General features: G+C 41.2%; 5 protein-coding genes across 5 annotated transcripts in view; 2 read left to right on the forward strand and 3 right to left on the reverse strand.

Moving 5' to 3' along the window:
• Window positions 1–51,313: 51,313 nt before the first annotated feature.
• On the forward strand, window positions 51,314–69,008 carry LOC149288243 (ephexin-1-like). The gene is made up of 12 exons (XM_089492029.1): window positions 51,314–51,368; window positions 55,043–55,317; window positions 55,578–55,738; window positions 57,763–57,915; window positions 58,505–58,634; window positions 64,481–64,555; window positions 64,644–64,733; window positions 65,702–65,865; window positions 65,988–66,143; window positions 66,372–66,451; window positions 66,898–67,002; window positions 68,824–69,008. Exons 1-12 carry the CDS (start codon window positions 51,329–51,331, stop codon window positions 69,006–69,008), a joined length of 1,614 nt encoding a protein of 537 aa, XP_089348155.1. The 5' UTR covers window positions 51,314–51,328.
• An 886-nt stretch (window positions 69,009–69,894) lies between these two features.
• Window positions 69,895–72,174, reverse strand: LOC149288244 (protein SNORC-like). Its single transcript, XM_089491988.1, has 3 exons — window positions 71,994–72,174; window positions 70,322–70,441; window positions 69,895–70,004 (listed from the first exon to the last, which is right to left on the reverse strand). The coding sequence occupies exons 1-3, from the start codon at window positions 72,172–72,174 to the stop codon at window positions 69,895–69,897; spliced, it is 411 nt and encodes a 136-aa protein (XP_089348114.1).
• Window positions 72,175–83,983: 11,809 nt separating this feature from the next.
• Window positions 83,984–117,899, reverse strand: LOC149288245 (GRB10-interacting GYF protein 2-like). Its single transcript, XM_089491989.1, has 26 exons — window positions 117,859–117,899; window positions 117,127–117,256; window positions 116,711–116,806; window positions 116,241–116,361; window positions 113,780–113,888; window positions 113,063–113,103; window positions 95,958–96,187; window positions 95,612–95,768; window positions 95,350–95,523; window positions 94,848–95,095; window positions 94,340–94,487; window positions 94,084–94,244; window positions 93,907–93,995; window positions 93,638–93,745; window positions 92,710–92,774; window positions 91,977–92,077; window positions 90,609–90,731; window positions 90,237–90,515; window positions 89,227–89,433; window positions 87,746–87,865; window positions 87,084–87,308; window positions 86,404–86,606; window positions 85,626–85,780; window positions 84,609–84,769; window positions 84,380–84,506; window positions 83,984–84,051 (listed from the first exon to the last, which is right to left on the reverse strand). The coding sequence occupies exons 1-26, from the start codon at window positions 117,897–117,899 to the stop codon at window positions 83,984–83,986; spliced, it is 3,687 nt and encodes a 1,228-aa protein (XP_089348115.1).
• Window positions 109,343–111,705, forward strand: LOC149288246 (inward rectifier potassium channel 13-like). The gene is made up of 3 exons (XM_089492105.1): window positions 109,343–109,373; window positions 110,417–110,908; window positions 111,074–111,705. Exons 1-3 carry the CDS (start codon window positions 109,343–109,345, stop codon window positions 111,703–111,705), a joined length of 1,155 nt encoding a protein of 384 aa, XP_089348231.1.
• A 14,778-nt stretch (window positions 117,900–132,677) lies between the features above and the next one.
• The window catches only part of LOC149288247 (EF-hand domain-containing protein D1-like), an 11,630-nt gene continuing 128 nt past the window's right edge, over window positions 132,678–144,179 (reverse strand). Inside the window, exons 1-4 of the mRNA XM_089491990.1 lie at window positions 144,030–144,179; window positions 136,433–136,580; window positions 133,005–133,139; window positions 132,678–132,812 (exon numbers count right to left, since the gene is read on the reverse strand). The exon at window positions 144,030–144,179 is cut by the window's right edge and continues 128 nt beyond it. Coding sequence (XP_089348116.1) covers window positions 132,678–132,812; window positions 133,005–133,139; window positions 136,433–136,580; window positions 144,030–144,179 — 568 coding nt within the window. The remainder of the gene's footprint in view (window positions 132,813–133,004; window positions 133,140–136,432; window positions 136,581–144,029) is intronic.

The raw sequence follows: 144,179 nt of genomic DNA on the forward strand, positions 1-144,179 counted from the left end.
CAGGCTACAGCTCATCATTAAAGTTCTTTGGCACAGGCTGTTTCACCATCTCATCCCTTAAAAACCAGTCGGCTTCTATACCTGTGATTTAATTACACGCATCTGAGCCTTAAATATTTACTATGTGATTGAACAGTTTATTAAAAATAAAGTATTTCTGTCCCCTAAAAAACAAAACCCGCGTGCACAAAAATAAGCAGTTCCTGACAACTTGGTCTTGCCGTGATTACAGGGTAGTCATAATGCTGATCATGTGAATCACAAATCAGCAGGTTCGCTGTATCGGGTTGTACGGGAAAAAATAAATAGTTCCCTTTCAGGGCACACTTTAATTTCTGATCGCTGGGGGAGTTATTCATGTAAACTGAGAACAGATGAACTGATTTCAAGTGAAACGAGACACATTCAGTATTTAAATTTTTTTGGTGTAATTTCTGGTCTCTAAATTATTGTTTATATCAAATATGTATGAACAAATAAGGATCAATTAATATTGGCCAGTACTAAACGGAGGCGCTCTTTCTTTAGGCGGAACGCTTATGTTATAATATAATATGTTCTTATCTAGCATTATAATCAATATCAATTGAAAACATCTGTACAGTTATGTTTATAATTATATTTAATTAAAAAATAAGCCTAGAAATCATTTTTTCTGTAAACAACATAAATATATATATATATATATAAAGATACAAGATGAGATGATATCTAATTGGATCCTGGATTACTCACAATTAAAAGAGATGTCTAATTCTAACCATTTTAATTTTTGCTATTGACCATAAAAACCTGGAGCCACTTTTGGCTTTATATGCATCTTGCCAGCACTGGTCACTGAACTGATGTAAAGTATTGATTTTTGGGCACCGGGCCTAGTGATTAGAAGATTAAGTTATAATAATTAAGTAATTTAAGTATTTTTTGTTAACCCTTTGAAGAATATTGGGGAGGAGGAATACCTCCTTTGTTGGCTTCATTTTCTGGCCCCATTTCACACTAACCTGAACCCTTTGTACTAAGTATGTTAATGGAATTCCATGCCCAGTCAAGTGGCACTTCCATTAATGCTAATTATTGGCCTGATATCTAAACTGTATAGCTTAAGCAGGAACTCTTTACAGGTGTATCATTTCTGGAATCATGCCACTCTTTTGTTTATCCAACATATACATGGGGATAAAAAAAATATATAATGGTGCAATATTGTCCCTTTGGGCTAACTGGTTGTAAAGTGGTTTGGCTGTTCTGAAAGCAAACCCTTGTCGTTCCATTGGGTTGTATGGTTCTTACATGCAACTTGGCTGACAACGTCTCTTATCTTTAAGTCACAAGCATTGAATTGCGCCGCACAGATGTATATGGAACTGTACTTTCTGACTACAGCCAGATTTAGTCAGGAATGTTGAATCAAGCCACCAAGTTTTAAAAGAAGATATTAAAGAAGTTTTTCTTGGTGAGCTCGCTTTACATCACGTTTGTGGGTGCTATTAATATATTTTTTTTTTTTGGGGGGGTTGTCTATACAATATTGAACCATTATATTTTTTTCTCCCAATCTACATGCTCCCATGCTGTATTGATCGTTATTTTAATTCCCGGGTGGCTGCAGTACTTTGGGAACGTATCAATTTTTTATTACTATCTATTCACTTGCTTACGTGGAATTATTTTTTCACTCTTAACTCTTTGGTTAATGCTAATTATCAGTCTATTCTAAGCTCTCCAACCTATATCCTGTCTTACTGGACCCTGGGCTCTGTATAAATTGATAACAGCCCCTTTAAGCAGGTTGTTCTCTATGGCACAGTCAGATTGACACATGAGTTCTGCCGTAGAACAGTGACATATTCTGGCCGACTAGGCGCAGGCTAAGGGTGGCAGTTCCAAGGGGATGGCAGCTCCTCTGCCATATAACATGGAGTTGCTACCTAGTGGGACAGTTAAAAGGGAGATAACTGACCTCCCTAACCAACCCATTAACACTATAGAGGGTTGTGCACACAGTCCTCCATAATTCCCTCTGCACTCCTTTAACAGTGGAATGGCGGAATATGAAGTCATTTCCCGACATCTAGTAGACAGGAAAGCAGCTGGCGGTGCTGTTCTGGTAAATATAAATACTCCATTGCTGTAGAATTCTGTGAGTAAATCTGGTTCCAGAATGTCCCATACCTCTTAAAGAGTGACATGTGAATACGTGAATTCCATTTCATTTAGGAAATGCAGTAACCACTACGGGAGAAGTCACCTTTACATTGTGGGGGTTTTTTTGTTGTTTTTACAAAAGATACATTTATCCATTAAGCATTAGTTCTGCAGTCTTGTCCTTGTAAGAAGCTACAACAGTCAGAGGTTTATGCCATTTTCACTAATTTATTTTAAAAAACTCAGAAGAATACACTTGTTACCTATTATTAGGAGCTATTATTTGTGCAAGCATGATAATTATTAACTTGTATAAAAAAAACCCTGATGATATTGCAATACCAATGTAACCCTTGTGGAGGTAGCTTTCCGACAACTCTCACCAACAATTTTACACGAACTTTACAGGAAACTTTTACTATCTGATGGTACTATGCACACCCTTTCTAATATAATTACGTAAGGTAACCAGACCTTCCTCTGTAGTTTTAGCTTTACAGGTGTGCCATATCTGTGACTCAGAGAATGGAGTGGAGTGGTACAATGCATGACGTCACCCGATAAACTGCTCCACAACACGATTGCTCAAGTGACACTGTTTCTGTAACTTTGTTGCAAAAGCAGACCTTTCTATGCTTGTCCTGCGTTAACTACAGTTGGCAGTAACTCCTTCTCTATAAAGTGCTTATATCATACATAATGTTTAAATATAATGATTTAAGATGGAAAAGGTGATAGTAGGTTTATGAAAGTCAATGTAGTTATTTATTCTAGTATTACTACCGTCTGTTGATATACCCTGTATGAATTTGGGGTGTTATTTTGGTAACAATGTTTATAAATGTCTGAATGTTGTTTGTATGTATTGACATTCCTCAGGACCAACACAGGAGTGGTTAGGTAAATAACACAAAGGAATGTGGTATTACCTTTATACAATGATAGGGAGTGGCTGTACCTTCTAAGCAGTCACCTTTAACCGGTTGCACTGTCCCTTTAAGTTGGCATTCCACCTGTACACAGAAACTGAACACAAATACCAGTAGACCTTTGGTACTGCAGAACTGGCAGCTTTCAATGAAGGCTGAGGAGAGCGAAACAACGAAAGAACCCGGTGACTGTGTGGAAGTACAATAGGGATATCACCACTTAACAGGTATGAACCCAGATTATACAGTGACAGGTGCTGCTGCAGGGTAGGTTATAGTGGGATGAGACAACGTTGGACTAAAGCCACTCTGTGACAGACACTGCTGCAGTAAAAAACACCGTGACAGGTACTGCTGGGGTATATTCATGTTGTAACAGAGCACTGCAGGGGTAACAGCTTACTGTGACAGGTACTGCTGGGGTATATTCACGCTGTAACAGAGAACTGCAAGGGTAAGAGGTTAATGTGATGGACACTGCTGGGGTATATTCACACTGTAACAGAGAACTGCAAGGGTAAGAGGTTAATGTGATGGACACTGCTGGGGTACATTCATGCTGTAACATAGAACTGCAAGGGTAAGAGGTTAATGTGATGGACACTGCTGGGGTACATTCATGCTGTAACAGAGCACTGCAAGGGTAAGAGGTTATTGTGATGGGCACTGCTGGGGTATATTCACGCTGTAACAGAGCACTGCAAGGGTAAGAGGTTATTGTGATGGGCACTGCTGGGGTATATTCACGCTGTAACAGAGAATCGCAAGGGTAAGAGGTTATTGTGATGGACACTGCTGGGGTATATTCACGCTGTAACAGAGCACTGCAAGGGTAAGAGGTTATTGTGATGGACACTGCTGGGGTGTTGTCGCACTGTAACAAAGTACTGCAAGGGTAAGAGGCTATTGTGATGGGCACTGCTGGGGTGTTGTGGCACTGTAACAGAGCACTGGAGGGTAAAAGCTCACGGTGACAGCCTTGGTGGGGTCTTCTCACATTGTGACAAGGAATTTAAGGGTTATAGCCCCACAATAACATGGTCTACTGGTGTAAGCGAGGAGTGTCAAAGTAAACTGCTGGGATAAGTTCTCATTGTAACTAAGCACTGCAGACATAAGAACCAAGGGGAGTACTGGGTTAAGAGAAGAGTAAACAAGTAAACTTCTGGGGTAAAGCCATACGGTGATGATACTGCTGGGGTAACTACACATGGGACAGGGAACTGCTAGGGTAATGTTCATTCACTGTAACAGAGTACTGCTGGGGTAGGACAACACCCTGTTGGGCACTGCTGGGGCAAAGACAAAGTGTGACAAACTGCTGCTGGAGTAAAGCTTATACAGCGAATGCGCTGCTTGTGTAAAATACAATCTAGTGGAGCAGTGCAGAGGGGACGGGATAATATAATATGGACCTTTTTCAGAAGGACTCTAAGGATGCTGGAGGAAACGCAATATAATCTGGGATTGTTGTGTGGGTACAGGAGGAGAATAATTAAGGTGCAAAGTTGGAAAAGTGGTCTTATCACCATAGCAACCAATGGAACAGTCCATTTTGCAGGATATCCCACTGGTTGATAAAATCACTATTCATGTCCATGCTTCTTCTTATGAGTCTTCCATTCCCATACAGGGGACTTTTCTTCAGGGTATACCTTTATGGGTTTGCACTTTTTTGGAGAGCAACATATTTTTATTTTTATTAAATCTAAGACAAAAAGGATAATACTAATAATAGACACAGCTGTGCCGCATTATATTATAGCAGGTCGCATATTTGGAATCGATCTTTAAATTACTAGTGGAATCTCTGATAACACTGAAATGCCAATGACTGGGTAGAGAAAGATTTAAACATACAATTGCTTGTGAAATTAGGCAGGTATAGGATACATAAACACGTCAATGAAAATATAGAACCGCTATACATATATATATATATATATATATATATAATATGAAATACAAGATCAACCTATCATCTGGAGGAGATACGTATGTATAAATGGCCCCACACAGAAAATGATTACTTTTTACTATGTGTATTATTATTATAAGTAGTGTGCTATTTTCATAATAGGCAGAATACTGCTGGTTAAGGTAAAATTACTGAAATGCACCGATTTATAGTAAGAGAAGATGTATCTGATACAGAATGAATTTACACTAAATAATACACAAGTAAATAGCCCTAGGTCCAAAAGTTTTTGCAGGCTTCAGGAATGTAAGAAAGCATATAATTTATTTTTATAACAAAGCTGTCACCAGACATGCAATTTTTTGTTTGTATTGCTCTGTCTTATGCTTAGCTGTAAGCAACCACACTACTATTGTAGTTTTTCAAAGATTTCATCTACTCGATTATTAAGAGGTTACTTTGCAATGTGTTGCTCAGTCCTTTGGTACCGCATTGGTTAACCAAAAGACACACTGTCTTGAATGCACCCTTCACAGTGATAATAGTTTACAACCTGAGAATGAGAAGCTATTAAAAGTGAATTATTAATTGCAAAGCCATGAAAGTAAACTTAGACGCTACATGAACATAAAGGGAGAGGAATGTGTATTTTTCACTGCTCCCTATTTAGTTCAATCCAAGCAACACTTCCCTGGTGGCTGCCTGTTGACATCTGTCAGTGTGCAACATTGTAGAGAGGTGCGTGCCGCCTGTACCACCCAACATTTGAAATAGCCCAAGAGGAACTCTGTTGTTTTACGTGGTGTGCTTGAATGGGTTGCTAATGGTCAGGGTATTTTATGTGACTTTTGGTAGGTTTATGTGTAATTGTGCAATATATTTAGATAATCATAGAGGGACAAGGGATTTATTTCCCAAAGTGGGACTGTACATATAGGCATACCTGGGAACTTGTTTACTCCGGCTACCAGGAGCCTTCCCTTGCGGGACGCGTCCAGGACTGACCACTGACGCCAGCGAGCGGTCCCTTGCTCCCCTGCTATTCAGAACGCCCAGGTGCGGTGCCACCAGTGAATCCACGTGTGCGCAGCCCTGTATGACACAAACATTGACCTTTGTCAAGTCATCCCTAAAATGTTTATTTTTAAATAGGCTTATTAAGTTAACACATTCCATATTTATTGGTTAAACAACTAAAGGGTTTATTTCACTTCCTGCTTACACATTTCAAAAGAAAATTCTTCTCTCAAGAATATGAAGGTCTTAATTGCATTTTGATGCAATGTGTACTCTTCCTTATTGCATGTAAGTAAGGAACATTCATATCGCTACATTTATCCAAGAGACAATGGAGTCATAAGTGGAAGGTGGTTCCACTTATTGGGCCAACATAGATAAAGATGTAAAGTTAAATACACTTCAAGGAACCCATAACAGGTATAACTTTCAACTAAAAACGATATCTTCCTGCATATAAACAGCTAACCAGCTAAACCCCCAATCTTACAGGAACAGGCATTATATTTCCGGCTGACGTACTCCGGGGCAGCTTTCTGATAACAGTATCAGTAGGCACTATAAGGCGATTTGCACTTTAGAAGTGATATATTCACAAAATGTTAGAAACCAATTTATTTCCGAGGTACAATATAGGTTGTTTTAACATGTATAAAATTTAAGTTGAAATGATTGCTAGTCTCAAGCTGATTTCTGCAATATAGCAGTGCTCAGGGACCTAAAAGCTGAACATACATTATATACCCTATTGGCCCCGTATAGGCATCATGGGAGTTGTAATCCACAACTAAGACCACGATGATCAGCGGTTAACAAGCCCTTACCACCAGTAACAACAAGACATACCAGTCAGGGTACTTCAGTAACTGTTTATTGGGGAAAACACATGGGGTTTTAAGGACACGGGACAAAGGAGTGTCACAAATCATTTGGTGTTATCTATAGCCAATGGGACGTTGAATGTGTCGGGTGCGACAGATTTGAACCTGGGAAGGTGAGACACCAGAAAGATGCCTACTATATAAAATGTGCATGTGGTCATGTGGGCACCGGGAAGAATCATTTAGTATGAGGGACACATCTGCCAGCGGGGCTACAATAATACATTATAACAGTGATAAAATATAGTAACACAAACAACATACAGTAATAAAAAAAACACTAACAGGTATACTGTATATCAACAGGAACCACACATTAATATGACCCGTTCCTGTAACATGGCCCAATAATAAAGCTGCCCAAAACACATTTGGAAAATAAAATGCCCATGTTCAATATCACAGATGTTTAGGTTAATGAGTACATCCTGGTGACTGTGTGTAGAATACCAAGTAAAATGCCCCCAAACCTTTAATCAGAGCAGCCTCAGGGACCGTTGCCCCTACCCTGTTGCCAGCCGTCCTCTGCAGATATTTTTTCATAATAGGCACTACTGGTCAGTGATAGAATACGCTAAAAATGATGATTCTTTATCAGGGTTAGCATTAGGATTTAGTAATTAGGATTATATTTACTGCTAAAGAAAGCGTAAACATAGTGGCATCAGGCTTTGAAATGTTCAATTTACTGCATTACATTAGGGATGAAAAATGCAGGAAAAAATCAAATCCATCTAGTTCAGGGAAGAGTAATCTTTCACAGCAAATGTTGACCATGACCCCTAAATGCTCATCTCCCTTCTATCAGAATAGCTAAAGATGTTAACTTTTTACAGGTATTTTTATTTTATTATTTGGTCACTGTATGCAATATTTTCCCATAACGAGGTTTGTTAAAAATAGCCATCATTTCGTAATGCTTACCGTACAGAATATTGCAAGCTGAACACTGCAACCGGATTTACAATTCAAGTTTAATTAAGGGTTGAAATCTTGTTCAATGATTATAGCTCATTAAAAGTGTTGATAATTTGCAAAGTCAATGAAGGCCTGAGAATATTTGCTTAATAAAATAATAAGAGGCTGCAAAGATCAGGGATTTATGAAATTTGAATGTGTCATATACCACTGTGCATAATATCTCTACTAGGATTATATCATTTCTAAAATATCCAATTATTTTTGTAGATTATTTTGGAGATTATTATTTTTTGGGGTCAACTTGTTTTTTTAAGATTTGGTTGTACACACAGCTTCTCAATTTTATGGCTATCTTGTAATGTTTTATGCTACCTTTTGTACTCTGTAGATGTGTTCCTACGTGATCCCTGTAAAAACCAAGGTGGCATCTAACACATTTTGTTGGGTTCCAATACCTTGTTTCCTGGCACATAGGTAAGTACATTTTTAAACTGAAGCCTTAATATGCCATTAAATCAACTTTTTTATTAATAAGCATAAAGGCACGAGACCCAAAAAATTATGCTTTAAGGGAGTTAGAGGACCAATCCCACCACACTCTGGCTCATCCATTCTATAACTCAGTGGTGTATTCTGGCCTAGGGTGGCAGGTCCATTGGACTGCAGCTCCTCTGCTACAGAATAAGAAGCTTTATCTCCATATTGGACGATCAGACTCACTGTAACGGCACGACTCAACCTCTACAACGGTACCATTAACACCATGGAAGGCTGTGCCAAGTTGGAACGGTCCTCCATAGTTTCCTTCTGCACTTCTTTTAAATGTGGAGCGCTGGGATATGACATTATATCTCGATGCCCAGTAGAAAGGACAGCAGCGCCGAAAACAGCGTTCTGAAAACAGAAACAGTATATACCTACTTCAATACATTTTATAACATAGCCTACGATGATCCTAATACTTTCTGTGGGATTACGATTGCTGTAGGTAGGATATTGTAAAGCAGAGAAGACCATTGTAACTTTAATATGTCTGTAGAGCTGTTTCTCCCTTGAGTTTTGTTAGAGCTCAGAAACAAAGAGATACGAAACAACATTTTATTACGACCTTCTATTGTTAAACAAGGTACGCTAATAAAAACGCTGTTTAGAGCTTGCTGTACAAGTAAGGTCAGGTACGGTGAATAACTGCACTCAGCCTGGAATCTGTCAGCCTTTAAAATAATGATAGATGTTTCTATTGCAATTGCAGACTGTATACTAAATATATGGCTACCATGAACTAAGAACAATACACATGGTTTCTTTAGACAAGATAATTATGGTACAATATGGTAAAATCATCACAGCGACCAATGTAACTAATAGAATGATGCATTTTTACTCTGTATATATATCCACAAAGCATACCTGGAAACTGAGGGTGCGCCATGATATACTTATTTACTAAGCGGAAGTTTGAAGGAGAATTGTGGTTTTAACTTAGTAACTTTGCTATGCATTTTAAAGGGATATCCCTGGCATGTTTCTCCTACATGACTCGGGCACTATCTATAACATACAGCTGAATACATAAATAAAACACGTGAGACATGAGGTCGTTGGAAAAAGTGTAAGGCCACAGCGCTTTATTACTGTGACAAATGCAAGAAATAAAAGAAGATATGAGATAGGTTATGCATACATCACATTTTAAAACCCAATAACATTTTGTAGGGATATCCCGCCAAATACCATGCGGAGACCGCTGGGTCGGAACACCCTACCCTTTAAAGTTCCCCCAGGGACTGGACCCGTGGAGAAACTGAAACACACATAACTGGTGGTATAACAACCAATAAAACACAGCATACCTATCTCAAAACATCCGCCATAACTAAAAATAAAATTAAGAAGGAGACAATTAAAACAGGGGAGGGAGGGCGGGGATTCACTGCTTTAAGCGCTGGTCAAAGTATCTGACCAGTGGCGGGAAAAAGGGTCACCTAAATAGACAGCCAAAAAACCCCACCCAACCAGCCGAGGAACCCCATAGGGTGTCCTTTATCTGACCCCCTAAGACCTGGCAACAAGCTTTCTGTTAGTCTAGGCCCAGTTATGCAGCCCTTCCTCCTAGTATCCAGGGCTTGACTTGAATGTTTGAGCTGACCCTATACAGTGAATCGTTCAATCAGTCAGGTGACTTAAAACGGATTTAACTAAGAATTATACTATCCAAGTGAAGCCTAGATTGTCCCTTTCATCCTGCTTGGTGAATAAGTGCCAATTTAACTCTTTCTTTTACACCAATTTCCGAGTGAAAGGATTACTTCTCAGGCTTATGCAGTTTTATAATATTCTAAAACGATTTAATCATGGCTGATCATCCCAATCAAGGCTTTCCTCATTGTTACATCACAGCTGAAGAATCTAGTGATGGACTATGTAAGGGTCAGCTCATTTAAAAATGTCCCGGGTGTGCCCCTATGTTCAGTGAATTTAAAGCACTTTATCACCATATGAGAGATTTTTCCATTAAGCCACATTATATTTCAATGGTAGAAATTTGACATCATCCTTATCCATAACCGGTGTCCTGACAATAACTTACAATCCTAAGTATTGGGAACTGACTGATTTCAGCAAATTTGTCTTTATTATCGACTATGCGCTATACAAAATTACATACACCTACCAGCTACCAAATTACTACTTTAACATCTCCATGCAATATATTTATCACATATTTTCCCATTACCTCTGCAATTTTCTACTTTATGAGAGAGCTGACATATTGCTGTCATCTCACATGGTTTAAACATCCGCAGTCATCTACAACATGTAGGGTTCAAGAGGGTATGAAAGATGAAATATGCACACCTAAAATCAATCTCACAAAGAGAAAAAAGAAGGGTGATGTGCAGCATAGAAGGGGCAACCCATAGAATCCCCCTAAATTAAGCAAAATATGCACACTCGGTGTTTAGAAAGTGTCAAAAATAGTGCTCACAAAATGCTAACATTTTTTATTTGGATTGGCATTCCGGTGCATTCTTTACTGAGAGATCATATGTATTGTCTTCTCTACACCCTTGGTAAGAGCTAAAAACTCTAAATCATAAAAACATAAAAAATGTCATATAGTTTTTGGTGTTGGGGACGGTTTTTGGAAGACCTTGGAGATTGGGGTACATTGTTACATGTTACAGATTTATCAGACTGTTTCAATAGTCAATGATCAATGGAGTTCTGTGGTACCTGATTGACAGCTGCCCTATCTAAAAGTTTCTTATTAAACCCATTCCATAGAGCTTTGCTGTAGTGTTTTGGATCCACATACACTCAAAGCACTGCAAACAAATATGCTGTCTCCAATTTTGTCTTTGATCTTCTGGGCAAAAAAGCAGTTGCAGGTAATAATTAGCTAACTGATTGGAATCTACATGTTCCAGATTAGCAAAACTGCTATGAAACACCTAAGCATTAAAACATATTTTACATGTTAATAATTGTTTATATGTTTAATGCCACTCTTGGCCCCTCCTAAAATAAAATTGGGGGTATTAAATGTGTTTGCTAACAAGGGCAGCCATATTAGCTATTTAGCAAACCATTTGCATCGTTTTTCATGACCGTTACGCTGTTCCTAACACTTTTGTGGGGCTTATTAGCTATGACTCTGTCTTGGAGTGAGAAGGGTAACAAATCGAGATCATATCTGGGAACTCTCTGGGTTTGAATTTTTGGGATGGGTGTGGTGGTCGCGCCTAAGGGTCTTCCAATATAACCATGGGATGGAGATAAGTAAGATGAAGAAAAAAACCCAAAATAGTGCAGTATGTCTTATGGAGCCACGGTGAATAACAACAGGAAACACTTACACTATATAGAGCTAAATATAACTCTATTATAACAACATGGGCAGTGTAATCACCGCCTGTGGGTGTAGAGACATAAATTATGCAAGACCTAATGTACACTGTGGTAATGGGATATGCTTTAAAGAAATGAAAAAGTACCCACATTAGTGAGAGCAAATAAAGGTTTCTCAATCCTCATCAGCATGGAACATGAACCCACAAGAACAACCACGTGCCTTGGTTAGGGATGGACCAGCCACACTAGTATAAGTATTGCAGGAGAGGGACTAGGAAAGGTGAGATAAAGGAATATGGCAAGCATATGGTCAGAATCCAGGCACTCATGGGTTAACAGGGAAAGGATAATGGCAGGTTGAAATAGAACTATGGAGAGCTATTGGATACTGTGGAAGAAGTTATATCTTGGCAAACATGGTGGCCAAGGGTATATAAACCATATGGCTCCAGTGCTCTTAAAGTACCAACTCTGCAATCAGTCTGATCTTCAGGTTATTAAAAGATGCTCTAGTGAACGGTGCACAATTAACTCACCATAGTCAACTGAGTAACTATATACCGTATTTGCTCGATTATAAGACGACCCCCCCCAAATCTTAATATTAATTTAGGAAAAAAAGAAAAAGCCTGAATATAAGACGACCCTATAGGAAAAAAGTTTTACCAGTAAATGTTAATTAATTTAAACAATTTTTTTAATAAAAGCTATGATTGAGAAAAATATTTTGGTTTTATTTCCTTCTTTTTTCCAACCTGCCCCCCAGTTATGCACATCTGTGCCCCATGATATGCCTTTTAACCCTATATGCCACTGTGCCCCATGATATGCCTTTTAACCCTATATGGCATATTATGGGGAAGAGTGGCATATAGGGAGGTTTAAGGAGGCAGAGTGGCGTATAGAGGGTTAAAAAGGCATTTCTGGAGGCACAGTGGCATTAAGGGGGTTAAAAGGCATTTCACAGAGCACCCTGCCTCCAGAAATGCCTTATGCCCCCCATTTAACACTCCCCCCCACCGCCCCCCCCACTTACCGGTACTTCTGAGTCTCCTGTCATGTAGCTGGGGCAGCGTGTAGACTCACGCTGCAGCCGGAAGGAGGCGTGGCTAGCAGCGGGGGTTGTCTGCGTGCATCGCGCAGACATTCCCCGGCTGTCAGAGATCAGAGTTCCCCGCGCCGGCGCCGGTGCCGGTGCTGCACCGGTGCGGGGAACTCTGATCTTTGGGTTGAGACAGGAGGATCCAGATCCCCTGCAGCTGCGGGGGATCTGGATCTTAGTCGTCTCATAGTCAGACTTTGAGGTCTGATTATAAGACGACCCCGATTATAAGACGAGGGGTATTTTTCAGAGCATTTGCTCTGAAAAAAAACTCGTCTTATAATCGAGCAAATATGGTATGTAACATGGAATATTGCAATTGTGTACATTTTAAATCAACTTCACAGCAAATTACCCTTTTATAGCATAGCTGCTATTTCCTATACTAATTATTGTATCTACTAAACAAAGACCTCTCAGGACTTTTCTGCTTGATAAGATCTCCCATCTACCATAAGATCTGGAAATGATTTTCAAGACCCATGTAAACAGGCTATTAATAGTAAAAAAAATTTATCATGATGTGTTTAGATAGAATATACATAGAGAAATACATTGGAATTGCAACCTTTTTATTAGGAGAAGGCAGCATTATTTTGCTTAGCAATTTTAGATATTTTCTTTCATTATAGACTTCCAAATGAAAGTTGACAATGGGAGCCTTTTCTAGTTCCTATATAAATATATCCCACAATGCAACATCACCTATGTCCTTTCATAACTCTCTACACGTCTTCAACATACAGCACAAAACACTAAGCAGATCATACGTTTCTAAAACAACTGTTTCCCCGTTGTGATTTTTGTTCTCAAAATTAATTTTTTTCTATCAATCTGAATCTGTTCTAAATATGCAAAATATAATGTGCCTTTACTGAAATCATAATTTAAATTATTGGTAAATATTTTCACTGGAGTTGGGTAATTGATTCATTAACCCTTGCTTCCTATAATCTTGTTGTCAGCAGATGAGAAAAGTGTAAGATAATTTGGGTTGGTTAACCTTTTTATTTTGTGGTCTGAGAACTTTTTTATTATAGCTAATAACATTATCATCTTTAATTTTGATTGTTTTTACAATTTCATATAATTATCCACCAACGATGTAGAGATTCTCTGCTTCTTGGAGGCTCTTCTCTTGTCCCCTAATCACCTATCCAGGCATCTGATTTCTACTTGAGTCATCTCCAGTTGTTGTTCCCCAAACTCCTTTTCATGTCATTGTCACCACACATGGCTTCATATTGTCTCAGCCTTCCTTTTCTTATTGTTCACCCCTTGTCCTCTTTTTTTACTATTATTAAACATATCTTTGCCATCAATCCCACATTCTATTTCTAAACCTCCTCCTTCGTTTAGTATTGTTCTTAATATCATATCTACAGGTTTATCTATTCACTTATTTACAACTAATTTATTTCCATTCTTTTTTTATGACTGTTTCTTTTTACTGTTATGACACCCTACATCTCCAGTCTATCTGTTTCTTCTGCTTTTCTAAACTATCCCTGACTTTCTCTTCTTTCCCGTCCATTTTACCTGTCATAAGGCACACAAACTCACCTAATTATGTTTGTTAACCCTTTCTAATTTGTTTTTTTTTTATTGTTTAGAAGTTTTCCAAAAACTTTTTAAAAGTACTATTGACTATTCTAGACATGGACACATAGAGAAACAAAATAAAGTATAACAATGAATCGTCTCAAACAAAGTCACGATATGTTATTGAAAACAGCTGAAACAACTAAACTATTATATATAAAACTGATTAAGGATGATATTCTACCATAATGCCAATATCAAAAACGTATTGAAAAAGATATTGCGCTAAGAAGTGACATAATAGTGTTTGTCATTTGTACCGAACCCCAATAAATAGCTGATATGATAAATAGCTTATAACTTCTTAATTACCGTATGTCTCAATATAATTATTTTTGTTTCTACTCAGGCTCCATACACATATTCAACATGTAATATGAGTTGAGCAGGCATCACGGATAGCTTGCATCCTAAAGTGAAGTGGAGAGATGAGGCGTTTCACTAGAGAGACTGAAACCAGAAATATCAGAATGGGCAGAGACGCAAGCGCATCTTCTCTGGTCTTTGGGAGTCAACAGCATTGTATATGTGAAGAAGAGGATTGTACTGAAGATATGATGGAGGAATGTGACATGCAGCCCCAACACATCCCTATCCGCAGGAACTCTCGCTTCTATACATCAATGCGAGCTCGAAACAGACACAGAAGAGGCAGGCTCAGCACCAGGGAGGGAATGGAGATGTGTTCTCCAAACGCTGGTGAGTGAACCTTTGTTTTGCAGTGTCAGGGATTTGAGACAGAATTCAAATAAGAAAGGTTTTAAAATATAGTATATGTTTAGTACTCATAATACATATTTATATATATATAGTACTTATATTATGGTAGGGGCAAGAAAGTTGATGAAACATTGATTTCGGTTGCACATTTTACATTACACTTTCCATACAATTAAGTGGGAATGTAGATTTTAAGTTCAAATTGCATAAAGAGCTGATTTTCGAGATACTCTTGTTTTCACATTTGGATAATGGCTAAAAAGTAATTGTGTGGTATGGGCTATTTGTAACTAAAATGTGTTGGGGGTGCTCATATTCTAAAATCAGTAAGCTATTGTACTAAATGCATCTTAAAAACTAAGGGGCATAGCAGCATAACTGGGAACCAGGCCTTCAGCGTTTTATCTCTGGGTAGAAGGAGTAGCATTTGACCTTTACTAGGTTCTGTCCACTTGCTGCCCCTTCCAAGTCTGTTGGTGGCTACACCTGCCCCTATGCATTTGCTAGCCCTGCTTCCTTAACTTGGCAAGTCCCTTTCTTGCCTTTGATAAGGAGCAAAAAAGGGAAACCTCAGGAATGGTGAGTCCTGGGAAGGTACCAGTTATGTTCATCAGATGTACAACAAAATATTCTACTATCTTGCACCACTTCAAGCACAAGTTGGGGCAAACACAGAACCCCCTCTGGTGTGTATATGGCGGGGGTGACAATTCATGGAGGGGGTTCCTTTATGTACTTAGCTATCATATGATGTGCATTTGATGCCTGAAGTGTCATTTAAGATATATACATACATCACGCAAGGAAGGAATTTTCAGATAATATTTTCCTTGCCATTCCAGGTGGCACAGGAGAAGAGAAGGCTCCGCCTACCAGGTAGGGCAGGAAATACTATAAAAAAATGAGACCTCCTCCTTCCTCCCCAGTGTTGTTTCCTGCCCTACTCAGGTAGCGGTTAGGCTGAAGCTTACCTTTCCTTCCTTTTTTTTGTTTTCTCGGAGCCCCGGGGGGGCGTCCTTTTCTCATACCCGGCAGCGGTCCCGTGTGGATCCAGGGTTCGTGCGGTAGCCTCGGAGGCTGTAACTCCGCGTTCATCGCAGCACTCACACGGGGCTCAGTCCTCGTTTGGCTCTGCCCACAGCCCAGGGGGCTCACTGGGATGTGTATCCTCGGGCTCCGGTTCACTCCGTCCCGGGGAATCCTCAGAGTGCGGCACGGCAGGAAGAGATCTCTAACCGACTGTGCCGGTTTCTCGGCACTCGTTTGTTCACTCTCAAATTCGGCATCACTTCCGGTGTAGCGACCCGGGGTCACGGATGTGAGGTTTCCGGTCCTGGGCACCTAAATGCCTCTGTATAAAACGCCAGAATGGGTAAGATCTTTCCTTTCTCCTCGTTTCTGTGCTGTAGTATTGTATCTACTTCTCTACTATTGTGCCTGCCTGTGCCTGAGGATTGTTTACTGCCATTTAAAGTAGGTGTTTCCCTCTTGGCTTGGAAGGAGTTTCCGTTGCCTATGCCATTGTTTTTCTGTGGTTATATCTTGTGTTTTTCTCCTCAGTCATGTCAGACAAAAATCCGGATATCCCTCCTGAGGCCTCCCCACATAGGAAATCTGTGGGAAAGACGAAACACAAAGCCTGCTCATCCTGCAAAAAGACCCTGCATGACCCTTCGGCCAAAACGTGCAGCTCCTGCTCTCGGCCTAAAGAAGTTTCCACTACAGAATTTACCTCCTGGTTGAAGGGGGAACTTCAGTCTACCTTTGAGTGTTTTCGAGCCATGGCTAGCTACTCTCAGGCGCCTGTACCCCAGCAACAACCTTACCAGCAGGGTCCACCAAATTATCTCCCTGATAACCCGGAAGATTATTCGGCTCCTTTTTCTGAATATGACTACCAGTCGAATGACCGACAGTCTTCGGATGAGGACGGGGAGATTAAGAAGAAACCTATTACTTTCCAGTCGAAGAAACAGGGAAACTCATCTCTGCAGTCAGATCTACTTTGAATCTACAGGATAACATACCAGTTGCAAAACCAGATGCTTTTCAGGGTCACTCTAGGAAACCGCAGACCTTTCCAGTCCACGATTCACTTTCTGCCATTATCACGGAGCAGTGGAAATATCCTGACAGGAGATTCTTCACATCCTCCAGAATCAAGAAGCTTTTTCCCTTCGATAATAAGAATTCTGAGGCCTGGGAGGTCCCGAAAGTCGACACCGCAGTAGCCAAGGCCACGAAAAAATCAGCCATTCCGTTGGAGGACGCGTCCCATTTCAAAGACCCTCATGGACCGGAGGGCTGAGAATGCCGACAAAAGGTCTTTTGACGCAGCAACGGCGAACTTTCGTCCAGCTATTGCTATGGCGTCAACTTCTAGAGCTATTGCAGCTATTCCAGGGACTGAGCAGGTCGCAAGAAACCTGTCCGACACCTGCCTAGCAGTTGATTTCATCTCCGATGCCTCCATTGAATCAGTCCGTACGTCTGCTAAAGCCACTGCGCTTTCAGCGGTTTCTAGGCGAGCTCTCTGGCTTAAGTCGTGGTCTGCAGATAATGCCTCAAAACACAAGCTGTGCAGCATTCCGTTCCAGGGGAGCCACCTCTTCGGCAGCGATCTAGACACGATTCTAGAATCCACCACGGGGGACAAGCAGTGGTTACCTCAGAGGAGAGGACCACCTTGTTTCAGGTCAAATTATTACAGAGCTCCAAGAGACAGAGAGTCCTACAGGCCCTCAACCTCCAATCAAGACTACCAGTCCTTTCGGGGTAAACCCTACGCAAGAGGAAGATTCCAGAGAGGAAGAGGAAGAGGCAGGGACGGTAAAGCAGGAAGGTTCTGACGCCAGCAGGCTTTAGGTAGGGGGCAGGTTGACCGGTTTCATTCATGCCTGGGAAATGATCACCTCAGACCCCTGGGTCCTTCGCATCATCGAGAAAGGCTATGCTCTGGAACTTACTCACCTACCTGCCCAGAAATTCCTGCTGTCCATGCCCCCCGCAGATCCTTGGAAAAGATCGGGCTTCTTCTCCACTCTCAACAACCTAATTCACGAAAGGGCTCTGGTCCCAGTCCCTCATCAGGAGATAGGAGAGGGAACCTACTCCCACGTCTTTGTCGTGCCAAAACCATCCGGGAAATTCAGGCTAATTATCAACCTACAGGTGGTAAATACCTGTATAAGATACAACAGGTTCCGGATGGAATCCCCGAAGTCCGCCACAGAGATCATTTCTTCGGGGGACTTCATGGTCACCATAGACCTGCGGGATACCTATTTACATGTTCCCATCAGAAGAGACCACCAAAGATTCCTCCGTCTGGCCGTTCCATTACCTCAAGGTATTCGACATTTTCAGTTTCGGGCTCTTCCTTTTGGAATTGCTTCGGCACCTCGGATCTTCACGAAGCTCATGTCGGTGGTCGTGGCCTTCCTGAGGCAAAAAGGCATAAAGGTGGTCCCATATCTGGACGATTGGCTCCTCGTAGCGGCCTCAGCAACTTTGCTCCAGTCCCAGCTGGAGGTTTCTCTCAGGACCCTCCACAACCTAGGATGGCTAGTAAACATACTCAAGTCACAGTTGCTTCCAAACAGACGTTGTACCTTTCTGGGAATGATCCTTGACTCGTACAGAAGACGTTTCTCCCTCGGGACAAGATCTTAAGATTGAGGGAATTCATGCACGCGGTCCTAAAGAACAAGTTAGTGTCCATCAGAGCCATCATGTCATTGCTCAGTCTAATGACCTCCTCCATCTCAGCGGTTCCCTGGGCACTTGCTCACGCAAGACCTCTTCAACAGTTCCTACTGGATCACTGGGATCGCTCCAGGATGTCCTTTCGCAAGAAGGTCCGACTTTCTCCCTTCGTTCGGGAGTCACTCCGATGGTGGCTGACAGACAAGAATCTTTCACAGGGACTCTCTTGGCAGACGAGAGACTGGTTGGTAATTTCCACCGATGCCAGTTTGAGAGGATGGGGGGCTGTTATGGGAAGCAATATTACCCAGGGAACTTGGTCTCCTCAGGAATCAGACCGGCAGATCAATTTTCTAGCACTATTAGCGGTCTGGAGGGCTCTAAGGTTCTGGTCTCCAATCCTGCGGCACAAGTCCATCAGGATCCTTTCAGACAACGTCACCGTTGTGGCCTATCTTTCCCAACAAGGTAGCACCAGAAGCAGGCGCCTGCAGACCCTGACCGTGCAGATCTGCCGATGGGCGGAGTTCAGTCACTGCACTCTCTCTGCGGTTCATTCTCACTGAATCAGGAGGCGGATTACCTCAGCAGGAACTCAGTACTTCCGGGAGAATGGTCCTTAAACAGAGGGGTCTTCGCCTTCATCTCACAGAAATGGGGTACTCCTCAGATAGACCTGATGGCCACGCACCTAAACAAACAGGTAAAGGAGTTTTTCTCTCTCTCATCAGTCGGCCGTCCCCGAGCCCTGGAAGCACTCTCGCAGACCTGGGACTTCGATCTCGCATATGTTTTTCCTCTGCTTCCCTTTATCTCCAGAGTGCTCTGGAAGATTCGGGAAAACCCTCAGAGTCATCCTGATTGTTCCTTTCTGGCCTCGAAGAATCTGGTTTCCGGACCTTACCAACCTCGCCATAGATGAGCCCATGCTTCTTCCTCAGGTGAACGATATTCTCGTTCAAGGCCCTGTTCTCCACCCAGATCCCTCCCGGTTCAACCTCTCAGCATGGCTTCTGAAAGGGAGATCCTGACCTCAAAGGGATTAACTTCATCAGTGGTGGAATTGATTCGCTCCAGCCGCAAGAAGACTACGCCTGCTAAATACCAGAAGGTTTGGGAAACGTTCATCACCTGGTGCAATGGGCACGAAGTATCCTCTCCATCCATCCATCCGTGAGGTGCTGCGCTTTTTACAAGACGGCTTTGATAAGGGGTTACAACCTGCTACTATCAAGGTCCAGATCTCAGCTCTCAGCAACTTCTTGGAATCTGGCTTCCCATCCCTGGATCTCCAGATTTTCTAAGGGGATGTGCAGACTTCGCCCTAGGCTCCATCCGTCGGTTCCACCTTGGGACCTTAACCTCGTGTTGCACCAACTCACCACGTCTCCTTTTGAGCCTCTAGAGGATACCTCTCTAAAGCTACTCACCTACAAGGTGGTCCTTCTAGTAGCCCTCACTTCCGCTAGGAGGGTGAGTGAGCTCCAGGCTCTCTCCAGAGTGGAACCTTTTCTCAGGATTCTGCTGGACTGCATTATCCTCCGTTTACCACCAGAGTTTCTCCCTAAAGTAGTCTCACCTTTCCATTCGGATCAGGAGATTGTCTTACCTACATTATGTCCGGATCCCAAGAATCCCATAGAGCTGGAACTCCACTCGCTAGACCTGCGGAGGTGTATCCTGTCCTATCTCTCGCGTACGTCTGCCTGGTAGAAATCCAACACTCTCTTCCTGTCCTTTGCGGGGACCCGCAAGGGCAGAGCAGTATCCAGGGCTTTCATAAGCCGCTGGCTGAGGGACGCAATCACCTTATGTTACATCTCCGCGGGAAGAGTACCTCCCTCCGGCCTGAAGGCACACTCGACCAGATCCGTCTCGACTTCCTGGGCTGAACTCTCCGGGGTGAATCCGTCTCTCATTTGCAAGGCAGCGACCTGGAGGTCGATTCATACGTTCGTAAGGCACTACAGGCTGAATCTTCATCTCTCTGACGAGTCTCAATTTGGTCGTCGTGTCCTGCAGACTGGAATCCTTCCCTCCCTATCTCGCTAATTCTTCTCCTGTGCCACCTGGAATGGCAAGGAAAGTGAGAATTCTTACCTGGGAATTCCTTTTCCTTGTCCATTTCCAAGGTGGCACACTTTTACTCCCGCCCATTAAATTTACTTTTGCTTGTCTATTATTTGTCTGAGTCTTTCTTTTTAACCACACTGGGGAGGAAGGGGGAGGTCTCCTTTTTTATAGTATTTCCTGCCCTACCTGGTACGCGGAGCCTTCTCTTCTCCTGTGCCATCTTGGAAATGGACAAGGAAAAGGAATTCCCAGGTAAGAATTCTCACTTTCTTTCCAAAAGTGTGTACGCTGTATGATAATAAAAAACATTAATAACAAAATGAATGTTCATGCTATTTCAGAAAAAAAGAGTACATGGCATATTTTAAGACTGCGTTTAGTACATTTTTTATTTGACAGACAAAACAGATTTTAATACAAACATAACCTTAAGCAACAAAGGTCTGACTCATGACCATGTCATTATACATTACAACTATGTAAGCAATATATGGCAAATACATAACAGTTGAAGAACAGGGCTTTAGAAGATGCAGCAGTTTCAATGCCTAAAAGCCCTTTAAAAGAAAACTGTCATGAATTATACAATAATTATAGCAAACTCTTTATTTATTCATTTAACAGCAGGATGGTGGTCTTCCTTTAAAGAACGGTTTTGACCCATTTCTTTAATGCATGGATGTCTTTTTGTTTCCTGTGGACTCCCAATACTATTTATCGCTGTAGCCATCCTGTAGTTGTTAGAAAATGAGTCTACGTCTACTAAAAAAAAAAGGAAACAGTTGTGTGTAGGCTTCTTGGGCTTACTTATTATCACAGTTATTGAAGTCATCCCTAGTCCCTACCCTAGTCTCATCATTGGCTTCTCATTTACTTCTCCAATTCTGTCTCTTTCCAAAAAACGGCTGCCTGCATCTTAAAAACACTGCAAATATTCACCCCTCTCTAACAGAAGATGCATAAGAAAGCTCTCATTTATGCGCTCCTCATCTGATATCTTAAATACTGAATACTGGAACTCAGTCTTAGCTGTCCCCCTCATACCCACCTTGTCCCGTTATAATTCCTCATTAATGCTATTACCTGACAACTGTTGTTTGGGTTATTTAATTGTAGTTTATTTATACTAATATGCCTGAAGAAAGAGACATGAATAGTCAGTTAGCCAATAAAGGTATCTTCTTTACCAATAGGCATTTCAAAGTAATGCCACATCACTTGAGGTGGGTCGGTCACTTATAACAGTTCTCTACACTCAAAAATATATTGTTAATGGATTAAAATATGTAATATATATGTAATGGAAATCAACTTTATCAACATGGGAGTCGCCAGCATTACATTTGTCTTTAGCATGATTATTAAATAGATATGCTAGATTTGCCACCTTGTTCCACAAATCTTGGCTTCCATGAGATAAAGAAATCCCTTAGCCCCAGTGTCTTTAAAACAGTTATTGTGATTGACTAACAAAAAGATATAGGTAGCCTTAAAGAATTAATGTAGTCAACATGGGGGCAGCTCCCTTTTAAAATCTGAAAACTTACAGTGCTCTACAGAATGGTTGGGCAGTAGCTGAAACAATCCTTCTAGCAACGCGTCATCTCTGCTCCAGAAGGGGCAAATGATGTACCTGTTTGTATGTGTCTCCTCTACAAGAGAGTAGTTGCTACACGCAATTACTAAAATAAGAAGAGATACATTAACTGTTATTAATCTTGCACCTACAATACATCATGGTTTGTTATATGCCCCAGGCTTCTCAAGGTGGATATGAGCCCATTTAAAACAAATGAGACAAGCCTATTAGTATAGCTACGCTGGACTATATTGTGATAAATGATTTTTGTGTAAAATGCATCAACATAAAAAAGAATCCATGGTTATGACTACCTGTAGCAGCCTCATCATCGCTTGAGCTATAAACCTCAGTTGGTGAGCTGTAATGAGCTTTGACTTCCCAACAAACAATCTTGCTGGAGAAAGTTTCAGTGAAGCACGGAATTTAGCCAATAATAAGAATGAAATGATTGTTGGTAATTAGAGCTTTTCAATGTTCCTGGATTTCCTAGCAAACTGGGGCATGCCCTTTACTGACCATGCTATGGCAGTGGTTTATTGACTACTGTATACTTACTGTGGGATGGAGAGGAAGATCATTATGGGACCTGGGAAGTCTCTGAGTTTGACCTGGAGTCTCAGGTTGAAGGAGCGGGTTGTTTTTTTTCTGGGATGGAGTAGATGTGTTGACTCATGCCCCCCATCCCACCTCTATAGCCTTTCTGGGGATAACCACACACTGCATACAGTTAGCCTCTCCACCACACATGATTAGCCCTGCCCCATCACAAGGCCATGCCACCAGAAGAGGGAGAGCTTTAGGTAGCCTACCTTTGGACTTTACCGGATAATGGAGAAACATAATGATATTCCCAATTACATGGTGCAGCGCTACAATACGTACAGTTTTAGACATTGTATTCTTTTATTCTTAATTTACATTTAAAGTTAATCTGTCACTTTTACCAAATCCCACCATGACAAGGGCCTCACTACCTGTGATAATACCTGTGATGTTAAAACAGCCACTCATGAACTGTGGTCTTTTCTGGACTTACAAAGATGAAATTTAGAGCTGTGCATTCTGCAGAGCAGAGTAATGCTGCACAGTGATTAGTCTTTGGCTTTGCTTACATGCACACTAAATAACAGCGTGAGGGAAGATGCCAAAGATCCTGTGCCTAGGGGCACATGACATGAACATCCAGCCCTGGCTGTGACTCATGTAGGACTTGTGAAACTAATGTGATAGGAAGAGAAATTCTGATCCAAAGCTTGGAATACTGTAGTTACTTTATCAAGTTGATTTCTAAACACGTCGTCTCTCACTATCAGTCATCAAGGTCTACTGTACAGGCAGTGCATGTTGTCCTAAATGAGCAGAAGTAAGCAGGGGCAGAAAACATGCGCTGTTGGGGTACTCGAGGACCAACATTTTGAAACTGTGATCTAAAGCATTAAATTCATAGGAAGAATCAATGGTGAGAAAAGGCTGACAGCATGGTAATACATGTTCCATACTTCTATATATGTCATCCGTACACTGACATTTAGGAATGTTAAATATTTTTTGCATTTTCATCTTTAACTGTTTTGTCTGAAAGACAGAAGAAGTTTGGGCAATATTGACTAGAAGAGATTATAATTAAAGTTGTGATCAATAACTATATTGGTGGACACTTTCTCAAATGCAATTTTTGGGGAAAATGTATTTAATGGTCACTGTTTTGGACATTTTATTGAAGTATATATATATATATATCTGAGGCACATACATACGTATGTAAGTATAATATACAGGGCTGGAAATTAGATAATAGGTATAGTAAGTTAGGAAATTAAAAACACATAGATTGTAAGCTCCTTGGGCATGGCCCTCCTTATCTGTTGTTTCTGCAGGTCAAATTGTTATTTTATATATTACTTGTTATGTCCTGTTTACCCATTGTACAGAACTGTGCAAAATGTTGGCTCTATATAAAACAATAAATAATAATAGCAGATGGACCATCATCTATCTGTAACATTTGGGAGGATGAGTAGCTTTCCCCTTCATGGCTAGTAACACCATTACTATGTTCTTGAAATGAACCACTTTAAACATTTGAGCTTCCAGATAAGCTACTTTTTATATAAATTATTTAAGAGATTTTAAACAGAATACAGACTCTGAGTTAGTTCCAGATATTATAAACAACAACCTACACTATTTCAGTGGTGGATTAAGCGATAGCATGGCAGGTTGTCATCTGTATCCAAACAGTATGGCTCAGAGTCGAAGATAACCAGAGATAAGTAGAAAAATAGAGAAAGAATGAAAAGTGGGAACAGGAGAGAGAAATAGAAAAAAATTGAGAAGGGGAAACTTTGGAAACCGAGAAGTCCATATCTAAGATGGCTCATTTGATTTTAGGAACACCCATTCACTGCTGTCCATTTGTTTCTCCTTTTTTCTCTAGAAAATGGAGTTGTGTTCTAGGTGTTTCTTTGGTATTTCTTGAACAGAAACTATTTTTGGGATCCATTCTTTTCTTTATCCAAGGGACAGAAAACAGTTTTCGTCTGAAATACATAGGTTTACATTTGCTCTCACTCTCTCATTCTCATTCACTCTATCTAAATGTTTCCCTACCTTCTCTTCCCACCACTTCCACTTCTGTCGACCACTTCCGCATCTACTTCTGTTTTCTCCCTTCGCTATTCTACCTTCAATCCTTAATACACTATGTTCTTTCTCTGTCTGCATCTCCAGACATAACACGGTGTCAACTTCTGCCAAAATTGTGGCACTGTGGTGACGTTCTACCCGATCCTTCAATCAGGGAAGAGGACGTCACCTCAAGCACCGTCATATTGCCCTAAGTTGGCATGAGGGCAAAATGACAGCCAATGCGGTGACGTCCTCTCCTCTACGCATATTGCCCTCTATTTACCCGAGGGCAAAATAATGAGTGGCGTCCTTCCCCCAATTGGAGGAAGTTGCCGCCGGGTTATATCCATGGAAATGCGAACAAAAAAAGAAGACAGCAAACTAAAGATTGAAGACAGAATAAAAAGAAAGAAGATGAACAAGAAGATGCATGGGAAGAAGCGGAAGCGGTTGACAAAGAATGTAGGGAAACAGCGTGAGAGAGAGAACAGGAATGATAATGTGAGTGAGAGTGAATGCGGGCACTAGGCAACGAATTTTGTTCCCAAATGAAAAATGTCCTCAATTTTTTACCAAAACGATTGGGCAAGGAATTACATTTGTTGCCCAAGACTGATTGGGCCAAAACTGAACCAAAAAGTTTGTCCAGATTTTTTGTCCCATCTTCCATTTGCCCATTTGGCCCATGTTTTATTTAAATAATTTCATTTATAAACATGTTTTCAGCTGTTTGTATATACTACTGTGATCTTTAGTGCTGTAGAACACCCCAGGGACATCAAGCAATGCTATAAGGACAACATGATGTGGGTCCTACAGAGGTAGACCGTCAAATATAGAATTTTAAGGCAGATAAGAACCATTTGACCTTTCTAGGCTGCATGTATACTACTGTTTTGACGAGCATGCCACTTCATCAAAAAATACCCCCATGTACAAACATCAATAGCCTGTGGTGTATGTAAAGCTCCCTGTTGGCCGGTCTGGAAACAATTGCCTTTTGCTAATTATTTGGTATTACCGTCACATGTGATGTTAAGGTTTGTTTATTGCTTCAGTTACCTTACTTGATTTTGGAGACTGTAGGTTCTATGCAGGGATAGTGGAAAAAATCCCTCGAGCAGAGGAGAATAATACATATGAAGCACATCAAAGAATTTCTAGTTATCACATGATATGCACTTAGGTTCTGGAGAAACACCCTGTAATCCTTGCAATTAGGGCCTTAGGGTTTTCAATTTTGATCTGAAATCTTAAGATTTCTTATTTTTATAATTTACTATTATTTTGTCACAAAGCCTTTTTAAATTTAAAAATGAAGTATTTACTAGACTTGTGCATTCGTCTTCGGGCGAACATGAAAACGAACACGAAGAGTGCGTTTTCGTGTTCGTTCCGAAGACAGGCCGAAGAGAAGACAGCGGCGGTAAAACGTAGGCGAAGACGAAAACACACACCACGAAGATCTTCGTGATCGTCTTCGTCTACCATCCCCCCCCCCCTAACTTACCTTGTCTTCGCGGCATTGCGGCAGTTCACGGAGGTGGAAATCCGCAGGTTCGCCGTCACGGGTTACAGGGCAGTGCGAATGAGCCTATTGGTCGCCTACAGGGACCTCCTCTGACATCAACCAATTGGTTGATGCCAGAGGAAGACCCTGCAGGTGACCAATAGGCTCACTCGCACGGTCTTTGTAAGTTGTAACCCCTGACCTAATGGATTTCCGTGCGAGTGAGCCTATTGGTCGCTTGCACGGCCCTTTAACCTACGGATTTCCGCTCCCATTATCTAGCGCAGCATCGAAGGGGTTAACGGGAGCGGAAATCCGTAGGTTAAAGGGCCGTGCAAGCGACCAATAGGCTCACTCGCACGGCCCCTTAACCCTTTAAAAAAAAAAGTTAACCCCTAATGAAAGTTAAAAAGTTAACCCCAATGCTGCAACTTACCCGGCAGATCCCACTGGTCTCCCTGTTCTATCAGTTAAATGTCCGTACGAGCGACCATTAAAGTCGCTTGTACGGACATTTAACTGATAGAACAGGGAGACCAGTGGGATCTGCAGGGTAAGTTGCAGCATTGGGGTTTTAAAAGTCTGCACGCCTGTTCAATTAGTTAAATGACATTTAACTAATTGAACAGGGAGGGAGACCAGTGGGATGTGCCGGGTAAGTTGCAGCATTGAGGTTTTAAAAGTCTGCACGAGCGACTCTGTTGGTCGCTCGTACAGACTTTTAAAACCCCAATGCTGCAACTTACCCTGCAGATGCCACTGGTCTCCCTCCCTCTTCAATTGGTAAATGTCCGTACGAGCGACTTTATTGGTCACTCGTACGGACATTTAACTAATTGAACAGGGAGGGAGACCAGTGGGATGTGCCGGGTAAGTTGCAGCATTGAGGTTTTAAAAGTCTGCACGAGCTACTCTGTTGGTCGCTCGTACAGACTTTTAAAACCCCGTACGAGCGACTTTATTGGCCAGTGGGATCTGCAGGGTAAGTTACCCCTTACGAAAAAATTACTGCAGTTTTTCTGAAGTAATACTGCGGTTTTTTGGATATGAAAAAACTGCAATACTGCACTTTTACTGCAGTATTACTGCAGTTGTACTGCATTTGTACTTCACTGTACTGCAGTTGTACTGCAGTTATTTTTGTACGGAAGTACAAATGCAATAAAGGTTCAGTACATTGAAGTACAACTGTAGGTTTGCAATATAAAAAAAAAGTGCAGTAAATGTGCAGTAAAACTGTAGTACAGTGAAGTACAAATGCAGTAAAACTGCAGTAAATGTGCAGTAATACTGCAGTAAAAGTGCAGTATTGCAGTTTTTTCATGTCCAAAAAACAGCAGTATTACTTCAGAAAAACTGCAGTAATTTTTCGTAAGGGGCGGCACCAGGAGTTTAACAGTCTGTAAGAGCGACCCTATTGGTCGCCAGCAGGGGGCTCGTCTGCCATCAACCAATGGCAGACAAGCCCTCTGCTGACGACCAATAGAGTTGCTCATACATTTAAACTCCTGGCGCCAGAGCTGCGTTAACCCCGTATTAACCCCTTAACCGGAAAAAATGAAGAAAAACCGAACAAGAAGAATGTCCACGAATATTCGCCCGAAGAGAAGACAGGAACAGGCGAATATTCGCGGAATACGAAGATTTTTTTTCCCCCGAAGACGAGCACGAAGACGAACACGAAGAGCCCCCTGGTGCCCAAGTCTAGTATTTACATCTTTTTATGTTTTTTAATGTCATCTGTTCCCACATAAAATGTATTGTTTTGTTTCATAAAGTCTTTGCTGTTAAAGGCTGTTCTTTTTTTCTAAATTATTATTCACTCAAATTACCTGCATAAACCCAGAATCCCTCTGACGTATGGGTGCAATGAAAATGGCGATACAATATATGGATAAAAGTATTGGGACACCTGACCATTACACCGGGACTGGGACTTTTATGCCATTGCATTCATAAAGGAATGTTTCTGTGTTTTTTTCCCATTCATCAAGTAGAGCATTTGTGAGGTGAGCATGTGTGTGAATAAGAAGGCGTGTCTCGCAAGCGCCATTCCAGTTCCTCCCAATGGGGTTGAGGTCAGGGCTCAGTTAAGTTTTTCTACCCCAAACTCATCCAATTATGTCTTTATGAACCTTGTTTTGTGCACTGGGGCTCAGTCATGCTGGAATAGAAATGGGCCTTCCCCAAACTGTTCCCACAAAGGGCCCAACCCCTGAAAAACAGCCCCAGACCATTATCCCTCCTGCACCAAACTTTACAGTTGGCACAATGCAGTCAGGCAGGTAACGCTCTCCTGGCATCCGCCAAACCCAGACTCACCCATCAGACAGACAAACAGAGAAGCATGATTCATCACCACACAGAACATGTTTCCACTGCTCCAGAGTCCAGCGGCGGCATGCTTTACACCACTCAATCTGACACTTGGCATTGTACTTGGTGATGTGAGGCTTGCATGCAGCTGCTTGGGTATGGAATCCCATTCCATGAAGCTCCTGCCGCACAGTGTTTGTGCTGATATTAATCCCAGTGGAAGTTTGGAGTTCTTCTGCTATGGAATCAGCAGAGCGTTGGCAACCTTTACGCACCACGCTCCTCAGCACTCGGTGACCCCGCTCTGTGACTTTTAGCATTTTAGTGTACAATAGGGTTCCTTCACCCAGCTTTTCATGGCTGAGCATGATGGGAGTCGTAGTCCAGATCATCTTAGGTTTTGAAGACCACATATGCCTGTTTTGCATCTGGATTTCTCTCCTATAATTCACGCTGACACTAAGCAGCACTTTTCCACATGGAGAAGCAGCCACGCGGATGTTAAAAACATGTCAGTGCAGATGTTACTGTAGGCCTTTATTTATCGCTATGATTACCTCCTGTGATATATGGAGCTTTTGTTTGCAATGTTTGGTAGAAGGTTATAACTATTATTAGCCTCCTAGTGATATTCCCAAGCAGGACTGCCGTATCTTAATTTCACCATATATTATATTGCAAGCATACGCTGTTGTCATAACATACTTTTATGTATGCATTCCAAAGGTGAAGGTCTCAGAAAAATGATCTGATATCCAGACATAGGTGGTGCTACCATGAATGCAATTTATGCAATTGGTTAAGAACACCGACTTATCATGTTACAGGGCTATTGCAAGTTTTTAAATCAACAATTTGGAGTATGAGGCCCTGTTCAGTGCTTTTACTTAGATCCCCTTAAAGCCATACCTGAGAACTCTCAGGGTTTTTGCCCCAATCTCAGGATCCCAGTGTGAAGGGGCAGATTCCCCAGGTCGCAGTCTGCTGTGATCATGTCTGAACACCTAATCTCCTGTTTTAACCCCTTGTTTTCACCTGGTATGGCAGTCCCTTTCTAAAAATGTTGAACTGGTACGAGGAGACAGGAACAAATGGTCACAGGGGTCGTCCGAGGCACCATAGGAGCACGGGCCATGTCACATTTGCGAACGCTGCGACCCATGATGTTACGCCACTGATTTCTGTGAAACCTTGTCCTCAGTCTAAAAATCACAATCCATAAAAATGTATTTTTGCCCCAACATTTCCCAGTTCACCACTTCTTCCACTTTACTGCAACAACCTCAATTTTTTTTGTTGTTATCTAAATTGAACACATCGCTGCAAAGACTACTTTGTTATGCTATGTGTACGTTCATCCTTAAACAGTAATTTTACAAATTATAATGCTCAGGAGATAAGATTAAGGGAAATTGACCACAGTTTCTAATGGTGCAAATTCCTGAATTGCTATATGTTTGTAATGTGGCTCAACAGTGTGCATTTCCTGCAATTACCATTCATTACAATGGATGCCTTGTCTCTAGTGTATAATAATGAATGCTTACACTCCGTTCAGTTTGTGGCATGATGTATCTGTTTGACGAAGCTTGTTGTGAGGGTTGTATAAGCAGCAGGACCTGTAAAAATTGTGTGGAGAGGAAAGCAACATCGCTCTGTGTGCATCCATTGAGTGTACATCATCTTGATTTGCTTGCCTTGCATTGATTGCTTACTGCATACTACAAATGTTGAAATGAAGACATCAGCTCTTACCTATTTAAATGTTTATATATTTTGCAATAAATCATTTAATGTTGTCACCTTGTCCCAAAAGTCTTTAATACAAGGAAAGCACATAATTAAAATGCTTTGAGTGTAAGGGTCAGTGAGGTTTTAGGGTGGGGGAGCAGGTCAGGGTAGGTATGAGAAGATTGCCAATCCTTACTACATTACATAAAAGTATTTCAGTGATGGTTTACTAGGAGATTTAAGATTATATGACACTTTCTGCCTATTTATTTCCTACATAGCTGGCACTCAAGTGGTTGTAAAAACATTATTTTCCCAAAATTTGGAGTTCATTTTGCATGGGCTCCAATGCATTTTACTGCATGCACATTGGAGCAAACCGTTATTGTATTTAGTACACAAGATTTCTGTCTTGTTGTCCTCCTCCCCTGGTTGCTTCGGCTGAAACCAGAACCCCTTAGTATGTTCACTTGTAGCACATACATGCAGTAAATGCTCTGTATGCTAGCAAAAACATTGGTGTTCATAACATATAGCATGTGATTGGCTGCAGCTGTTCATTATGACACTGGTGTTATTTACTTCTTAACATTCCCGTGAAAGTGTATCTAATTTATCCAAAATCCAGTAAATGTACAAAATAATGCATTTACTTCTCCTGTGACAGGACTGAACGCTGTGTTGTTCTAAACCATTTCCTAACCCTCATATTTTAATAACATCAATAACATCAATAATAAATAAGTTCCATGATATGAATGTGGCATGATTAATGTAGCCCATCGATGAGTGCAGTTTAGTAGAGTGAGCCTTAACAGAGCTAGGAGGTGGGCTTAAGGGGTTAGGTTGCTTTAATTGGTAAGGTGTTATTTGTGGGGTTACGGGTGGCATATATATATATACATAGGTGAGCCATTTTGTGGATTCGCTAACGTCTTTTCCGGACCTGTTTTTGTCCCACCCTCCTTTCCGTTACATTATGGTTACGTTGATTCATTTTGGTTTGTTTTTTCCCTGTTTTGTCACAGCGCCGGGGCTAGATTAGTAAAGTTGCATGGTAGAGTGGGTTTTTGGTTAGGAATAACTTGGCTCAAGTCGGTGTGGTAGGGTTTGAGCTGGCCTGTGGCTTAGAACCTGGTGGTGTAGGGGTATCTTGGTATGCCCCTACAATGGATCCTTCAATAAGTTGTTGGCAATTTGTATGTGGTGGGGTGCCAATGTCTACAATGTTTAACATCGGGGGTCATTGTCATCATTTTAGTGTTGTGGAAATGTTACTGTTATTCATTTGTGATGGTCTTTTTGACAATGATTTTGGTAGTTGTAAATATTCATTAAAGGTATCACAAGTATATTTTCCATTAAACAAACGTGTTCGTGTCTTTATTGGGGAACTGGAGGGTGTTGGTTCTGGTTATCTTGGGCACATTCGACTATGCGCCTGTCCTGACTGGGAAACGGAGTAGCTTTCCACCTATAAACTGAAATCTGATTGACTTGTGATGATGGGATTATTGCATTGAAAATCATGTAATTTCTGTGGTTAAGATCACAAAGTTAATAGTATGCCACCATTCTTTTCTCACATGGGTTGAATATGGAATATTTTTTAAGTCTCCAACAGCGATGTTTAGAGGAAGAATACTTTCATGTCTGGCAATAAAAGAGATTAGTGGGATGTAGAGTTTTCTATCCAGAAAAAGAAATCTCTCCAACTCCTGTGTAAGCACTAGAGACATTGAACTAAATTGGTCCAGCCAGCTGACACAGAAACTTATTTGGCAGAGAAAGTCCTTCCGTTCCCATATTAACGAAATAATTCTGTATCCAGACAGAGCTGAATGGTGCCTTACTCTAAACAGCTGGTCTGCATGAGTAAACTCTTCCGAAAAAAAATAATTTTCTATTAGCCATCCAGATCATCAGCCCCAGGCAATTATCCCTAGCCCCCTTATCAGCCCTTCCCTGCCAACAGACCAGCTTAACTTAGCTGGAGCCCTCAGCAACTTTGACCCTATAAAGGTCAAGAAAAGTAAATTGCAGTTCGAATAAACTCAATTACTCTTCTAAGTGGCTTCTCAAGCTTTTTATGGCCTCTTTAGCACAGTTGTGTACATGTATTCTATTAATACACAAATATTGTGACTGATACAAGTGCCTTAGAGGAATGTGATAATTCTATGAAAATTAAAGTGTTCATTCCTCTCTACTCCTTCATCCAGGTCACCAGGGATATAGGGATCCAAGAAGCGTTCGTGTGAATGTTGATCCGAATGTCCCGACAGCCTCAACGAATTTCAGGTATGGCAAAGTAACTGGGGTAGCAATAAATATCCAAAAAGGAAATGAATAAAGGTGGGTTGAATACTAAGGGAGCATGTTGTGTAAGTATAACCTTTAATGATGTGATGTTACACCCACAACTATGCACATGTTCTCAAGGTCAAAGTTTTGGAGCGATTCTCTTATGGAGGCTTACATACATACTCAAGAACTTTCTAAATAATCTGACCCTGAGACTTTAAACATTAACCCTTTAATAACCCATTATGCAGATTCTATGTGGTGACTCTAATACCTTGTCTGGTGGGATGTAAATATGGCCATTAAACAGACACAGAGACATGGCGATAAAAGGCCAAAGTGTATTGTGCACGTGGCAATTCATTTCAAGGCAAACTGTAATAAACATATGGATTAACTGATAAAACCTGTTAGCTTAAACCTGCTAACTGACGTGATTTTGATGATGGTCTGGGGTCCCTGAGACTACTGACACAGGCATAGCCACCAGCGTAACCTTCCCTGCGCATGGATGAACTGTTTGCCGCTGACCACTATTCGCACTGAAGCCAGCGCTCAACACTACCCGCCAGCACTGATCCTGACCTGAAACCAGATAAAATTAGGGAAACAAATCCATGTGGCAGATTTTTCCAAAGAGGTCTGAAGTCAGTGAAGCTCTATCTTTTATACACCTCCCATGATTCCTGCTCACCAGCCCCTTCCCCAGTCAAATTCATTCTGACATATTCACACTGACCTGAACCCTGAGCAATATCTATGCTTATGATATTCCATGCCCAATAAAGCAGCCCCTGTTAATGCTCCTCGGCTGTTAAACACAATACCCAACAAGCTCTAACTACCCTGAAACATAAACATACCTGAGTTTATTAAGATACAGTATGTCAGCCCCTTCAGTGCTGCTTGCTGGTCTGTTATAAGCTAACAACCCCAGACTTGCCTAGCTTCACCCTACACCGTTTACACTACTGTGCACGATACACTTTTATTAAAGCCTGACCCGTAAGCTGTAAGTAATGCCAATATTCAATGACCATTACATGCATCGAGATGTAGCCCCTGCATCATGGAAGCTTTGGCTTGCCGTTATTTAAAGATACACTTAATTGAGTAACATGCATATAAATAGGGATATCAGGTAGCACTAATTAGGAGTTATGTTATATATCATCAGAGCAATGTATGAATCTCCAGCTCCAGAATGTGTGACCCTTAAATTTTGCCCTGAGACCCTGAGATTGCAGCAAAAACAAACCTTGAGACTCAAGGTCAAACTCTTAAAGTTCCCTATAAGAACTTAGTGCAGTAGGAGAGAAGAGCATTTCAGATGCAGCCAGGTAGGGAAACAATCTGGACACCGCTGCAGTATATTCACCTTGTTTCACTTTTGCTCAGCTGTTAATTATATCCAAGAAAAGAGATAAAAAATGGATTAATACAAAAAAATCCAAACTTGCATATTTATTTTATCTCTCTGCTTTAATCTGGTGTAGCACGGAAAGACACAAGACAGTTGCTGTGGTTTTCTTTTAATTATTGATGTGAAACATCATGCTGTGATCACAAAAGGCTTACAATTACAAATCAACGCTGTCAAGTTTAAAAATGCTTTCCTGGGAACAGCGAACGAGGAATCTCAATGCCGCTCTCCTCCTTTCACTCTGGCGGTGTACAAAATGTTTGATCCGAGATATTTAAGGAGCTTTACAACTAACGTGTCATATAGCACCTCCTATCCAACTAAAGCAAAATCCTAAATACGACAAGAACATAATATATGTAGCGTCTCATTTTCCAATAAACCTGCACCAAGGACTTTTATCACCCTGTCAGCCTCTTCATATAACAACTTCTATCACTGCGCGTCCCCGAGCATAGTTCTCTTTTGCTTTCTGTGTTTCTCTCACCTCTCTTTCCAAAATCTCACTATTAGTCAGTCTCTCCAGTCTGCCTTTTTTCTATTTTTTCTGGAAATCTCTTGTGTCAGTCTTTGTGGCAGAACTAAATAGGTTATGAGGTCACATATCCCATGTCTTCCATTGATAATGTCATCAACCGTAATCTGTCTTCAGAATACTGAGTATTTTCAATTTATTTTTATCTTCTTTCTCTAAGCACCTATTTTTTCCTTCCTCCTCCTGTAATTGACTCCCTCCCTTTTCTTTCTCCTCCTCTCTTTTCCCTCTTCTGTTTCCCATTCTTTTTTCTTCTGTTTCTTTTCTCCGCTCTGCTCTCCACCTTTGTCTATCCCCCACTCCTCAGCTATTATTACCTCTCCTCTATTCCTTTTTCCCATCTGAGTTTCTTTCACTCTCTCCCCTATACATATTCCACATTTAGTAATAGAAAAACACCCCCCCCATCCATAGGCTCTTTTCTTTCCCGTTTCCCTGGTAACCACTGGAGTGCAGTCTCCAGTTGGCAAGCAGCGTCCCTGCACTCTCTGCACCCTGTGACTGTCTGAGAGAGTACAGCATGGAGCCCCAGGCGCTGTCCGAGGAAGGGGAGTCGGATGCCTATGACCCACCAAGCCCCAGCGAGGGAGAACATACTGAAGGGTGAGAGACATGGCACGGAGGGGCAGAGCAGATTGGTGACAGCTATATATAGAAAGTGCTGGCAGTTCTGAGAGTGTGTAACCGCATGTGTAGGTGTGTGTTTCTGTTTGTCCTTCTGTCTCTAGAATCGTTGTGCCTGTAGATTTCCCTGCGTCCCTTTTCCTCCCCTCTGAGTCCATTTAGATCTACCTTTCCTCTGTTCATGGGTACTTCTCATTTTCATTCTACCTGTAGGCATTTCTTTATCTCGTCCTGTTTGCAGGACCGTGTGTGTGTTTGAACAGGTGTGTGTCACTGTGATTTCACGATCACTTTCAGGCACCGTAAGGATTTTAAGAATGTTAAAAGAGATGTGGGTGGACGTTAGTGTATATGTGTCATTTCTGGTATAATTACTGCGTTTGTAACATTTATAGGTCTCGTGGGTGTAGATGAACACATTCATTTGTCTATGAACATTTGTATGTGACATACCACAAACACCTACATGTACCATGACACATAATGACCCATAAAAATGGCATGATATCTGGCACATATATACTAAGCAGTCTTTTTCATCAAGAAGAAGACTTTAAGCCACATCTCTTGGGTGGCCATATCACTGTCTACTGCGACAGCACCATCTACTAAAAATGGAGCATTTTTGTCAGGATATACATATATATATATATATATATATATATATATATATATATATATATATATATATATATAAAATTTGTGTGTACCTTTGTTGATGTAACTGGTTTAGAATGATAAAGTAGTACAAATGTCTCAGTTTTTACTGGCGTGACCATAACCCCTGCATCTTGGTAACCAAATGAGTTTGTCTTGTGTTTCCTTGAATAGATCTGCTTTTGGGTAAATATGATACAAGCTTTGTAAGCATGCGTCAGGCTGCGCTCTGCCGATTATATCAGTGGATGTACAAAAATAGTTATATGGCAGCTGGCCCTTAATACAGTCAGGCACTATTTTTATACTGTTTTTCATTTTTGAAATATATACAAGATTTAAAATGAGAACAGTGGAATAAAAAATAACTTCTTATTACTAGCAACAATTTAAATAATATTTTTACACTATTGGGGCGAAAAGAATGTCACTTTTATATACCAGACATAGAGACATAGTATCCTACTTTACTAGTTATACTGTATGATGGTTGTGGGGTTGCCATTAGCTGATATACTCCAAATTAACATGAAACCATTTGTGGGATACAAATATTTCAGTTTTGTCTGTTATTAAAATTACATTTCACCCTTGGATCACATGCTAGGTAATTCCGATGACACACGAATCATTAACATGTTATGTTCCACAGTGGTGAGCATCAGATATTCAATGTTTAGCCAGAAATGTCAATTTCTTCATATTACATTTTCTTCCAGTAGAGTTGGACAGAACCAAATAGAAAGCCGTTTAAAAACCTGATATGTGTCATCTGTTATAAGGTGACCGTGCATCCATAGTCAAGCCCTATAACATATCCTTTTCATACATTTTTCCGTTCATACATAGTTACACTAGGTTTTGCATGCATGGAAGATACTTTGCAAATTACATGAAATAGAAGTCAAATGAACGTTTTCTTTAATACAAAACTATGCCAGCTCCATGAAGAGTGACCACATCTGCCATTTTTCCTATTACAACTCTTCCTGATGTAAGGGATTCAAACCCATAACAGTTATTGGTCTGATCCCATATTGAGGGTGACTTTATGTCTATCCCATGCCTGTTTTAATTCCCTCACTGTATTAGCCTCCACCACTTCTGCTGGGACACGGTTCCATTTATCTACTACCCTCTCAGTAAAGTAGAACTTACTTACGATACCTCTAAGCCTCTGACTCTTTAGTTTTATGTTTTCTTATTATAACATTGCCTCTTTTAAATAAGCTTGCCTCTTGTGCTTTGTTAAATCCCTTTATGCATTTAATTGTTTCTATTGCATCCCCCCTCCCTTCTCTCCTCCAAGTGGTATATATTAGGCTCTTGGTTTCTATCTAGCAAAACCACTTACAATTTTTGTAGCCCTCTTCTGAACTTTCCTCATTGTGTCAAGATCCTTCTGAAGTCTCCAGATCTGCACCATGAGGCCAGACCAGAGATCTGTAAAGCGGCAGAACATCTCTGTCTTTCTGCTACTAATGCCTCTTGCTATGCAACCCAGCACCCTGCTTGACCTAAGTCTCTATCTTCTGTTCTTCTGTCACTGAGTCAGTGTCCACAATGCTATATTCTGGCTTGGGATTGTAAACACCAAAACCTATTGCAAGGAGAGCACGTAAGCAAAAGAGGTATATACAAAGTAAATCTTTATTAAACAAAATGATTTAAATACATATAAAAAAATATATATAATATAAAAGCATCTCGGCACCAAGACACATATAGGAAGGTACATATGAACGGAGGCACAGGACTGCAGGAACTAGGATGGAAATACGTATGTATATGAAGCCACAAATAAGAAACACACGGATGACCACAGCGATAAAGTAAAAAGGAACAAATGAAATAACATACAGCAATGGTACATCGGTGCTCAAAATTTACTAACCAAACCTAGAAACAAGGCTGAAAACAGCAAAAAGCCTGGTGATGAATGGTGCCAAGTCCAAACGTACGTTTCGCTGCAATGAGCTTCGTCAGGGGGCGTTATGTCCCAAGTGTATTATTTTACATTTATCAACATTAAACTGCAGAGGCCACACTCTCTCAACCACTTTCTCCTAATTTACTTAACTCATTTGCCATTTGACTTGTTGCCCCCCAGGGTACAGTTGCAGATACCAGGGTATCATCTGCAAAATACCTTACCATTAAGACCTACCATAATATCACTAATAGAAATATTAAAAAGTGAGGGTCCCAATACTGATCCCTGAGGTACCTAACAAGTCATTCCTCTGAATATACACCATTAACTACAACCTGTCTCCTGTCACTCAACCATCTAAAGATAACCCAATGATGTCAATGCAGCCCCTTAGTGTTTATATTACCTAGTCCCTAATCAAAGGGGAGATGGAATGAAAGCTAGACTTGTGCATTCATCTTCGGGCGAACATGAAAACGAACACGAAGAGTGCGTTTTCGTGTTCGTTCCGAAGACACGCCGAAGAGAAGACGGCGGCGGTAAAACGTAGGCGAAGACGAAGACACACACCACGAAGATCTTCGTGATCGTCTTCGCCTTCGTCTACCATTCCCCCCCCCCTTCTAACTTACCTTGTCATCGCGGCAGTTCCCGGAAGTGGAAATCCGCAGGTTCGCCGTCACGGGTTACAGGGCAGTGCGAATGAGCCTATTGGTCCCCTACAGGTACCTCCTCTGGCATCAACCAATTGGTTGATGCCAGAGGAAGACCCTGCAGGTGACCAATAGGCTCACTCGCACGGTCTTTGTAAGTTAACTCCTGACAGCGAACCTATGGATTTCCAGTGGCATCTGCAGGGTAAGTTGGAGCATTGGGGTTTTAAAACCCCAATGCTGCAACTTACCCGGCACATCCCACTGGTCTCCCTCCCTGTTCAATTAGTTAAATGTCCGTACGAGCGACTTTATTGGTCGCTCGTATGGACATTTAACCCGGCACAGACTAACTAATTGAACAGGGAGGGAGACCAGTGGGATGTGCCGGGTAAGTTGCAGCATTGAGGTTTTAAAACCCCAATGCTGCAACTTACCCTGCAGATGCCCCTGGTCTCCCTCCCTGTTCAATTAGTTAAATGTCCGTACGAGCGACTTTATTGGTCGCTCGTATGGACATTTAACTAATTGAACAGGGAGGGAGACCAGTGGGATGTGCCGGTTAAGTTACGGCACCAGGAGTTTAACAGTCTGTACGAGCGACCCTATTGGTCGCCATCAGGGGGCTCGTCTGCCATCAACCAATGGCAGACGAGCCCCCTGCTGACGACCAATAGAGTTGCTCATACGTACATTTAAACTCCTGGCGCCAGAGCTGCGTTAACCCCGTATTAACCCCTTAACCGGGAAAACGAAGAAAAACCGAACACAAAGAATGTCCACGAATATTCGCCCGAAGAGAAGACAGGAACAGGCGAATATTCGCGGAATACGAAGATTTTTTTCCCCCCGAAGACGAGCACGAAGATGAACACGAAGAGCCCCCTGGTGCCCAAGTCTAATGAAAGCTCTATTTTATTTCATAATATATACATTTTAATATCTTTTGCCTGATATTTGTAGGAAATATCACAAATTTACGCCTGCACAAAAACAAGTGTAAGGCAGGGGTGTTTTTACAAATCTGTAATGAGATGCACTTTTGCAGGATACCCGAGTGTTAAACCATCCTCAAGGTGTACGTCTCCAGTATTTCAAGATCTCTTCGCATAAGCTTTGGGTAAATCAATCATTTCCTCCATGAAAGTGACAGCTCCACCTGTCCTAATGAAAGAGCCACCTGTGCTCCTGAGATCCTAAAATCCTGCTCTTTTGTTGAGGTGGGAAGGCTCTTTGACAACACACTTAGATCATTCCCAGACACCGAATAACCCAGTAACCCTTTCAGTGCACCTGAATGCAACAGTCACCTCTGTTTATTGCAGACAGTTGGGTTAATTCTGCATAGCGTAAGGGAAATTGTGTGAACCTTGTTTACAATTCATATCAAGACCATGAAAGACAACCTTTTACATTGTACTTAGCAGGGACAGATTGCAAATATGCATCATCCAGGGTGACAGTAATGAGGTAATGCAACACACTCGTTAAAAGGTTATGCACTTCTAGAATAATGAAATACCCTGACAGCTAAAGTGATGAAGATTGAAGAGAAATTATGTCTTAAAATATAAATCCAAAGAATTTACCTTTATACAACAATGTGCAGTGACTCATTAGCCAGCTTTTCTGATGTGTATGGTTAACCATTTGCTTATCTATATAATAATGGTAATAGCGATCCTGTAGTACAGCCAATTCAGAAATGGATGCACAGATTTCAAGATTCTATATCATTCGGCCTCAATAGTATTTTCTTAGTAAAGCTGGAAGTTTCTGCAAATGTTGGAGAGATTGACGGATTTAGTGCTCCAGTGGTCTAGCAGACTGGAGATGGGGCATCTCTTCCCTAATTCTATTAGTACAAGTCACAAATAATCAGTACTCACTAACAATAATAATAATATAATCATAAAAAAACTGTATCTATGTTCTAGGGGGCATACCATTTGCAAGCGTTGCATGGGAGCTTTGATGCCACTTCATGAATGGTATAATACAACATATCTATGGAATGTTCAAGAATAGATGGGGGCCCTAGAACAGCAATCCGTATTTCGATAATGTAGTATCACCACATCACAACAGGGTATATCAGTGCTGTGCAGCTTTCCGTTTTATGTTAGTTCGTAAGTAGGAGTATAAAACTACCATAGAAATCATGGTTAACCAAAAGCATGTATGAATGTTTAAGGTCCATATGAAGGGACACTGGTGTGCCCTGGTATAAATAGATATTTTACGTGGTAAGAACACCTTTACACATATGTACCTTCCAGTACCTGTTTAATGCAGTCTAATCTGAGGATACTCTGTTGCATTTTGGGCCTGTATAGAATGAGTCTCAAATACAGGTTTCATATGGTATGGCCCATGTAAGCACTGCTCCATATGTTAAGTCTTATATGATTAATGTTGATGATTTGGTATCTAGGCTACTTAGAGTGGTTTTTTGGCTGTATTGTTTTGAGACTATAGAACATGTGCACTGTTATTATGGGTGATTCATATGTAATAACCCATATTACTACTGATAGTAAGCTTCTAATGGTATAGCCAATGTAGTTGCTGCTAAATTTGTGTCGCATATAAATTGTGCTGTGATGTGGGTACTGTGATATAGAAAAGATAATATCGTATATACTATAAGAGGGACTTCCTAGAAAAACCCATATGTGTGCAGCTGTAAATTTGGCTTCTGAGTGACCACTTCAGCCATTTTTTACAAAACATTTCATGTTGCCAACTGACACATATAAACTACTTACTGCATTCCTGTCTTTGTGTTTGTACATCATCCATACTGCAGGGGGGCACTTTACGTGTACATGTCAGTAACTTTTGAAATGTATGTCCTACTAATGTATGTTCTCCTAATGTGTGTCCTAGAACAAATGCGGTCTTGTATTTGGCCAACGTAGACAATGTCCAGGTGTATACTGCTTCCTATAGAATGACCAATGTATGTTTATGCTTCTTTAGCTGCTGTTGACATTAGAATGACCCTCATTTCTCTGCTTCATATGGGTCTCATATGAGTTATTCATTCATTAGCTGATCTAACTATAGTTCCTCTACAATAGGGGTAGATTGTAAGGAGCTCTTTAGTAACTGTTTTTCTACAAAGTCCAATGACTCTCCATCCACTTCTGGCTGAGAATTACAAGGGTTCTGGAAAAAACTTTTGATACCATTTGGTAATGGATTAATGCTGTTTGTGAGGCAGCAAATCCTCATCCATTGGGTCTGTCACTGAGTAATATGTTTACACGCATTGATCTGTTTGGCATTGCACGCTGCTTACTATGATCTATGTGTACGGAACTTACATGTCACACTTCTGATCAAAACTGCACTCTAGTTCTCACACAGACTGAACTCAGAAACATATACCGTAGATTAAGCATTAGTGTGACAAGAGTTGCTTTCCTCAGGATCTACCCGAGGAACTGTGATTCCTATGATCCCTGCACAAAACAAGATACTATTTGTCCACAGCAAGCAGTCTGATTCATGAGAAACAGTATTCTATAATTACTCTTTCTGGACTGTCAGATAAAGATTGTATTGTTGTTTATTTTAGCCACCTGTTTGTTACATCTCCAAAAATATATATCGATGTAACAAACAGGTGGCTACTGTGGCTAATATATCAGAGTCTGTTTTACAAGCAAGCATTGGGTCTTCTCTGTAATTGATGCTTACAAACGGATTGGATTGTGTGTACCACGCAGGAATGGAACAGAGGTTTATAGAATATTGACGTATGTTTATGTCATTTTCGCATGTACTTTGCTGGAGAATATTTGGAAAGATTTAGCTTATGCTTTACATCAGCAAGGATCTTTCTCAGATGTTCTAGACTTTTTGTGCCCCAGAATGATATTAAGGTGTTCAGGAAGGATCGTAGCTCCCGGCTGCGGTTGATTTGGCTCGGTTTATGGGTTTTGGATTTCTCTCTTTTTCATTTTTGTTTTTTTGGGGGGGGGTTGATACGCCAAAGGCTAAACTTTAATTAGAATCCTAGTTTGTTTTGTCTGTAACGTGACAGCCCTTTGAGCAGAACTTTATAGCTGTTCCCCCCGCCTCCCCTTCTCCGTACTCTCTGGTCTCCTATGTAAACCTCTTTTGTAGTTTATTACATCTCTGCCAGCCAAAAACTGGGTTAAGGCTAAATTCTGACCCAGTTAAAGAAAGCTTATGTGGTATAATTACCCAGCGTATGCATGGAACTAAACAGCACAGTGATTTTATATTTCATCCTTCAGTGGCCTGTGGCAAAAAAAAAAAACATCTTCTGACCAGAGATCCCACGTAACTCTTACTATGTCATCTACTCTATTGCAGGGTTTGACAATTACACGGTCCCATTAGGAGGCGTTTAATTTGGGGGACACGTGGTGGCTGGCATGATAATATGTAGGGGGGCCATGGCCCTTTTGGCCCCCATTAGCGGCATCACTGCTCACATTGCATCAATGTTTAAAACCTCAAATCTTAAAAAGGGTTATTAACCTTTAGTTTTGCAGGTGATTTAAAAATCTTTTAACCCTCTAGTTTGTAAGCTCATTTGAGCTGTTAGTCAATTTGTTATATTGCATACTACTTGTTATGTCCTGTCTACCCATTGTACAGCGCTACGGAATTTGATGGCGCTATAAAAAACAATAAATAATAATAATAACCCCTTGGCTTCTTCATGCATTTTGTGTGGGCAAGTTTCTCCTGCCAGAATGTCTGAGCTGGTCATACAAAAAAAGCCATAGTTAAATATGTGTTAATTTTAAGATTTTTTTCAAATTTGCCTGTGCATTGTGCAGGGCCAGCTTAGCCCTTCCTTAAAGAGGGACTCACTATAGTTGGCACTTCAGTGCATTGTTGAAGGTGAAATGTTTCTGCTCTGATCTGCAAGTTCGGGGTTAACAGAATAAACTCAATGACACCAAAAAGTTATAGCATAACCTGCTGTAAAGAAAAAAGTAAATTTTATTTATTGTTTAGCAATGCCATGGGCAATGTGGGGATTTTCATTTTATAGCTAGATTGATACAGACAAGCCTCCCTGCTTTCATTTATTAACTTTAGAATCTTGATTGTGCTTTTGATAGCATGAAACGGTAACCAATTTTAAAATAGGGGGAAGAATAAGCCTGCCAGATTTATAAGAGCCTTGTGCCATAACATTATCAAGGAGCTCATAGATCACAATGAAATAAATACCTCAAAAGTCTTGATAAATACTACAAGAAGTTTGTTTCAAACTACAAACTTTAGATACAGCTGCGTCAGACAACCCACAAGTAGGGGCAGATCTCCTACAAACATCAACTCCCCTAATTTTAAGGTGGGATAGACGGGAAAAGTCCTCCAAGACTGTTGCTTGGCCTCAATTGAACTGCACAAGGTGTGACATTTCTTGTCTTTTTTTTTTTCCATATATATATATATATATATATATATATATATATATACATACCGGGTGATTTACCCAGACTAGGCTATGAGTCTTGTGTGCTTAGATCAGTAAAGGCTGAATTTCATTGTATTATTAATAAATTACATTACATTTTTAGTGAAGAACAGTGTGTCAGAGAGGGATATAGAACAGTTATATATACAGATTCTACAACACAATTTTAACATAATTTGACTGCCAATTTCTGCTTTTCAAAAGGGTCATAGTTTTAGAAGCTATGACCTCATCAGTTCTTTCTCAGCACGTCCATGTAGTACATTCTGGATTCTGGATTTAGTGCATCCTTTAATTTACCGCTTCTAGGGACATTCACTAAACATTACCCATCCAGCCAAATAGTGCACATTAGGCCAGAATTGTACGTAAAGCTCATTTTATGTGGAGTATATCTTTTGTAAACTACCCATATTGAGTTAGTTATCAGTAATAGAAGATGCCTAGAAAACTTCATGAAATGAACCCTACAATATCTGATACCTGTTAATGTATACTGTATGTATGTGAGTTAAAGGAACAGTAGATTCAATATTTTTTTTATTTTATTATTTTATTTATTTTATAATGCATGTTGGAGTCTATTTTATATGGACCCTAATGCTTCTTAGCGAATTCAAGTTACCATATGCATTGGCTATTAGAGTAAGAAAATGAGACTCAACTTAGTACGTGCAAGAAGCATACCTCCGTATGCTACCTGCTTTCAGAACTCAAGTGACTAAAGAATGCCTGTACCTGTTTGCATGCAGCAGAATACACTGGAGGCCATGCAAAATAGATGAAAAAATAGGTCTGGATTGTTCCTTTACATGTGTTGTGTAACATTTTCACACTGCACAATTATCCTATGAAGCAATTGCTATAGTTTATAGCAGAAGTGAGAAAATAACAATTAATTCAAAATAAAATTCCAAAAATATCTTTGCACATTATTAGTAGGACTGTAAAACTCAAAGAGGTACTGTGCACTTTAAGGAGGGACACTTGGAAGGTATGCATATTGTGACTAAAATTCCAGACCCTTGTTTTGGGATTGCAATAAAGTGATTTCCATTCATTCATTCATTCACATATACGCTCAAATTAAAGGGAAAGGGAGCTGATATAAATGCACAGTTACATGCAGCTTGCCTCAGGTTATGATAGGGGTCGTCAGATGAGGACTGGCACCTTCTGGCCCAGGAGGCAAGTAAAGCCAAGTGGTCCCATCAGCCCCTTGCCTCTCTAATCTACACACTTGCCACCCCAACATACGCATATGTACACACACTTATATAACCTTGCACACTCACTCTAACACACATAGACATGCTTACACATACTTACACTACCATACACTTCCTCATATTCACTAATACACACTTACCCACTCATGATAACACACATTCACACCACTTACACATACACATCTATGCTAACACATAAACACACATACACATCCAATTTAACACACATTACACATCCAAGCTCATCCATGCTCACAGACACAAATGCTTACACATACACATTCATACTCATAACACTTATACATACATTCTTATTCTAACATACATACATACATACATACATACATACTCTCTCCTTTACCCCTTCACTAGCTCCCTCCCTCTCACACACCCCTTTCTTCACTGGCAGCTTTCTCTCTGGCTACTCGGACACTGTGCTAGCAACCTCACTTTCACCGCAGGGTCAAATAACCTCGCATTATCTGACCCTGCTGCATTTCTGCCTCTCCTGCCGGTCCAAAATTGTTCACAAACGGACAGTCTGACCGTGACCAGCCCTTTGGGGGCATCCACTATGCTAAGTACAGGAGACAGTAATCTGTTTCTTTCCCAAGAAGACTGCCCTAGCAGTCTGTGGATTCAATGAATCAAGTTAGCCTGCTGCTGCTTTCTGCAGACTCCGCCGCTGATTATCAATGAACAGTCCTATAAAAACAAGCATTTCAAGGTCACTTCTTGTTTATCTGCTCTATGGAAACACTGAGCTTCCTCCCAGTGTGGCTACATTTCCAATGACCATATAGGGACAGGTTTGTAGGAGGCGTGGTTAGATGTGTGGCTAGTGATTGGTGCTTTACAAGGAATACGAATTAGAATAATGTTTATATACAAATTATTGACTTTTAGGAACATAGAACACTGTAATACAATCACACCCAGCAAATATTCTGTTCTATCAGTTGTATCAGTAGAGGAAAGAGGGATTTGATTCCCAGGATAAAGAGGTACACACAGTAGCAATGTGCCAACTTATTGAACAGGCCAACCAGCACGAATATTACCAACAACATTTCTGAAATGTTCTATTTTGTATATATCGTATATATGTTTTTTAATTTCAGACCAGGAATTAATGATGATAGGCACTTCCATAACACAGACATGTATTGATAAATGTTCTTGAATGAGGTAAAGAAGCTAAAGGCATTATTTGTGTTATCAGTCCAGGGTAACAGTCCTGTCCATGGTACTGACAGACCTTATGAACATCAGAACAAAAACCTGATCAATTCTTTTAAATTGGATGTTCAGCTTTAAAAACTAAAAGAAAATAACCACCGAACCTAAAATGATTCATGTATATTTGTAGTATATTCTTCGGCTATTCCTTCGTGTTTTCTTCATTACTGTTCCATGTTGGCGAAAGTGTATTAGTTCTGGCAGCCTTTGTAGGAGTTGGGCGAGTAAAAGGGAGAGGGGTTAATAATTATTTATGAGCATTCTTCCACCATTTGTCACTAAACTCACATTCATTAGGACAAAACAGTCTGTCTTTTACAATAAATATTTCCAAAATACAGTTAGCAAGCCAACAAATGATCAAAATACAATATAGCATTGCAAAAGTGTTCAAGACCTGCAATGTCCTTTTTTCTGATTTATGTTATTTGGAACTAGGGGTAGAGTTACTATAAAGTCAACCATCACTACTAAAAGACAAAGGTGTTATGTGGTTCCAGGGCAGGCAGCACTGTAACGATAAATATATCATTTAGAACAATTGTTTAATTTGTTGAGTTTAAAATGTTGATAGCTAAACTATAAGTGAAATAAACACTAGACGCTAACTAGAAGATAACAATATTAAGAGGCATGCCTATTAAATTGCATAGATATATAAAAAATGAATGTTTGAAATAATTAATGTACATCCTCTAATACTGGGGATACTTCATATTTGAAAACTAATACCAATCATTTTGGTTATAATTTTAGATTACAGGTTAATGAGTGAATAGAGGATGAAAGGATGTCATTTTTTCCCCCTAAAAGGCTTTGTTTTAGACAATCATACAAGTTTATACAGGGTTGTGAAATATGATGTAGCTATATAAGTCTATAAAAATAATTAGAATCAATCTCCAGGAAGGAAACATATTCCTTATAACCGCTTTGTGACTAATAACATACCAGGTACGTCATCAAAAGATGACCCTACAAGACAAATGGCATTGCTGGTATGCCATTGGTAAAAGAAAAAAAAAAACTGCCCCCCCCCGTGATAGCCTATTGCTGACAGCTCTGTTACAATTTCAGTCTACAGCAAATTCCCTATATATATTTATTTTTTACCTGACCCTGACCCAAAGGGGTTAATTTTTAATGTATATTTTTAAGATTTTGTATTTAGTGTGGTGGGGTTGGGGGGGGGGGTTGGTTAGAAAGTGTTAGGTTCATGGCTTAAAAAAAAATTTAAAAAAAAATTTAAAAAAATAAAAATTGTATATAGGAATACAGGTTAGTTTGCAAGTTAGGGCAAGTTAACAAATATATTTTTGCCCCATTTAGACAAGCTGTGAATAAATGTTTTGGGTTTATTTTCTCATTATTTCCCATTATCCCATTTTTAAAAATGTTACTCATAAAAACATGGCTTGCATATATGAACATGGTTTTAACCCCTTGGCTGCTAAGCCATTTCCCACCCTGGTGCTAAACTGGTTTTCGGCATTTTGGTGCATCTCACGTTTAAACGCGTTTAGAAGTACATTTCTTGGGAATAAACTATACAAACCATATATTGTTTTTTTCAGCACACCCAGCAGATTCCAAATATACCATTTTTATATGTGTATGTCTCATTAAGTTTGCAAAATATGGAAAAATGGAAAAAAAAGTGTAATTTTTCACTTCCGACTCAATAAAAACTAGTTTGTAATGTTATTTTTCTAAACTCTAATATCAAAAGCTGTGTTGCTAAATATTTGTAGTAGGTAACCGGTCTAAAATAAACAGAAATTGAGAACAGTAGACTGTGTTTTTCTAATATTTTATAGCTAAAAGTTAAATTTATTAGACTCACAAAAGACATCTTTAAATTTAATGCATGGCTGCCGTCAATTAAACAGCTCTAGTTGCCCGGGATGTTAAAATATGCCAACAAAACTATATATTTTTAGAAACTACACCCCCAGCTTCAGCAAATGAGGTCTTAGTTGTATTTGTATCACAAATCTGACGCGCACAACAAATAAGTTAATATCACACTTCTAAAAATAAAAAAAAAATTTAAAGCGACAAGTTCATTTATGTCTTGCGCACTCCAGTCTTGTGCTACTAATACATGCAGCCCCTCATTTGATGCGCCAAGGGGTGTTGTTTCTGAAAATATATACTTTATGTACCATAATTTAACTTTCCAGCTGTCTAGAGCTGTGTAAATGCAGGCCCTAAATGTTTTAAGACAATTTTTTTATATGTTTTGGGTTTATTTTCTCATTATTTCCCATTATCCCATTTTTACCGCACAGGCTAAATGGCTGATTTTAATAATATTTGCAGCTCATCAGGATTTCAAAAATTGCCTTCCTCTATCATTGGCTAAATTTAACCCCATGATCAAAGGGATCATGGGGTTAAAATTGAGTATCAGCCATTTTTAAAAAGGGAATGTGACTTTTTCATAGCTATATGATCACTGTGGTAACATTGGCTACCACAGTGATCATTTAGCTAGAATACTTAAACTTTTTTTTTTTTTGTTAAGTTAAACTAGTTTGTTTAGATAATTTAATTTGGGGGTCTCTAGGCAATTTTGATCTTTATTTATCTGCCTTTAGAGACCCCCAAATATTTTTTTTTACTTTTTTTGTACATTTTTATTTAACTTAATATTTTTTATTCTTTTTTCACAAGCATTATACCGTTGGAAAGGTGAGGCGATTATATATATATATATATATATATATGTTGGGGGTCTGTAGCTGCTTAGATGCCTGAGATACAGGCATCTAAGCAGCATGCCCCCATACCACTTTAACTGACAATTGTCAGTTATTAATAAAGTTGCGCGCCGACATCATCGCGTCATTACGCGCGACGTCACCGGTCGGATCGGGTGGTCCCAGTGATGCCCTTCAATATGAGGGGCAGATCGCCGGGGTAGGTGGTGATGGGGGTCCACAGACCTCCATCAAGGTAGGGTAGTGCTAGTGACGGCATGGTGCCGTCGTTAGCACCTGACTGGGACTGCTACCGACGGCACCATGCCGACGTTAGCAGTCAAGGGGTTAAAATAGCTACTACTTGTCCAATAGGGTACACTAAATATGAAAGAGAAAAATAATGATTGAAGCAAGACATGGCAAAAACATGAAATTTGCTCTGGCCCTGTAGCATAAAAAAGCCTTGGTCCCCCTTAGGGATTAAAACCAAAGTAAAGTACTAATTTTATGGCTGTAAATCACTCCAAGCCAAAAAAAGGAACTCCTAAATGGGGACACTTGGGAGCTGTTCTGCAGAAGAAACAACATTGTGCCTCCTATACTATACACAACATTGATTGCAGACTACAAATTAAAAGACAAATACATGCCAAATTTATTGAGTCGATCCAGTAAATATAATCCCAAAGAAGTACTGAAAAACATCAAAGAGGTATTACTAGCCACCTGAGAGCAATAGCTGGAGGGATTTAGAGAATTACAGAATTAACCACGTAAAGAAGGCTTGAATAATGGTTTGCATGCTTTCGATCTAAATTCAGACAGTAACTGCTCTAGAATGAAGTATCAGTATTACTGTTTGAAAAGTGATACTGTTCAAGAAGATACCTAGAACAAAATATATGTTATCTTTTTTAAAAATGGTTATTGTTGCAAAACTACAAAAGGATCTCAGTTCTTCCAAACATGTAATTGGCCCTTCCCTGCGGATAGAGGGGATGCTACATCTGCCTCCCTATCATCAGGTCTTATCACATTTAGTATGATTACAATCTTACATTCTCTCTTTCTTCTAAAAATACCAGCTTAAATATGGTCCCACCTGATCTTTGTCTGGTTCCAAACTTTGTTTTTCCCACAACCAACTACTGATCAACAAGCTCAAAATGCTTTTCGTGGTAGCTTGTCAGTAATTTCACTGTAGGTTCATGCTTAATGGATTTGGCAAACCTAGGGTAGGGCTTCCATGGAATGAACTGACCAGTTGGATTCAAAGTGTAAAATATTGTTTTAAAAATATATACAATAAAATTTACTATTTACTATTAAATTAGTGTATTATATATATAAAAAAATGTTTTCTTGTGTTATCTCTCTCTTGCCTTTAAGTTAATATCTGTTGTTCAGTCAGCCTTTGTAAAGGGTAATTGAGGAGAAGGGAAGGACATTAGATAACGCTCATTTTGTAATCTTCTGCCACGGACCTCATGACGGAGGTCATCCACCAACTTTGCCTTTTTGTCCACAGATTTTTTTTCCATTTCCTGACTGTTTTTTATACTGTTTTTCCTATATACAAGCACTTTCCTACTTTTTTGAGTTAGCAGGAGACTTATGTTTATAAGTGTTTTCACAAAGGGGTGCTTAACTGGCCCTGAGGTCAATTTCAAGAAATCTAATTTTACTATACATTATAGCAGACCAGCCACGCTCTTCCTACAGTAGAAGGTTAATGTGGTTGGGGAGGTTTTACATTTCACCATTATTTGGCTATGCCACTCAGTCCTCTTTTCTATGCCTTGTACTCTCTTTCAACAGAGAATATGTTCCCATTGAAGATTCAAGTAATCCCCCTGAAGACCAATCTCCAGCTGAGTGTGTCACTTCTAAACCTGAGGCACTGCCAGCTGTGTACCCCATGCCTGCAGACTCTTGGAAAACATTGATTGAACACATAGGTAAGTAGAATGCTGTCTAGAGGTTATCTACTTACACCTAAACCTCTTAGGTTTCTTAATTACCATTGGTGGCCTCCTCCTTGTTTGCAATCCATTATTTGATTTTGTTCCCTACAGAATTCAACCCAATAACATCATACACACATTTGGATCAACCATACCACAAATATGGATGTTGGACTCATAGAAAAGGATACAAAGGTGTTTTTAATACTTTTAGTGGACATTCATAGAGTAACATATAGTGTCACATAAGAGTTCAAGACCTCAGCATTATCGTCTTTGGACATCCAGATAGTCATGAATCTAGCAATGTCTTAAGATTGTTAGATTAATGTGTTTGAACTTTTGTTCTAACCCTGACAAGTGACAACCATGTTGCTAACAATATGGAAGACATGCATCCCAAGACAAACTTGTTAGGCTGTGAATTATAATAAGACATATTTGAATTGTAATAATAGAATTTCTTCTGTGGTAATGAGAATTTTCCCCAGCAGAACAAAACTGTAATATCTTGCGTATCAAAAAATGCTTTCATATTTAAATACAGCATTGGGAAAAGCATTCCCAGAACTTTTTAATTGCCCATTTGAAATTCTTTAATCACATAAAATTTTACCCTAGTCGTGTATTCTCTTGGGATTATTAATTCTAGCCTGTAGGTACATGACACAATGCCTGTGCATGTAGATTGAAAGGCTTTGTTGCCACGGCACTAGAAAACTCTTTTTAAAAGTTTCATCATTGTTTCTACGCGTTGAAACCTTAATGACACAGAATAAGATGATAGCTCTTTAATTTGGATGCTTAACATCCGGAAGCCCGCACTAAAAGCCAATAACCCCACAGCAGCGATAGTTTTACACTTTCAGCTCTTATCCCTGACCCAATTCACCTAGATGGTGCCTCCATTATTGGTCTGATCTCAAGTTATATCATGACTTAAATCACACTGCCGCATTATTATCATGCTTAAAATATTAAAACATATAATGTTGTTGTGTACTGCATGTGCTTAATGTTCTAAGTATATTTATTAAAACATATTCACAGACATTTCCAACCAAAAACCCTTAGGTCAGGAACTTGATGTATTATTTATATCTAAAAAATCAGATTTGCCTCACATCGTTTTATCTTACACCACCATTTCCTCTAACCTGATGTAAACGTGAGGAGGACTGCATGGAACTGCACACTCTCCTTTTGAATTATAATTATTGTTGTTCTGAAAGGCTACTAAAGCATATTTCATTTGTTTATAGTATGTGGCAGTATAATGCAGTTTATGAGGAGAGAAAGGGGTTTTGCTATATTTTTAGAGGCCGGGGGATTTATGAAAAGCATATGGAGATATTTTTTATAGAAATGTCAGTAGCTGAACAAAGCAGCCTTCTGCACTTTTGGCATATAATGTAGGGACAAAGAGACATCCTGTATAAGACAAATGTGACAAAGATGGAGACAACACAGGCTAAAAAAAAGGAAATATACACGAGACACATAAATATTGTATATCTTATTATTGTTATGCACTTATACCATGGTATGCACAGTCATGGTAATTAAAAAATATTCCTACCTGAAATCCTCCATGTATAAATACAGAAAATTGGCATATAATAAACATTAAGCTCAGTAACAGGTTATTGCCCGCCACCACCAAATCACAACACACATACCAACACCACCAAAGCAGTACACACATTATTCAGTGCCCCCAAGCCACAGCAGTACACACATAGCTCTTATTGCCCACCCAACACATAGCTCCCCCAATGTCTTTTTCCAATCCAGTGTCCTGTTCCTTTAGGAGTTAACTCACCCTCTTCCACTGACTGTGGCTGCAGAATGGCACGGTGTCCAGTCATACAGCACTAGGGTTCAACCTCAACTTTAATTCCCGCAATGACATGCCTTTCATATGTATAGAGATAGGACAGGTAATATTCACAGCTAGGATATTTAGACAAGGACATGCCAATCTAGTCCTCTGGAAGACAAGCCAGGTTTAGTGTTTCCTGAAATGAATTGGCCAGATATGTATAATGTATAACTCCGTCATATAACTCTGGTAATACCTGCCTTTTGTTGCCTGGTTTCATAATTTTAGAAATAGAACGTAGTGTGAGGGATTGTCATATTCAATAATATTAATAAGTGTAAAATAATGCACTTGGAACATAAACATCAAAGAAAGAATATAATATTGGGGACATTGCCAGTGACAACAAAAGAAATGGATTTAGGAGTAATTATTTCTGAGGACTTAAAGGTAAGCAGACACCTTAAAAAGCAAACAGGGAAGACTAAAATTACTTAATATGTATAGCTTGGAGGAATTAAGAGAAAGAGAGGTGTGATAGAAACATTTAACTACAAAAAGGGATTTCACAAAGTACAGGAGGGAAGTTTATCTGAAAGGAGGAGAAATGTTAGAACAAGAGGTTATGGTCTAAAACTAGAGGGTTTAAGGTCTAGATGTACTGTAAGGAAGTTTGACTTTACTAAGAGGGTGGTAGATAAATGAAATAGCCATTTATATAGAAACAGGTATTCCACCCCTGGTGACGGCTTTTTTAAATATTTGACTTCTGGGATGTCTAGGACAGTTCTGACTCCCAATAGATACTATGAACAGTGCATTTTCACTGAGCCCGAGCTTTGTGTTAGGCTATGGTTTTCTATTTATTTGCTTAGTTAGAAAGTAAATGACATTTTATGACAAGCAGGCCAATGGCACCAGTGCCAAAATACTGCAACGATATGTCAGGTCTACAATTCAAGAAAGTAAGACAAAATGTTCCCGCTTTTGTATGGCTCCTCAATAGCTGTCATACAGGGTGACTGAATAAGGCCGAGAGATGATACCTAACCTGCAAAAATAAGCAACAGTAATATCCTTGCTAACAGTCTTTTTCCAAAACTGATTGGCTTAATATTTCTGCTTGTATTTACCAATGTGTAGTGATCTGGTAAAGCACACAATTTTAACATTAAGAACTGTCTGTAGAAATCACTTTATATCCATCCCAACAGATTGGGGTGATCTGTCGGCATGGCCGCGGTGACAGACAACCAATTGTATCTGTTGATCCATTTTACATCTGGATATTTTCTGCTCCTGTGCTTTCTGTGCTACAAAGAAGCAAGGCACTAAAATCAAGATAAATAGCATGCTTGCACTAAAATAGGAGCAGGGCTTCCCAATTACATTGAGATAGCCAAAATGTTATCTTAATATGCCCGGATTGATGTCCAGTAATAGAAAGGGTAGATTTCATCAGAGCTTTTTGGATTTCCTATACCTTTCTAATTAGGATATTACATGAAATATATTCAGTTATTTGGGTTTGGGTTATGATGTGTGCTTTTTAATCTTTTTTTTACTATTAAGTCACTTATGGCAATTTAGCCTTGGTATTCACTCACATTTACCATATGCACACTATCTCAACATTTTGTATGTGTTCACTATTATGTAATGTATGGAGGAATTATGAATTATCAGATTTTGATAAGGTTGGATTAAACGTTATAATTATATTCTTCTTTTTGGGGGGTTTTGCTCTCTCCTTTTGTTTAAAGTATTTTGTTTAATGGGTTACCTCCATAGCTGCTGATGATTTAGGCTTTGTCTTGATGCTAATCCATTATGTTTTCCTTTGGAGAGCTCCTATACCAGGAGTATAGGGATAAAGCTAACCAACATGAGATTCAAGCTCGAAGACTGCAGGATAACTATGTGCAGACTCCAGAGATTCAGGACAGCTCCCAAGCCCCTGAAGAGGGGTCACCCCCACCCATTGAGCGTCGGAGGACTGACTCTACTTTCAGTCGTCTCTCAAGTTCAGTTTCTGGATTCAATTTATGGCAGGATTTACCAGAAATCAGGAGCAGCAGTGTGCTGAGTCTCCTGCAACCTGGAGAAATTAAATTACAGGAGGTGAGATGGACAGCTGGGGTAAAAAAAAGGACGAAGGGATAAGTGTTGGTGCTAGTATCACATACTGAGAAAAAAGTAAATATGATGCCACAATAACAATGAAGTAGCATCAATTGCATGATTTCTGTATGATAGACAGTACAGTAATGGAAGATGGTTCCAGTGTGTTCACTGCTTAATGTATATTCAAATTAACAGCAATGTTTGCAGTTCTGTAATAATGCAGATCATTTATTTAAAAGCTATTACGCTGTTCACAGGCCATGTTTGAGCTGGTGACTTCAGAGGCCTCTTACTACAAGAGCCTACGCCTGCTGGTGTCTCACTTCATGGAGAGCGAAAGACTGAGATCTACATTAAACCCGTCTGAGATACACTTCATCTTCTCCAATGTCATAGAGGTGTTGGCCACCAGTGAAAGGTAAAATATAAGGGAGACTTTCTGAAATAAACAAAAAGAAAAGAAAATTGTAACAATGTTACCAGTTATTCTCTGAATATTTTTGGCTTTGGAGGAAAGCACCACATACCTATGAATCTTATTCTGATACCAAATGTTTAATGGGAAGAAATGTGTATATTAATGAGTTAAATAAAGGTCTAGTCATACACCACCAACATTACTGTGTGTGCAAGACAAATACTCCTTGATGGTTAACCTCGTGACTTGTGTTTACACAATATGTTTGAGAGATGAGGCAAATTTGCCAACTACTCCCTATAGTTTTAAATAATGTAATCAGGATTATACCATTTGTTACTTTTAACTGCAGCAATGTCCTGAGAATATTGATATGTGAGCACCAGGATGTAAAGTCATTACAGGTGGAATGGTTACAGTATATTTCACTCTGACTGACTGGTCTAATATGTTAAGTAAAAATCCTCTCTTTTATAGGTGTACAGGGCTACTAGACCCTTATTTATCACCTGTTATTTTTATTGGTTACAGATGATCCCTAATAACTTTGTGCATCTTACCCCATGTCATAACCTGCAATTGAATGAGACCCCAATGATGCAGTTATAGAGTGTAACTTACAATCATCTAGTAGGATTGTTTGTATGCAAGTTTAACAAACTATACACTCACTGGCCACTCTATTAGGTACACCTGTTAAATTGCTTGTTAAGACAAATAGATAATCAGCCAATCATATGGCATGCATTTAAGCATGTAGACGTGGTCAAGACAACTTGCTGAAGTTCAAACCAAGCATCCGGATGGAATGAACGTGGCATGGTAGTTGGTGCCAGATGGGCTGGTCTGAGTATTTCAGAAACTGCTGATCTACTGGGATTTTCACACACAACCATCTCTAGGATTTACAGAGAATGGTCTGAAAAAGAGAAAATATCCAGTGAGCGACAGCTGTGTGGACAAAAATGCCTTCTTTATGTCAGAGGTCAGAGGAGAATGGGCAGACTGGCTCGAGATGGCAGAAAGGCAACAGTAACTCAAATAACCTCTCGATACAACCAAGGTATGCAAAATACCATCTCTGAACACACAACATGTTGAACCTTGACGCAGAGGGGCTACAGCAGCAGAAGACCACACTGGGTGCCACTCCTGTAAGCTAAGAACAGAGGCTACAATTCGCACAGGCTCACCAAAATTGGACAATGGAATACTGGAAGAACATTGCCTGGTCTGATGAGTCTCGATTCCAGTTGCGACATTCAGATGGCAGGGTCAGATTTTGGCCTAAACAACATGAAAGCATGGATCCATTCTGCCTTCTATTAATGATTCAGGCTGGTGGTGCAATGGTGTGGGGACATTCTCTTGGCACACTGTGGGCCTCTTAGTGCCACTTGAGCATCGTGTAAACGTGACCATGTCCATCCCTTCATGACCACAGTGTACCCATCTTCTGATGGCACTTCCAGCAGGATAATGCACCAAAGCTCACATAATCTCAAACTGGTTTCTTGAACATGTCAATAAAGTCACTGTACTCCAATGGCCTCCACAGTCACCCAATCCATATCAATCCAATAGACCACCTTTTGGATGTGGGGGGGGCGGGAGATTCACATCATGGATGTGCAGGGGACAAATCTACAGCAACTGCGTGATGCAATCATGTCCAAATGGACCAAAATATCTGAGGACTGTTTCCAGCACCTTGTAGAAAGTATGCCACGAAGAATGAAGGCAGTTCTGTAGGCAAAAGGGGGTCCAATCAGGTATTAAGAAGGTGTACCTAATAAAGTGGCCAGTGAGTGTTTATACAGTTTAGGATACATATCACCTTGCACACAGATGGTGCACAACAATTACAAGTCATTTTTCATAATAGGTAAGAATTCTTAGGCTACAGAGCTTACTATACACCCCTATACACCACAAAGTACATGAAATTTTATAGTATGTGGAAATTTGATTTGGATTGAGCTTCAGCTTGTCACAGAAGATCTGTATTACTTGACTCTCCCCAGGTTTCTCCTAGATCTGGAGCAGAGGTTTGAGGAGAACATAGTGATTTCTGACGTCTGTGATATAGTCTACCAGCATGCTGCCAATCACTTTGGGGTTTACGTTACCTATGTCTGCAACCAGACCTACCAAGAAAGAATGTACAGGAAGCTCCTGTGAGTTCAGCAATGACAGAAATGTAAATGTAACAAAGTAACCTCTGGTCTTTTTTTGCTTTGTCTTCCCTCTCCTTCTGTGTGTTGTGTCTACTATTGTGTATTGTTCTCCTACCATTAAATACAGCAATGTGCTTTCATAATAGTATACTGTCCCAGGCGTGCCCCAGCAGGGATCTAGCCCTTGGGATCTTTCAAGAAATGGTGATCTGACCAAAGGGGATATCTCCATGGAATTAATTTAACATTGTGGAATCCAGCTGTACTTGGGCTCTTAAACAGAATCTCTTTACACTATTCTTGCCCACTGATATAAGCCCCTAGGATGGTTCCGGTCCAGAGAGATCTGCATGATGGCCCCAAGCCTACCCAAGGACCCAATTGGCTTTATTATATTAAATAATTGGCTATAATGTGTCTAGACAAAGTGCAGGACATTTCCTTTTTTTGTTCCTTTTCATGTGGTGGATGCATTACAAGTTTACCATTTTCCTCATTTTGTAATTTGTGTTTGTGTCTGTTAATTTACCATCCTAGATGGTATCCCTTTGTTGACTGCATCTGTTTTTATTCTATTGTTATCTATTAGTCAGGAAAGGACAGACTTCCGTGATGCAGTGGGGCAATTAGAGCTGGATCCAGTTTGCAGAGGGCTTCCTTTCTCCTCGTTTCTCATCCTGCCTTTCCAGAGGATCACTCGGCTCAAACTGCTGGTGCAGGTACAGATCTAATAGCTGTCATATCTCATAAAGTTACTCCCTTATTAGAATCCATAAAAGAACAGCAGTACTTGCCTCATGTAGGAATTATAGGGCTGTGATTATGAAGCGATGGCCTTGGGCATGATTGAGGGTTATGAGACCTGGGCCAAACCACTGTAGTTCTATAGGTTGTTTGTCCCTGTGAGATATCCACAAACAGGTCAAGCGGTCGCTTTTGTACTGTAGACTTGTCGTTGAATAGAATGCCCTATATTCTGTAGTTTTGTATAACAGTGCAAACAGTTCACTGGATCCTTTGTAGCAGCCCATATTTTATTTGCTAGAAGTCTATAGGAGTGAGTTGAACTACATAAGTTTAACCAGTGATGTGGGGTGCATTGCGGAAAGGCCTTGATGGCACCAAAGTATATCTTACACAGAGCTTGCACAGCTGGTTCCTATTTTCTCAAAAGGGTAGTGAACTGCATAGGTGAAAGCGGTATAAGCATCAGTTCCACTGCTGAGTTTTCAACTAAGCAAAAACTGAAGCTATAAATGAGATAGCATGATATTAACACTGACACACTGCACAAAACAGATCATGTGATTCTGTGACAGTCAGATCTGCATAAGATATACTTTGGTGTCATCAGAACTTTTGCATAGTGATTTATACACCATAGAACAGGCTTTCCAAGGCTGAGATTTGTACCTATTCAGAGTTTGCAGCACAGCCAGACACCTCTTTTAGAACATCCAGAAAGAGCTTATTGATGCTGAATAAATGGAGCGTTGTTCCTTCTAAACAAACTTGAAACAAATTGGCTTTATGGTGCCTTGTACTCAGCAGAAACAAGCAGTGTGTTGTCTACACATTGTCTACACAGATGTTTCATTGCAAATCCTTCAGATATTCAGTTTTATTTTCGAATTCTCAGTTCCCTAAATGTTCTTGCTAAAAAAACAACTGTATTATATTTGAGGCTGTTATATTACAATTATACAACATGTTATGATGCCACAGTTTGCAGTCACCAATATCTGCAAACACCTGGTGCAGGAGGCTGGAGATTGAAAATGTGTTGGATGGACAGTAAAACCTCAGAATAAAATATTTTCATTCATTCTATACACACATAGTCTAAAGAGAGAGAAAAAATCCTCACAGGGGACATTCAGGTGTGTCCCAAACGTTATTTCTTACTTTTCATACTAGAGTGCCTGTAGCGTGTAACGGGAACCAGTGTTCTACCAGGACGTCCCTGGCTGTTGTTGCCGCCTTCCTCCTAGCGAAAGCTGTGTACAAGATGAACTGTGCCACCACAACACACTGGTCAGGATGCAAGCGAGCACACTTTTATTGGGACTGGGCATAGTTTATTGTATATAGTCACTTTGCCATGGGAGGAGACATAGACAAACACAGGAAACAAGAAAGGATTAACATAATTAACACATAGCACAACGGCATGGGATTATGTAGACATCTTCTTACACATTCAACAATGGCAAATACACAACACAGTTGAAGAGATTAGAGATGTTAAATGTAAACTAGATGGTGACTCATTCCTAATTCAAGTAGAAATGAAAACAAGAGGATGAATGCACAGTGTATTGTTTTAAAACCTAAAATTGCAATCCCAATAATTTTAATAAAATGGGGGTCCAGCATCCGTTACAGACAACTACAGTTTTTCCTCACACTACATCAACCTTGTCATCCTGTCACCCGGCTCCCACAACTGTATTATTCAGTTCAGGGCCGGCCTTAGGGGTGTGCGGCCGCACAGGGCGCCATGGCAGGGCGCCCTGACTTAAATTAAAACATTGTTTTGTTTTTAAACTTTATTTAACATCCTTCATGTTAAATAAAGTTGAAAACAAAAAACGATGCTTTAATTTAAGTCCCGGGCAGGGGTGCCGAGAGGTTGCTTGTGATGTTTTCAGCAACCGCTCGGCGCCCCTCACTCTCTGTGACTCCGTCGTTGTGCCGGCATTTCATGTTGAGGGCCGGAATATGACATCATCATGTCATGTCAGAGGGAGTAGATAGTTAGGGAGAGGGAGTAGTGAGAAGGGGCAGAGGGGAGGGGGGATAGTGAGAAGGGGCAGAGGGGGGGTAGTGAGAAGGGGCAGAGGGGGGGTAGTGAGAAGGGGCAGAGGGGGGTAGTGAGAAGGGGCAGAGCGGGGGTTAGTGAGAAGGGGGCGCCAGAGGAGTAGTCCGCACAGGGCACCAGAACACTTAAGGCCGGCTCTGAGTCAGTTATCTGCTTTACAACCACTTCCCCATATCACACTGTTTTGGCTCAGGTATACCCACCCGAGTAACTGTCACATTACTCCTCTGCACAGTACATGACCTGTATCCACTCTACATCTGTGTCATACCCTTAACTACCTCACCGCATGCACAGTGTATTCCCCCCATGCCAGTACTACCCCACTACACAACATCCTTGCCACACAGCAGCTACCACACTGTTTCCAACACCAAGGAGGACAGCTTCCAATAATATTAATGACAGATCGCCATGGCAATTATCAGTCAAACTGGGCAGAGCTTACTGCAAAGGCCCAATTACTGTCCAGTACCTCAATTTTGATTGGACCATTTTGGACAGCTTTCACTGTAACAAACCTTTTATATGTATCCACGTATCTCCAATCATTGCAAATGGCCCAGAAGGGACACATTTGTTTTAAGAGCTGTGATTAGAGTTATGGCTATAGGGTGGGACTTTACCAAGAATTTTTATGTGACTTTGTGACACGTTAATAGCCATTTATGCAGCCAAGCGACTTGTACGACTGTTAATCGCTGTGACACACCAAACATCCCAGAAAACAGAGACATCAAGCAATGGTACGTTCCATGATGTATAGTTCTACAGAAAACATCAGAACATTATGAATAATAAGAATACCAATGCCTTAGGAGCGTGTCCGTGCAGCAGTCTAACAGGTTTGTGTGAGTGAACGCCTTTCGTCATGCTCATAAAATCAACTGCTGCCTCTGTTTTATATGATTTCACTTTATTAACTATTTCAGTGAAAGGGAATTAAAATGTAATAAATTAAAATGCAGTACACCATCTATATTGTTGCTAGCCTTACGTGCTCTCCCCCCTTGCCTTACGTGCTGTGTCTTTCATGGAAGCCAGGAGCTCAGCTCTTACTTTTCCCAGTTATAATGTTTCCACAGCCCGGATTTTGTTTAAACAATAGTTATTAAAGACTTTGAACTGGGCCAAGCTTGTTGGTCGACTTAAAAAAGAATAACTGCAGTCAACCTTTTATAGCTTTGGCCAACCTAATTTAGGTCCTGTGTTTTACTCAACAGTTTGTGGTTGGTTCTCAACTGATTGCTATAGGTAAACCTAAACGTGAAGTGGTTTTCTCTGTTTTGACAAAATCCACAAGCTTAACATGATTGTATGTACACATTTAAAAAGTGAACCTTCAAACAATGGGAAGGTCCTGTCTCTTGTTATGAAGTATGGTTTTAGACAGTGACCATACAACTTTACCGGTTTATCGGGAGTAGCACTGCTAGAATGTTTCCAGCCGCACCCACACTTAAAATTCTCATTGCATTGTGTGCATAATCTCTGAGGATTCACGGATCACAGCTCTTTAAAGGTGCTCAGCTGTACTCAGAATGTGTAGATATGTTTTAATGGCAACCATGGGGGTGCATTGGAATGACATGTCTTGGTATCAGTGGTGGGTGAATTAAAACCTATGGTTTGGTTATACTCAGGGGTGGGCTGGCCCAGACAAGTGGTGCCATCAGCCCCTTGCCCCACTGGTTAGTAACATAAAGTATGCACTGGCACACATTTACACACACACACACACTGTCATACTTAACTTACACTACTTAACTTACACTTACTCACTGTCACACTTACACACACATTAACACACACGTTCATGCTAAAACACACATACAAAGCAAGATAACAAACACACACTTACAAACACACACTTACACATACACACTCATTACATACATACTGTCTCCCTCCTTAGTCCCTTACCCTGTCACTCTCTTACTCAGTCCCTCACTCCCTTACCCTTTATATTGCCTGGAGCCCTATTTCTAACTGGTTTCACTCACTGTGAGCAGCCACGACTTTACCTTGGCGGTCACATAATATAACATTACGTGACCCCCGCAGCATTGCTATTTCTGCAAGTAGGTGGGCCCAGGTCAGACCTGGCCCTTTTTGAAAAGTTTTGGACAGACCTGGGGGGAGATTGCTCCCCTGCCCCCTGGGACAGTCCTACCCTGGTTATACTGGAGGTGGAATGAGAATGGTAAAGAACAGGTAAATTGACCGAGACTTAATCTAACAAGCAATCCTGGATTCAGCATTTGTTGCACGTGCTGCTGTAGGTCCTTAGGTGAAAATACTTTTGCCTAATTACTAATTTTATCACTTGTGTTATAAGGTATTTAGGGCACAGTTTATCACAAATTTGTTTCAAGGAAAAATGCAGTATAGACATGTAAGTGTATGGAGAATCTGTGGTTCCCGTATATAGGTTCCCCCTACATTTATTATATCTTGTTTACAGATGTTAACAATTTATTATATCTTGTTTACGGATGTTAACAATTTTATCCTCGGGTATGTCTGTCAAGGCATAGGCTTTATGTAGAGATGTTATAGACTGCTGGTTTAATGTTATTTATCTAAGTAATAAAGTTCCTTATTAAGTTAATGTCTTGATCCATGTCTATACACATATGAGTTTAGCCTTCGTCTGCAAGTGGATCCAATAATCTAATCCATCCTCCAGAATGGGAAAAAAGTGGAGTAAACAAAAAATGCTGAACTTAACTAAATGCATGTTTTAGTTGGAACATCCTCCTGGACCGTGTCCCAATCAGCAAAATCCAACTCAGTCAGCATGCCTCTGTGTTATAGAAGCCTGTAGCTCCATGTATGGTGAGAGATATTCCTAGACTAAATACATACGGGGAGAAAGGGGAATAGCACCGTACATCAGGCACTAAGGAACACCCCAGCATGAAATAACCATATTAACACAACAAAACTTCTTATACTTGATTTCATGGGTAGGCAGCTCTAGGCTTTATGGCTGACATTTCACCAATCAAATGTTTCATAGGTTACAGTAACTTCCACAAGCCTCCTCACTGACAATGGTGCCCTTCTACTGCCTATCCCTGTTTTATGTGCACTTTAAGACATCCACAGGTAGCAATTGCTATGTCTCAGACCTATAGTTCCTAAATGTAAATCATTGTCCAGCCCTTATTTTGGTATCAGTGATCACTTTAAAAACGGACACTTCTTTTATAGCTTAGCTTTAAGTCTCTTGCAAATCAGCAGGTAGGAAATGGCATAACACAAAGATGTACTGAAGACCCCCTCTATGTGTATATCCTGTTTTGGAGCTAATTAGCCGTGTCTCAGAACATTCATTACACGTGTGCAAAACTGGTACACCTTTACCTGGAATTATAATATGGAACAGATAAACACAAGGTGTTTGTTTTGCATAAACATAGGCCAGGGATATGATAACTACCATCAAGCACTTAGTAATAGACAATTACAGATGGTGTTATCAAGGCCAGCAACAAAGAACCCAGTTGTTCACCAGCAAGCCTTAAGGACATCCTAACATCTGGTGCCAACTAAGAGCGTTATTACCCCTTATCCCTGAAGAGTGTAAGCAGTAAGAGGTCTATCCAAAGCATAATGCATAGGAGTGCTTGGACTCTATGGTACATCAAGTTCAAAGGAAGCCTACATTCATGTCTTGACATCTACTTTTTGTTGGTATCTATGATTAAGAATAACAGTAACTGATACATTTGTCTGTAGAACATTCTGACCAAGGTGGAAGAAGGATCAGAGCGAGAAGCCTCAGCTTTGCAAGCACATCAGGAGCTGGAGAAGGTATGGATCGTTTGTGGCTTCTTAGTCAAGTATGCACAATTCATTTGCAGTCCTTTTGATGCTCATTTAACGATCTTGTGCCTGACAGCTGGTACGGGCATGTAATGACGGGGTGAGAAAAATGAGCCGCACAGAGCAACTTATCAGCATAGAGAAGACACTTGAATTCAAGATCAAGGTATGAAAATGTCCAATTTGACTTCTAACTTCTCAGATTGAAATGGTTGTCCTCTAACCTGTTCTTGGATGCTTGCATTAAATTAAATATTACTGGCTAGGGAATAGACATTTATCATTTCTGATAGATGTGATTCTGCTTTCCCCATATTTCGTTATTCTACCAGCCATTTTCAATTTACTTTTGCTGTTGAATGTAAAAATTGTATTACTGTGTCGATTCTTAATAGCTTTCTGGTACCACTTATGGCTTCCATTAAAAGCGAGTTACATATTTTCAGTTTACCTAAAAGCTAGAAAATAAGGTTATATTATAGATATCAAGTATTAAATTAAAACGAATATATACATCGGTACTACTTTTTACAGTGTGCTGTAAGCAGGGCTGAACCCACCATATAGGTAAATTCGGCAATTGCCTAGGATACAAAGGCAGAGGGTGCCACCACTGAGTGCCCACATGGAGCAGGGCAGGTGGGGATATCTATGAGATTATGGCACTCAACCAGCCTGTACATTGTTAGAGGGAGCTCTTTTATGAAGGTTTGCCCCCCCCCATATGTTGCAAAGCGAGTTATATCAAGGAGAATCAAGTTTGTCTCAATAACTGATAATACGTTTTTTGGGTCAAGCACAACGAGACACACAGTAATAGTTTCTAACCGCAAAAATAAGCCATTACCATTAACACTTCTGACTTCAGTTGGGCATTGCTTCATGCTCTGTATTGGAAGCAGTGTATGTGTTGCTTGCAGGAAACAGAAGATGAGAAGCACAACCTGCTTAGTCCCATGATTAAGTAATATTTGCAGTAGATCTCTCCAGTGATGTCATTCTCCAGACCTCCAACCTATCTCTACCTGGTGCACCTTCACTATACCAGTGCAACCAATAGTGATGCCATTTTGATGGCATATTCTTCCAGTGGTCTTACATTTATATGACACCCCTCTTTCTCTCTCTTCCCAGTCAGTACCAATCATCTCTCACTCTCGCTGGTTGTTAAAGCAAGGTGAGCTGCAACAGATGTCTGGGCCTCGCACCTCCCGCACCCTGCGCACTAAGAAACTCTTCCGCTCGGTGTATCTCTTCCTCTTTAATGACCTGCTACTGCTGTGCAAGCGCCTCGCAGGGTAAGTGTGATACAGAGCACTCTACGCAGGGAACATGGATCATTACGCAAGTTCTGTGATAAGAATGTTTGCTGTTAGTCATTTTTAATTTGTTTCTGTGTTAACTTGTTATCCGCTCTTAGAGATCGATATCAAGTGTTTGACTCAGCTGCACGTGGTCTGCTGCGTGTGGAGGAATTGGAGGACCAGGGGCAGACTTTAGCAAATGTATTTATACTAAAGCTTTTGGAGAACGCGCATGAGAGAGAGTTCACATACATGTTGAAGGCCACATCCCAGTGAGTATTGACCGCCAGACACCCTATACCAAAGTGACCAAACCTCCTTGCCTTTTTGATTGCTGGACATGTAACAAATAATGAGTAACCTTGGATTGAATTCCTAACCTATGATGTGGCTTTACTGCACACTAAGTTTATTTGCTCATTACATTTTAATTGAAACATTCTACCAATTGTAGAATCTGGTGAGGCTAACTGTGTATGTAACGCTTTTGTTCCTTTTAGGAGTGAAATGAAGCGCTGGATGACATCTTTAGTCCCAAACAGAAGAACCAAGTTCTTTTCAATAACATCTAAGCTTCTGGGTAGGTGCTTCAGGTGCAGCTTGAAACTATTTAACATCCCTTTGTGTTTCCTATTGGTAAAAAGCTCGGTCTGGATTTATGTGTGTATTCGACCTCAGTTCCCAGTACATATCTTCTGTTACAGATTATCACACATGCTATGCTCATATACACTTGTTGACCTGCATGCATTATTAACCTTTTAAATGAGGGTGGAGCAGTGGCATCCATTCCGTTTTGAAGTATGTAAAGTATGTTGCTATCATAACAATTTGACATTACAGCAGAATCACACCAACTCTGAAAAGGATGTTGTTGTGTCACGGCCAATCATATGGTCGTGTGTGCTTGGTACTAAAGTGTTGACTTGTTTTGTTAAAATAAAATTAGTCATGGCCAGACTGGGGATTAAAATCAGCCTTGGCACTTTAACATTTTTGATTTTAAAGTATTTTGCTCATTTTTAGACTGCCCTCAGGTGCAGTGCGTCCATCCACACATCGCTCAGGAGCCTGATGAGCTGACACTGGACCTGGCTGATATTCTCAATGTGCTGGATAAAACTGATGATGGTAGGTGTCCCATGTCAGTGGCAGACTCCAGGGTCTGCGGAGGGCCCTGTCATGCTGCATGCTGTGATAATTCAGACACAATGACAGATTGAGAGTCTTTGTTAAACAGGTAGATATAAGAGCCTGAAGACAGCCTCAGAGTGACAGGTCAGAGCCACAATCACAGGAACGGGTGCTAGCGGGAGACTCAAAATAACCATATTGAGAATCTTTTAAACATTTCTAATAATAGGACTTTTGTATGCAAAGAAAGCATTCCTCATGCACATTAACGTAAAGGAATTGAAATCTGGGAATTTTGCAAAATATCTGTCCTGATTTGGAGCAGATGCACAAAATCTGTGGCCTGACTAGCTGGCCCGGAATACACATACATATCACAATTTACTTAATCTACAGGGAGTATTTTTAATAGATCTATCTGAAGAACCCAAGGAGAGCTGCCCAATACAGGTCTTTTATTTTAGGCTGTGGACTTTCTAAGGCAACCAAAGGCACCCAGGCTGCTGTGGACTACAACTCTCATCAACTCACCATGAGAGTCATAGCCCACAGTAACTGGAGTTTAACATGTTAATAGTTCTTAGTACTTCTATTCTATTCAGCCGTTGGAATATTTTAGCAAGTGAATGATTGCTGTATTAGTGTTTGTGTAAGGATTTGAAGGGCAAGGAGTTAAATATATTGTGCCCCTTTATTTAAATGGCTAAACATGCACAAGTACTTGAGATATAACAAACTAATCTCTAAGCTTTGTCTGTCTGGACATTGCTGTATATTCACATACTTACTGTACCATGTTATGCATTACAAAGCCAACCTTAGCACGTCTCTACTGCATGTATAGCGGAGCTGCATAGATGGGTGAGAATCAACTGCTATACCTTTCCATCATAAACTTGTTATTGTTCTCACTACTAAATGAGTAATTCCCTTGCCAAGCCCTGCTTTTGAGAATAAACCTGAATGTTTTTTTCCAAGACGGTTGCACCAAAAAGGCATGATTTTCATTCAATATGGAATACGGTGCCCAGTTAAGTTGCCGTTCCTAAGCAAAAGTTCTTCACGTAGTATGTATTATTTTTATTAACTATAAGTGGGTGTTCTGTGTCTGCAAAAGAGAGAGCGTTCCAGTGTGCCATATAAATGGATTTACCGAATAAAGGAGCAGTCTTTTCGCAGTGCGGTGATAGGATGAGATAGTGACAGCATCTGAAGTGTTATTAATAGCATGTGAGTGTTCACAGGAGAGTGACAGCGAGGCAATCTCATTCCATCTTCAGCTGAAATCTTCTCCCTTTGTATTGCAGCATAACGCTGTATGATATATAATTCATTTGTATATGGATAAAAAAAAAGGCTTAATATTCAACTGATTGTGACCACAAAATAAAACATAAATAAAGTGAATAAAACACTGAATTTGCATTGATATACTGTAGCAATGCAGTAGTTTTCCTATAAATCTTTACTCTGACGGGGATCCATAACAGCGGAGAGGAAGTGTTAAATTAGAATTTCATATTAATTCTTTGATTTTTCTCCCAGATTAGTGCTGAGGAACTCCACATACAACCAGGCAGGTGGGCCATAGGCTGTTAAATACATTAGTAGTGTAATAAAAACCTATAGGTTGTTTGGACAGACTGGTTGCCAGAGTGGTTTCCAGTTAAGAAACCATATTCTGGAATGTTTCTTTATCTTCCCTTGAAAACTGCTAAATGCCAACGTTATAAAGATAAGCGCTTGTGGATAATATGAGAATCATCAACTCTTAGCCCTCTTCTGTTCTGTTTCTCCTTCCATTGGTTTGTGCTGCAGGTTGGATTTTTGGAGAGCGCTTGCATGACCAGGAGAAAGGTTGGTTCCCCAACACAGTGGCAGAGGAAATAATGAACAGAGACATCAGGACACAGAACCTCAAAGAATGTTTTCGGGTGCACAAATGTGATGATGGCAGCCAGAACAAGGACAGACGGAAGATGGGAAGCCGTACGCGGCAGTGACCCTGTAAAGACTTGAGGTCCAGCATCTACAGTTGGGGTTGGGCATGGTAGAGGAGCAGTGTGTCTGTGACGCGATGCAAATATAATCTATAAATATGTGTATATTATCTAGACAGTATAACGACCAGCATTGGATTACCATTGGCCAGAACCAAATGTATAATAACAATAATGTAGTGTGGAATGATTGTAGTATGAGTGTTGGCTTCAGGTGAGTGTATATATGTTCAACAGGTAGACCACTGGCTGCTACAGGGACCTGAACAATCATGGACTAAAGTCTATGCTGATATTATATATGATACCATGGGACATGAATGATGAGACGTTCTTTTGTTTAGGAAGACCATACGTATAACCCAGTGCTGGGAAACCAGCTTTTGATATACACCCCATGATAGTCCACTGACTATTCACAGCTCACCGTGCGCCAGAGGAGGTTCATTGTATTTGTAGTTCACCAACGAACATGGATTCCCACACAACAAATGACCTGTCTAGGATTTTACCAAATCCTTTACAAATAGCCATATTAAGCAAAGTGCATGCTTGTTTGGCCACTTGCTCTTTATACACATTACCTCCTATAATTAAATATTTAGGGTTTAAATGCAGTATTTGTATTTATCTGATCAACAGACATATCCAAAACAAAATCCTTTCCCCCACCCCCCATTATATTCACATTCATGGTTGTGTAATGCTTTTTTAAACGCATGTGATTTAAAGACATTTTTGCTGCAGGATCATAGTTCCACCAAGCATGCTTTTGATAGAGAGCTATGGCTTAGAACAGAAGAGTCATCTCCAATTTAGTTGTCAGCTTTTTATCACATACATGCACACAGGCCATCAAGGTCAGCACATAATTTGATTCTTTATTGGTTTATGGGGCAGAAAATTTTCTGAGGGTGATAACAATCAGAGCAATTAGCACAGAAGTCCCCAGCAAAGCAGCCAAGACAATCGCAGCTACCGCTCCAGGACCCAAAGAACCTGCATGGAAGATAGAGAATCACAGTGAAATCATTGTCAAAAACCTGCATCGAATAGCTGTTTCCAAAGCTGAGGAGCAGAAAATGTTTCCTATAACAAAACTAAAATCACACATGTAACATTGAGGACACCAGACTGGTAACATTTTTTAATTGAATGTCAATGTTGAACAAAGTTCTTCACAAATCTTTTTGACAAGCTGTTGAAGAGTCAGTTAAGACTTTGTATGCACATGTTCTTGCAGAATCTCACATTGAGCCAGGGGCTGGTTCATAATGGGGCAAAAGGGCACCAGGTGGCCAGCACTGGTGTCTCACTTGTGGCAGGAGGTCCCTCTCCAGCAGCAGTAGTAGTACTTGCAGACACAGAATCCACTTCTGGAGCATGATGGGTAACGACAGATAGTTTTTTTGCTTCCTGTAATGTGACAGGATCACCTGGTAAGAAGTTGCTTTAGTTGAGAGTTGAGTTGAGAACCATGCACCTTCTATTACTGTAACATGGCTCTCAACTTGTAAAGGTCCCTAACCAACAGTCTGCAGCCATAGGAGCAGAGATACTCTTTGCAGCCAGGAGCTTGGATTCATTTGTATGGAAGTTGGGTGTTTGCATGCTTGTATGCATTGTGTAGGGATGTCACCGTAAGAATACATGTGGTTGTGCCTCTAAGATGGCTGCATATTATCGTATGTGTGTATATGCAGGTATCTGCATTATGCCTTTGTGGGTCTACGCATACCAGTGTAGCAGCACAACAACAAAAAGCACTGTCTCTGCTTCCACAACCCTGACATATGTAAAGATATCTTTTTATACCTTCTTGTCATGATACTTGCTTGTGTGCGTACTTTCTGTTAGCTCTTTTAAATTTCATGCAGCTTTGTGGGAACAGAAACCTGCTTTGCTTGATGATCCTTATAGCTTTTTATTTGATCTCATTACTATACTCTTACATTTAATACCTGGTGATGCAATTGACTGGGGCTTTCCAATCTCAGGCTGAATTGTGCTATGACTTGTTTGCATGTAAAAAAGTTCCAGAATTACGGAGATGTCGTTCTTACACTGAACAGCCATAGGCTTGCTAATGCACTGGCACTGCGGCATGTGTAGGACTTAATATTAGAATGGGACCCCATGTCTTGCCCAGTGCCCTACTTGACCTTGATCCACCCCGGCACTGAACCAGTGCCCCCAGTGTCCTACAGTCCGACCTCAAAGAATATCTGAGAAATACACCTCGCTCCTGGATTACGTTATATTTGAGAGGCTGTGTTCTACCCCCTTTCACCTACAAAGTAAACAAATTTAAACCTACATTTCACAACCACATCCTGTCCACCAGCTGTAGTTCCTTGAGGTGTATGGAGTTCCATCTAATGGCATCCATACCTACCTTCTCATGAATTTCTGCGCCGGAATCATTAAAAACGCTCTATAGGTTGACTATTTCCTCTTCGGTGTTCCCACCCCATTCCTATAGCATATCACCCATCACATAAAACACGTAACATTCTATTCACGACTTCAGGAAATGGATGTTGGATGTCATCTCCCACCATGCATCTAACCCCATTTTTGCAGATGTACACTAAATGGGAAGGGGAGACATACTTCTTACTTTGGGTTTTGCCCCCAAACTAATTTTCTTTATGTGTTTTCCTGGCTGTTGTTCCCCATTCCTGTTGATGACACCTACTGGATCAATAATGTTATAATTGCTATATAAATAGAAAGCAGACCCACAGTATGTATATTCAGTTGTGTACAGATTGTATGTAATGTGAAGTTGTCATGTATACTATTTTGATATGCAGTAATATATATCTTGCTAAGTGAAATATATAATGTTTTCAGCATCCTCTGAGCTCACTTAATCTAAAAAAGCTTGTTCCTTGGAATCCCCTAAGTAGACAAGTGAGGCATGTTGCTTCGTCAGCTCAGAAGAAATAAGGTATAGGTAAAATTTTTACATACCATCACCATTACCGAGAGGATCTTCGTGCGTAGGATCTGGTTCAGGGGTATCGGGTGGCACCCCTGTGACATCTGATAGACGAATAGACGGTGTGGTTTCAATGGGTTCCAATCCAGAAGGAAGCTCTGGAGGCTCCTGCCAGAGAGTAGGTGCTGCCGCCTGTGGGTACCCTGCTGCATTCAAGCACAACATGGAGTCAGTGTAACAATTCTTTTCTATTTAATGTTACACACTGTAAATTACATCATTTTTGATACTTTTGGATTTCTTCACTTATCGAGACCAAAATATTCTGGGTCAGAAAGAAAGAACAAAAGAAATGCATAATGGTTCCTGTTGCATCCTGTAATTTCGGTTCTTACACATAAACATAACTAATACAATTTTCTTAATGCAGTCTTGAAATATTAACCCTCTAATATAAGTGTATTTATTTATTAGTGCAGGTAACAGGTAACAAAACAAGGAATCATTGTCCCCCAAGCAAATACTGTCCAAGGACACCTATTCTGGGAATTCGCCAACCGCTACTGCAAAGTATCCCAATCATTTACTAAATCCAGGGGCGTAACTAGAAGCCTCAGGGCCCCGGTGCGAGAATCTGTTAAGGGCCCCCCCACCCCCACCCAATCTACCCCCTTCTCACACTATCTACCCTCTCCCTACCCCCCGTCTCACTATCTACCCCCTTTTGTAGGTCACTTACCGTGCAGTCCTGTGGTGGGGGCGCAGGGCCCCTGTCTCGCTGCTCTGCCGCAGTGCGCACGGCTTCACTGCTGAGCGCCGGCATATGATGTTATATGCCGGCGCTCAGCGTGAAGCGCCGGCACCCGAGACAGACGCTTCACGCTCCCACGACTGCAGTCGGGGCAGCGCTGAGGCAGGCGGCGGCAGAGGAGAAAGAAAACGACCGCTCGGCAGCCCTTGGGCCCCCCTGACTGGCAGAACTCCGGGGCCCAGTTGCAGTCGCGACCCCTGTGACCCCCCGGTAGTTCTGCCACTGACTAAATCCCAGCTTGCCTGTATTGCTTACCATGGAGCTGAACCAGCGATACTGCGTTGCAGGTCCTTTATTAATGGTGTCTAGAGTGAGTTGTAAATAATCCAAAATCACTGTTCCAGCTCCAAATTAGCATTAGACAGGACTTGTCAAGATTTAGGTGGCATCAGTGATAAATGGCCACATAGAATTAAGGCATCTCCAATGTTAATGCTTGAGATGGATGTTTTTTTGGATGGTATTTGATTTCTTGATCTGTTACGTGAACATGTTGATGATTTCAGCAGCACCCCAAAATCTGTACTTGTTACGGTGTATTTTCATTCTTTCCTTTATTGACAGAGAGCCATTTTAGAGGAAGCCTAACGTAATCTAGAGAATCTGGGTAGCAAATGCTGCAGATTTAATATCACTACGGAATGAACACTATATTAATGAATGTCTTTAGGGAACATAAAACATGAATGTGAGTTAAATGAGGAAAAGGAGCCATAGTAGACGGATCATCTAAACCAACTGATTACAGAAGTCAACTGACACAACCAGGAAATTATGATTATACCTTGTAATACACAAGAAACAATTTGACTCAAATTGGTATAGGTCGTTTTCACCTTCTTTTCAAAAAGCACCGTATTTGCTTGATTATAAGACAAGGTTTTTTCCAGAGCAAATGCTCTGAAAAATACCCCTCATCTTATAATCGGGGTCATCTTATAATCAGACCTCAAAAAGGTCTGACTATGAGACTAAGATTCAGATCCCGGCAGCTATGCAGGGGACCTGGATCCTCCTGTGTTATGCCCCCCCCCCCCCAACTTACTGGTGCTTCTGAGTTCCCGGTGCTTAGTCCGGGCAGCGCGTAGAGCTCTACATGCTGGCTGGACTAAGCACTGGGGACTCAGAAGCACCGGTAAATTTGGAGGAGGGAGGGGGAGGGAGTGTTAAATAGGGGTGCATAAGGCATTTCTGGAGGCAGAGTGCTCTGTGAAATGCCTTTTAACCCCCCTAATGCCACTCTGCCTTCAGAAATGCCTTTTAACCCTCTATATGCCACTCTGCCTCCTGAAATGCCTTATACCTCCCTATATGCCACTCTGCCCCATAATATGCCTTTTAACCCCCTAACTGCCAGAGTGGCATATAGGGGTATAAGGCAATTCTGGAGGCAGAGTGGCACATAGGGGGTCAAAAGGCACATCATGGGGCACAGTGGCATATAGAGGGTTAAAAGGCGTATCATGGGGCACAGTGGCATATAGGGGTATAAGGCATTTCTGGGGCAGAGTGGCAAGCCTGGGGGCAGATGTGCATAACTGGCGGGGCAGTTTGAAAAAAAGGAAATAAAAACAAAATATTTTTCTCAATCATAGCTTTTATTAACAAACAATTGTTCACATAGTTTACATGAATTAACATTTACTGGTAAAACTTTTTTCCTATAGGGTCATCTTATATTCAGGCTTTTTCTTTTTTTCATAAATTAATATTCAGATTTTGGGGGGTCGTCTTATAATCAGGGTCGTCTTATAATCGAGCAAATACGGTATATAAATGTTTTTTAACAAATCTGTGATGTCTCTTTTGCATTTGTCACATAAAATCTCAATCAATAATCTAAAAAGCACCAGTGCATACTTTTATTACCATAAATTAATGCTAACTACCATTATACTGTATTGGCTCGATTATAAGCCGCACCCTTAAAGGTTGGTGCTATTTTAAAGATACATTTATTTTAAAGAAAAAATACACATTAGTGGAATGATAAAACAGTATTTTAGCTAATGAACAGGAATACATGTACCGTATTTGCTCGATTATAAGACGAGGTTTTTTTCAGAGCAAATGCTCTGAAAAATACCCCTCGTCTTCTAATCGGGGTCGTCTTCTAATCAGACCTCAAATAGAGTCTGATTAGGAGACTAAGATCCAGATCCCCCGCACCGCTGCAGGGGACCTGGATCCTCCTGTCTCACCCCCCCCCCCCATCATACACACTTACCGGTGCTTCCTGCTGTATTGCCGGGGCAGCGGGTTGACGTCTACGCGATCCGCGTAGACAACGTCCGCTGCAGCCGGAAGGAGGTGTGGCTAGCAGCGGGGGTTGTCTGCGTCCGTCGCGTAGACCTTCCCCGACTGTCAGAGATCTCTGATCTCTGACAGCCGGGGAAAGTATACGCGACGGACGCATACAAACCCCCGCTGCCAACTCCACCTCCTTCCGGCTGCAGCAGAAGGCGACGTCAACCCGCTGCCCCGGCTGGAAGCACCGGTAAGAGAGGGCTGAGAGGGGAGAGAGGAGAGAGGAGAGGGGAGGGGGGGGAGAGAGTGTGTGTGTGTGTGTTAGTTAAATGGGGGCATAGGGCATTTCTGGAGTGGCGTTAAGGGGGCATTTAATAGAGCACTCTGCCTCCTGAAATGCCTTATACCTCCCTATATGCCACTCTGCCCCATAATATGCCTTTTAACCCCCTAAATGCCAGAGTGGCATATAGGGGTATAAGGCATTTCTGTAGACAGCCTCTGCTGCTGCTCATCACATCCGCCGGGGCTTCTATGCTGGCGCTTTGCTGTTTGCCCGCAGCAGGGCTACATGAAAAAAGAAAAAAAAACACCCACCTGGCGCCCGGAACTGCATGTCCCGGGTGTCGGGCAACACGAATTACGCTAAACCCCGATTATAGGGCTTCACCCTCCAAAGTCAATACTTTGTAGAGCCACCTTTTGCAGCAATTACAGCTGCAAGTCTCTTGGAGTAAATCTCTATACGATTGGCACAGCTAGCCTCTGGGATTTTCCCCGTACTCAGCGCCATCCATCATTCCTTCAATCCTGACCCATTTCCCAGTCCCTGTCGATGATGGGGACCTGGGGATGGTGTTTTCTGGGCGATAAGAGGTGTTGGGTTTCATCCGACCAGAGTACCTTCTACCATGTTTGAGGAGTCCCCCACATGCCTTTTGGCGAACAGCAAACGTGTTCGCTTATTTTTTCTTTAAGCAATGGGTTTTGCTTCTGTAAAGCCCAGCTCTGAGGAGTGTACGGCTTAAAGTGATGCTATAGGCAGATACTCAAATCTCCACTCCTACAGCTCATTCAGAGTTATCTTTGGTCTCTTTGTTGCCCCTCTGATTAATGCCCTCCTTGCCTGGTCTGTGAGTTTTGGTAGGCAGCCCTCTCTTGGCAGGTTTGTTGTGGAGCCATATTCTTTGTATTTCATAAATAATGGATTTATTTATGCTCCGCAGGATGTTAAAGGTTTCACATAGATAGATATATATATATATATATTTTTTATTTTTTTTTTCTGTACTTCTCCACAACTTTGTCCCTGAACTGTTTGGAGAGCTCCTTGGTCTTCATGGTGCCGCTTGCTTGGTGGTGCCGCAGACTCTGGGGCCTTTCAGAACAGGTGTATATAAACTGAGATCATGTGACACTTATATTGCACACAGGTGAACTTTAATTATGTGCCTTCTGAAGGTAATTGTTTGCACCAGATCTCATTTAGGGGCTTCATGGCAAAGGAAGAAAATACATACGCATGCACCGCTTTTCCAGTTTTTATTTTTAGGAATTTTGTTAAGAGTTATTTTCTTTATTTCACTTTACCAATTTGGATTATTTTGTGTTTGTTCGTTACAGAAAATCCAAATAAAAATTAATTTTAATTCCAGGTTGTGATGGAGCTAAATAGGAAAAACCCAAGGAGAGTGAATACTTTTTTAAGGCACTGTATATGTTCCTGAAGGTACCATCCTTTTTGTAGGCAGATAGCAATACACAGGGCGCTATAGGGTTGGCAGCATACAGAACTAGAAGTACAGAATGTTACTGTTACCCCTTTTCTTTTTGCAATTTCTTTGCAACCTTCTCCCCTCTCTAAATCAACTGTAATCCATGTCAAAATCTGACAATTCTTTTGACTTTTCGCTACAGAAATGGAGGATTGGGATAAGGAGCTTTAAAGAGTCACATGACTTTCAAGATCTCTCCTCCTCGACTGAGCATTTTGCAGAACATCAACATGGCTAGCCCTTTAACGTGCAGTAAAGTCACAGATTCTGATAGTAAAGATAGTTTCTGAGAGCCCTAACATACACAAATCTGTCAACTTAATCTTAGGTGACTACTTGAGATTCCTGAAAAGTAAAACCTGTTTACTATGGAAAAGAGTGCTGGCCCTTCTAATACCCGTGAACACGCTTGCAACTAACCTGGAGGAAATCTATTTTTAGATAATCAGTAATTTTAGGGCACATATCCTTAATGGACCCCTGGGCATTTGCCTGGTTTGTCAGATGCCCACTTGGTGTACATGTGGCCATCTAGAGAAAATCTGCATAAGATAAATGCACCCAATCCCATTAATAGCAAGCAGAGACCCACAGTAATGCACATTGTGCTTTATTAGTAAAATCTCAAAACAAAAAACTATAGAAGACTGTATCTACACCCCATTTCTCTTTACAGAACCTCCTAGTAAAAGATAAACTTTTTCGATGAGTATGTTTTTGGTTTCTTAACATTGTTTAACCTCTAACTGCTTGATAGTTTTTGCTCAAGGTTTATGTTTTATAGTTTTCATAAAAAAAACAGTTTGTTGACCTGAAAAAACACCGGAAGCTTGTAGTTAACGGATCATCTAAACAAAGATTATTCTGTTAACCAAAACAGTGATTTTCTGGTTTGTGGTAAGTGAAGAGCCAGAATGCTTTAGTCCCAATCTATTATTATTATTATTTGCAGTATATAAGGGTAAGCGCGGTAGCAGAGTGCCACCTAGTGGAGCACTGGCATCCACACACCGTGTACAGAGACAATAGTTAATATAAGATCAGCCGCTAATTCTGTTTTTACAGTTCACTCCATTTACAGAGTGCCAGCAGATTTTATAATCCCAAACGAAGCAGATGTCTGGTCAGAGGGCACGGAACCGTTATATCATGAGCTGTTGCTGAAAGCACCCAGAAACCAACACCAAGGTTTACTTCACATGTCCGATACCTGCACACTGTGACATGTACAATAACACTCAGGTGGTCGCCGAGAACTCAAATGCTACATAGAAAGGTATTTGATCGTTGATAACATTTAAAAAAAAACATGGCTGGAAATATCACAAACTAACATTGCGAAGCTAATTCTCCATGAATGATCTTAATGCCTCACTCTGGGTTCCCGATCCTTTGGAACGCCTCATTATGAAGTTATACCCTAAACAACAGGACACGCCCTGTTTTTTTTTTAAATATTTTGTTATGTTTTAATTTCAATTTTTGTTGTCTTGACAAAATACTAAGAAAACTGCTCAGATCTGATCTTTGCTTCACCCTACATGTTTGACCTGATCTGGATTCAGAATATGTGATTCATACACCGTATTCAATGCCCCATTCCATTTCATCTTTACAGAATGTTATACACAATCTACACAGCGATGGATAAAGCAGTCAAAATTATATAAAATTAAATGTTCCAAAAGAAAGGAACTGCATTTTCAAGAAGCAGTGTTATTTAGTTCTACGGAATTTCCCCATTTCACCGACGTTCTTTTGGTGTCCAGCTGGGATGATCAATTTGTCCAATCGAACCTGTGGGCCTTTATCTGTAAACACACACATGCAGCAATTTGTGGTGCAAACAGCTATTGGCATCCTAACTTCATTTGTGTGAATGTTGCAGTTTCTTCACATGCACGCCGTGAATGCAGAACACACAAGAACACGCATTCCACACGCCACTGGGAGAACTCGCACCCTCCTGCCAGAGCTGACTGGCTACAAAAGGGGATTACCATTTTTCCCCCAGTAACCACACCACACTTTCAAGGCTTGCTTACATTTACTAGGGGCCATCTTTCCAATACCGACGTACACGACTGCTCCCCCGGGAGAAAATCCACATTGTGAGTGTTAAAAACAAACAGCTGAATGGAAGAGGCAATGGTTTTGTTCGATTTAACAGCTTTTTTTTTCTTCCATTTGCACACAATACCTGTCACAACAGCCATACATGTATTACCCTAAAGTATCTTAGTGCCATTCACCCTCCTTGCACCTCTTCTTCACGTTATGGGGAAAATGTGACTACGTAACAAAACAGCAGCCTGTAAACCAGATCACGTCATCTGATAATACCTTCCACTAGTCCAACCTGACCTCACACAGTACCTTAGAAATGTATATATCTTTTCTGTTTATAATACCTAAATCATGACTTGGTCTTTAGTGTTCAGTAAGCAGGGATTTTTTTTATTTGTACTTTTATTTTTTATTTTTTTTAAAGGGTTTAATATTTCAGTTCCCTTATGTTGCTATTCAGAAGTCCCAGAGAACCTCTCCTCCTAGCCTCACTTAATAGTTACATATTGCTCAAGAAACCCATTTCGCTACTGATAATGCAGACAGATCAGCTTTTTTGGAGGATGACCTCATCGGGACTTCTTCATAACCAGATACCGACACACCTTGTGTGTACGAAATGGAAGCAGCAAACTCAACATCAAGTTATCCATCATCCTCTATTTGGTCTGTTAAGTCGCTGCTCACTTGGTTGGTTCAGGCGGCATTTGTAAATTATATTGACAAAGTGCAAGCTGTGAGTGTGTAATAAATGAATCTATTTAAGCTAAAAGCTTTGATGGCATTTTCCCTTTAAAATGCCTTCCTTCGCCATTTAAGGAGAGAAGCCAATATCAAGAGAAAATGCAGAGTTTGGGGTCTGGTTTGCCACCGGTTGTTCAGCGCTGAGCATCCACTCCTAGGAGACAGAGAAAGCATCTGTACCATCGGCCAAGAGGCACTACTAAGGAAAGCAGATTTCATATACCGGTGGTGGGGTTTCCTTTTTTAATTATACGAGTATTTTTTATATGTATATTACAGGTAAATTTGGCTCCTTTACTTTAAACCCATATAAATGTTAGTATCCCAAGAAAACATGGGTAAACAATACAGGAATATGGAAATTACATCTCACATGTCTGAACCATTCAAAATCTGGCAGGTAACAGTCACTGATGAGAAAAAAAATCTGAACACTCTTTTAAAAGAGCAACACAAATTACAGTCCAATTACTACACACCAATCCTTACAAGTCTAAAATTTTTTTTTTCTTCTGGAGTATTAGCATAAATTTTCCTTTTTTAATTCCTGTGCTGTTCAAACTACTAACTCACCCAAAAATACCGGTTATGTATAAGAACTTCACGTCATCATGCCAACGATCTTAGTGCCTCATATTCCCATTTGGGTTAACGGAAAGATTATAACCCGTGTAGAATTGCGGGAAAAGGGATTGCGTATTTGTACGAAATTTCCTAGCTATCCCATTTATAGAGATAGAAAATACAAATATAATCTGAAGATTGCCAAACAAACAATAAACAGCAAATTTAAATGTTTTGCTAGAATAAATAATCTGCGACAGAGTTTCTCATTGACATAATTATTCTAACAATTTAATGAAATAGCACTCATTAAAAGCTCATTAAGACTAGTACTAGAATCTCCGAAGAACAAATCAGACCCAGGCTAAAAATTGAGTTAAGATTTCAACTGGCTTCTTACCAGTGAAGGGTGGATGAAAACACGCAAAATCCAGAAATTCGTGAAATATAATTTAAATTGTAATTTTTTTTATTTTTTTTTAAAGAAAAAATCAAAGCGGCTTGTAAAAAGCTGAAAATGATTTTTAAGATACCGTTCCTCTAAATTCTAAAATTACTTTTCCTAACAGCCATACCGTACACAATCTATTAATGACAGATTAGATATTTAAGCCGTAACAAGAATTTAATTCTGAATACAATCACTGTGCGCAGAGGGGGCGCAGGTCACCGTTAGTTTAGATGAGTTGATTTTAAAGGCTTGTCCGCTAGAAATGCTAGCATCGAGGAACAAACACAGAGATATCAATGTCACCCTGAGCAGGCAACCTTGAAACATTTTATTCGGAGGCTGTATGAAGGAAAGGGTTAATAGAGCGGATGGGGTATGTGTGGTAAACATTTTGGAGCAGTAGGATCAGACAAGGCCACCGGTCAGGCTTTCGCACAGCTACGAAGAAGTAGTAGCCACAGCGGGCGAATGGCCAGCGACAGTATGAAAGGCGCCCTGTTAACGCACACAAAGGGGACCTTGTCCATTTGGAGAGTCGCGCGCGCCCAGCCTTGTGTCCAGCCGCAAAACAAGCTTCATCAACTTATTTACAGAAAATCAAGGTGTGTAATATAGGTCTATGTCTGCGCTGGAGTGTCACAACGTGGCTCTCAGTTCTATATTTTACGCTATAAGATTCTTCATACGAATTAAAATGTATGTCACTTGACAATCGCTCTTTAATATTTTAATAAAATTACGATGACCCCCCCAAAAAATGTATGCCAGTAGGCAAAATATGGTAAACATAGCTTAGGACAGATACAAGTAGGCATGAACAAATATGCCTGTACAGTAACACTGAACTTTCAATTAGCCATCACCAGAAAACAAGCACCAAAAAGCGTGATGTTCCTACTCAACAACACGTAGGCCGTATCTTACGATATACATTCCGGGTTCCCTTTAATTACCTGTGAGCATCGCAGGGAGCAGGAGTCCAGCAAATAGCTGCAGCAGAAGCCGTGGAGTCGCCGAGCGAGTCATGTTTGCCTGCGTACACGGACGGGAGGATGTGGACAGCGAGAGAGAGGTGAGACGCTATAAGGACCTTGCTGCTCCCGGGTTAACAAAGATGTCTCTGTCCAGCGAGGATGGAAATATTTAGCCGATGATCAAGAGAGAAGCGCACACCCCACACACCTCACACTCCCCTCACAGACCTCCTACTCCACACATAAGCAATCAGAAACATGCAACACTTTTTTTTTTCTTCTTAAAAATGCCGTCTACATTCTCTCAGAGGTGCGTATTATATGTAGTATAGATATAAATAATGTATCAATACCAAGGTATTCAAAAGTGCGCGAGAAAAATAACACCTTAGTATATGTAACAGGACCAACTACTACGGAAAACTGCCAGGACAGTCTGATTCATACTACATACTCAGGTAACAGTAAGTACAGCATGATTGCGCACTACATATCGCCCCAATATACATTATAACACACGTATAGTTTAGATCTGAAAGGTGGCGAGTGTGTATAATATGCGACATGTGCCTCACTAATTGTTTATAAAGCTCTCCCCCATTTCTTTACTTTAACAGTATCTGTGAGAGTGTCAGTCACATTTTATAATATGAGACATTTGGTGTAAAGGGACTATTATCACGTGGAATTTGTGTTAATTGTCAAAAGGTGGCAGAACTAACATTTTCTTCATATCCAGACATTATTGTGAATTGTCCACCAAAGGCAACCAGAAATCAATAGCCACCAAGGAGGGATAGCACATTAAGAGCCGAGGACTGACTTAATGGGCAGGTTAAGTAATTCAAGTAGGTCTGCAGAAACTGGTATACAGAGAGTGGGTTACTAACTACCGTTTATTTAGTGGGTAAGAGTGAAAGGTCTGCTTTAAAGTCCCTTGAGAAACTATGAAAATTCAAAAGAAACCAAAAGCACATCTAATCATACGGACTTCTGTGGGATTCATCTTTGGCTACCATTTGCTGTATGTGTAAGCAATCACACTTCACTTTTCCTATATATAGATGAAATGTACTAGCGTATATGGATGTGTGTGGGGCATTTTTTTTTTTTTTTTTTGAATCAAGTCTAAGAAACATAGCAACCATCAGTGCTTAAATGTTGTTCAATAAATTAGGCTTTAATACAATGAATGTATCTCGGAACTTTCATGAAATTATATATAACCATTTATGTTCGTTTTTTGTACGCTTGCACCAGCTCCCTTTGACCTTGGAGGTTAGTAGCTTCCACATAGCTCGTTCAATGCGTGTGTCGGCACCTAAATGACAATAAGAACCACAAAGTACTGCAGGCCTTTTTTGGATCCATATGGCCCAGCGAAGGAGTATTATGTTGTCACACTGGTATTTCTCACAAGATGTGGAAGACATACATAGACTCGTGAATATTGTCTACACCACTCTGATGTTCATCAAGCAATAAGGCATCCAGATCAGGTATGTGATATAATACAACCAGCGCTTTATTAAAGGTCAGGCCTGGCCCCTCCCCCCTCTCAAACGTCACTGCACACTGGGGCAAACGTTAACATGGTCCAGGAGCTGTGTAAACATTAGTGTGCTCCCTCCCACACCGCCACTGCCTCTCCGCAGTCGTTTCATCACATCCGCTCAAACAGCACCAAAACAATAGATATATTTATATATGGCTGCAGCACGTCAAAGAAACGCTGTTTCTAACTCAGCCTGGACCCACCTGCTGTGGCTTTCAAACAGTTACTAAAGAAATGCAAACCTTTTAAAAGGTGTGGGAGGGATGGAGAGAGAAGACAGGACTTCTACCGGGGGGTAGATTAGTAAGAGGGCGTGATGTCTTATCACCCTTTACTTGTATAGATTCACCTCACCGGCAGTCCCAAAGTCAATGCACTCTACACACTTTTAAACGCTCCAAACATAATTAAGGCAGTCCGTCTGATGAATCCACAGAGCTGAACCCCAACGAGGCAGTGAGGGGAGGTGCAAAGTCCCACCAAAAGCCTCCTCTCTCCACCTAATAACGGTGGTAAAGTGACAGAACATACAAGCCTCTGAAACGAGACCGTGCTGTGCTGTGATGGAGGAGGGTAAATTTCCCCCTTAAATCACTGTGAGCCCCCTGGAATGCTCTCTCCACTGACCCCGGCCCGAAGCCTACGCATGAAGGGGTAAGTGGAGTGAGAAGGAAGCTATCCAATTGTCCTGCTCATGCATCTTTCAGGGATGTGCCCTGGGAATACCCCAGCAGGACACTGGGGTTGTGTGTTCGGGGTAGGTGGAATTACATGTTCGGCTCTCCCCTCCCAAAGAAGCCGAGGTAGGGGAGGTGGGGGGCGGTTCCCCCTACCCCTCCACGATGATCAGTAATCCTCCAAAGTCTCAATCTCGCCCATGTTCAGTCTCTCTGAAGAAGCGTTCACGGAAAATCCTAGAGCAGAATGAGAAACAGGAGATGAGATCATGTAGGGATACAAACAAGGACAAGATGGGGAGAAAAGGTACGTATGGTGTTTCACAATGTGATTGCACCCATAACATAACCTGCCTATCCAGTGTACTCCTCAACATGCTTAGTCCATGCTTCACTCGCACTCTTTTTCTCTCTGTTGTCAGTGTAGATATTATTGCCATTTAACATCTGTCCCTACTCCTTTGCCCCCACGTTAACACAAAGTCTATTACCGGTTTGAGGGTTAGTGGTAAGAGTACATAACATGCAATAGTACTCGATAAAATTGAACAAAAAAGTATCTTACCTAGTAGACTTGGATCTGCTCTAACCATCTTCTGTTTCTTTTTCTTGCGCCCAGCGCTCTGTGCAGTTTCCATCGAAGTCTGCTGTACATTATTTTGACTTGTCTGGAAGGTCCCCCATGCGGAATCCTGAGCCATGTAAAACATCAATGGTTTCTCTTATTGCATGGTCTCTCTCACCACATATACTGTGGATCTCTCAGCACCCAGATCCCAGTCTCTGTACTATACCTGCTGCTGCCGTTGCTGACCAGTCTTCTGCTTGGTCCGGCGCTCCAGGAACTGCTTGGAGAAATCCTTTGCCTCTGCTGTGTCTCCCAAGTACGCACGGACATAATCATGTACTTCATAAGAAGATTCCACCTCCCTCAAGAAGGACACAAACGTGGGCACTGGGAATAAAGACAAGAATGACTCACTAAACTTTTTTTTTTTTTTTTTTTTTTTTTTTTTTTTTTTTTTAGACAGGGCAAAAAGGAGCAGACACGGTTGTAAATAAAATGGGCAAAAAAGACTTTCACCCAGTCTCCATGATGAGTGAAAATAAGACCAAACAAAAAAAAAACAATTAGGGAAAAGACCATCATAGCAGCAAAGTTTAGAACTGCAATTTAAAAAATAATAAAAATGCTGCTCTGAGAACAGAACGATATTACTAGAGGTTTTAATCTGGCGCCATCTAGGGGTCTCCCAATAATATGCAACATCCCTGTATGTCATCACCTTACTCACATTTGTGTAACACATGGTTTAAGGGACCACCAAACCCTTTAAACCGTTTCAAAGCATTATATATATAAAAGTTATATTTTTACAAGGTCCTTTCTCCTGAAAATAGATTTACAACTAGAGCATTTACATGTCCTGCTGCTGCACTCCCATTCAGGGACATGTTCATTGTTTGTTTAGGTAATATTGCTCTTTCATATTCCCCTGCCAAACCTACAACTCAAGATTGTCTATTACCTTCCCATTCCTGACATTGTATACAAAGGGCAGCGAGTTGGTAATTGCGTTATTTACAGATTACATGGACTTCCTGTTCTTTCTTGATGTACGGTAAAGGTATAAACACCTGCAATTTATTTAAGTGCCTAAACACCATAGCATAATGTATAGCAGTGTTTGAAAAGTAGGATATGGGAGAAAATAGGCAGATCTGCGTGAACACTGAAAAAGAGTGAATTTAGACAGGCCATAGATGTAGAGAGTTACAGGGTTAGAGTATCAGAGGACCGGCTGTCTCACCATCCAGGCTGTGCGCGGTATTAAGTGCATGCAGTGTCTGTTCACACCACTGTGTAAAGCTGTCCTGAGTCTTAGGGGCTCCTTGGAAGAGTCTTAGTAGCTTTTCCTCCTGTTCAACCTTCTTATTCTGCCGGCTGCTTGTGCCCGCTGACTTACTGAGGAGAGAAAGTTTGAAACAGCAATGTGAGGGGGTGCGAAAACATGCAAGTTACTTACAATATAAATGATATCTTGAAGTGGATAATTTATTGGGCTAGAAACAATATGTGACCAGAAGTTCTAAAAGCGTATTCAACTTTAAAAGTGATTATATCATTTGTTGTATGTTTGGTTAGTACAGATAGCAGACGTGCACTCGAAGTTAAGCAAACTAACGAACCAAAGTAATACAATACAGAACAATTTTAAAAAACTTTTTCACTAAAGTGTAACGCAACCATTGAAATGTACACAAACTGTGCGTTCTTTCTATATTGTCCCTTCAAATTATTTTCAGAAATCCAGAGCTTGCTACAATCTACTTTTACATAAGCCGTTTCGGAGAGAAGAGGTCTGGGGGTCAACTTCAACTAAAACTTGGCCAGTAATGTAGATGGAACCAGGGAGTTGTCTGAAACAAAGGTTTGCAGATGTGTTGTAAAAAAAGCATTCCACACGCGTGTCCATATAGGGAAGGACACGTAGAGCATGCACTATATGTAACACGTCTGCTGTTGCAGGTCATCTGAAGTCATCAACCTTATGATTGAGAACTCATGTTGAAAACAGGGGTCTTCACCTGGCATTGTTCTTGCGGGCTGGCTTCTTGGGGGCTACTTCCTTTACAGCATCATCCCAGAATCCTACACCAGAACTCTTGTTATCTGTGCTGCTCCAAATACTGTTGATGCTGTCAGGTGACCATTGGGCGCTAATGTTGTTGTTCAGAGTCCCCCAAACTGAGCCTCCAGAACTGTTGCTACTGCTGCTGCTGCTGTTGTGCTGGGGTGGCTATAAATACAAAAACAAAATTACAAAAGATTAAGAAATACAATTTCACGGAAAAAAGAATATTCAAGGGCTGCACACACTGGGTAGGCCTTACTCACTTGCAATGTAGCAATGCATGCTGGAAAAATTCACACACAATGTGGAAATGTGAATAAAAACGAACACATAGTGTGCTGATGGTTAAATAAATATGGAGACTTTAAAGGACAGGACAACTTTCTATGGAGATTAAGCTTTACAATAAACTGGGCTTAGTTACTGTACAAAAATAGTGTTTCCCCTACGACAGCACTTAACCACCAGGCATTATTTACATCTGTACCTACGTCAAAGCAATCTATGATCATAAGGAAACGAGATGAGAATCTAAAAGTTGGGGTTCATATAAACAAAAAAAATTACAATCATCCAACGGTGGATGGTAGTGGTCAACATTTAATGGTCAACATTAGAAAAGGTAGTACTCACAGAAACAACTGTCGCAGGTGGCACGCTGATATTTGCTGGTCGGCCACGGCCAGCCTGCTGCTGGATCTTCTGCATCTGCCTGGCTTCTTCCTGCTGTATTTCCAGCAGAGATTTGGTGCCGCCAGCAGACTTACTCATGTTTGCCCACCCAGGTGATTTTTGCTGCTGCATCTGCTGTTGCTGCTGTTGCTGGATAGCCTTCATCTCCTGTTGCTGACGGCGCTGCTGCATTACAAGTTTATTAAAAGAACAGCTTCATTAATAAGTTTATCAGAGTATTAGCTTGCAAAACGTACACACACACGCGCACGCACGCACGCACGCACGCACTCGATTATCATGTTTACAGAGTGCCTTTTCCTGGGGCAGACAAGGATGTCATTTTACGTTTCATGACCTAGTGAGGCTATAAATGAATGCCCCGGGGACTTGAAAGGGCATTACAGGCATGGAACAACCATGCACCCTCTTGGGGCACTAAACATGCAGAGCTTTTGGCATATGCCAGGACATAAGCCCAGCTGTCAGGACAGGTGATCACTATGAAAACTGTACATTCCACATCAGTCCAATATATCCATCGTATATTGTCTGGACAGAGGACTTATTCCCATGAACAAGCAGATGCTAGTTTGCATGACAGGCACTCTCTCTATACGCACTTCTTCCCGTTGCTGTCGCTCTCGTTCCTCCTCCAGCTTCTGTATCTCTGCCAGTGACAGTGCGGACTGGGCACTATTTCCTGGGATCACCTGCTGCCCCCACGTGGAAGATGACGGTAGCTAAAAAATATAAAGTCACAATATAAGTGAGTGCCAGTTGTTAAAAGGACACACTGGCCAACGTATGCACTTTACATTTTAATGTGGGCCATTCTGCATTTGCCTTTCCCCACCACCCGCTAAATGCCCTCGGCCCAAATCCGTCTCTCCCTGCATATGATGTTCTCATTTCCAGCGCTGGCTCTGCTGATCGCTGCAAGCTTGTAAAGTCTTCCTACAGATTTCAACGTGATTGCTGTTAATCGGTGACAGGAATACTCCCACTGATTTCATTGGAAGTACTGTACAGCACTCATTGACAGCTTAAACAGCCAATCAGTGGCAAGTTTTGCATCATGGAAGAAGGAAGAAGATTTTGTAGAATGGCTGCAAACTGTGTCTCCCCCCCGTTTTGGATGAACCTATATTCCAAGATGAACCTATTGAGCCGGATTCAGATCCAAAGCCACGCAGTGGTGGAGGACAGTCCCGGACTGGGACAAAAAATAGGCCCGGGCATTTAAGACTGAGCAGCCAATTTTTATTTATTTATTTATTGTTAAAGCCCACCCTTAATGTACCATCTTTGCATTCACACAAATCATTTTCATTAATGCAGTCGAACAAATCATTCAAGCAATTCATCCACACATCTATTCATTCATTCTCATACGCATTCACACTACCCCCTCTCCCCATCTTATCTGCCCCTTCTCACTATGTTCCCTCTTTTCACTATATACCCCCTTCCCCACTTCTCAATATGTACCCCCTCTCACTATCTATCCCCTCTCCCCATTTCTCCCTATCTAACCCCTCTCTGCCCCTTCTCACTGCACCCCCTGCCTCACCCTACTTACCTTGTTGCCGGAGCAAGCAGAAACTGCGACTGGGTCCGCCACTCTAAGGGGCCGGGAAGCCCCCACCAGGGCCGGCCTTAGGGGTCTGCGGCCGCACAGGGCTTAAATTAAAACATCTGGGTTTTTTGGTTTTTTTTTACTTTAACTTCGTCCGTGTTAAAAAAAAAGTTAACAAAAACTTTATTTAACATGGAGGACGTTAAATAAAGTAAAAAAAAAAAAAAAAAAAAAAACACACAAAAAAAAAAAAATGTTTTCATTTAAACCCTGTGCGGTATGCGGCCGGCCCTGGTGGGGGCTTCCCGGCCCCTTAGAGTGGCGGACCCGGTCGCAGGTGCCCCTTATGCCCTGCGTTAATGCGACCGTAGAGGCCGCCTATTTTAAGGTAGGGGCCTGGAGCTGCAGCTCCATCAGCCCCTAAGTCAACCCGGCCCTGCCGCGGCCCGGCCCACCAGGCAAATGCCCGGTGTGCCTGATGGCCAGTCCGGGCCTGGTGGAGGAGATGGAAGTCCGTGGCAGTACCTTCATTTGTGCCAGCTGCTGTTGCTGCTGCTGTTGTTGTAAGCGCCTGAGAGCCTCCTGTTGTTGCTGCCGCTGTCTTTGAAGCTCCTTTTGCCTTTGAGCTTCTTCTCGTTTTTTGCGTTCCTCCTCCTCTTGCTTCAGTTGTGTCTCTTCCAACAACCTCCTTGCTGCCTCCTCCTCTTCTCGTGCCCACCTAGCTGCCTCCTCCTGAAATATAAATTAAAAAGTTTTAAAGAAACAAAACGGTGAGCAGCATTGTACATACAGTGCAGATACACACAAGGAAATGGAAGCACAAAGCAATGACCTGGAAACGATCCAAACATTTTTGGTACAATTTAGAACTTAAATAAATGATTACGAGGAGATCTCAGAGTTACAACTAGACATCCTACAAACTGGACGATCATTTGCAGCACTTGAAAAATAAAAAACACATTTCACCGACACCTATGAAATATAGACAATATATTCCCCAAGGTTAACTTTTATGCTGTGGATATAGAAAGAAAGAAAACAAAGGCAATGAGGAGGCCACAATACAAAGAATCAAAGTAGGATTTACACAGATAAATAACAAAAGCAGAGTACATTCCCACCAACAGGAAAACTACTACAAACCTACTAGGTTTATTCAATAAACAATGATGAGAAAATACAACATTTAAAATCCATGACGTCACGTTGGATTATAAAATGGCCACCCTTCACCCAACTGCTCCTGAAGGAACTCCATCAGTGACTGGTTTTGGCAACGAACAGTACTCATGTTTCTAATGCTGGATTTGGTCACAAAAACGTCACATTCAGCATTTGCTGAACAGCAGCTCTAACAATGAATTCTCGGTTACTTTGCAGATGAAACTCCACGAGTTGTGCGCTAATGCATCGTTAAAAGTATAAAATGAAATACGTTAATAAATTCTTTTGTGGAATAGGAAAACAAATATAATCAAGGGAAAAAACATAGCTACGAGAAAATTGTTGAGTGGTATGAATAAGGCTCTCACCTGCTTTCTCTGCATCTCTTCCCTTTGCCTCCTCTCCTCCTCTTTTTTCTTTTCGTCTTCCCTTCTTCGCTTTTCCTCTTCTAACTGCTTTCTCTCCTCCTCACGTCTTCTCCTTTCCTCTTCCTGCCTCCTCTTGTCTTCATCTTGCCGCCTCCTTTCCTCTTCCAGCCGCCTCCTCTCTTCCAGCTGGCGCCTTTCCTCTTCTCGCTGCCGCTCTTCTTCTTCCATTTGTCTCCTTAGGATCAGTTCCTGCTCTCTCTGCCTCCGCAGCGCTTCCTCCTGTAAAAAGTTAGTGTGAAGCTAGTGTCTGCGGTGCCGGGAACTTATAGTCGCTTTCACTTTGAAATCTACGCAGAAAAAAACGATCCGCACCTGTTTGCGACGTGCCAGCTCCTCCTCCTCTTGTCTTTTCCTTTTCTCCTCCTCAAGACGCCGACGGTGCTCTTCCTCCTCTTGTTTGGCCCTCAGCTCTGCTTCTCTTCTTTCCTGCTCCAACTGCAGATGAAGACAACACATTTTACCAATGTTCTAACTAGAAGCACCATGCCAGTCTGCAAAGTATGCGCAAGCTATGTCATCTTACAGAACTTCGTATGTCTATTAAACCCACTATGATGCATACTTTTTAAACCTATGGTTAGGGTACTTTGTTCAATAAGCAGAAGCCCTGCCAGGGGAAAGTGCCCCATAGGAGCCAAGTTCTTGGCACTCTACTGAAACAGTGATCTAAACTAGCACTGCTCATATTCCATTGAAATCTCTTGCCAGGTCATCTTTCTGCTGTAGTTTAGGGCACCCAAAACCACAACAGCTTCTTTTCCCACTTTGCTCATAATCTATGCATTAAAGAAAAGACGCTGGGCACGGACAGGTACTTCCTGCATGCAATTCTTATCTCAATTTATAGATCTTTTAAACTTTTAAGATTTACATATACGTTTAGAAGGGTCTTCCTCCGTTATTCTCAAATACATTAGGCTGGACTATTTGTGCCCTTTGATTGGTACATTGATTCAACAGCTACTGACATATAAGTAACATAGAATGAAGATAAATATGGATACAAAGTGTTTGGCGTCTTGGTCACATTTGAGTTGTATACTTCAGCATGTTGAGTCAATCTTCTTAAAATTTGTTTGAACCTTGCACTATAATCCCACTGCTTTTGGTTGCCAATACAAACGACCCATTAGTGAGAGGCACGTGACAAGGCTGTCCAGTGTCTCCTTGACCTATTAATTAGGCAAACTAACAAACCTCTTCTTATACAAGACATGACAACCGGCTCAGAGACACTTAAAACTACATTTTGTAGACAATGTTTTTTGCCCAGTGCTAAATAAGACATCCCACATCTACACACGCTCCTAGCATCAATGTAAACCAGGACAAACCTGAAACCCGGAAAGTTGTCTGGGGATATGTACTCCAACTCTAAAGCTCTATACACATTTAAATGGGACATTATGACAGTAAACATCCAAATACAGGATAGGTACTGTCAAAATAATAAGCATGGTTACATGTTGAAAAAACTTTGACTGAGCAATCACTGTGTATACACATGCGTTAATGCTACACTTAATCTTGCAGGCACAAAAATCAGTACTTGTATATTAACCATCCATCAGATTAGGTTCACTAAATTGTAAATTGTGTGTATTATACCCTAGATTTCAAGATACTTGTGTCTTCCATAGTAACACCAAGCATTTTGCCACACGAATCCAGATAGCTGACCTTGGCAGCTTTCACCTTCTCCAACTGTTCCAGCTGCTCTCGCGCTGCTCCCTGAGATACCGGCTCCACTGGCAGGTCCCACACGCTGCTGCCCTCCCACACTGCAAACAAAGACGGTTTTAAATCACACACACACCAGTGTCTGCATTTTAGGGATTTTACACATCAAAGAGCAGAAGAACCCACATTTGTTTCAGATTGGATGCTGGGTCGATGTTTGAGAGGTTCTTTTAATGGGAAAAAAAAAAGGGGGCAGGCACGATACAAACATTGGACAAAAACGGGGTAAAACTAGCTATTTTTATTGTTTTATACAGGGCCATCATATTCCATAGCGCTGTACAACGGGTACACAGGACATTAGTATGTAACAATTACTTGACCTACAGAAACTGGTGAGGAGAGCCCTGCTCAAACAACCTTATAATCTGGAGGGTGTTAGGGTGTATTACAAAATAGACACAATTTCCTTCCACCATGTCACACAGGGGTCTCTCCCCTAAAGAGAGTTTGCAGGAGAATTGAACATTCCCTGATTACACTATGAAGGGCAAAACCCCAGTGAATTTCTCCTGCAAGAGGGGCTGAGATAACCCCAACACAAGCGATGTAGGGATTTATCAACACTCCTCATTGATACATCCTACAGAATACTAAAACATGGGCCAAGTACTTTATAGTATACAACAGTCTAGTGTTCCCTTAATCCCGGAAAGGTAGAAGGACCACTTACCTGTGGGAGGTGAGGCAGCAGACTGGAGTTCCCACAATGAAGTGTTATCTGGCACAGACATGTGTCTAGAAAGACAAACCGGCACAACTTAGCAACTAGTTAACGAGTCCATGTTTTATGGCATAAGTGATGCAGCTAAAGTCACTTGCAGCTAAAGTCACTTGCAGCTAAGGTGGATTATACTTTCCTCAACAAAAATTATACCTTAAACTAAAGCCATAAAAATCTTAAGACGAATCTTCAAAAATGTCCCATTTAAGCAAGAGCTTCTCCTTCTAGTATGGTAATGTGCATCATTGTTTGACGTTATTATTTATTTTCACTGATCCCCAAATTGTTATAGCACTACTTACAGATCTGCTAGTGCTCTATAAATTAATGTCATGTAATGATTAGATTCCACATTGTCAGAAAGAGTAGAAACTGTAAGAGCAGAACACTGGAAGTTAGGAACTCTTTCCAAGTAGAATCACAAAATATTTATACTAAACTACCAAAAGCAGTCACTAATTCTATACGTATTTAACTTAAAATCTCTTTGATATGTAGATCACAGGTCCTTATGTCTGGTCCCTAAGCTTTATCCCTTCTAATCAATGTATTAGTGACCCATAATAATAAAGTCTGATCTGCCTACACTGCAATTAAATACCAAAGACCATAAGTTCTGCCGGAGGTGGGGAGACCATCTATTTTCTGTGCCTGAATTATTTAGACGAGGCCCAGAAATGACGGTAGTTTACATAGGACATATGTTAAATTAAAAAAGGACTTTAATACCATTTGTCATTTTCAGGGAAATATTCACTGTACTGAATTATTTTAACTGGGAATATTAGTTTCTCGGTTAAAGCATAAAGTATTACTGATCATTAGTTTCACACGTGGACTTATTAGGTTGCTAAACAGATTGATCCAAGTTACGTACCTCATCTTCAGGGACTGGAATTGTTGAGAGAGAAGGGCTAGCTGTTGCTGCTGCTGTGATGACAGAGCTGCCTTCTGCTGCTGCGCCAGGACCTGAGCGTATTGCTGCCTAAATGTCAAAAACGAGGACACAGGGTTTCAAAGTTCGGATTAATGCTACTCAACCTGATAGAGTACAGCCTTAGGCAAGCACTTGTCACAAAAATCAATTGGGGATGTTGCAGTGTTATATACTCATGTGTGCACAATCACACAACACTTTATACTCACTGGATAAGGAATTGCCGGTAGTGCAGATGCTGTAACTGGTACAGAGCTCTCATGTCTTGGTGACCCAAATGCTCAAGAACCATTTCACCCTGTAACAATAATACAAAATTAATTAAAAATGAAGGGGGGAAAAAAAATATATATTTCATACTGAGCCCAAAGACAAAAGTAACTTACCAGTCTGGGTGTTTGAGGTGGGACAAAAGGAATTCGTCCCCACAATTTAATTATTTCGCCAAGTGGCTGAAAGGCCTCATCACAGGCTCTTCTCAGTAACAGGGTCATGGGGAAGTACCCAGCTTGGAACCACTCTGCCATTTCTCGATTACTAAAAGGACCTATACAACAGAGAGACTGTCAGGTTCATATGGGATTTTTCAGAATACACCACACTAATGTTTACTAAGCAGATCTGAAAATGTGCTTTACTCACCTTGGATCTCCCCCTGAGGATCTTTATAGTACCACTTCTGCTGATTGTCAGGAGAGGGCCCTTTTATTCTGTGGTCAGGTACTTTGCCTGATAGTCTGTCGTCATCTAGCGTCCCGTCCTGCAGGTACGCCACCAGCTGCTGTGCCTGCTGTTGTCACAGTATATTTTAACAGCTGCTTATACTGATATTTGTCTCATCGTGTCTAATATCTGCTATTTTACTTTGAGGCACCATTTGTGAACCCCCAATAGATTGTACAGAGGTTGAACCCTAGCTTGAAGTACATATCTGAAGGCCATTGTACTTTCTGCAGAGACCACCTTTGTTTATAAATTAAGACTGTAAAACCTGTGAAAACCCAGGGCTATCCATAAAACCTAGACCCTTCTACTGTACTTCAAAACCTTACTAGATGATCAATTCCTTAAAAACAATTTTAAAACTTATGTCATCCTCCTCCCTCCTAAAAAAAAATGCCCTATCCTTAACTATAATTGTGTTTTTTACCTGCTCTAAGTGTTCAAGACCATCCTCTTCATCAGGTTCGTGAGGTACAGACCCCATACCAGGAGCTCCAGAAACAGACGGAGGGATGGTTGCTGTAGTGGTGTCTAATGGAATGACAGGGGCAGGATGGATGGGAGGACTGGAATGAGGGTCATGGACTTGCCGAACAGCAGTGCTTTGGCTGAATATAGCAGATGTGGAGTGAGCTATGCATGGAGCATTTTTTTCAATGGATCCCCTATGACCCTCTGTGGAGAGAAGCACACTTTAGTCTGAAGGACCAAAAAAAAATAAATCTTGTGTCTGCTGTTGCTAAGCTCCGAAGTATGTATTTCTTTATGACATGCACTTAAGGCAGGATTCATATATCAAGTCACAATGCTAACTGTGAGAAACACAAGAGTTACTCTAATACTTCGTAATTCAAGAAGTTATAAAAATGAAGCATTAACAATATTTTATGTTGACACTAGCTGTAAGGTGGCATGTGGGAACATTTTACCTTCTTTATGATTTGGTGGGGTGGGAGGTGCGGGAGATGTCAGTGGTTTCATTTCCTGCTCATTGTGGTTGGAAAGAGGAGAGCTGGCGTTCTTCAGAGGAGGTTGTGAACAAGGCTCTGTCCATTTTGCTGGGGAGGGAGTCCTGTGCTCTCGCTCCGAAGCAGCCTGCACCACTACAAGTACACAATTTATACGAGGATGGAAGACCTCATACATTCATTTCTTTTCAACTATGAACAATAGCTTTATTATGTTTCTCACCATTTCTGCCAGCTTCTTTTGCATGTTCTCCTGACTGGGTTTGATTTGTCTCCTTGACTTCCTCCGTATGGCTACTATCAGAGTCAGAGTGCTCATGGCCTTCTGTTGCTGGTCGGAAGTCCAGCTCCTGTTCCTCAGGTATAGACTCTTTCTGAACCTTCTAGGAACAAACACTTATATGTACATTGAAAAGGAAGAGCATCACACACATCTAGCGGGTAGTAAAAAAAAACAACAAAAAAAAAAACAATCTAAGGTAATAGAATGCTACAGAATACGACATGCAAATGTGCAAACAGAGAAAGAAGAACATTCGCATACAGAACGGTATGATCAGTATAGTGACCAAAGCATGTACCTTGGAAGACAGAAATGCCCCTGAAGAGTCAAAGGTGCCAGTTTCGTCTTCAGCATCTTCTAAGCACCACTCAGGCAAGGCGTCTCTTTCATCTTCTGCACTCCCCGAGCCACTGTGTGGTCTTCGGAAACCACGCTCGTCATCTCGTTCTCTGAAGTCATAGTCAAACCGCTTACGGCGGTCTGGATGTTCCCGCCAAGCACTGCCTCGCGCACCATCTTTATAGAAAGACACCGCTATTGGATACGATTCACAGAAATCTCAAGAACCAACACATTCACCAACTTAATACGCTTAGTAATTATACTACATAAGCTATACAAATTGCAATCTTAAATTAAGTGATTAACATTTTTTTGGCACAGAAAGCAAATGGTGTCTGGTACCCAGTGCTCCAGAGCATACAGAAACGTTGCTATACAGCCTAGCAAAAAAAAATGTTCCAGAGTTTTAGGATTGCGTTACTTAGCATGTGTTCTTTAAATTAACACTGTGTATTATTACTGAGAAGTCTTCAGAATACCCCTTAAACCAAATATGCCTTTGGAGACTGAAGGTGGACATGAAGCAAACAAAAACAAAAGAATGAAAAATACAAACTGGAGGCAAGATTTTCAATGATATCTATGTATGTATAAGGGCCATTGGGGTAGGTTAATAAAAGTCAAAACTACTAGCAAATGTTTGGATAGAAAACAATGTAAAAGCTTGTTAGTTGCTTTGTACTGGGCTAGGCACACATGCCCATCAAGAAGAATGTGTACCAACTAAACTGCTTGCATTTACTTATGGGGTCCCCACAAAGCTAGACCCCAAAAATAAAACATTCCCTGCATAAGGTCACAGAACAATAACACATAGGTTCACATACACATAACAATAAATCAAATTGAGTAATATGTATGAAAATAGTCTCAAAAACTTGTCCAGAAAACAAATGTGGGTAAACTAAATATTGCATAAAGGCAATTGGCCAAGGACACTTATCGCTAAGAAGATAAAATAATCAGTCGTATTACAGATTCAATCAATCAGAAGATAATTATCACATATACCAACATATTGACAAAAACGGTATTAAGACCATCTCAAGCACGCCTCCATGCCCTGGAGGGAGCGAGAGGTTCAGTGTTTTGTGGAGGAAGCTGCGTTTAGTAGGTATATCCAGCCAGGATACCGAGAACCGCTAAAATAGGTGGTAGACGTGTGATCGGCTTCTTCCTCACGGGGCATTTCCAAACCACCACTGCAACCTTGACAAAGACCCGTCAATAGTTGCCAGAGGTGAGCTCAAGGATGGCACTTGGGTCAGCACTTGTGCAGTGGCTTCATCATAGCCAAGTGCAGGAGGGCCCCACACACTTCTTCGCTCCACACCCTTTGGCTTAAGAAGATCGGGCCATATTGCTCAGGTAGGAAAACAGACAGATATCAAACACTAGCCACTCCGAGTCTGAGAAGTTGGTAACCGGGTGTCTGAGTACCAGAGGCAGATGCAAGCCGTGCGTGATGTACCCAGCTCAGAGAAAGTACTTCTGCAATGGGGGAGGATATTCGACAGGGGCTTGGGGTAAAGCCCTTGATGTGTGGTGCCCACACTCTGGCAAGTACTATCCCAATCACGGGCAAGCAGCCCCAGGCCAAATGGATATTAAAGGCAGCAGAGCAGAGTCTCTACAACAACTATTGGTGGCACGGGACTCTTAAATATCGGCCACCGAAGTTGCAGCCGCAACCCGAGCAGAAGAGCTGGCAGGTCTCTGTCCACAAGCACCCCCCCCCCCCCGCGCGCAGACACACGCTCTTCAACCTTCCTGTATACCCTTCAGCAGCCTTGGGGGTGCAAGGAAATGGAGCCCATCTCTCCAGTGGCATTGTGTACATCAGGGAGACAGTGCAGATTTTCTTCCCAGTGGCTGACAGGGCTACAAGGAGGGGACATAGGCCACCGTACTCCCCAGCGGCTGATTGTCTGGGAGATGGTGTAGCCAGCCCATCTGCCCAGAGGCAGCAGGAGCACCAGAAAGGAGATGTAGGTAGGATCACTCCTCAGCAGCTGATTGAGTGCCAGGGAGGGGACGCAAGTGGCATCACTCCCCAGCGGCAGCCAACACGATGGAGAAGAGAGTTTTGGAGTTTGCATTCCACTAAATCAGTTACAGACCAGTTGGGAATACTTCTTCCCCCAGCTCAAAGTCCCATGTTATGAAAGACTAACAACTGTGGAGCTTGGATACAAAGTTGGGGTTTTAAAAAGTGGGTTTATCCAGACCGCTTGCATTTGGTTACATGTATGAAATGTTTTACTGTACAGGTCTACTGGCATCTGCTATCGCAGGTATTTACTATCATTAGGTTCCTGGGATAATCTCTCTCTGGTGTGAGAGAACAATCAGTTCCTGTAAAAGACTTATCACCAGACGGCTGTTCTGGTGGGAAAACCTTATCCTGTGAGACCTTTGTTTATTTGTTGATGTAATTTTCTCCTGGGACTTGTGCTGTTGTGCCCTATTTGTCTGGTGGGAAGGTTTGGTATAAATGTGTGCACATCCTCTAATAACACGAGTAGTTCCTGGTTGACCCTCAAGCATTCAGTCTTGACTAACGTTCGTGGGGGTAGCTATATCAACACGAACGCACGATATTCTGGTACCAGCCAGGAACTAGAGAGGCTCAGTGGTTGGCAGGGGGGAAGCAGGCTTAAGCGGGTATATCCAGCCAGGATACCAAGACCCGCTACAGACCACGATCTGATAACACCTACGTTTTCATAGCAGTGCCACTGTAATGATCATAAGGCTCGCTCTTGGGACAAAATCACTTTTTGATAGTAACACCAATCCTTTTCAGTAAAAACAAATTCTCTAACATACTTAAAAGATACATAAATGGCACCAGTTAATGATAAGAAACGGACAGCATCAACACGATCAGACTATCTGAGTTCCAAGTGCATATCAGCAACTGCCATAACGCCAGACAATCACATGGCACAATCTCTGACTTGATCGTTGGTCTACAGATACTATTTTGCTTTCTTGGTCATTTGGATAACAAGAAACCAAAATAGCTGAAAAATGTTCTACTCTATTTTCAGTCATCTTTTGCTAAATCTACCATTACAGTAGTACCCCAACACTCGCATTCATAACACATGAACATTATACATAATTTGTAAAAGTCCAGATGATCTGACATCCTGACCCAGTTTGCTGCCATGATGGTCCCTGAAGCAGTGACTCTCACCATCAGCTATTTCAACAAACCACCAGGTAATAAAATTATACAGTTGCAATCAAAATTATTCAACCCCCATTGCAAATCAGGTTTATTGTCAATTTACAGACTTTCAGCTGTTTGCAGTGAACAAATAAAACAAAAGAAATTGAAAAAGCTCAACACAACAAATGCTTCAAATTCAACTGAAAATGCAACTTATGACTTCTCCAGTCTCAAAATGATTCAACTCCTTCATGGCAAGCATCTTTAGTGCTTAATAGATCACCCTTTTGCTTTTGACCTTCTGCAAATGACATGCATACTCAGACACCATCTTCTGGCAACGTTCCTGATGTATCTTCGCTCATTCCTCATGAGCAACGCACTCAAGTTCAGTAATATTCTTGGGTATGGACACTGCAACCATCTTCCTCAAATCCATCCAGAGATTTTCTATGGGGTTCAAGTCAGGTGACTGATGGTCACTGTAGAATCTTCTAGGACTTCTTCTGCAACCAAGTCTTGGTGGAATTTGAGGTACGCTTGGAATCATTCTCCAGGTGGAAGGTCCAATGACGCCCAAGCTTCCAGTTTTGTTTCATCGCTCCACAGAACAAAACACCAACATTTCTGTTAGCGGTGTATGCCTTGCCTTGAAGTACTTGCATGGAAACCTTCTAGTGTGTGCCTTACTGATCTCACTGAAACCTCAGTGTCTCTTGCCACCAAGGCTTGCTGCAGGTCTTCTGCAGTCACTTGAGGGTTTTTCTCAACCTTCCCAGAAATCTGGTTGCAGCCATTGATAGCTTTCTTTTTTTCTGCCCCATCCAGGTAGTGTAACCAATGTTCATTTGCTGTCTTTTTAACATGCATTTCAACATAATACACAACAAACCAGTTCAGGTATTTCATGCGGTGAGGTGAGCTTGAGTCAACATCTGTTTTGCATATTGGTGCCGTTGTGAGGTATTCTATTTAAGGGGTTGAATAATTTTGAGACTGGAGAAGTCCTAAGTTGCATTTTCAGTTAAATTTGGGCAAACCACTTTGTGTTGAGCTGTTTCAATTGCTTTGGTTTGATTTATTCAATGTAAACAGCTGAAAGTCTATAAATGCTGACAATAATCCTGATTTGCAATGGGGGTTGAATAATTTTGATTGCAACAATACATACCAATTAGGTGTGTGGACCCATTGGTGGTCAAAAAAGTCAGCAAAAAAAAAAAAAAGATTTGTACATATCCATTGTTTCGAAAATTGCTCTACGATGGCAATGGCAAAGTCAGAGTTAAATATTGAACGTCATCATATGTTGCTGGATACAAAAAGCAGGTGTTAATCTCGGCAAAGTGCTTATGCATAATTAGAATTCTTCTGCTGTGTTTAGAGCAATGAATATAATCCACAGCTAAAATAAAATAACTTCTACAATTGCCACCACCACAGATCTTTACTAAACAGAAAATTATTAAAGGCACACCTAACATACCATGATCAGCAACTAGGAACATATAACCGGTGGCAAATAAATCTGATTTTCAAAATACATTTTCTCAGTGCAACACTTTTGGAGACAGTTCCATTAACCCATTGGGGAAACCAAAACATACAGGCTGCCTTCTCGCCCTGTGGTCATAGCGCACACAAATCTGGGTTGAAAGCATTAGCCTAGGGGTTGCCAAATTTTATTTGGATCTAGGTGACAGCCAAACAAGGAGGAGGGGTCAGGGGTTTTTTTTGGAATAAATTTTAAGTTTCAACATGCTCCACCATCATAAGCCCCCTTTAGTATAATACATATAAATATAATTAAGAAAAATGTCCTAATCTAAAGATAAAGGCATCTCACAAAATATATGTAACAAGTTTCTTTGTTTTTTTTATTGATCAATACATTTTTTAAATATTTTTTTTTAAAAATGATAGCTTTGTAAACTTTGTAAAAGTCCATTTAATAAGCTGATAAACTAATGCATTCAATTATTGGTAAATGAAGTTATTAATTGATAACTATATTGCTAAACTGATACAATTAATGATTGGAGAAAACAATTCAATGTTTGTTAAAGTGGATAAATGCATTAGTACCAGGCTCAACAAAGCCTGGGCACCAGGTTGCCATGGCGGATAGAAGCCGCTTCCTAACGCTCAGGGTTTTGCAGTGAAAGTGGCACCCTCTGCTTTCCTGCTGGTCTCTTCACTGCATCCCCACAGGAAAAGAATAGGATGGCAGGCCTACATGAGGGGAGGGGGAGTAGTGTATGTGAGTCTGTGTGTGTGTGTGTGCCGTAGTGTCAGGGTCAATGTGTATGTGTGTATATGTATAGTACTATAGTCAGTGCATGTGTGTATATACTGTAGTATCAGAGTAATGAATATTGCCGTTAAAACAATTAAGAGTTCTTTAATTTGCATTCTTGTGTTATAAAAAAAAATAAAAAAAAAATCACCTTGTGTAGAAGCTACAGCTAATCAATGGCAGGAAAGTGCTGCCTACCCCCTGGTGTGGGGGTAGGTTGGTACACATTTCTTGTTCCTTTAAGCGTTCCTTTAATGAAGACGCTACAAAGAATTATTGGTATTCTTAAAAGGTAATCCTCAATAATTTACAAATCAGAACAGAATTTATAAGTATTTAAAGGGCCACATTTCAATAAGTTTGCAAAAAAGGATCTATTACACAAAAGGCCTATTCCATTATTATAACTACTGATTTTTGAGGCCTGACACTCACCTCAAGAGAGAAGCAGATAAGACAGGGACATTTTCCGTGAATCTGTTAGATGCGGTGTTTCAGGAGCTAGCACTTTACTAATGACTCCCTGTAACCAGATGTAGGCAAACTGGAAGCCCGTTTCCAGGTAGTTGCTATGGAGCTACTCCAGTGTGCAATGGTCCAGAGCAGAAGAAAGCTCTGCCAACCTTAGTGATCTCCCTACTCCTAGAAACCATTAAATAAGTTTGGAGCAGATTAAAACAGCCGTTTTACGAGGAATCATGACATGCCCTCTGGTTAAAACCCATGAACGGACATGCTTATTTACTCCATGATAAGCTTTGCCTAGATGAGTATACTGACCACTTCACCAGCTGCTTACACCACAAAATAAGAAAATCTGTATATTTCACAGCATTTTGAACAAGGATGGTAAAAATGTTGACATGAACAAGACTGGACAATGGAAACAAATATTTGCCTAACCAGGCAACCACTCATGCAGAGGTTTCAAATATTACCATAAGATTACAGAGATTCCATTCAAAAGAAAAAAAAAAATTCTAAATTACCCCACAAACATACAATATACATGCACATATAAAGCACATCTATTTTGCTTGAAAGATCTCATACCTTCTTCAGTTTTGCAGCTGTCAGGGGCAAGTTTAAAACGCTGCAACCTGGGCATTACCACCACCATCTGAATGAATACTTGCTGAAGGAGTAGTAACTTTTACCATTTGATTTAGAGAATAGGGGCTTCTTGTTTTCATGCAGTGTCCAACTTGACTCATGTTCTACCATGTGCTCGACCCCTGGCTATATCTGCATTCCAAGTGTCACGTACTCCACCGCACAATTCAATAGATTCTTATCCACCAGGCCAGCAGATGCCATATAGTTGGTCAGATACCTCTTCAATACAAACGTGTAGTTATTTTTCATAAGTATCCTCTTTCATGCCACGTGAACGCATAACAAATAGACCATGTCTCTGGAACAACGAATCTGTGTCCAACAGGAGGCTTTGGGCTATAGATAAGGATAGCCGGGCAGTGTGGTCTGAGAGGCATCCATCAGTGACCAGTTCATCTGACCATAACTAAGTAATGTGACTTCTTTCACATGATACGGATGGTCAGTACAAATACTTCACTTATCATTGAAATAACAAAACGCTAATCAAGAAATGGGTCGGGCGCCAAAGGCAACAGTTGACTAGCCATGTCACTGCATATAACCCGATACTAAATTAAAATATTGAATATTTACTTAACTTAAACAATGGTATTCCAGCAACGGGTGGCTCAAATGCCCTCAATGGCCAGATTAACAAAACTACCTCTAAGCAAGTCCTTACCAAACTAAGACCCAAGAGACACTCAAACCCATACCAAAAAGCCATTACCTAGACATAACCATACAAATAGTTGCACTGAATCAAACTGCTCTGTGACAGTAAATTCCGGGAGTCCTTTCAAAACAAGTTTACACAGACGCCTGCGTATGCGGGGTTTCACACCCAATCTTGGTTACTATCCAAAAACGGCCACCATTCAAAACTCATTCAAACACTTGGTTCTGAACAGCTCCAACCCTCACCAAGGTTAGCCTTCCATCAGGACCTGGGTTTTGTTTTGCAACAAATATATATCTAACATTTAGTTGAATGAGGTTTAATGTCTCGTTATACGTGCCATTGAGAATGCTACACCAGTGGTTTGACAAGTTTGCATAGGATTCGGGAGCCAGGCAGGCAAATTAGGAGACACATTTCTGGCTTCTAAACCTGTGACCACATGAGAGGCTTGACAAGAAGTTTTTATTGTCTCGATGGAATGCGTTTGAATGTCCCACCATGAAAGTCTATACTCTATACTAAGTGAAAAGCTAATATTATATTCCGCAAATATGAGGCTCCTGCACTGTATCCTACACGGTATTTACAGCCAGACATAACAGGCTCTACGGGTCCAATTTACTTTACCATTAGAATAACGGGCAGCATGCATCCTTAATCAAAGATGGCTGTATATACTAACCTGGACTATTGGAGCGCCATCTCTCTCCTTCCCTTCTGGGTGCTGCAGTTCGCCACACACCTCCACCCTCCTCTTCCTCGCCATTTAACTCCTCCCGGAGGCTGCGCCAGCGCACGCTCTCTGAACGTACAAACTCGTGCTTTCTCACAGTAGGTGCTACGCTCGCATCTTCAAATGCCGGTCGAACTAAGGAAAAGGTAACTGCCTAGTAAGTCAAAAGGCACTGGCCCAGATGTTACATGCACAAAGAACATGGTACAAACACACTTCACAGGTAACTTCAGCAAAACATTTCCACCCAACACTTAACCCTGTAGCCAAAATAATGCACTGCTAGCCGCCTTGCAGCCAAAGGTTTAACACGGTTTAAGCTGAAGGTACCTGCGAAACTCCAATTTGCAGACTTCTCATAATAACAAAACAGAAATATATCTGTCAAAAGCAGAACACTCTACACCGAATTCTAATGCTGTTCTAAAATGACATCTACCACTAAGTCTATAACCCTTAACTGGTTTTCTCATGCCAGCGAGCCAACGCCAAAGACTCACCCATTTCCACATAAACACCATCCCATTTCTCATCACTTCCATTCCCCGCCATTCCCTCTTATATCACACGCACGCCCTTTCTAGTGCAGTCTTAGCAGTCCTCAGCAGCTGGTCAGAGCTGGAGCACAAACTCTGGATCCTGCCCAAGGCCTCATTAGTGGGGCATTTTGACCTGTAGCCAAAAATATGTTTATGGAAAAAGTTACCAGAAGTGTGTGTGTCGGAAGCTGTGTGAAGTGGCCGCTTTCCAGCAGGGGGGCAGAACACAGGATCAAGACCTCTGTCTGGACAATGTTTATAGTGGACATGTTCACCTGTTCACTGCTGGACAGGCTTCACAGAGAAAAGCCTGAGCGATTATATATACTATAGTAGAAGGATTCTGTGATCTACAGAGTGAACTTCTACAAAGGGATTTCACGTGTAAAATAATGTTGCTATCCTATCTTCTTTCATGGAAGGAGAATTAAGTGGTATGAAACTTTTTTTGAGCGCTTAAGAAAATGGATATGCTGACTTTTTACTGATCAAAAGTTTATTGCAAAGAATTGTTTTCTTAAACTGCTAGAAGAAGAAAGTCCTTAACTTACCTGCAGATGTGGACTTCCACCTGCTGGTATTCACAGAAAAAGCCTGTCTCCAACAGTACAGGAGCCTGCTGGGTCCAAAAAACACACTTGCCTCCTCACTTAAATAGCCGGTGGGTAACTTTTTTTTGATCTTTGAATTGCTTAAGGACACAAAGCTGCAAAGCATACTTATAATATACGAAAGGTCTGCTTAATAGTTTTCTTGAGCAAATAAGTTTAATGCCACGTGTCAATCTCATCTCCTACATGACGATTCCCACATTCTGGTATTTATAGGATATGAAATGAAATGGTTGCATTGGAAATCCAAATCTTCACAACGTTGGATTACATTCACAAGACAAGGTCCATCTCTAGTATAAAAAAGTAATGAAAACCAATCCAAGATGGCGACCAAACGGAGAAGGCATTGTCCAAATATACACTGGAAAAAACAGATGCTTCTGCACAAAGATGGAATAATCCTTTAGATAGGGCCCAAGTTAGTGGTTATCGAGCAGAATGTCTGGAAGTACAAAAACTCCCTCTCTATCCTATAACGCCAAGAGTGAACATGCATCATGGGAGCTCTGCAAGAGCTGGAGAACTTCCTACAGACTACAAATAAGCCATAAATAAAGGGAAACTGCCCTGCACCTATAAAAAGTCATCTTAGTTGGACATAACTGATTTTATTAGAAGCACAGATTTAGTAAACCCCTAGCAACGTTTTAAAGATCCACATCAAAATACAACACGCCGTGAACGGCCACTCCTGAATGAGCCCAGGAGCATTAGCTTACCCCCAAGAACGGACTGGATGAACAGGGTTCAAAACTATAAAATAAACATCTAAAAGATTATTACATTAATAAGGACTAATAAAGCCCACGTACAGGGCTTTATTATCAGAATGATGCTAAGGCATTAGCACTTGCTTTCATATGCAAGTTAACTGCTTTCTGTTATTTATCAAAATATTGTCACAAAGGAAGATGAACCGTTAAGAAACATTACACGGTGAAATGCAACCTTCAACATATCCCCAGTGACCTTGGTGTATCAAGGGATCATTTCCTATAATGGTCACCAAGTAGGGACTTACCTCGTACGTCTGATGATTAAAGGAAACTCAAAAGGTAAGGCAGATTTATTGGGCTTTACCAGGAACATGGACACAAACAAATCCGAAACGTGCTTACATCTCTCCTATCGCAGGCAAGATTCACCCAAAGTAACCCATAAACCTGGAAATCATCTCCAAATGCATACACGTAAATTTCCCAACTGGAGAGGGGTCTCTAGTGTGCATGGCTACGGAGCAAGAGCGGCAAAGAGGGAACAAAAAGGCAAAGGCCAGACAAGAAAATAATGTTACGTGACTAATTTAAATTAGTCTAAAAAGACAAGCAGCTTTGGGAGCTCGGCCGCTCATCGTGAAGACAATCAGCCAATTAACGGTTTAGTTTAGGAGATTTGCGTAAATGCATTCTGTATAAGAATAAAAATGGGATTCTGCCAGCAGAGGGGGTTAAGTGGTTTCTATAGGTAATAAGTGGTCGCCAGTGTGACAAGCACCTGCGTAGCTTCTGCTTTCCCCGTTCACTTTGGGCATGCACCGACGTGCCACCGACAGCAGGAGGTCCAAACGCTGGGCAGGGTGACAGAACAGAAGCCCTGAGGGGGTGGGATTTGGGTCATTACTTTAATATCCAGCACCGCAGGCCTGAAGACGGCTTTGCTCCTCAAGAACAATGGGTCTCTGTTTTCTCCAATCCGCTTAACTGGACAGAGGCGAGCAAAGTCCAGTGGAAAACAAGCTCTCGCTCCCCTTGAAATGAACAGAGCGCTTTCCCCCTTGTCTCCATACCTCCCCCAGCCCGTGCACACAGCAACCATCTTCACTTCCCTGAACTGGACAGATCTGCTTACCCAGAACATAATCCTCCATGACACCATGGGGGATGTTGTTCAAATAAATCACCACAAAGTACAACAATTATTGTCCTCTCCCCTGTAAGGGATGTAATCTCCAACCTTGTGGAGCAAGGAGGTGGTTTAGCTAACCCCTCCAAAGAACCTCCCCATTGACCTCTGGCTTAACAGCTATATAGCACTGAATGCACCGATTCTCCCAAAGACCTGCGCCGTAACCTTTTCTTCCCTGCAGTGCTGCGACTTCTTTAAAGACTGGGTTCCCACATTGGAAATTTAGTCAACTTTTCTATGCCGAATAAGCTATAATCGATAAACACACTACAGTGAGAGACTTGCAGAGTCCCCCTTCTCACGTGCAGCTAGATATAGTTAGAAGGCTAGAACGCCGTCTCCTGTATCGAGGACAGATAACACTCTACAAACTTTAATCTCCATCCATCAGTAAAGATAGATACTGCTCTGTTTGAATACCACAAAGCGTGCTGCTCCATTAACCCTTTTTATGAAGTTAGTAGTAATGAGATTGTTAAATTGAAGATAACTGACCTACGGTGCAGAGCCCAATAAAAAAAAAAAAAAAAAAAAAAAAAAGGTGGGTGGGGAAGAAAGTTTCAACACACCGCCCCCTTACTGGCATACCACCAATGGTTTGATGCCCAATCAAATGTGGAAACGAACAAACCCGGCCCCCTGATTTTTTAAAACACAGGAATGTGGGTTATGACTCCAGACCCAGCAAGGGCTCCCCCCATAGTTACCGCAGCATGCTGGACACCGATACCGGACTGGAGAATAAAGCCCAAGAGTGACAAGGCACTACCGAGAGGGGACCTGGTGGACAGGGACTGGAAAACCACAACACAGGAGACTGTGAATGTACAAAAGAAGCTAGAAAGAAGTGGAAGAACTAAGACAAGACTTTGGAAAATATAAACTTTATACAGAGGGCAGATTCCTAGCGCCATCGCTCTGATAAACGGTAAGTGACTCCTTAAGGCCCATGAAGCCCATGCCAAAGTTATGGTCTACTGCAAACCATGCTTTACCTAGTTATGTCGCTGTAAATACTGATAAAATGTAATGTATTACTCGAGAGCATCCCATCCGTCTCCGTTCTGACTATATTCAGCTTAAGCAGGCCCAGATATGACCCCAATCACTGTTAACCCTGTGAGTTTATCCCTTTGCCCTACCCTTCCCGAGCCTGGATGGCCGGCACCTGCAGCGCATGTGATGCGTCTCACAGTGAATTCAGACAGAGAGCCCGCAGCTGGAGGCTAGAAACCATACTTAAACCTCAGCAAATCCTACGCTTAACCCCTGTGATGCTAGATTAAGATCTTCCCCCCTAAAGCAAATGCACTATGTTTATTCATGTGTGTGTGACGGCCCTGGTGGGCCATCAGACATGTCATTAGGTCAGGTGTGATAACATTGGTATTAATGGGAGCTTAACATCCGCAGGAGTACGTACAGGCAGCCAGAAAGATTGTTCTAGGTTTAGTGAAACAAGCAATAATGTTGCATTATATCAATGATATGGTTACTAATTTAGCCACTGTAAATGTCAAAGTTTCTTTAAATCCATTTGAACTACTTACACAATATTCTCTAAACGTGAACTAGTATGAGATACTGGCGGCTTATCCATCATGCGTACGGTCACAAAGACACGCAAAAAAAACTTTGGGTACGGTGAAATGAAAAGGTATGCGCGAGGCTTTGGGACGCACCCAGAAGCTGCAGAGACCCCCATGTACCAATGTTTGAGCCGTTTTCAAGTATAAGGCATTATAGAATAAGCTAGCTCTGGGGAGAAGAGAAAAAAAAAAGGAAAGTAAGGTTTGTTTGTATTCCATAATCTCCTCCGTCGGGAGAAGGATTGTGAGCACAGCATGAGAGAATGGCGTACTTATTCTAACTTGTCACACTGTGACAAGAATGTCATTAATACACACTAATGGCCGGAGCCTGCAGGGAGCTGACAGGGTAAGCGGTAAGAGGCAGAAAGGTTGGTGTCAGGTCCAGGTGAAACCTACCTGCCCTCCCATGCATCCCAGAGCAAACAAAGCCTGGATATTTTCCCGCAGCGGGGTATGTCACATGAGCATCATGATGTGTGCGTCTGAAAGCAGCTTACCCCCGAGCGTGAAATTATAACACAAACACTTTTCCTCCCCAGCACATACCCCTCCCTTTGGGTCTGGCAAGAGCTCAGAACACTGGGGTTAGCTAGGCACAGGCCCCTGCTTGCCTTAAGGGAATAAAGCCAGAGACAGCTCAGGTGCCGAAGGTGGGGGGAGGGGAGCGGCTGGGATAAAGGGAAATCGTGGAGATGAGTGAAAATGAGGGCGGCTGTAACTCGGGTAAAGAGTAAGGCCGCTGAAGTAGAAGTTATGAGTATGCAATTGATGTGTGGTGTCACGCACTCTGTTCATTTTGGCCGGCAAACAGGCGACATAGTAAGCAAACAAGAAAAAAGCTCGCCGAGAAGGGAAGAAGCGTCTCTCTGCCAAAGCCGCTGAGCACATTATCCCATCACACCGGATGTTTGTGGGAGGACCACAGTGACAGGTGGCACACGTGGAGCATCAGGTCTCTGACAAGCTGAAAAGTAAGTAAAAAAACGGGCACCTCAGTGGACTTTCCACACCTGGAATGCCATGTTTTCTTCTTGTTCTTCCGGAATGATTGCTCGCTATAAACGTAGGACGACCTATCCGCTCTCTTCATTGTGACAGCATGTCGTATGTTAAATAACACTCTCCCGCACTCTCTGCCCCTCGCTGCTAACTTTACATTCTCCGAAGCCATCCGTTCTCTGCAGGGATCACAGAGGGTTCTGTATTTTCTTCTAATGGTGCAATCACACCATAGAATGCTAGCTTTACGCTCTATCCTGAGAACGTATCATGCTAATAAACATCCTTTTTATCTGTACTTCTCTTACCAGCTCACTTCATGACCATGACAGATGTAGAGCATATTTTTAATCTAGTGTACAATCATTAAAATAAGATGTCACCACAGCTGCTTATCTATAGTGTGTCACTGTTTGTGAACATAATTATTTTAATACAGCCTGAGTGACACACTATAGATAGATAAGCTGCTGCGGTGACAAGTTTTTTTTGTTTTTTTTTTAAAATGATTTTACACTAAATAAAAAAATATATATATTCTACTACATGTGACAAGCTATTTCATGCATATTCCTGATTGTAGCAGTGTGGCTGCTCACTATATCTGTGAATAAAGCACAAAAAAAGTTTCATTCTCACCCTAACCACCATTGATAGACTCACAGTCCATTAGTTAACATAACTGAAAAATAAAAACACCACCCCTTTCGTTGTGAAGATGAACGCATGTTATACATAGTTTGATGTGACTTTTCCTTTTCTCACAGTGGTGCTGCAGGTCGGCACAGACGGGGAGGAGGAACCTCATAATAGGTCCCCAAAATGCACCTTACTCAACTCTTGTTCTCACCGGCTGGTGACCAAAGATGGACATAGCACCACAACGGCTGTCGGAATGCAAGGCCAAGGCTTGTCCTACCTGCGTGATATCTGGGGGTTGTTACTGGACATGCGCTGGCGTTGGATGATGCTGGCATTTTCTGCCTCCTTCCTGGCCCACTGGCTTCTCTTTGCTGTGTTTTGGTACCTCCTGGCAGGGATGAATGGGGACCTGGCACTGGATCACGATGCCCCTCCAGAGAACCACACTATTTGTGTTAAATACATCACTAGCTTCACTGCCGCATTTTCATTTTCCCTGGAGACGCAGCTCACCATTGGATATGGCACCATGTTCCCCAGTGCGGATTGCCCAAGTGGCATTGCACTGCTGGCAATACAGATGCTTCTGGGATTAATGCTTGAAGCCTTCATTACAGGTCAGAGCCAATTCCATTCTTGCTTGCAAATTGTTATGGGGAACGTGTGGGTTAGCGTGACCAAGTACACTGAGTTAAAGTCAACAAGTTAAAAAATAGGGGGGGGTGGTAAGGTATTCTGTTGTATTCTCATTGATACTTATTACAAAACTATATATTCCACAGGTGTGTTTGTAGCAAAAATTGCACGTCCTAAGAATCGATCCCCCTCAATACTGTTCTCAAAGCTGGCAGTGGTGGGAAGTCCAGAAGGCAAGCCATGTCTTATGTTCCAGGTGGCCAATACACGGCCAAGTCCATTAACCATGGTGAGAGTGAGTGGAATCCTCTACCAAGAGAGGGGTGATGGGCAAATCCAGCAGACTAGCGTGGACTTTTCACTGGATAGTCAAAACAGCGGGGTAGAGTGCCCCTTTTTCTCCTTCCCACTTACTTACAATCATAGCCTATCTTCAGGAAGTCCCTTGGCAACCCTACTTCAGCGAGAGACATTACCCAACTCTGCTCACTTGGAGTTAGTCGTCTGCTTATCAGCTACTCAGGAATCATCAGGGGAAATCTGTCAGAGTCGTACGTCCTATCTGCCCAGCGAGATCCTCCAAGGCCATCGATTTGCACCCTGCCTAATGAGACAGGCTGAAGGAGGATATCGCATCTGCATGGAATCATTTGGACGGCCGCTCCCGGAGCTACCCCAAGCGTCACACAGACATTCGTACAGAACTGAACTGGAAGTCTGTGCTAATGGGCAAAGAGCGGCCACCTTCCAAATCTGCGAGACTGGCCTGGGGGAGTAATAGCCTGCCACTACATTGCTGTCCTTCCCCTTTCAGCCATCCTCACTTTAATAACCAAGCTGACCCTTCTCCAAAGGATTTTCACACTGGAAATGAGGGTGGTGTTAAGGCTCCAAAGACTGTTCTGTGATCATTTACTGCAGGACTACATGCACTGTATGGCCTTTGCTGCAGGAGGGGCCTATAGGGCATTGCCCAGCCGACATGTACAACAACGTGAACAATACAGCATCGCTCGGAGGAGTGAGAGCACTCCAGAGAGAAGGACAGAGTAGGTTTTAAGGGGCAAAATGTTGTGCAAAAACTGTGGACATGCTCATACAATAACATATATATATGTATGCATTTGTAAAGCAGGCAACTGTGCATAAAGGCAACACGTGCAAATGAAACAATGGACATTTGAGAAGCTAAACCTCGCTGTTCTATACGGTTGGCTTATTCTAGCAGATTGTCCTTTTAAAGTGGAGCACACTATACTCTACCAAGGAGCAATACAACACCCAAGACGTAGAGGTGCCCAAAGCTGTACATATCCAACGGGAAAACTAAAACCGTTCTTTTACATACATAAGTTTAATACACATGCAAAATATGCTAAAGCACATGCATTCCCTTTAATCTTTTGTTGAATCTGGCTGTGTTCTTAGTAGAATTGCTGTACTAACCCTTAACAATTCCCAGCTAGCGGATTACCAGAGAAGAGCAGAAAGAGAGAGGCTTGTTGGCAGAGCAGGAAGAAGCCGAGGGATGGCAGGGAGGCCGGCCCCGTAACATTCATTGCATATACTTCTGACAATAAACCTGAATAAACTGTGCGCTTCCAGCTGATTCCCTGGTGCTGATCAATGTGTCTGAGCACAAAACTACACAGACTCTGGGACCAGTGTTACAATTACAGATGCCCACTAAACCAGTACAGCCACCATAATACACAGAATATCATAAGCACGTTGTACATGGAGACAAAATCAAACAGTCTGCTATACGATAGCAGAATATTCACTTACAACCATACCATGCAATCAATAACATCAAAGCAGACAAAAAGTAAACCGCGTCTTTAGTGAATGGAAAGCTTATATGTGGTAATGCTTTATTATGTAAAATAACACTTACTGGTGTATATTGCAGTCCTTGCCCCCCCCCTCCCCTGAGATGTCCTTTACTATTCACGCTTTAAATTCACAACACCTTCTGGCCCAGAGGGCTAACCTCCAGCCTTCCAATCATCCTCACTCTTCCCAGTGTTTGATGTTGCATCCAGGGCAATATGCAATGAATGCAATCAGGTTTCACACCAACTCTTCATTCACTCACTTAAAATATAAATCTAAAACATTTATTTTTTGTCTACCTTGTTCCTTTCGTGCTGGTTTTTCAAACCGCCTGTCACCCCTGGAAAGGTAGAAAATACGAAAACAAAATGAGAAAGGGTTCAGTGTATACCCTAGCTACTTTGAGTAATCTACCACCAGAAAGCAAAAAAACATCTCAACAGCTATAGTTTTAGATGCAAAGTACAAATTTTCCTGAGGGGGTGATCGATACACGGAACAGCCTGTGAGCAGAAGTAGTAGATCTGAATATGGTAAAGAAATTGCATGGCGCAGGTATACAGTTATCCTGAACCCAAGACTTTACAGTATACAGAATACATACGTGTCAAACAGAAACATACATCGGTATCGTGAGTTTGCACTATTGCTTAGAACATTTGAGTTGGGTCACATCAGCACACCAGGACAAATGGTGCCATCCCTCCTACTAACAGCCCCACTTAAAACATGTAACGTCAAAGTGCCAAGTCCTACCTCCACTAGTGCATTCAAAGCCACTTACATCAGCGGTGTGCACAGTAACATCGTGACATCATACTTTACTGAGCAAACCCCCCCTGAATCCTACAAACATTGAAAACCTCATTCAGATATTTTCTTCCTTACAAAGTCTTTGATTTAAGGATCCAGACAGCACATCCAATAGATCCTCATCTATTCTTGGACAATCATTAACGATGTAAGTTTTCCAAGCACGGCAAGCCATGTTATCCAGCAATCCTCCACACACTCACCTTTCTTCCCAACTCTGTGACCGGTGCATTTCACGGGCCCCTCGGCCAAATCCACTCTCAACTTCATCAAAACTTCTTTGGTAGAAACCACCCTCGCCTCTGCCTCTGCCTTTAGGAACACAAAAAAACAGGTTAAACACATGAAAAGTGCTAAAGGATCCTTTACCCTCACCAAAGGTGTGTTAACATAGAATACAATATTCTATTCTACGACATAAGAGGTTAAGCGTTTTGCATTGATTTTAGAAGGAGTCTACACACATGAACCACACAGCTAATGTGCTGTACACGGTGCGGACAGCGTAAAACTTCCAACATGAGACAGGAACAGAATAAGAACGGTACGCAGTACGATGATGGCGTAGACTTTAGAAACAGACAAACATTAAGGGACGCATCACAAAAAAACAACCACCGGTAACGGGGAAAGCAGGATAAACGTATAGACAACAATGTGTGACAAAATGCCCACAGAAGGGTTATTGAATCGGATCGCCATCAAGTACTAGAACGGTTGTGGGTTTGTATTCCCAACTTGCAGAAATGGTCACAGGGATATCAGGAGCCGCGTGTAAACATTTAAACACGGTTTTCCCCGTAGATTGGAAGAGACAATCCGGCAGATCTAATAATTTCATCATGTCATTAGAGGCTTAACTTAACATTCAGCAGGCATTTAAATTCCCCCTTAACCAACTAGATGTTTGCAGCAGCCGTTTCTCTGGACGTGTACTCTGTGCTGGACTTCGGAGCAATAAAAAGAATGATGACGCTCTATAAATACAAATACAAATAATGTACTTCGCACAGACAAAAATAACTGTTTGGCATCACTAAATTCATCTGTTAAAATGATCTGTACTAAAGCAGTAATGGTTTGGGAGGCACGTCGCCGATACTTCAGTAATGCAGATCCCTGTAAAACGTGCAGAAACTACTGTGCTGAACACTCATTATATCCCAGGGTAATGGAGAAAAACTGAAAAGTCACCAGATCCGGCAACGGTATACAAAAAATAAAAAACCCACAAAATCACAACACATTATGACTATTACGTTAAACGGATGGAAATATTAGGAAATGTATCTACACGCCACATTTTTTCGTGGAACAAGAACAGTGCCACTCAGTGGAGACTTAACTAAATGCCACAAAGTGACTGATTCTACCTACAAAAAAATGACTAAAAACATAGCTAAAGGTGTACTTTAACAGAAATTAAACAAATACATTTACTAGCATGCTGTAGGTGGGAATCGTGGCTTGGGGCTGGTAACACAAGGTTCCTATATACACACACACACACACCATCCGTGCTACTCATATAAAAACATTTTTTGTAATTGTAATGTTATCGAATATATAATAAATGAGGTCCATGTCCACCTTTAGAAAGTAATTGACAGCAAGAAAGATTTTCACTGAATAAGACAGCCCGCCAAGCCGCCCATACAGACGGCACAAACTGTTCCCCGCGGCTGTGCTGCTACTTATCTGCCGTTTGCCAGAAACGATTGACTAATTTCAGGGGCTTACATCACAAACTGCCTAGGAATGTTGTCACTTTGTAATCAGCTTTATAAAGATGTAAACCATTGCCCATAATTCTGGGTAACTCTGAGCTATTTAAAGGGAAAATATCACGACGATGAAAACTGATTTTAATGCAAGAACAAGCCGCATAATCTAAAATAATGCAAGTATTTGACAAGCTTTGGCTCGGCCTCCACGGAAGTTCTTATACATGCTCTAGCACCAAAGCGATCTACTGCTTTGTGATTATAAACAACACAAATCCAAGATGCTTGGATGAATGGGTTATGGAAAAAGGGCATAAGTGCACATCCGTGCTTTCAAAACAATGTCGCCACAACGAGAATAGCTCTGAGCATCCACTGCTGATGGATAATAGGCACCCACCAGATTAGGTCACCGTTTTAGGATCAGTGAGACCGTTAAATCATTGATCAACTGAATAGAATCTTTTAAAATAAAAATAAGCCACTCAGATCACTTATAAGTGACAAGCGTAGAATAATGACATTGATCGGTGAATCTGAGCAACAACCAATGACCTCAAATGTCACTAATCAGTGATCAGAATGTAAAAATAATAATCTGCAGTCAGAGTCTGCAAGAACGATGCACGGGGAGCAGGCACAACTGAAATCATGTAGCGGATAGTCTGAGCTGTTCAAGAAGGCTGGGGACAATCTTTAAAACTGCATGACTGGCTCACAACACTAATTATCACAAGATAATAAGGCGCTGGATATCTCCTCCACCACGCGCCTGGGGTAAAGTTGACCGTGTGGGATTCCGGTTCGGAATGCTGATAGGGAGCGTCACATAGAATTTTTTTTCTGGCTCCAGTTTCTTCTGAAGGGACTGGCCTGTCCCCAACATCTTGGAATCCTCCAAACGCGCACAGAATATACAGATCTGTTCTCCTCAACCTACCTCTGCCTCTGGAGGAACTCCGACCTCTAGGCGCCCCTACCACCGTTCCTCCACCTCCGCCGCTGCCTCTCCCCGTGAGTCGCAGCACGGCTGAACTGTTCACAGACATTGAGAAGTTTCTCTGTCGGGGGATAAAGAAATGTAGAAACACCATCAGTTGATCCCCAGTTGTACTAAACTACTATAAAAAAAAAAAAAATTAAATGTACTAGATAGCTGGGTCCTGTACAGAAGATAAGGATGTTACAAAGTACATAACCTGGATTGTGCACGATACTCACAAAATGCATGTTGTAGAAAGTTAACAAAAAAACATAAGTTGACTGTTAAAGTATGTATAAAAAATATTTTTAAGCAACCATCGTACACAGCGTGTAATAGATTATATATAATCTCTGTGCAAAGTATGGTTTTCACGACAATTTTTTTTTTTTTAAGCCAACGGGGCAGCTGCCATATGCAAAACCAACCTGCTCCTCCTCAGTGAACGGGACAAGTGCCAATGGTAGCAGGGGCTCCTCTTTCAAAATTGGCAGGAACTCTTTGTCCATGAGGTCTGAAGGAATCTGGAGAATATATACATCGATTATCCGAGGAATGGAAAACACACTCATTGCACCACAGCGCTACCGAACCCGCTGGCGCTCTTTAAATTAAATTTTCTTTGCAAACCTATAACACAAATGCTATACATAGTTTGACATTCTATCCAACAGATTCCTGGACCATCGTCTTCTATCCAATGCTTCTTAGCCAGCAGACAGGGACATGCCTTAAAACATCACTACCTGGGGGAGGGGGGGGTTCGTGACAATTTCCCCTTCATTTGCAAACGCTGAACTGGTGTGATTTCTAGACAGGCAATAGCGAATGGATGAAATCTCACCTTATTGTCCTTTAGGTAAAGTGCTAACATCTCTTCCCGTCCGTACCGATAATCTGCAAGTTTGTACTTTTGCAATGCTGGGGAGAGGGGTGGGGAAATAACAGAGCCCCCACTAGACAGAGCCCTGAGCCTGTAACAAATGAACATAAAAGTGACACAAACTGCAGTGTATCTTCATAGGTAAGGCAACGCTGTCGTGTAAGTGATACCAGAAACCACATTACCGGAACATGACATTTATATGACTAAATATTTTTCTAAAATTAAAAATTGTATGGTATCGTTAAAGGGGAAAGCCCTTCGTAAAACTATATATTTCTCCTTGAGCACAAAATACAGCACTGAATACAGTGATGGGTTAGCATTGACAAACTTCTGGAGGCTGTCCCTGTCATGTGATATTTTGGGTGACTTTCTCTACTCAGACACCACACTGAGCTGATTCTTTATGGCAGCGCTAGTGAAGTCCCTTCCTACAAGACTTTCATTAGCAGAGAGTCCGGCTGGGTGAGCTTTCTAATGTTTAACACGCTGTCCAATAGAGCAGGCTAAAATAACATACAAGCGGCTAATATTGCCTGTAACTAAAACTGGTTGACTAGAAAAAGATTATACACACACACACATATATATATATATATATATATATACACACACACACACACACAGACACACACACACATACATACATAAAAACTCCATTTAAGAGAATGTGCAAATGTAGCCACCTACCACTCAGGGCCAAAATTCAGTGTTTGAGTCTCGGCAGTCATAATGCCTTCTGTTTCTTCTTGCTTTTATCAAGAGGATGAAAAACTAGACAGAGGAAAGAAAAAAAAAATACATGAGTCGATGAACAGTTATAAGATTGCCAGTAACTCTAAATGCGATTTACCATCCTGTCTCCTCCTCAGAGAAGTGTCCGTATTAAACACACACTCAGCTTCCCTAATCATACGCCTCGCTATAGCTTAGCAGATCAAATCATATGGCTGCAGTGTTTGCGTCGAGGTTAATTGGCCCTGTATATGAGTGATCTCCACCGTGTATTGGGTTTATTGGGTCCACATATAAATCAACAGTAACCAAAAGGCAATAATAATAATAATAATAATAATAGAGAAAGAAATTGCTAAGAGCTTACTGATTTCTCTGATTTACTGCCTTTCGATTTTGGTTGTTTATTATATAGAGATCACTCGTTATGTAATTTAATGTTAACTCTTTATGGCACGTAGGCTTTTTCACATGTTCTGTGACTGTGTGGAATACAATACGGTGGTTTCTTTCCATCTGCTAAATATTGCATTTTTTCGTGCATGCCAGTGCATTTCATTGCACGAAATCTGTGCAGCCATTCTTCCATCGCATGTATCCCCTCCCCAGCTGCCAGCACTGAAAGAAGGGAGCATACTGCAATACACACTCTTGCACATGCTCAGTAGTACTGCCATTCTGGCCAATGGGAGGTGAATTCCTACTGAATTCAATGTGTGAAGCAGCAGCCAATCCCATGCATTGTATGTAAAAGCCGATGCTATTGGCTGAGATTGGCTGCTGGCACCAAGCATGCGCACACACTAATGGTTCTTAGTTGCAGTAGAGGCAGATATGGGAGAAGGAGGCGGCACAATTCTCATTTGTAACCCCAATAACAAAATTATGCATTGGACCCCCCAATTTCTTTGTTGAACGTTTAAAAAGACTCAAGAGGTTAAGAATTTAGGAAGTTAAAGCTTTAGGTTCGCAACCAATGCAGGGCTTAAGCAGACATTAGGCTGGGTCACAGCAAATACTTGCCAAGTAACAATGTACTACTAAATATTATTTAAAAATGCCTAATACCAATTAATACATAAAGTATTAATATCTGCGCTAAACTATCCCAACATCAGATTCTCGCGTTTAAACCCCTGTAACAGTATAAGAAACAGGTCAGACTGGTGCCCGGTGTGCCCCAAACATGTTAAACGATAACATCCACATACATGTTAGTAGGGTACTGATAAACGTCACGCTTGTGTGCCGGGGGGGGGGGGCAGTAAAGCTTTTTTTAAAGCCTTAAGTGACCCAAATGAAGTTGATGTACCTTCTGTACATACACATTCAACATTTACTCGGAACACCCTTTCACCGATAATGCTTTTGGATCCTTGGCCTTGCTGTTCATCCAAAGAAACCAGAAACATTTTATTTGTATTACGATCAATGAATAGAAGGAACAGGTGCATTTCCCATGCAAGTCATTTGAAAGTCACTGGCATTTGTGAGGTCTTACTGCCCCCTACTGCAATAATTTATTATCAACGCGGCACAGAAATCCTTTGGCTGGAATCCCGAGAGTATCGTGGCTCCTTCCTAAAGGGATCCCCATCAAACAGACGTCATTATTATTCCATTCGCAGGAAGCCGATGGGCGGTGTAACCGTGCGATACAATGAGCAGGAAGAGACGCGTCTCAAAGTTATTTAACTTTAACTGCGCGTCAAAGCACTTTCCTAAACACGCAGCACTCGACAGAACATATCTCCGGTTTCTTACCATATATGTATAAGTACAGTCTACACATCTATACAGCCGCTGTAAGCACCCCCGATAACCCACCGACGACGCGACTGAGACAGCCCTACAGTTTGAAACATTTAAGGGAAAAATGTCCTTTAATTTATTTTTTTACCACCATTCTGCCACCAGATATCTACCGCACTCACGCTCTGAAATTTTAACACTTTAAAACCTGAAAGCTGGAATCTACAGGATATTCAATAACATCTATAGAAATGACCACAAAAGCCAGCTGAGAAGGACCAGAGATGGGAAAGAAAAAAAAAAAAAAAAAGTTTTTTCCAAAGCCATTTTTTGTTTTTGGATCTTTTCAGGAAAACCAAGTGTGGAATATCCTCTTTTACAATGATAAATGTTTATTACACGGCATTCAAAGTATATTGCATGAAGACCTTTATGACAGAAGCACAAATAATGCCAGTTACTTCACTTTTTCATTTGTAATTTTAGGTTACCGATTCTCAACACGTCCAGACCTTGTTCCATTTGCAACAAAAAATAAAGTTTTAAAAAAGCAAATTTAGCCGATTTACTGAATAAGCGGTCCTTTTATTTCACGCATGATACTTTTATATACGCTGCATTTCATAGCACTTTTATGAACCGTTTGGTAAGAATTAAAGGGTTGTAATTCTCACGCATCCCATTGGAAGATTGGGGACGTGACATGCATTTAAATGCGTATTCTCAGCCAGCCTCGCTCATTCACCTCACTTGCCCCCATCCAGCGATACGGCTCATTCTTCCATTGTTTACATGATTTTCCCCAACTCGGAGGCAATTAACATAATTACGGGGCTGAGAGGAGCGCAATAACAAAGATGTCGCACGCCTCGGAATAATGTACTACTTCTATTGCTTTAATCATGCTAATCACGCCGAACTAAAAGGAAGATTTGCAATGTTACTTCTGTTACTTAGGCAACCAGGCCATGTGACTTCATGTAATCTCAGCCCAATCTCATCTCGATTCACATGCCATCGCACACACAAACCGTTCAGGGACTCGGCTTAATAGTGAAGATCCTGAAATGCGAAAGTCCTATTGGGGCAACCACACTGTCAAGCATACCGACAAAATACTATATAAAATATACATATTTTATACACACACGTACAAATACAAACATACATTCTCAGTCAGTATTTACACACAAATCATTCTAGACAAATTCTGAGCTCTAGTCAGATAATTGTCAACAGTATTTAAACTTCACAAAACTTTCATTTTTTTGGTATTTACCTTCAGAAACCTAGATTTAAATTTAAGGCATTACAAGAAAAAAGTCCCAAACTGATGTAGCCACGGGCTCACCCAATACCAGTCACTCTATATAAGATATGGACTGTGCCGTATTTAAATATAAACATAATATAGCTAAAGGTATACTCCAGTACCCCAGTGACCCCCTGTAACCAATTAAATGGGAGCATTTGGTGCATGCACACAGGTGTCTGATTACACCCCCGGCAGGAAGTAGATCACATGCCAGGAGATATATTCGGCCTTGGGAGAGGGACACATTTCAGAGGAATTTGGGATACTGCTTTGGGTCAAGAAGAGTTATCACAGAGATCACAAAACTAACCTAAATGTTATTATCATCATCTGAGGAGGCGAAGCTACTTAGTACCAGGTTGATCACGAGCGTTCTTAGAAATCTATTTATTCCGCAGTTAGCTCGGATTGTAAATTTGAGCGCAGAACCTTAGGTATCAGTCTATATGTTAATTACCGGATGTGCAAAATACTGGTGCTATGCAGAAGTCGACAGTCCAAAGGAGGAAAAACATCTGAAACGGGTTAAACACTCTGGAAGAACCATGAAAAAATGGACACTTGTCAGCTGCTCCGATGTATGTTTTCAAGCTCTGACACCACGTGTACATTACATGCAAATTCCGTGTCAAACACTTTCCATGTCAATTCCTGGTAGTAAGTAACGAGCGCTACCAGAAACCAACACGCAAAAGAGCACCCAGCGGTGGAACCAACAGATCCTAAATGAAATACAGTAACAGGCGCACAGCCAAGCAAAGGACCAAAATATTTTTTGTCATTTTCACCATGTCTGTTAATCCATGAATGCCCTTTTGCATATTATACGTCATTTGTTTAGAAGTAGGGACTCCTTTTGAAATAGAAATAAAAAGTAGTGATGATAGATTAAAACAATTCAATCTTGCTCAAACTTTATCCTATGCTGGGAGTTCCCCTGCTGAACAATGGCCCATTTACGTTCAACAATGTTTTAGATTTTTTTGTTGTTGTTCTGTAGTACAAAACTATTTAATTTTTCCCTTTTTATTTGAAAAAAAAAAATATTTTGAAGAGGGAGAAACTATGTTTCCCTTGATCTTTTTGTGCCAACCGCAACGTGATCAGCAAGCAGGCTCCATGGCCCTGCTTTGCATATTGCAAGCGATTGCAATCTGCCAGCAAGAAGAGCAACGGGAGAGCAGAGCTCGACCCTGCTGCGGCTCTCCTGTCCTCAAGTGAACTTCAGCTGGGTGTCAACAGTGACACGTAAGGCAACGTCCAATCGCGTAATTGGCATTCCTTGAATGATGGTGTACCACGGCGAGGGAAGTTAGACACTTTATGTCGGCAGGAAGCCAGCGATGCAGCAATGCCAGGACGTACCTGTATGTCGCAATGGGATTCTTGCCAAGTACGTCCTAAGGGGAGATGAAAATGTCTCATACACTACCAAAGACTACATGTACTGCAAATTATTTACCTGTGTTAATAAAAATAAAAGGTTTTAGGCAGGTGTGAAAAACGCTGTAAAGATAGAATGTGTCCAGAAATAGAGATATAAGTTTATTTTTAGCATTTAACAAAATGCAAAGCGAGTGAACAGAAGAAAAAACTAATCAATACTTGGTGTGACTATCCTTTGCTGCCAAAAAAGCATCAGCTCTTCTAGGTAAACTTGGACACTGTTTTTCTTAAGGAACTCGGCAGTTAGGTTGTTCCAAACATCTTGGAGAAATAACATCAGCTCTTCTGTGGATTCAGGCAGCATCAGTTGCTTCTCTCTCTCCTTGGAATCCCAGACAGACTCGATGTTGAGATCAGGGCTCTGTGTGGGCCATACCATCCCTTCCAGGACTCCTTATACTTCTTTACTTTCTTAATGACTTTGGCTGGATGTTTGGGGTCATTGTCAGGCTGCATAATAAATTTGGGGCTAATTTGATGCATCCCTGATGGATGAGTAGCTGGCTTGAGGAGACCATTAATTCTAAGCAAATCTTCATTTGCAGAAATGCCACCCCAAACTTGGGCGGAACCTCCACCATGCTTCATTGTTGCCTGCAAACACTCATACTTGTACCACTCCAGCTCTTTGAGGAACTGCCGTCTGCTACAGCCAAATATTTAAAATGTTTACTCATCAGCCCAGAGCATCTGATGCCATTTTTCTGCAACCCAATTCCTGTGCTTTCGTGAATAGTTGAGTCGCTTGGCTACTGCATCCTCATTGCCCGGTTTCTTTGTGCTTCTTCAAAAGAAGCTTGGATAGAACATCTGGAAACCACAAATTTCATCCTGGGAGAGACCTTGCTGTTGCAGTACGACTACCTTGCGCCTTGCTGCTGTGCTCGGTGTTTCCATCGTGTATGACTTGATATCTTCAGCAACCTCACCTTTTTAGCGAGTGTCTGTCTGTCCCTCGCCCAGTGTTATTCCTCCTACACAGCTGTTTGTTTCAGTTAATGATTTTGTTTCAACTTACATATTAAAGCGATGACGACACGCTTGGTATAATTGTTTAATCAAACTTAACTATTTGCCTACAAAACCCATGACTTTGTAGAAGTGTACCTAGATGATTTGATGTCTTGAAGGCAAAGGATGGCCACAGCAAAAATTGATTTGATTCAGATTTTTCTTCTGTTGCTTTTCATAAATTAACTATTAACGTGTCTATTTTGGAAAGCATTGTCGCTTTACAGAATTTGTTCACACCTGCCTAAAACTTTGTGACAGTGAAACGATTTACCATTAAAGTTACACTGTAGCTTGTAAACGCTACTCCAGTGAAGAGAGCAAATACTGCATGTTTGAGGATAGAGAACATCCCCCCAACTATTGCAGCTTCTAAACTACACACATTTTTAAAAGTGCACGGATAAATGGCCGGACTTTTTCCTACACATTTGTTTTTATTTATTCTGCTATTCTGCTAAGAAACGGCAAAAAAACCAAAGTGTACCATAAGACAAATATTACAATATCTTATCTCTATGCTTAAAATGTTAACCCCTTCAGGCCTGGGGGGGGTCCATGAACAGAGTTTTTTTTGTCATACCATGATTGCCCCTTTTCCATATTAGATGAACCCTCACAAACTATGCATCAGAAGTGGGGCCTTCTTTTTAATTCATATCAATACAGAAAAGGTAATTATCAGTAATAAGACATGTCCTAATGGGCGTCTTGGTGGAGCTTTTAATTACGTACCGACGCATTCCTAAGGGGTACAAAAGGTTTAAAGAGAAGTAAAGGGGAAAAATGGATGGCAATATAATTTAGCAACTAGAAGCGGCAAGTGTAACTGGGTGAGCCGCAGCATGTTCCAGCTCGCTAAAACCACACTATCAACCGTTTCTATCTTCTTTCTATTATCTTTTTTTTTTTTTAATGGCGCCAACAGTTTACATTATATGTTAAAAAGGGATTATAAAACTAGAATTGCTCCACTAAGACAACCCAATACTATAGATAAAGAGGGCCCTACTCCAAAAAAGACAAGCAGGAGGATTGACTGTATAGCCGATTTCTGATTAACGCAATAGTATCAGTGAATGTTTATCAGAACTTCCCAACACAACAAAGCAGTGCAGAGAACAATCGCAAGAGCCGTAACAACGAAGTTAACATGAAGAACGCAACTTTATAATCGAAGCATTTTAATGAGGTAACTATGCTATTTCTGAGCAAATTTGATTTTTTTATATTAATTTAACTATCCGTCACGGGTATAAGTATGCTCGGCGCTGGACAAATAATTGACATTAATGTCGCCTACAGTTAATACGATGCACCCAGCAGGCACGACCCCTTGTAACGGAAGGGCAGGACGAGTGTGTAACAGCTGGGAGCGCCTGGGTCACACCATCACCATTTTTGGGCTGGTAGCACACAGGGCACGACGCTAAATCTCCGCTTTAAACAAAATATCTACGTCCGTTAAAACCAGAAACATCGTAGGACCGGCTGCTTAACAACAAAAAAACAAAACACATGATTAGACATCACTACAACGTTTGTGGCGGCATCAATACACCCGCTATTTCAGTGACTCCAATGAAAATAATCTATCCCAATGAGACGGTCTTACACAGCGTGACAGCGTTATACACCGGAATGGAGCAGACGCTGCTATTTTGCTTTAAAGTGTCATTTATTAATAATATGACATCATTCATGTAACTTGAACAGCTGTTTAGGCCAACCGGTGACACGTGACACGTTTACCTTAACGTTAAATCACTAGAATGGATATTTCAGCCACTTCTTGCTTTACACGAGTCTATTCACTAACGGGACAGCTGTCAGAAGACTTTGCAGGAAAGTTTATTATTTATCAAGGAGGGCCAACACCAGCAGGCTGAGCCGGCCCTGTGCAATGTATAAGTTAAGGGGTGAGGAAACATTGACGAAATCTCACTGATTTGCCTGTATGTCATAGTGAATAGATATCCCTCCTTCGCTCTAATAAGAGTGCCTATTTATTAAACGAGTGGATGTGTAACTTATAACCCAAACATCACAGAGTTCACCAAATAACCACATCGGTTAAAACACGTATCAGGACCTCCTACGTTACCTTTAATACAGCAGGAAGGAAGAGAAAAGGTTAGCGGTTTAAATGGAGGGCGTAAGACCATAAATGCACGGAGTCCATGCAGCAAGCACACGCAGTAACAGCTCCAATTCCTATACATACCAACATGTGTTACATGTAGCGGCTGTTCCACAGACCACGGATATCAGAAACAAGCAAACAACCAAAAGCTCTCAGCTTATATATATTAAATATTTTATGTAAATTAATTAAGCCGTATTAAATATTATATATAGATATACATATATCCTCACATACGTCTCTCTTTGGAGTAACAAGCATGTACGGTAACATTAAACATGTACATGCGGGATACCTATGTAATATATAGATACATATATGTATATACACGCACACACATATATGCGCGTATATCACATTTGGGTAGCGCATTAAAAGTCAGGCACTCCTGCACATGTGTTTATCCTGATGCCCCCTCTAGGTTTCTGTCCCCAGCGACTGCTCACACAGACTGATCCGCCCGATCCGTGAGCCGCAGCCGCGCTGTTTCCCGCCCGCAGCGCGCGGTATAAATACACACCGTAGGCTAAATCTCTCAGTACCTCTCTCACTCTGCTTCACACCCGAGAAGCGAATCCACAAGCTCAACAACACAAGATGGCTGATGCCACGCACCGTCACCTGACGACTCCACGCTTCGCGTCACCAATGACAGAGCAGCGCAGCCAGAGATCTAAACCCTAGAGGAAGGAACCGGTTACAGACGCTGTAGTACACGGGGTCTTCAGGGCTACACTGGAGTTGAATGCCTCGCCGCCATTTTCTCGAAGACAAAGATGCATTGAGGCGTAAACAATTGTCTCCACAATAATGGCTCCTGAATAGGGCGCAGCGGAGTAGCGAATTGCATCATATGTATGGGATGAATGAAACCATAAAGTTCCGACGAAATGGTAGATAGGATTCTTAACGTACAGTGCGTCAAAGCCAAAAAGGACAGGTATTACCATGTACATCGCTGCGTGAACTTTAGGTCACGTGAGGAAGCTGTCTTAGCGTGCGCCATATCGGGTACTGGCAAGTGCCAGGTAATAACACATGCTACGCAGTAAGGGTTGAAGATATTGATAATATAGGTATCTGGTATTTCATTCAGAATTTAGGGGTTTTATTGTATTTATTCAGTACTAATTGTGTATACAGTTTACTATATACAGGCCTAGTTTTTAATATAAAGTTTTCTTTTTTAAATAATTGACCAAGAAGTTATGAGCAAAGGAAGGGAAAGTATATGCCGTATTTGTTAAAATAAGAAAGGGTATTACGAATTAAAATTGTTTTGTTTTTCAGATTTACTTAACTTAACGCAACTCATGAAAAGCGTTTTTTCTTTAAAACCAATATATTCATACATATAATATAACCCAGTTTATAAAAAACCCAAAAAAACCTGGGGGATTAAAAACATTCCTGCTACTCCCATTGGTTGTAGTGAGAGCATTACAGAGCATTTGCAGGAAGTGTACTTAAGTATGCTGCTTACACTTCCTGGATCATGTAAAACACACACACACACACACACACACACACACACACACACACACACACACACACACACACACACACACACACACACACACACACACACACACACACACACACACACACACACACACACACACACACACACACACACACACACACACACACACACACACACACGTGTTTTTGTACCCACACACTGTTTATCCGTTTAGTATGGTGGTCTCTCGTTTGTATTTCTGTAATATTTTCTCACATTTTGTGGTATGTTATTAACTGTAAGGAAGAGACTTGTTATTGACATGCGTTGTTCTATAATTGGGCATTACTTGTAGGTACTGTACCCAGTTTGTGGATTTAACTTTTATTTTTACTATGCAAAATATGCGCCTTGTCTTGAATTTCATACTTTGGGCTGCTCCGTATAGACTTTACTGAATCTTTCTAATTACAGAGTGAATTAGTTGTACATCGCTTCTTCAGATATATTTCCGTATATATATTTACATTTAGAATACTAGGTTTGTAATTTTACAAATGTTATTACGAGTACTCGCGGAGTTCTTTAATAAGCTTTCTTCCAAAAATTAAACAAAAGGAAAAGAGCTCTAAGTTCATATGATGTCTGGGTTGTCCCTTTAAACACGAGCCATTGGGAGGTTGCCTGAGTAAAAGAACATTGGGGTAAACGGTTTTAATGGAAGCTCCTTCATTGTAAAATGTACTGGCTAAATGCAAACACCTGCGCTATACTAATATTAACATTACCATAGGGAGGGCTACCCAGAGTGAGCAACGGGGCTATCTGCGACAAGGGTGGCACTAGCCCCAGAGAGCATTACATGTGTTGGGAATGGGGCAGGGACTGGGTAGATTTCTTAAGTCTCCTCGCCCATTGAATTATGCTTTATGCAGGGCCAGCTCATTACTCCTTGATGGGGAAACACAGCCATGTTTGTATAATAAATAAAGAAATGATTCCCCATCATCGGTCAGCTCCACTAACATTGTTTCCGCGTATTATAATCACAGGATACATTAGAAAACGGATTTCATTTGCTGTGTCTAAAGCCTGCTATGATATCTGTTTGCCGGCCAAGCTATTATTCTTTCCCAGAACTCCTGGCAGTTCCAGATCCAACATCTGCAGCTGGATGATCCGTGAAGACAGTGTCTCGATTGCTTTAACCCTTTTAGCCAATCAGGATTGGCAACATAAACATTATTTCAGATATTATCTTCTAATTTTCTCTTGCATCATTAGTTATATTTGATTACTTATCAAGCACCACAGAAGTCTCCTTTTATGCTTTTATAAGATACATTTTGGGAATTGTATGCTATTTTGTAGCTGAATTTAGTTGACATATAGGTATACCTGGAAACTGTCTGGGAGAAGCCTCATGAGTATATCTGTGACACAAAGGATGCGCGCCAATCTAGTAACTATAAAGCCATTGGGTTGTATTTACTAAACTGCAACTTTACTGTAGAATTGCATTATTAAGGGCCAAGTATGGTTAACTTCTCATACAATCAAAGGCCCTGCATACAGCATAGCTAAATCTGAGATTACCTTTGTATATTTAAGGGGGGAGATCACCTCTGCTTGTTGGAAATCTTTGGGTTTGGCCCTTTATAAGCTATAATGAAGTCAGGGAGCTAAAAGTCCAACTCCCCAGAGAATACAAACCAAAGGGTTTTGAAAGGCATCTCAGTCCCCCCTCCCCGGAAATCCCTAGTATAGCACATGGCAGGGACTGGGTGGATGGAAAGTCTGTTGTGTGATCTCCAGGGCTGTACGCAGCAGGGCTGCTGTTACAAATGCTGTAAGTGTCCAAATGTTGGGAGTTCTTTTAGACAAACATATTTTATCCCATTTGAAGAAACCTTACGTTTGAGACAACTGTGCCCAAATGTGGAGCTTTCTCCACCACTTTTAAGATAGCAAAGTTCATTTATTACAGCTTTATATTGCTTGTTTTATTTTTTCAATGTAATTGGCTACAATGTAGCTAAGGACTAAATACTAAACGGGACTATTTTGAGAGGTTAAGGGGACTGGAGCTCTGAATGGAGACTCTGAAGCTGTTTGAGGAACCCATGTAGGATTAAAAACAGGGGCAATTAATACATCCAGTGCGCACCAACACAGCCCTCCGCAGTGATTTCCTGTGGAAGGTGGAGTTCTGCACTTAAGTGACCTCAATGCTTAGCAAGAAATACCCTGCATAGTGTGGCTACTCCAATTCCCAAGACTGGGGTCAACTCCCTACTATTTCTGTTAGTAAATAGCCAAGGAAGGACGAGATTCAAATCAACCCTGGTTCATTAAAGCAGCGGACAAGAACGGGGATACAAGCAGCCACGTGTATCTCAGGGTATTTTTGATCCTTAAGCATATAATACAGTGCTGGATTTATTTAAATAAATTTCCTTTATGCTCAGGGCTAGCGCCTGCCATTGTTGTGATTCATGTAGCATTTGGTTGGGTTTGGGTTGACGTTCCCAGCCCAAATGCTACCTTGATTCTGTAGGGCAATACTAATAAAGTACGTTTCTCTATTGACCTTCATTAGTCAGAGTATCTGGCTGAGTGATTATATGGAGGCTCCAGCCCTCGTTTGTACTTCAATCCATGTGATAGCTCAGTGAGTATTTTTTGTGTAGTTCTCCTTGTTTCTGCAGAATTGAAGTGCAATCATGGAGAGGAGGGCTGCCTATAGGTACGTGATTTAATAGACACCCCCATAAAACATGTCCCTTTAACAATGAGCCATTTCATTGTTTACCTAAAGGCAGTATGATAAGAAGTCAGGGTGTTTGTCTAGTACAACACTTCGAATAACTAATAGGCAGCTGTCTGAAAACATTAAGTAAAAACTTTTCAAAAAGAACAACCATACTAGTAACAAAACAAAACAGTGGGGGTCCCCTTTACTGTTTAGAGTAAAAAAATGAGAGTATATATTACATGTAACTTTAATCACAACATATGAAGACTGTGACCTTCTTGGGCAGAGGAATGTTGCTGGCCCAGATATTGCACTTTCATTGATTCTTATAACCCCTGTGTTATGAAGACACAAGCAGGAGAAACCGGCACTTCCACTCAGCCATAGAGGTAAAGGGTTGTTATAATGAGGAAATTATAGCCTGGCATATGCATGAGCATATCAATAACTTCTCCGGATATGCATATATACAAAAGTAACAGGCTAGAGGAGATCTGTCCACATCTGTGAAGATTTAAACAATAGCACGCATTGTTTATTATCAAAGTCACAGACCAGGATACAATGAGTGAAGACAATTAGTGAGTATTGGAGACCCAACAATTATGGCATAATATATATATATACACACATATATATATATATCATGTATCATTTTTAAAGGGTGGCTTGTGATGGTGTAATGAAAAGGCTTCGTGAATGGAAAGAGACATGCATGACCAAGTAACAGTTGGAACGAGCCTGATTATGGGTAGAACTGAATCTATTTAGAACAGGTTCTAAACCATTAAGCCTTTACCCCAAGGTAAAGGAGGCTATTACATCATAAAGCTTTTGTCATAACTCTCCTAAAACAAAGATTAGGCGACTATTACAGAGTCATTTGAAAGTCATTTTAGAATGATTATAGTAAAAATGTGTATTCTTCCTTGAGTGTATAATTTATAAACATTCCTGAAACTACAAAACTCATAATGGACTTAGAGGAAATGTAAATTACTTAAGGTTGTGTATTGTATTGCATATTCTTATTATCTAGTAAGATGTCCTTTGGGGTGGTTGGGTTCCCCAGATCATGACATTGTTATGTGGAATAATTTTATCATAACCACCTCAAAGTGGTATATATTCCCTAAAGTGGGAGTTGGCAGGAGAGAGGGTTCTGTTCCAACATTACTTCTCATTATCAAGGACCAATACCATCAAGATTCTGGCAAAAGAGCTTGGTTACTCCTGTCATAACAAAATCAGATTTCTTCACCTTGCTGGATGAACTATGCATTGTGCAGGGCCAGCTCAGCCCTTTGTGCCAGGGAATCTTGCCAGGATTAACCTTTCATTATGTATAAAGGAATTAAGTAAAATCCCCACAACTACCCTGTGAAGCCGAGGCCAGACAATACAAAAAAAGATCATGAGATCAAGAGGAGAAACAATGAGACAATTCATTAGTAAAACATCTTTATTATTTTTAATATAAAATGTATAAAGAACAGCAACCAGCAGAAACATTTTCGTGGTGTGCAAGGAACTGCACATAATTCTATAAAAGTTTATCATGGACACTACATCCCCATACACAAGAAGCAAGGTATAATCTATTAACACCTTAGGTACCAAGTATTAACCAGGAAATTGCTTCATTTGTGTAGGGTGTGTGGGTACGCGCATATGTAAAAGTGTTTGAGATAAAACCATTCACATTCAAGCTCTCTCCTACTCTAAAATCTTGTCAGGTCACAGTATGAAAAATACTAGCCACAAAGGCCCACAGTTAGAATCAATGTAAATCTGAGGGGTGTTTTTATGGAACATGGAATGTGGGGACATTGCACAGAGAACCCCATTATACAGTGTTTGTGGTACTTCGTTTCAATCACACTATCATTTACTGGTCCACTAAATATATTGTTCATATTTACACCCATAAACTCACAATTAATGTCAATAAGTTGACTTTATAGTATCATCATCGCATACACGCTCTTTATAGTTTGCTAAAGACCACATTGTACAACCTCTTGTTGCACTACCACTCAAATAATACTCAAAGGCTGGCTGAGTATCACAAGAGTTGTATTCTCCACAACATAAGGGTTCCCCCCATATTCCAAAAGCAAGTTAAAAAAAAAAAATGTATGTAAATGGAAGAATTTTAGATTTCGGCACCTGCTTTGCACCGACATCTGCCTGGATCCTCGCTATTTATTGTTTTGTCAAGAGGTTCTACTGACAAATGAGAATGAATGTTTAAGGGACGGGCCTTAGAGAGCATTAACAAAATACTGTGTGTATAAACTGCAGGAAACAAAGCCTGCTTATTAAAAAGTACCGGTAAGTGCTGCAAGTGGATATGGAACTTTGGTGGTTGGCTCATGTACAAATTTGTGTGTTAAGTATTATTAACAGGAATGGTATGTTGTATTTGTCCCACTACAGCATCAGTGGGATCAAGTAGATCTAGCCAGCAAGTAAATGCAGGTACACTTTAAAAAAAAAAATCTTCACCTTAGAATATCCTCCAACACAATATGTTGGTTTATAGCAAAAAGAAGGCAGATAATGAAATATGCTAAGACCTCAAGGCTTTATGTGATAAACATGGCTTAAGGCCTAATGCCCGTTCATGCAATAAAGAGGGGCCAGGACAGAACGCTATGATTTTTACGTGAAGGATATTGATGAATTATGAGGAGGATGTTAATGGGTCCCACGGGTGCCTTTGCTTGGATAACATTCTCCAGAATGCTCAAATGCTTTTGCTAGGCATGCTGGAGATTGCAGTCCAATAGCCAGGGGGCTGTGGCCACCCAGCTAGAGCCTCTCAAGCTGAACTTTGGTTAGGTTGACTAAACTCAAGATTGGGTTCTTTTTTTGCATGAGTTAGCAGCTACGCGTTAAACGCAGACTTCAGCTCTTTAAATGCAGCCCTGCGATTTTTCTTCTCTTCTTCCTGCCGCTTCCTCTCATCTTGCTCTGCCCGGATTTCTGCCTCAAACTTGCTTGCCGAGGATAGAGCCTGGACCTGTGACAAAGCACATGAAACAAACAAGATGACACAGACACACAGAGAAAGGGAAACAAGTTAGGCAATGATCAGCTGACATCAAGTGGTAGAAATGGTAAACATATGCCTAACGGCAGAAATCTGACCCCCCCCCCACACCATATTTATTGCCATCTCCTCTCTTCCCCAATGCCCCTGCATTCAAATCACCTTGGCTTCAAAGAATCCCTTGGCCCCCTTCACTCCTTCCGTGGAGACATCAATTTCAGAGAGATTAGCCAAAGCCATCAGGCCACTGTCCTGTTCCAGCTCTCCGGCAGCTGCCTTACGAAAGATCAGTAGGAACTATGTAAAGAAAAAGTACAAAAAAGAAATGTTAAATTCCACCGTAATAAACATGTGTATAAATAATTATGCACAACAATAGGATGTACAACCCCTACTTATCCACTTATAAGATGTGTCTTCTGTTGCTGTCTGGTGTCCATCTGATCTTCTGTGCTTTCCATCCCTCACACCATTAAAGAAAATTCCCAAAACTTATTCAAGTAGTGTCATCTTTTCTTCAACTTATACCACCTGTGCAGCAAATAGCCATCTTGTTTTCCCACTGCCCCAAATTGTAAGCTTTGTAACACTCCATAGTGTAAATAGCGTGGCGGGAATCTAATGGGACATTGAATACAAGATACAAATTACTGGCTCATAATCTCTTTTTGCATCCACAAAGAAACAAAAAGACACAAAACAATCACACACAAACGTTTGTCATGGTAGCCCTTGGGTTTTCTTAAAACTTCTAGCTGCTCTCTCATTACATGATCCCAAGAGGATACCGACAGCACCGCTAACTAGGTCTCCCACTCCCAAGGTTGGCATGGGAAGATGCCAATCAGACTGCTGTGCCACATCTTATATCAGGTAACCAGAGCATCCCGTGTATCCAGCACCAAGGGTCTATTGTACACTCATAGCTTCCCACGCTTCTCACCCTCCTACTTGTGCCCCTAGTGCGGACACGTTACAGCGGTTAGCTTGTCAATTCATTACTCTTAAAGGAACACTTTAGTACCCTATGAAGCCCCATCAACAAATAATGGAACTACTTTAATACGTATTGGCTTTAGGAGAAGCTGCAGCTTTAGCGTACAGCCCAATCACGGTCAGGAAAGTGTTCACAATCAACAGGGGGGGCTAATTAGACCACCTTGAACTCCTGAGCAACCCAGTGCTGGCCAACAGCGAGTATAAACACACATGTACACTGGCAAACACGTGATGTGTTCAGTAGAACACTTCTCCTGCAAGACAAGGAGTTGTAGGGCAGGGAAGGAGAGCAAGTGCACGGAGTGGGAGGATTTCTCTAAATTCCTCCATGCATTTAAAAGGGGGACACAGCTATTATACGTGTTAAAGTATGGTGGCTGGAGTGTCCCTTTACGAGGCTCTCCTATAATCCCACAATACTATACAGGAACTGCAAAACATTTCTGTTGCATTAGTTAGGATTCTACTGAAAAAAAACACAGCAACTATAAAAAAGCTGGACAGGAAATAAATTCCTAATTGTTCATGATATTTGGAGCAAGCTCGTATTACGACAAGAAATTGGGAACTCCAGGGGTCAAAGGACTATGGAGTCGTGAGATTTTCAATTGTATCCCAGATTATTTTAAATCAAAAACTGAACAAATGCACCCTAGATTCCATTCCCCCCACTAAATACAATGGTGAATATTGTTATCCTCAACAAGTAAACTATTATAATGCAGGAGAACTTTGAATATAAAACAAATAAAATCTCGGTATTAACAGGAACATCCTGTCTTGTCAATAAAATCAAACAAAGTTTAAGCTACACAGCTGCGACCAAAGGACCTTGTGTACAGAAATCAAATGTTTTATTGAAAAAATTATAATCAGCTGACATTACAAAAATAGGAAGAAACCAGCCACAGTATCTAAGGAGAGTTGTGTTATTTGTAGCAACCTTTAAATAATCAGTTACCCTTTCGACTGAAAAGGACAAAACCAATTTTGTACCAAAAATAGCCACCAAGTTCAGCACTTTCTAGGGTGGTGGTAAATTTCAAGTCGTTTCTATCTTAAAGGGACAGTCTAATCTCCCCGACACGTCTACTAAAGAAGAATGCATATTCTGCAAGTACTTTGATATACATTCCTAGCGGAAAGAAAAAAAAAAAAAAAAACAAAAAAAAAAAAACTTAGCCGACACAGAATGTGCATCCATGCTGTAATATCTTCTGCTGCTGCACTGGATCTGACGGGGGAGGCAAGTGCATCTCCTCCAGGGCATTTAGTGGAAGGGGGGGGGGGGTTGCAGAATCCCCCCCCCATGCATTTGCAAAATGGACAACATGAAAATGTAAAGTACATGTGATGGCTCGGCTATTCCAATATAAAAAGGATTTAAGAAGATACCTTCTGGAACACTCATAGCGTACATAGTATACACAGCACAAGTACCAGCCAAATTATGTTTTAAAATATACAAGAGGCATAGGACTCCGCAGAAACCCATATTTACTCCAGAGAACCAGCACCAACAACAGTAAATCTGGCAGGAATGGGAGTGCACTTAACCAGGCATCGGCAACAGGTGGCTACATAAAATATAGGTTAATCTGTTCTGATCCACACAGTATAACAGATAGACAATAGTCACCATTCCCCTTAGACATCGACAAGAAGGATAAATGCCTCTCCATTGGCCACATTACAGCCGCACCACAGTTTAAACTATATGGGGACACCTGACCAATACACCAACAGGGACTTTTATGACATCGTATTCATAAAGGCCAACACCCTGAATACAGCCCCAGACCATTATCCCTCCTCCACCAAACTTTACAGTTGGCACAATGCAGTCAGGCAGGTAACGTTCTCCTGGCATCCGCCAAACCCAGACTCACCCAAACAGAGAAGCATGATCCGTGACTCCACAGAACACATTTCCACTGCTCCAGGGTCCAGTGGCGGCGCGCTTTACATCACTTGATCCAACGCCTGGCATTGTATTTGGTGATGCGATGCTTGCATGCAGCTGCTTGGCCATGGAAACCCTTTTTTTTGTGCTGAGATTAATGCCAAAACCATATTTCATTTTTCAAGCACATAATCTGTGGCAAGATCTGTTAGACCAGAAGGATGAGGGCAGCTACAGCTTCTACTTCGGATAAGTGCTCTATGCCCCTGCGTTTTTAAGAATGAATACTAAAGTACTCAGAGTACTTCGATATGCATTCTTTTTAGGCTTCTTTGACATATATGGCTGTGTAGAAAAAGTCAGGAGTTTTCATGTAAGTGTGCATTTGGAACAGAGTGAAACATTATGTTGCTTTCACTCCACGGGGAAGGAGGAGGTAATTTCCAAGAACCAGATAAACCTTGCTACAAAACAAAGGTGACCGCATGAGACATTCTTCCCATGACACACAAACATTTTACATGTCACCTACTAGCACATGTAAAGAGCTCCCCTCCTTGGAGTATATACACAATATATGGTCTGCTACATATCCCCCCCCCCAAGCCTGAGATCTAAATATATAAACCCATAACTTAAACACTTCACGCAACTATATCATCTCAGGCCTGTCAAGATGTAGCATTACCTCTCGGAAGTTCAACTTCCCATCAAAGTCTTCGTCTACTTCCGATATCATGTTTTTTAAACCAAGATGCGTCTGTGGAGCCCCTAGCTTCTCCATCATCAGCTTGAGTTCCATCAAGTCTATAAAGCCATCTCGTCCAGCATCATACCTGCATTGAAAGGACAACGATTAATACCCTCAAGCAGCAGAAACATTGCAAAAAATGATAATAAGTAAACAATATAGGCAATTGACAACATCTACATATGCAGAATCAGCAGAAGATCTGAACCAAGAGAGAAGTAAAGAAAAAAGCCGGGGAGACATGTAGACTGCAAAGGGTTCCAGAGATTTGGGATACCACAAAAGATCAATGGTGGTCATCAAGAAACCCGAGACTAATGCCCATTATAGAGGACCTAGTGGATGAAGCTAGGTTCCACTAAGTAGAGTCAGGCTAGGTTTCCACTTGGGTATTTTTCCTGCGTTATTTTCTTGATGAAAAACACCAGGAAAACTGCCACTCCATTTTGGCGTTTTCTGCCTTTCTGTGGAAATTGCTTTTTTGACCTTAGGCAGTTTTTCCAGCCTTTACAAGTTAGAATTTTCACCCAGCTAAAATGGATTAGGATAAATGGCAAGTATCTGCCCCCTGATGTCATTTCCTTGGTAGAGTTCTACTTACACACGCCCCGGCGGACCCTTTTGTCTCTTTTCTGTGGTTTGTAAGGCATGCTTTATTCCGAATGTCTGCTCCTCTAGGAAGATTGGCCCCAAATGATGGTGCAAATTGCAAGGGATACTCACTAGTTAAATAAGCTTGGACACATCAAAGACAATTCTGGGGGCCATGCTGCTAATAAATTACACAGAGACAGCACACAGTGTACAAGCAGATAAAAGTTTTACCACAGTACTGGGAAAATGGCAGCTCTTCCTCTTCCAGGGTCCTGCCCCTGTTTTGTAACTGTGGAAAAAGACGCCATAAAAAATGCCAAGGCAAAACCCACATGGCTTTCTCTCCCATAGACTTCTATTGGAGAAAAACACCAAGATTTCCTTGCAAAAAACTAACATGCTGCAATTTTGAAAAACTGCCACAGAGCCCAAAACAGCAGAAAAACGCCAAAGAGGACTGAAAAAACGCCAAACAGAAAAACTCCAAGTGGATATGGCATTGTGCGATTTCCTATTGAAGAACAGCTAACATCTGGCCGCAGCGTTTTTTCACTAATAAAACGCCGTGTGGCTGAATTGGCGTTATCATGGGTGTTTTTGCAAAAAATACCAAAGTGGAAACCTAGCCTCAGACGATCAGTCTCCTCATTAGCTTGAGTGATCTAGTAAGCTAGGATACATGATGCAATGGTCAACAAAAAACAGACACACAAAAAAAAAAAAAACTTAAAGGCATTGTTACACCAAAAATCTTTACATCGCTATCTCAGTTCCTTTACTCAGACTGTAGCTGCTTGGCTATCAGGGGCATTGGGTCTTGATGAGTTTGTACTCACACCTAATGGGCACTGGTAGTAAAAGCCACATGATCCCGGTTTGTGCTGGTGTGCATTCATTTTAACAGGGTAGCAGAGGCATTATTATTATTGTAGCACTATCGCCGCGGCAAGGGATTCTGGGTATATATATATATATATATATATATACATATACAAGCAAGGCCAACAATGATGACCTTTTTTGCCTCTATATCCACTTTATTGTTATGCAAATCAGAACAGCAGCGCAGAGCGTGTAAACACAGAAGCATGCTTCACTTAAAAGTACGGGAGAGAAAATAAAACCACATCGCGCCCATTACGTTATGGCACACAGGAAACACCAGCGGTTTTGCTGACGGAGCGCAGCACAAGCTTCCTGGGAACAGCGGCCAGAGCTGAAAATAGTGCAGCTCAGATATAGCAAGACCAGAGCGGAGGCAAAAAAATGCTTTTTGAGTCTTAAATTGGAAGTTACAGAAAAGGAAGAACTGATTGTGTCATAGGAGGAGGGGATCTCGGCCAGCAACATACCAAAGACCATTTATAGACATGGGTTACAGCCTAAAACGGAACGTACACATTATCAGCGCAGAAAACGCTGCACCCATTACAGTTAAAGGATACAAATGGAAATTATACCTCCGGGCACACAAGGACATTTAAGAGGGACACTCCACCCATCATACGCACTTTAATGTCCATTATATCTGCACGGTGCCTTTAAATTTCGTGGCGTTCCCTGCACAGAATCCCCTCCATATGCATTTGCCCCTTTCCCCCAGCTACGTGCCGAGCACATCTCCAGCACGTGATATACTTACCTCCAGCGCTGGCTCAGAGGGTGCTGTAGGCCCCCCGTGTGCATGCGCGGAAAGCGCTCCCATTGATTTCAATTAGAGTGCTTTCCGGCCACCAATTCCTACCAGTTAGTGGTAAGAATCGTCACATCACGGAAGGAGCAACCTGAAGCAAGTCCATTTCCCTATTTTTGAAGAAAGCATATTGAAAAGTACTCACAGGAGTATTTTAATAAGCATTCTTCTTTAGCAGGGATAGTAAACTGGCAGCTGCAAGGCTAGGCACTTATCCGTATAGAACACGAGGAAAGGTGCGCGTAACTATAAGAAGTTGCTTAGCACCTATGTGGTCTCGGCCTAGCGTGTTTGTAGGAAGCCATTTTATGGATCGGTTTAATTATTAGACAGGAGTTACTGACTAATCGCTGTTCAAATCACAAAGGTCCCAGCTTCAATCAGGACAACGCATCGAGCCAGGAAGAACTCGGTGCGTGTGAGCAGACGTCACATCACCTTGTAGCCCGAAGGGCATACCTGTGCCAGAGAGAAGCGCTAACCCTTTCACTGCCCTGGGCCTACTAACAGGCATCAGCAATGAGGCAAATTAACCCCCTAGGGAGAAAATATTTTTAACCCTAGAAAGGGTCACAATAAAGTGAGGGGTTTCATCACAGCTGGACATTTGCCTTTTACTGATGTCACTATGCATTAACAAAGGCAACCCCAATCAGTCTCATGCGTGAGTGGGAGATTTCTTAACACTCTTGATCGCTAGTTATTGGAATAATAAACTCTTTCTATGGTCCCAATTAAAAAAAATCAAATATTACCATATTTCAACTAGGAATGGAAAAAGGCCTAGGCTGGATAAGTACGTCCCACTACATGAGAATGGCTATTTTTGAGGACTGGATCCTAAAACTGACAAATCTGTAATAAGCGTACTGTATTCGTGAAATACCTTATACAGCCAGCTAAATTTAAAATTCTATTTTTTTCCCTTGCTCTCTTATATTTTAATCTTTAATGATATATATCTTATTGTATGTACTTGGCCAAAACTATTTAATAAAGAGAAGTGTTGAATAAAAAAAAAAAAATGCATAATTCTATGCTTCTATAGTGTGGGCGTCGGGGACATTAAACTGGCTCTTTAAGTGAATAGACCCCTCTGTCTCACCAACTCACAGCCGAGGAGGAAGGAGACAGAGGACACTTACAAAGATTTCCTTCGTCATCACAAAGCTCACTGGTGATCCGCTGTAAATCGTCTGGAGCCGATCTGCTGGGGTCTCGTCTTCTTGCCATCCAGTTGCCAAAGCCGCCCCCCCCTTGAGATGTTATGTCACAGCTCAAGGGCGAGAGTTATTGAACGTGCGGAATTATTAAAAACTAAAATATAAGTAAATGACTGTTTCATGTAAATTTGAGGTTCAATGTTGAACTACTATTTATTTTAATTGGGGCACTACTCAAAATGTTTAAAATAAGGCAAAAATGTTTTTTTTGCTTATATGAAGAAGGAAAATTTAAACAGTATACATTTTAATAGAATATGCATATACTGTATTGAATGCAGAATTGATCATTTTCTCTGGCCTTTAAAAACTTGCTACAATGTAGGTACGAATTTAACACTGTTTTTAAAGAATATCATTAACATGTATTGAATAAAGGTGCATTTATATTTTAAAGGACAGTCACATCAATGTTTTTATCTACTTGTATTAGGATAATGCATGAATCATGTAATGTAACTAATAAGCTCGGTAAGTTCAAAACATACGCTCCCCGGCTAACAGCCAATTGAGAAAATGTAGCACTAAATGATATTAATTATTATTAAACAGGGTACTTTAATATCCATTCTTCGTTGGTAGGAAGGCACTAAAGGGACACTCCAGCCATCATATTGACTTTAATGCATTTAATAGCTGGGAGATCCCTTAAAGATTTCCAAGATTCCTGTCTTGCAAATGAATGGGCGATTCACGTGCATTTGCCCCCCCCCCCCATTACTTTCTGCGCAGGAGATGTGTTCAGCTGAACACCTATCCTGACATACTTACTGCTGGGAGTCTAACATGAAAATAAAGAGGTTTCATTGACTTCATTAGGATTGCTTGCCACTGGTTGTTTGCTGCGGCAACAATCAGACCACGGAGGAGGTAGGAAGGAACTGCAGCTTCTCTCTAAGGTAAGTTATTACTATTACTTTTTCAAGGAGGTGAGAATTAACAATAAGGGACAGTTTAATGTCACATGGATCCTTTTCAAAGGATAATGCATTTTGAAGCAGTCAGAAAGTACTTTAATAATACGCGTTATCCTTTGAAACGGATCCCCGTGACATTAAACTGTCCCTCCTTGTTAATTTGGTGTTCTTGTAAACGTGTTACTGAATCTTTAGGTACTCGCATATTTTTATTATATATACCGTATATAATTTTTTGACATAAGTGAAGATGTGTGTAGCAGAAACAGTTAAAGCCAAGTATCCCACACCATTTGTACGCTACATGCCTCGTGTGCATCTGTGAACTGTATGCAAGTGGAAGCGGTATGCAAGTCGCGGGAATGTCACACATCCATTCCGACACTCCCAGGTATGCAACGCTCGCTGTTTTAACTTGTATGAAACATCTACGGCGATAACAGTACAGCCAAGATGAGAGATAAAAAGCCAAGTAAAAGGGAAGATAAGCACAGAGAGGGGAAAAAAAAAAAAAAAAAGAAGTAAGCTGGAGAAATGAGGAAAGAAAAGACATAAAAAGCTGGTGGGTTAACATCAGTTTATTAAACACGTAAACCCCGGGCCTCGGCACAGATCATAGGAGGACCTGAGGGGCAAGTGTAGCCGTCTTGGCCCGGTTATAAAGCAGCCGAAAGCACATTTGGCAGAAAGTGCTGTAATTAATAGCATTTTAATGGGTTATTATTATATATGAGAGTGAAAGCGGAAATAAACAGTTTCTGACTCAGAAGGGGGAAAAAATAAAAAAATGAAAAAAAAATCCTTGAAACTCAAGGGGTTAGGGTGTGAGGTCAGCGCAGTGTAGGTAGGTTAACTTTGCACTAAGTTATGATTTTGAGAGATTATACAGGATTTCTGCCATACAAGTACACCTCCCATCACTTTCAGCCATTGTTATTTATAGATGCACCATATAGACATATTGCACAGTCCATGTGTTCTTCCCCGGTAATAATTAGACAGGCGGACAGCAGTGATAGTGTTAAACTGCACAAGGCGGCGATTGTCAGTGACACACACAGCTGCACAACAAGTGTTCTGAAGAGAAGCACACCCTACACCGTGAGCTCCGGGGCGGAGGTCACACTCACACACACACACACACACACGGCAGCAGCGGTGCCAGGCGTCCCCACGCACACTGACCTAACAGTCCTCTCATATCTACAAACACAACCGCAGCCTAAACCAGCCGGGAAACAAGTAGCCACACTGTCTGCCTCCCCCCCACACACCTCAAGCCTTTCACAAACACGCATTCTTCTCACACACAAACTAACACACGCCACTGTATCCCGTGTATCACGTGACGTTACTCCTAAAATACACGCTGCCGTATATACATATCTGTGAGCGTGCAAGAGCAGGACCCGCTTCTTCTTTACTAATATGGTTTTCATGTGTTAATGTTTGTTTTGTTTTTTTAAAGTTGTTAAATATTTATACTGTTCCCTATTGTAACAACGCTACAGAATCTGATGGCGCCATTTAAATTCATGTAATAAAAATGTGCAGTCAGCAAAATATTGTTTGTTTTTTGCTTAGGTGGTAGAATTTTTTGTTAGAAATTTGCACCAGAATTATATAAATAACCCCATTTTTTGTGGGTGTCCTTTTAGGTAAACCACGCGGCTAACGGGAGCGCCTATTAAAAAAGAAAAACAAAGTACATGCACTCCTGGCGTAAATACCGTTAATGATTTAAATTGCACCGGTGGATTGTCTTTTAAAGTTTTATGAGGTGGGGTTTTTTTTTTTTAATAAGATTTTTAAAAAAAGGGTTTCCTGTGCAGTTTTTTTTTTTTAATAAATACATGGTTTGTTTGTTTTTTATCAAAGTGAGGAAACTCTGACACACAAGAGTTAGCACATACAGAGAGGTGTGACTATGAATCACGCTTGGATGCAACACAATCCAGCTGCATTAGGACTGAACAGGATTTTATGTTCTTCCTTTATGTTTGCCCTATGGGGTAATAATGCCTATAGAAGTAGCGGAATAAACTGCATACAGTCCAGCATGCGGCTACCTACACCTGCTGGCCCACACCCAAGAAGAATGCGGTAGCAGGGATGTGCCAGCTGGCCAGCGATAAGCGCCATAAAGATCAACGCAGAATAGAGCGAAACCTACGTGGCACCGGAACAGGGCTACCTATCTGGCGGGATCTGCCTTGCCCTAAGCGCTGTTCCTGGGTATACCGCCAGACGCCTTAATCAGAGCGTCGCTTACGTCTTCTATTGGCTCTGGCTGTTTTGAGCATGCTGAGAGTTATACTCCAACAACCACAAGCAGCTCCTCTGTTCCAAAGTCTTATCCACAGTGATGATCGCCAGTTGGCATCTGTGCCAAGATCCCAGCAGGTTTGAATAGCACCCTTCGCAGTTATCTGCACGGGGTTCAGTTCAGAAAGAGGAATTACGCTGATTCATAAGAGAAGTTACGAGAACGAGTGAGTGTAGCAGGAACTCGAGTGTGAATCAGCCGAGGGGCTGGAGAAAGACCAAAGGCTCACCCCGGACAAGACGAGAGATCGGTGAGACGTTTAACACATGGTGTATACGGTATATGATATAGATATATATACATACATACATATACAGGGATCTGTATAAAAGGGATCACTTTAAACTACATGAAAAGAGTGGAGAGTTAACTCTTTGGGTGCCAGAAATAAGTTATGCATTCCACTCTTACACTTTTTTCTTTTTAAAAAAAATAAATAAATAAATAAAAAAGACAGCAGCCCTGAAGCTCAGCTTTATAGAACATCTATAATTATATGAATGGACTCATAATACACAAATACTACCCCCTCCCCCATCAGCACTATACCCATGCTCCCTATAATACCCATTCCCCCAGTAGCCCCCACTATGCTCAATGCCCCAGTAGCCCCCACCCCACTATGCCCAATGCCCCAGTAGACCCCACCCCATTATGTCCATTCCCACAGTAGCCCCCACCCCACTATACCCAACGCCCCAGTACCCACCCCACTTTGTCCAATGCCCCAGTAGCCCCCACGCCCCCTCTTCCAGTGACAGAAGTCATCGCTCGCACTCACCGGCGGAACATGGCATCCATGTCCTTGATCTGTTTTCGGGAGAACTCCTTGAACTCGGTGTAGGGGTTGAACACGGTGGTCCGGGTGGCCGGCACGGCGTTGCCCGCGTTGATGTCCTGCCGCCTGTTGAGTTTGGCACTCAGCTCGTTG

This window comes from Sceloporus occidentalis, unplaced genomic scaffold (assembly GCF_023333645.1).
Source record: "Sceloporus occidentalis isolate IW3139 unplaced genomic scaffold, rSceOcc1.0.p SCAF_53, whole genome shotgun sequence".
NCBI lineage: Eukaryota > Metazoa > Chordata > Lepidosauria > Squamata > Phrynosomatidae > Sceloporus > Sceloporus occidentalis.

Excerpts from the sequence above, each read along its gene's own strand:
- LOC149288245 (XM_089491989.1), bottom strand. The coding sequence starts at position 117,899 with ATGACTGCCGAGACTCAAACACTGAATTTTGGCCCTGAGTG. Across the intron at positions 90,732-91,976 it reads AGAAGGTGAAAGCTGCCAAG|TTGGAGCAGGAAAGAAGAGA; the intron begins GTCAGCTATCTG and ends CTTCATCTGCAG. Across the intron at positions 90,516-90,608 it reads AGCTGGCACGTCGCAAACAG|GAGGAAGCGCTGCGGAGGCA; the intron begins GTGCGGATCGTT and ends AACTTTTTACAG.
- LOC149288244 (XM_089491988.1), bottom strand. The coding sequence starts at position 72,174 with ATGTTGTGCTTGAATGCAGCAGGGTACCCACAGGCGGCAGCACCTACT. Across the intron at positions 70,442-71,993 it reads TACGCACGAAGATCCTCTCG|GTGATCCTGTCACATTACAG; the intron begins GTAATGGTGATG and ends ACTTCTTACCAG. Across the intron at positions 70,005-70,321 it reads AGAGGGACCTCCTGCCACAA|GTTCTTTGGGTCCTGGAGCG; the intron begins GTGAGACACCAG and ends TCTTCCATGCAG.
- LOC149288243 (XM_089492029.1), top strand. The coding sequence starts at position 51,329 with ATGCCTGCAGACTCTTGGAAAACATTGATTGAACACATAG. Across the intron at positions 55,318-55,577 it reads GAGAAATTAAATTACAGGAG|GCCATGTTTGAGCTGGTGAC; the intron begins GTGAGATGGACA and ends CGCTGTTCACAG. Across the intron at positions 64,556-64,643 it reads CACATCAGGAGCTGGAGAAG|CTGGTACGGGCATGTAATGA; the intron begins GTATGGATCGTT and ends TGTGCCTGACAG.
- LOC149288246 (XM_089492105.1), top strand. The coding sequence starts at position 109,343 with ATGAGTGAAAATGAGGGCGGCTGTAACTCGG. Across the intron at positions 109,374-110,416 it reads TGAGGGCGGCTGTAACTCGG|TGGTGCTGCAGGTCGGCACA; the intron begins GTAAAGAGTAAG and ends CTTTTCTCACAG. Across the intron at positions 110,909-111,073 it reads GCTTGAAGCCTTCATTACAG|GTGTGTTTGTAGCAAAAATT; the intron begins GTCAGAGCCAAT and ends TATATTCCACAG.